Genomic DNA, 144,179 nt, shown 5'->3' on the forward strand with positions numbered 1-144,179 from the left:
CACTTCCTATAATACACAATGTAACGTTTACGCAATTAATGATTTTCGTAGAACATCCCGCGCGTCCCCACCGCCCGGGCGAATTATTATCCTCCCGGTGAAACGTCGGTGTGCAAAGGTATACAATATAATACCACTGCCGAAAGGAGAAGTGCGCGGCGAGAGGGAGGGAGGGGTAGGGGGGTTGGCCGAATTATCTCGTGCAAGCGTGTACTCGTATCACCTGATATTTCGTCGTACGGTCGAAAAGTTCGTCGAAAAGTTGGACCGATGACGCGATATTCTTCCGGAAGTGTTACAACCCCAGGGTAATACCGGGGGGTGGGGGGGTGCGGAGGGTGGTCGGGTTCCTCTTGTACTTCATGTGGGTATTACCGAACACGTACGTATATATATAAGTACGAAGCTAAAGCTCGGAGTCCTCCTGCTCATATATTGATCTTCGGTTCTCGCGATTCTAATTAAGGTCGCTTGACATTAGGCGAGATATCCGACCCCCGAGTCGCGATCCGTTTTGATTTTAATCCACCATCAGCTGTACCTAACGTAACCCTGAACCCCGATTTCGAATCCCCCGTTTATCCTCGTTTATGTTTTCAATCCTTTCGCCAAATATTCGTGAAAAAACCCAGAAATCGACTCTCGATCATTAAAACACTGATTGTATTACACATGCGATCCACGCGAATCCTATAGTTTCGTGTTTCCCCGACTCGTGAGGAATGACCGAGAGAACATGACGAAAATAAAAGCCCTCGATTCTTGCGCTACGCATGAACGTATTACACCGCAGACGTATTCATCCACCTATACATATACCGCACGTCATGCGGGGTGTATACCGCGAGATATGGAAGGCATCAAATGACTTTGACGAGAGGCGCAACTTTTCCACGAATCTGTTGCTCCCGTTGAGATCGAGAGCTGCGCTCTTATGGGGGGAGGGGGGGAGGGGGGATGGCGCGGGGGATGCTGGAAAATATTTCGCTACTTCCGCGAAGCCGCCGGCGCATAAACAGACGCTACTAACGTTCCCGAAAATGTTCAACCATAACAATAAAGCAAATGTCGTACGCGATAAGGAACGAAGCACCCGCACGCTGCTGCCGCGCTACCCCGACCAAGAATGGGGGATGCGAGGGTAAAGAGGCTCCGCAAAAAAAATTATAAGAACTTTAAACTCGCGGAGCGCGGCCGCCTCCGACTGAAAGAAGATTTCTTCTCTCCTTCTCTTCCTAATTTTTTTTTTTTTTTTTTTTTTCCTCTCATTTCTGCGTCTTTTTGTCTTTTCCTTTCGATCGTTTTTTTTTTTTTTTCTCCCCTGCGTCTACTGTCTTTTCTTTTTCTTCCTACCGTTTCTTCCTTTCTTTTCTTTCTTCTTCTTTACCAACTTTTGCAAAACTTTAGCGAGTATGTCGCGGTCAAAGGTCCCCCTCGCTACCTTATTTTAAACAAACTACGCGTAAATTTTACTTTTTTTCTCCTCGTTTCATTTCTTTTCTTTTTTTTTTTTCTTCTTTTTTTTTAAATATTTCTTCTTACATTTTTTCTCTTACGTCGGCATGTACATGTATAGCCGCGGTATATAACCACCACTCCCTGATCATTATGCGCATTGCAAAGCGAGTAAATCATGCCTGGAATTTGTCTGACAGCCGGGGGCGGTATCTCATAGGCATAGTTCCGAGGGGGTGGATTTTAGTCTATCTTCTAATCATAAAACCTAGAAAAAAAAAAACAAAAAAAAAACCTCAACGATTTACCGAGGCAAAATTTTTATACGTATACACGCAGTGGTCAGATATTCGACTCCGATGTTCCTCGACTCGATAACCGTGGAATAGAAGAAGGAAGTAATTCGACGGCACGGTTTCAATCTCCAAGCGCGTATATATCGCCGTATTTGTAGAACGAGATGAATAAAAGGAAGCAGAATAAAGGGATGCGGAGAAAGTGTTGAAAAAAATCCCAGTTCCTAAAACGCGACAGCGAAGTCAAAAGAAACTCCTCTGCCTCCTGCTCGGCCGCTCGTCACAAGTATTGCACGCGTATACCTATACTACACCTATACATCCCATTTCCTTCAAAAAAAAAAAAAAGTAAAAAAAGTTGAAGAAAAAAGAAGAAAAATGAAAGAAACAGCGATCGAATCAATCTCTCCTTCCATCGTCGATATCTCGTCTATGGGATTTCACCGATATCCTCCGGATGTAGGAGATTTAGCGATTCGCGACTTCGTTCCAGGTAAACCGTCGAGTGCATATACGACTCCCACGGTCTATCTCTTTAATACACCTGAGCTTGCGACGGGAATACGAAGAGACAGCGCGTTGCCCGTGTAACGTCCTATACACGGATATGATATTACGCGAGAACGGGGTGAACTTTTCTTTTCGATAACGCGGAATCTTCCGTGTCGAATAAGTAGAAGGAATACGCGTATTTATCGCGCGAGTGCAACGGAGGCAGAAATAAATCAGCGTAAACTTTTGCCGTTTGGCCTGTTTACGAAATTCTACGCCGATGACGCGACCCACGCACATGGAGCCACGTGTTTGTGTGGCGCGTGAAACCTGGTAGAGGGGAGCATCGATCGTGAGCGGGGTTCCCGCTAGCTGACTGCGCTCCGCTTCACTTTCCGCAACGGTCGATTCGCCCCGCGCCCCCGTTCTTTCGTCCTGCCGTCCCGTTCATCAGCCTGTTCGCGGTGCGTCGGTACGCTTCGTACGTGGTCGTCATGGCAACCACAGTGCCACGCATTGATCGCAGACTCCCGGTACGTTAGAGTGCGTGCCTCGGTGGAGTGCGTAGACGAGGACGGAGCCAGAGATGGAAAGAGAGATAGATCGAGGGGGCAGGAGAGCGAAAAGAGGAGAGCGAAAAGAGAGAATCGGGAGAGAGAGAGAGGGGCGGGGGGAGGGGGCTAGAGAGCGTGGCATGGTGCGTGACTCTGTGCGTGGTGCGTAGCACCACAACCCAATCAGCCCCACCGTTCCATACCGCGTACGGTATAACTTTTATCCGTTTTCACTCGAAGGATGTATACGGCGTGCATATCCGTCTATATACGTAGTTGCACGATTCGTCGACCGCGCGTACAAACGACTGCACGCGATAAGGGCTAGAGATTTGTCGAAACGAAACGATCGAGTTTCTTCTTCGTTTCGTCGTTACGCGGTGTTTTCGATGATTACCGGCGTTATAAAAGCGGGCAGCGGAGGCGCATATACGTCCGTCAATTTTGGGGATACGTTGACGTCGCCCTCGTTTTTGAAATACCTACACACTCCACCCACCTCCACCTCCACCTCCACCTCCACTCCCCCTCCTCCCCCTCCTCCCCCTCCTCGCCCCTGGCCCTGACGATTCCCCGTTTTCGACGTGACGCAATTAATGCTTTTCGGACAGCGTAGGGTCAGCCTACAGCTTTCACGCGCGGTTGAAGCTTCAATTTTCGAGTTAATCGCGTCCGATGCAAGGTCAAGTTCACAGGTCCGACCGTGATTCCGAGAGAATATTTATCTGGTTCAAGGTGATTTCAATTCACACCAATTGACGTAATTTCACCAACTATACTCGCTTGTCCTAGGAAAATAATTTCCCACCCGAATTTGTATATCTATAGGAAAATGAAATTCTACGCTGAATCGAGATCATTTATTATCATTATCGGCATCATTGTCATTCGTGTGTTGAATGCATAGGTGTACACTTATATACTTATCATGGGAATGAGAACACATGCGTATACAGGGCCGAGTATAGGTATTATATGGGACCGATGCAGCTTGGTCATTTTCATCATTGAGGTCCGCAGGACCTGCACGCGGCATTTATTCCGGAGGACGTCCGTGCGAGATTCACGCGTAAACGTAACAAAAGACAGTCAGGGCAGCGTTTCGCTTGCACAAGATGCTTCTTTCTCGGTCCACGTTGCAATCTTACAAAAGGGACGAAGCTCGCGCAGCGTTCGCCTATACCTGGTCCAGGTACAGATGTCCTATGGTACAATATATTTGTCCCAAAGTTCTATATATCGATGTTATTCCATGCCCTATAGGTTTTTCAGGAAGTACCTATACGCGTCATAATTCCTGTTGCAGCGAACGCGGGACTCGATATTTCGTCTCTACTCGCTCGCAGACGTGGGAAACTGGACAACCGGTACACGTAATTAAAACGATCGATGCTCGTCTCGTCGGAATTGAAATAAAAATTGAAAATATTATTTCAACCACCCCTTGAATACGGAAGAGAAAATCGTGCAATAAATATCGTGAACCGAGCGTCAAATCCCAAAACAATAATATTTCACAGCACTTCCTCCGCATCTGTTCACATTTCCTCCACACATCTGTAATACGTACGCTATACGGTGCGTCGGGACGCCTCGTCGTTCGGCAACGCACCCATGGCACTCGCGATGGGCTGGACTCTAGACTCCAGATGCGACACGATGTAGCCATGTAGTTAACGATATCGTGGCGGTGGTAGCGCACCGCACCGGCGAACGCACACCTTTATTCGTCCCTTCGCACTCACGCTGATCGTTATGGAGAAATCGTACTTGTCGTCGGAATCGGCGCTCGGTACGGAGAACTTTTCTCGCCGTTTAACTCGTCGCAAGATAAGAGGATCGAAGAAGGACTATCGCGGTTTAGGAAAGAAGAGAGAGGCCGGTCAGCGACGAAAAAAAAATGGAGTGGGAGGGCTGTATTATGAGACGAAAATTTCTTCGGCGGTCAGTAACGCCGGAAGGCGCGTGCCCTCCCGGAGGATCGACCAATCGCGGAGCCCGAAGAATAATCGGCGTACGGAGGGGTGAGAGAAAAAAAGTAGAGTGAAAAAAATAAAATAAAAAGCTCCGACTTTCTGAACATGTGGCGACATTGGTATTTAAAATTTCAGGCAGCTGTTCAAGGGACCTAGAAATAAGTAATACGAAGAACCGGGAGGAGGGGTCAGAAGCGGAAAAAGAGAAAAGAAGACGAGACGTGCACCGCACATAGATAAATATGATGAGGTGCCATGCGTGTAAGTGATCGTATTGTTTCATACGCAGCGAATATCGAAGGATTCGAGAAGTAAGGGGGTGGTGTGGAAAAAAACGTATCCTCGAGTAGAATGAGTTGAGAAACCAAGGGACGTCACCGGGATGACCCGCGCGGTGGATTAGCTTATTCTTAGAAGACTGGAGACCGAGATTTGTTGGGGGATTCCGTGACTTCCTTAGACGGCTTACCCGCTTGACGCAGTAACCTTAGCAACCGGCAACTGGATACACATCTTCCCATATGTATATAGATGTATATCTACCGGCTCGTGTGTACGTATACCATGGGCTGTATGCGTCGTTGGCTAAGCGAATGACCCTTCATACTGCAGAGTGACGTTGCAGTTTTAATTCACCGCTCTCGTACGTTGTAATGCGTTTTCTTCATCGATCCGAATAACGAGCCGCGAGGAGAGCGTGATTCGCACATTTTTCAGTCGCGATTATTTTAACGCGAGAGGGGGAGGGAGAGAGGGGTCAAGCGCCAGCGCGGTATACAACGGGGTAGTACACACGTGTACACATACGCGAGCGTATACAATTGCGCTACAAGGGATCACCGATCGGCGGTAATTTGTAAAAGTTCTGTTATTTGTACGGTCAGTTAGAGGTGTGGACGACGAAGCCCGGCCCAGGTCCCGATCTCCCCTCTCCCCCTTTCTCAATCCATTGCTTTAACTACGGGTGTTACCGGGACGATCATCCCCTATTAGTGTCCGGCGTCGGCCCTCCCTCACCTTAACACCCCGGCAACCCCTCAGGAGCTGTTGTACCTTTCCACCCTCTGCTCATTTGTCGGGAATGAAACTACTCCACTGTTTTACTCCGACGATTCTTCTTCCTCTTCCTCTTCCTCATCCTCTTCCTCCGTCCTTTTATTTCCTCCTCCTCCCGCCGCCTCGCCGTCCCCCCCCCCGCACGTCTCGTAGGTCCCCGTATATTTACCTCTCACGATGAGGAGTATAGCGAGAGAGCGGGTGGCGAAACGTGGAAGCTGCAGCTTCGACGTGCCGTTTCACCCGAGTCTTTAAGCCCCATCTGTTTCTATATGTATAGAGTCGTAGGTACACACGCAACCGGAGTAAAGATTAAAATCAGGTCCTCCCGCAGGACATCCTTTTGTCCCTACGTTTGCTCTCGGAAGAAGAGACAATACCCTTTGCTCTGATTGGCTACCAGCCACGCGCCGCTACTCTAGTCTAGAATCAGGCAGATGTTTCTCACCGACACCGTATAGTGTAGAACTTTTATAGTGTCGCATTCTCTGTACCCGAACTCTATACGCGGACTCTAACAGAAAATCTTCAAAGTTTCTTTGTATAAAGACGTTGCGAAGAACGGAACAGAATTTAAAGGACTCGTCGTCGTCGACGATCTTCTTCGTCCTTCGGTGAGTATACATATAGTATGTATACGAACTCGTTCTCTTTGCGAGGGTGCTGACAGCCATAGGTGTTGGTCAAAATCAGGGGGTTCGTAGCCCCAATTTTTAGCGTGTGCCCTTTTCAATGGGGAGTCGGAGCCGATGCCCCCGATGCTTCCAGTCAGGAGGGGTTAAATGCTCTTTTCCGATCCACACCACGGCGCTTCAAGGAATATAGAGGGAACACCTGAGAGGTAAAAATCGTCTGTGCAGCGGGGCGATGCACGTCGCTGGGTGAGCCGCTTCTCCGCTGAAAATTTCTTCATGAACGATAATGAGAATTTATCTCTATTATCGGGAGTCAGCGTTGAAAACGTATCTCATACCTATACCTCTGCAAAAAATCAAATAAAATCAGCGTAGCGAGGAAATATATCCAACGCCGATCTGAATTCGGATGATCTGCAATTGTGTAGTCGTGTTCAGTTGCCAGTTGGCGATCGAGACCGCGCCAAATTACATTTCTGTTAGCTGGACGATATTCTTCGGTGTGATATTGACGTCCGAACAGACCATTCAAACGTTGCATTTCAGGTATATCCTGAGCGGGGACTTCTCCAAATGTGTGACAAAGACGCGTTGAAAAACGAGAAAAATCCTCCGCGTCAGCAGCAGCAGCAGCAGCAGCAGCTAGCGATTAAAAGGATCCCTTCAACGTGGAGTATCCCTCGATCTTCGAAGGTCACTCTTTGCCAGGTGGATACTCCGAGGTGGGACAATTTTTCAATTTCCAAAGTCTCGGTGACAATGAACGCGTGTCTTGAACTTGCAGCTGCTCACTGCAGGCCGGGGGCGCATATATGCGGTCGACTAGAGTACAGTATCCGAAGAGCACATCGATAAGTAGCAGGACGAAATGAGGCCAAGGATTTTTTGGTCACGCGGCCGATCTGTGAGTCTCGTGCAGGAGCTAGAAACACGTGCGTTTCTCTCTCCTCTATTTTCTATCTCCCATTTTTCTTCCACCAAAGTGAAAGAATAAGAAAAAGACAAATACACCGTGTATTACAGCTGTACACGGACTTACCGCCGCGCGCCAATAGGGTAACAAATATGAGATAGAATCTGGAAAAAAAATTAAAGCAAAAAATTTATAGATCTTTCGTACGAATATCAGATATAACTTGTATATAAGTTCAATGCCGCTCCGTGTGTAACGGCTGAGAATATATTGAATGAGCATCGGGGAGTCAATATTTATGAAAAAAATATTCAATTCTTGGGTTCCATTTTTTTTTTTTTTCCAGGGCACACTGCAGCTGGTAGTCCGCAGCGGCACGATCGGCGAAACTTTGGCTATAATATACCGAGGGCAGAAGTAGCCTTAGGTATGAATGGTACAAACGTAGGTACATAAATAAGACGAAAGGTAGAGGCAAATATTACGAGGAATCCTGACGATCGGATGAAATCTTCGCCTCGCGTAGCGCCAAGATTCTCCGTCGCTCCGGTTGCAGGCCGATGCCTGCTATCCCGAGAAACTGAAAGCTAAATGTCAGGTAGATAAATATATTCGAGATCGATGCAGACCGGCTCCTTATATACCTATACCCCTCGCCACAGAGATTCTCAAGGGATTTCGCCGCATGTGTTGTTTCTAAAGGTCTAAACTATCCCGAAAGTTACAATTACTGTCCAGATTCCTGCAAGCGTATACTCACCCCGCAGGATGTCGAGTCTACGCGAGTATACAATCCATAGTATACATCTACGTGAATTGTGACGATAATTACTTTGAAAAAATAGTCATTGTTATTATAATTATTACAATAATTAGCTGGATAATAATTCAATACGGAATCCAGTAGCAGATTCGTTATACGTACACGTATATATATGTATACAGCGAGCGAACAAAAATAATCGGCAATTTTTCACGGGGAAAAGTTTCGGTGGAAGCGCGCACGTCAACCAATAATTCAATCAGGCCATTCCGTCCCCCTCCTTTTTTTCATTCTATTCCCTTTTTTTTTTTCATTTTTTTTTTTTTTTTTTTTTCACGAGCTACCCGCCGTAACTCTAAAACACAGAAAGAGAGCCGGGCTGGAAAAAAGGCTTCATGTTTTTGCCGTAAATCAAAAAGGATAACTTTTTCACCTTTTTTTCTCGAAATACTCATTTTTGGATTGGGAACCGCTGCGTACCATCGTACAATGCCCGAGGAGGACCAATGCCTACCAATACCCAGAAATCGTTCTACCTGGTTTCGATAAGCTGATTTATTTTCGCATTATATATATATATATATATATATATACCCATATGCACGGTATATGTTCACGTGTACATATATACCTGAACACGTTTCGGTAAACCGGCATAGCGGTGTCTATACCCATACCTATACTTATATACCTGTATATACGTGTATGCGATGTATATTGCGTCGTTGCATCTGCCGAGATTTTGTCGAATGCACAAAAGTTGCATGGGAAATCTTCGGAGCCGTGTAAATAGTGGAAAGTGTAACGAATGAGGTTCGATGAGTGATTGTAGGTGACGACGCTCTATACGGAAGGAACGTGATCGAAGTATACTTGCGTTATACCTAACACGGAATTAGGGGAAAGATGAAAAAGCCCAGCTACGATGATGTGAGAAAAAAAAAAAAGATCTCGAAGAGCTGTAACGTTAGGTACGTATACGTTCGGTTCTTATTTTTGCTCTGAAGCTTACCGGGGTATTATCACTTGGTGCGTGGATACGTAAACAGTGCTAATCGCGACGTAAAAGTGAACTTCAAAGTATATAAGGTTAAAATAAAAACCATGATGATGAAAAAAAACTTCCTCGTTTTCCCTTGGCAAATTAGGAGTCATAAAGAAGGTGAGGAGAAAAAAGAGAAGCGAGAGAGAAGGCGTGAGTGACAAAAATGTAGACCAAGTTTGCCTTGTAGCAAGTTAAATTTTTCTTTTTTCTTATTCCTTTCATTTTTATTTTTCGACGCCAAAATATTTTCTGGTCTAATTAGCGCGATGTCCGCAACTCGGATATTGCGGTTTATGTTACGCACTTCGTACAGTTACATCCCCTTGAAATTTTTTTATTTTTTTTCTTACATAATGTATATGTACGTATATATATATATATATATACGTATCGCAAGTGGCGGTTTGAGGTTGGCTGCAGTCAGTCAGCAAAAGTCCTTTTCGCCTTCACTTGATTTTCCAAGCCCTCGTTTGAGTTCACTCACCTCCAGTTGGGTGGACTTGGGGTGAAAACCTGGAGGAAGGAAATTAATACTTGAGTCCGACCCCGCCTCCTTCTCCTCCTTCTATTTCGCTAAGGTTTACGCAACGCGTTTATCCCCAACAATAATTCGCAACTTCTAGCTCGAATTCGATGTAGTACATATTACCTATATACATATACACGTCTCAAACCTCCGAGGGAAAAAAAAACGAAATCTTTGCCGAAGAAAGAACTTGAAACGTTAAATCACGTCGCGATTCAATAACACCGAATCCGCGCTCATATAAAAGAATAAATGATCGAATTAATTTGTACATTTATCCGGGGAAAAAGGTGATCGAATTCGTGATATAATTGTCCCAATGGCGGGAAATTATAAACGTTTTACACGGGTGTGCCGATACGGATTGACACATGCGGACGTACGTAGCTATACCCGGTTTAATAAAGAGAGTAATTATTTATTTACTTATTTATTTGTTTTTCATTTCTGTTTTGTCTTTTTCCATTTGTTTTTTCTCTTTTTCCGTGTCGTGTAACACGAGAGTAAAAGCACATATTCATTTTTGAACCTCATACGGTGCAAAGTAGGTAAACAACACCAGGGGTGAATTTTGTCCCAGTGAACCCTGGGGACGCGTATTCTACCGTTTCCACCCGCGCTTGCACGTATATGCAGGGCGTAGTGTAGGTGTACGCACCAGAAGGGGTTAAAGCGGGAAACGAGAGATGAGAGGCGAAAAAAACAACGAAAAATGAACGAACGGAACAGAGAGAAGAAAAAAAAAAAAAAGAAAAGAAAAAAAGAAAAAAACTGCAAACGGAAAAACGTAAACGAAATGCGAACAACAAAATGAAAATATAGGCCGTAGCGAACGATTAATTACACGCGTTATGTCGCGAGCGCCGGCATTCGCGCGGGACGCGCGGAGCAAGACGTAATTAGCAAATTGAGCGTTTATAAATTCAACACTTGACGAGTTCTAATTTTGGCGATTGTCCCTGAATAACTTTAGGTTAATTCCGGTATTTCTATGTATTTATGCATATTAGCTCTTCATTGATGTATCGCGCTTGAAACCGGCAAATTACCTCCCCCCATAAAATAATGGACGCCTAATCTGCTTACCACCACGCATATTAATTAATTTCTTTAAACGAGTTCGCCTTGTTCCAACATCAATTTTGCTCGCACACTTTAACGCCACGTTCGTTGCCGAACAATTTTCCAAAATACTCTACATAAATTCCTACGAGCCTCCGCTCCTCGCACGGCGATCACACCGCCCTGCAAAAATACGAAATTTTCTACAGCCCCCTAAATTTTATACTCGCAAACGAGGATTTGTGAGATGAGAGAAAAAAAAAAATAGCTGTACGGTATAATCGGTTGATGATATAACCGCTGAGTTAACCACGAATAAGTTTAATTAATTTTCATTAATAACTCTTGCCAAACAAAACTCTGAGGCGTTGAGGAGGGTGTAGGTATACGAGTACAGAGAGAGGGGCGCGCGTGAGCGGAACGTCCGACGGACGACAAAGCCGAATTAATAAAGCAAATAGGAATATAAAAATTGGAATTTGAAAAATAAAAATAGGGATAATAGAACAGAACGCGCACGTCGCACGCATGTAAAATAAAATGAATAAAGAAAAATAAATCGTCGGTATGAAAAAGTGGAGCGTTTCGAATTTTCGCATGAGGTATATAGGTAGGTAGGTAGGTACCCTGTATACTTATATACGTTATACACACGCGCGCATGACGCATCTCCTGTCAACCGACAGAAGCTGCCACACAGGCTGGCCTGGCTGGCAACCCCGATACGTACAAGAATACGCATTAATTTATATCTGCATACGCTGGTATTGTTATGATAATGACGCGGTGCCACTGTCAGGACAGACGGACCAGATATTCTGGTAGTGCACTTCACGTTCATGTGCAGCAACAGCAACGCGGCGCGCAACAGCGGCAACGAACCCCCGTTTTATTCGTGTGCCTCGATCGCACGTAATTAAATATGCAGGAGGGAAAGTCTTCTACCTGGGAAAATTACGCGTACTTCTTCCTTAGTTGTTGTTATTATTTTGGTTTTCATTATTATTGTGATGATTTTTTTTTTTTTTTTTTTGATTCTTCCGATTCTTCCGATTCCGCGCATGCATCTATTAAATTATAATACCGCATATACACGCAGTTGTACGTCGGGTTCTTTCTACACTATTTCATTTGATTCCGGTTATTTTACTTGAATTTGTAGAATCGGCTAATTTTTTTTTCTTTAGTCTGAATAGTTATGAGAAGCGAGCGAGAAACGATCTACACCCTCCTACTATAGCAAAGATCCAAGTGCACGGGTTACGATTTTATTCTCATCATGCTCGTCACTTCGCTACGCGGTAAACGCAAATCCGCTTAAAGTCGCCGCGGCTCATCGACGGATTTCGAAAGAAATATTGGTGATATTTTTCAAAAACTCGCGTAACAACGGCAGTGCGGTATCATAGTATAGGTATACGTATAATCCATAATGTCACCAGGTTTTATGGGGGGACGATTATCTCTGCTTGTGCCGAATAAAATTAATGTAATGAAGAAAAATCCAATTCGCAAATTGCGTGCGAACGCGGTAACGGCCGGTGGTATGGGAGAGTCACCGAAGAAAAAGGGGGAACAAGTGCGCGGTGCCTTTGGCGTACACGCGGAAGTTGAAAATATTCGCGAATAGATTGAAAGAAAAAGATTCTTCTCTCGCGTACATGTATCAGATGTAAGTATGGGGTTGTAGGGGTTTCCTTTCGACGTCGGCTTCTCTAAGCGGGGAATGGGACGTAGAACAAAACGGAGTGTTTTGATGGTATATATATAGTATAGGTACCCCCTGGTTTTACGACTTGGCCATAAACCGTCGCGGAGGTTCACAACACTTTGTTATCGATATCACGGCTTAAAGAGCTTGTAAGAGGTTCTTCTTCGTATTAAGAAACGAAGGATGAGTGCAGGCGTTTTGTATGGCTTGCCTTTTTCCCTTTATCGTGTACGAGGACACCGTTCTTTATTCGATTTTACTCCACTGCTCTCTTTCGGTTTGTGTGCACTGCCGCCGATATATTTCATCGTCCGAACTTGGGCCCACCATTTTGTTAGCCTTTCCTCTTTGACCGTTTTCGGTGTTCCCTGAACGCGTAATTGAAACGCGAAGGGATGATTTTCCCGCGAGGCATGACCTACAATACACTACGTTAATAGGCCATGGAAATAAGGCTGAAAATATTATACAATTTTCGTACCGTATAACCCATCGTCTGATCACGTATACACGTCGCCTTTTCAAAATTCAACGATCTTTGCGGATGATGAACCGGAAATAAAATTGAAAATACCGTACACACAATACAATCGGTGTGAACAGATGTTGTTTTCGAAAAAAAATCATGAATGAACCCGCAGCTATATAAATCCCTACATCTTGTTTTCGTCTGACTAAATTAAAGATTGTCATCTCCTTTCGTCCACGTTGCACACGGGGTTGGAAACTGTCGATGTTTAGAAAAAAATAAACAGAGGTGTGTAACGATAAGTTTACACACTCTTCGATTCGTCTTCGGGGGTCTGAAAGTTGAACCCCCGAATTTCCCTCTGATTTATTTCTTAATATGTCAGACAGAATTGAAGAGATATCAGCAACTTTTAACGCCGGAAGGCGAAGTGTGTAGATAGAAAATTCTTCCTCCATCTTATACCATCATCCTCCTCCGTATATCCTCGTACCGCGTATTCGTCGAGGGTCGGCTACAACCCTTGTAACTTGTAAGAAAACGCCTTAAATATGAGCGAAAGTAATCTTCAGCTTCGGCTGCTGAATGAAAATATTTTCCCTTTCGAGATGGAGATATGGGTACGTGGGGAGAGACTGTTACTTTTCTGAAAATAAAAAAAAACATGAAATAAAAAATGAAAAAAACATTTTCCTCAACGCTCACGGGGCACGGTATATATATATACACACTGGTTCCTCACTTATACAATCGGTACACACTGCAGCCGTATGAAAATTTATGAACAACGGGTCCTAATTGACTCTTCAATAATTATTTGTCGTCATAAATATTCATCCACTCGATCGTATTTGCCGATGGGCATGTCGTCTGCATAAAATGGTCAAAAAACTGCTCAACCTTTTGTTTGAAGAGCATTTCGAAAATATTTATTCTTCTTCTGAGGCATCGCGTATCTTACAACTCACCGATAAAGGCGAGAGAAGCAAAAAAACATTAAGTCATCGTATCGCTCGGCGGAGGCAAGCTGCTCGTAGTACGTGAGCAAAAATGTTATTCACCTTCTCAAAGGAATTCGTTGTTTATTCGTTATAAAATTTCAAACTCAAGTTTGATTTTGTTAGATCGTGATTCGCTTGTAGCATGCGGCGATGGTAGATACGCAGGTATAAATTCGGTGTATAATTGCGGTGGTTCCTCATTGGCATAATCGTGAGTTTGTTTTACGGGGGGAGGGGGAGGGGGGGGGGGGGGGTTGCAACAAGATGGCGTCATCAAGGGCTTCCCGCCTGAGGTATAGATATTGCCCACGCCTGGTGCGCCCTGCGAGCCCTAGTGCGTCCTTTACGTCCTGGCGTCTACGTTCCCGCCATGACGCCGGGATGACATCCGAGCGAATCCGAATACCGACGAATTCAAACGAGCGATGAACGCGGGCAGCTGTGAGTCGGACAAAGAATACTCTTCGAGCGTAGAGTACAGTCACTGCGCGGCGAGCACGCACAGCACCGGGGCAGTCCGCAACCAAAGGTACTGATTGCGAGCGGTGACCGAGTCACGTTAAATAGTAATATTTAAAACACACAAAAAAAAAAAAAAAAAGGAAGGGGGATACCGAAGGATAAAATTCGAAAGAAAAAACAAATTTCAAAAAAACGAAAATACAAAAAAAAAAAAAAAAACAACCAACAGTATGTAAAATTATCTGAGGAGAGTTTATCGCCACGACGAGAGAAAATTTTTAAAACAGAAAAATTTAAAATTCGAACATATAAAATCAAACTGTACGTATTAAGTTGAGGAAGGAACAAAATCCGGCCGACCGCGAAGATCTACCAGCGGCACAAACCTCGCGACGCCGCTCAAATACTCTGTACATGATATACATCTATACGTGTTTTATGTGAAAAAGTGTTTTTCTTTCCTTTCGTTTCTGGTTCCCCTTCGTTTGTTCATGTATTTATTTATCTTTTAACTATCTTTCATCGTGAATATCAATATAATGTTCATGTATATCGAAAAGTTACTGTGAATCGTAATATGCGGAAGTTTGATTTACCTTTATCGCGGTGGATCGAGGAAAGTACTGTTTACCAGGACTATAACGATGACGAGAGTAATAATTTTTGTGATATCGATACGTAGGATGTGAAACAAGATAAAAAAAAAAAAACAAACAAACAAACAAAAACAAACAAACAAAATACTGAAAAAAGAAAAAAAAAAAAAAACTAAGTAAAACAAAAACAAACTAATCTAATATCGATATATACCTTTCAAGGGAAAACAGCACAGTTTAACAGGTTTTTAATATTCAATTATAACCAATTGATATATTGTTATCGTTACATTATATTTGCATAGATTTTAAGAGTTTCATTAACATATGATAACGTGTGATTGATTGTTTAATATTATCACCGACGATACGCATCTTCTTTTGATAAGGGTTTTTGTCATGCATAGAACGCACTCGCGATTCCCACCTCAGCTCTTATCGTCCGCAACGTTGAAAAAGTGCATCGTGGATCAGGATAGTATAGGGTGGCTATGGAGCTTTCGCCCTTCTTTCCACTGCAATCTTCGCGATGGTTCGCAGTCTTTTTCGGATCCGTTCGGTTTCGTTTTTTTCAAAATTTTCGACGATCTACGCGTAACGTTCGTGATGCAGGACGAACAAACTTTGATATTATGGAAAATTTGTCGATCAATCATCGTCTCGCGGAGCGCGATAATCAGTTTCGTTACATTTCGAATATGTGATGTAATTATACCATGGGTGAATCGATCGGTGTATTCGTTGCCATCTAATAAATCGCATGAGTAAGACTTGTTTTCGCTTTTCGACGATTTAGCATTATGAAAATAGAATTGTACCCACAATGACAATATCGATAACGAATGGAAATCTAATCGCGAGATCTATTTCATTTATCTATAATGCGACTTTATCTCGCATCGAACATCATCGAATAATTATTATATCTCCACAAGTCACATTAACGGAGACAAAATTAAATCAACGGTATACCGTCATCCCCCTGTAAGTCTCATAAGATTTTGATCCAGCTATGGAAGTAAAAAATTGAGATTTACAAATTCGTTGATTGATCTACGAAATCGCTGTTGACCGATCGATCGTACGTACGTACGTACGGCTCGTAAGCCGTCGAAGTGCGGATCAGTGTTTCTTCGTACGATTGATCGATCGCGGAACAACTTTGTGCGTATCGCGGGATATTTTTTCCCACCGAATACGCGCTAACGGGAAACAAAAAAAAAAAAGGAAAACTTCCGAAAGATAAGAGCAGCGAAAAAAGTATGCTAAAAGTAAATTCGTCGTACGGTCATATATTTGGATATGAGAAAAACTGCAATACAACTTACATACACGATGGAGAGGAATTCGAACGTTCGTCGAGTGTATTGCGCGGATCGATGCTTTCATATATACAATATATCCCCGAGCTTCAATTTAGCGAGGCCGCGTTGTTTATCAATGAAAACAACAACAACAAAAAAAAAGCTCGGCCGGTGAACCGCGCTTGGGGAAAAACTGAGAGAAACCAATACGCGAATCGGGCAGTGTTTGAAGAAAAAAAAAAGAGGAAACGAAGATCAGAGCTATAACGTTGTCGATTTCTAACAAAATGCATCGGAAGTTTATTCTCGGGTATCATCCGCGAGGCTGTTGGCGACGACGCGGGATCGTCGGGGTATCTGCAGATATACGTGTACCACAGGTTACGAGCAGGCAAAACGGTGGCACATAAGCCGGTCATATTATTATTAAAATGTGCTTTAGCGAACCAATTTAAATATCAGCCGGGTAGTCGACGCAATTTTATATCATTTCCGATATCTTGACAGTGTGTGGGTGGGTGGGTGGGTTGGTTTTATAAGAGAGCCAGCCCCCTCCCCCCGGTCCCTCGGAGTGCATCGCACACGTAGTACCTACGGTCCGCGGACATAGTCGAGGGCAAGAGGGCAGCGGGTAGGTCGCGGAATTTCAACAACGTCAACGTGCACGTTTCGACGCTACGCTCTACGTGTTCGCGCGTATCGCCGTAGACGCGTAACGACAATCGGACCACCGAAAACTCTACGTCGTCACACTACCGATTCGCACGTCGTTTGCTTTTTTTTCATACTCAACCGCATTACGTTACCGCGTTACCTTATTAACCGATACCTAACATACCCACGCTGCGCGTGCAACGCACTAACTTTACTAAGTCCGTTTAAAACGATGCAGTTTTCCAGTTATACGCCGCATGCGTTCGCTTTTGCGTGTATATATTTTCTCCGTACGTACGTACCTACGTACGTATACATATACGACATTAACGTATTGTAATGTACATGCAACGTCCATCTGCATGCGTCTCTATGTCCGCGTATATATACTCTCGTAAATATATACCCATAGGCACACGTATAATACGCGAAAGAAAGACGAATGCACGTATACGTATGTATGTAAAATACCTATAGGTATTCACGCACGTTGTGTTGCTGCCTCCGCTGCACCGACGCACGCGACGCAGTTCGGACGGCCAAGCCAGCCGGACGGTCGGCTGGTCGTCTAAGTCAGAATCGGCGTCGCGGTGGTACATATACGACCCGTAAGAGAGATGCGAGAATATGTGTGCGAGTGTGGAACCTTGAATCAGGCAGCCTTTGTCGAGGGACGCTGCCGCGGCTGCACGAGGTCGGCGAAAGTGTACCCAAGCTTTTTTGCTCGTGCATGCCTTGTATATATAGTTTGTTTTTTTTTCATTTTTTTTCATTTTTTTTTCATTTTTTTTCATCGTTTCATTTGATTTTTTTTGGCCAACTCCATTTTTTCGCTATGCTTTTTTGATTTTTCTGGGCATTTATTTTCATTTATTTTTTCTCCTCGCTCTCTTTCTTTCTTTCTCTCTCTCTCTCTGCCTATCTTTCGACCGTTCGGCTCATTCGTTTTTCGCTTCTTCTCCTTCGCTCCAAACTTTCCTCTATTTTTTTTTTTTCGTATTTATTCATTTTTTATTTATTTATTTTTTATTCTTTATTTCCTCTCTTTTTCCTTTTTTCGTCGTTTTTTTTTTTTTTTTTTCTGCAGCGAGCGCCATTTTTGTTTCGCAGACCGGAATTAGAAGCGACGGAAAAGCAACGTTATCGGAGATTTATACTCGCTCGCTGGACCCAAACTTGGCTCAAAATTATTATATATACCGGCGCGCCCCGCGAAATATCATCTCTCGTTCTCGTTCTTCTCTACTTTACCTATAAATTCATCTCGCTCTTTACTTTTATTTTCCTTTCTTCCTTCTCCTTTTCGCTCGATGGATTTTCTCACTCTGAATAAACGCGACGCGACCAAGACTACGGTGGAAACTGAGCCCGTTCGTTCTCCATTTTTTTACATCGTACATATATGTATATACATACCGCCGTTAGCGGCGCCAACGCTTTACTCCTTCTCTATAACTCGATAAAATAATTCGCTATTTTAAAAGCCATTTTGCTACCGTCAAACTTATATATTCCTACACACCGTGGCCCCTCCGACAATCGACGACGTTCTCGCGTATCAATTCGATTTAGCCGGTATCGGGGAAGAAAAAAAAATGTCTCCATAGATGTACAGGGAAAATGAGAAATACCTGTGTATGATCTCCGTAGAGACATATCTATACCACGTATATGTATAGGTGGTCCGCGTTTCTCGCGATGTAATTAATTGGGACTTTTTGTTTGGGTCATTCGCGACCGACCGAACCTACATAATAATTAGGTAGCAACGTCGGCATTAGATCTCAAGTATTACAATTAGCGACAAGGCGTAGGGATTCGTAGGCTACAAACTCCAAATAAATTATATAGCATATATAGGTAGTTATGACCCGTTTATATTAATGCCTCGACTAGCAAAACCCAAAACCCAAAACCCGAGACCCTTGAACTAAAACCCCGGTGAGTTAAATTCGACGCCAATGGGAGCTACAGCTGTAGCCTTAGCCGGAGGGCATTACTACAATGCGTTACGGACGCGGTATTGAATTTTTCGTGCGTTTGCTATAGTTGGTGCAGCGAAAGTGCACTGCAAACATCTGCGCGCTCAAGTTTGTCTGACCGTCTGAGCTACCCATGGGCGGTATGGGGACACCCCGACTGCGATATACTTATAAAGTAAGCCGTTGAACGATCCGTTTCGTTATAATATCCTATCTAGCCGATTCGGTTTTTGGAAACCCGGTATGTGAGTCATGCAACGCTTGAAAAAAACGAAACCCGCGCGAGTTAATTTCCTGACTTCTCGATTGCTTTGAAAAACGAAGGGAAGAAAACAGAAAAAAAAAAACAAAAACAAAAACAAATTTGCTTCAACTTTCGCCAACCCCTTTCGATTCGCGAGTCGAATCATTTTTTCTCCGGTTTTAACTTACTGCCGCTATATATTTTCGCGATGTTGGTTGTATGGGTACCTCTTATACGAAGTGAAAAACAGTCTTTAAGCTATGATTCATTATGGTCGCACCCCGCAGCAAACGAGCGGTTTGGAATAAATCATTATAATCCTTAGCGAAAAAGTGTAAAAATGCGATTAAAAGTTGCGAAAAGCTCCGGCGAATCAACGAGATTTCGATCCGGGGTGAAAAAAAAAAAAATTGCTGATTTTTCTTTTTTTTCTTTTTTTCATTTCACTTCGGTATTTATAACGGACACTCGTAATCGTTCGTATCCACTCTTTACGCAGAATACGTATCACAGCTGATGTTTTGCGCGACCCTTTCGACGTAGATGATATACATAAGAGGACGTTTTACCTCAAAACTTAGCAATCGATATTAATTATTTTTCGCCCTATTACGATGTCAACATACCCATAATCGTATATAAGAGCAATAGAGAATTTGGGTTTTAGATGAAATATTTTGTTACGCGTACGTAGCAGCGATTCGTTCGACCTTTAAAGACTAAAGTTCGCGGTATATTCAGTGTAGACGATTTATGGTTATACTAGGAAAGTTCAATTGCCTCGCGACTCGCGTTCTCTCCTCTCCTCTCCTTCCCTTTCTCTTTCCAACTACCCCTGCAGTAGGGTGCGTTCATCCTGACGTCACTCGAGAAACGCGAAATAACTTCTTCTTATTGGCCTTGCGCCCACCGTCCTCCCCTCGTTCGCCCGTTCTATATACCTTGAAATTAGGCAATCTCCGTTACAACACAAATTCTATTCTTATACTCCACTCGATCCGCGAAACCTCCCTAGTACGGTGGTATGTAATATACGATCATAGTTTTTAGTTTCGATGAAACGAAAATCGATAATAATTATACCCTGCGGAGCGCGACGATTCTTTTCTTTTTTTTTTTTTACCTATAATTCAATTCACTTTTTTTTTGTCACAACCCTCTTCCATTCGCGCATCTTATGTGTGTGTACATCTATCTGATTAGAAAATGGTCTCATTACATCGGGAAAATGTGGAGAGTGAGTAAACTCGGGCGAAAGCTCTCTGTATTTGGCTAGGCTCCGGGAATATAGGGGTGTACGGTAAGCCAAAATACGGGAGGTGTACGGTAACGTAGGTATACGGCGTCGGTGGTGTAACACCTATGTGTACACGAATAGATGTTGAACTTTGTAAGCGAAAGTGGCAGCCGACAGTGCAAGTTGCCGCGGTGATAGCGAAAGCACAGGGATATAGAGAGAGAGAGTACATAGAAACGAAAACCTATTACACAGAGTTCCTACGTGCATATCTACGTAGAGATATAGGTACGCACCTATCCGTGTACGTGTGTGTGGGCCGGGGGATGAAAGGGGGGGGTACGGGGGTGAGTATTCCCCGCTAACAATGTAGTCGCGTATACGTACACGACGAGAGTACATAACAGACATGTATATATACATATATATATCTATACGGATATATGTACGTATAAGTTGGCAGGTTTGGTCGTATGCACGTACAGTTTCCGCGCTTTGGTCCATGTGCGGAGCGCGCGCGAGTTAGCGGGAACACCGAGGGTACATCTCTATACCTATATATATATATATATATTCGACCACGTATATATACTTCCCCGGCGTAACTACGTAGGTACACCGTGTACATACATACGCCGCGTATATGAAGTTCCGTATATACCGCGAGGGCACATAGAGCTGGGTTGCACATAACACATAGAACGAGAGAGCGAGAGAGTTGGAGAGAGGGGGTGCGGGGAGAGGTAGAGAAAGAGCGAGAGGGAGAACCGAACACCGATCGATATTTCACCGAGGCTGGGCTACGCCGCTCAATTCTAGAGAAAGCTACGAACGAATCACGTTGTAAACAAACCCCCGATATCATCGGTGGGTGAGACGAAGTTTTGATAAACAATTCTTGTTGTTTTTTTTTTTTTTGTTCGTTTTCATTTTATTCGCCGACACGCGAATGAAATCGCTCTTATTTTCTCTCTTTACCCCCCTTTTCCGTCACACGCGAATCCGATTTTTACTAATTATCGGCGTATCGGGGACTCGCGTTTCGTCCGATTCGGAACGAGCTTTTTCATACGCTGCATAAAATTAAACGGAGACTCGTAGAAGTACTCGGCGGGATAGTGTGAGGAGGTTCGTATCCGTCACTCGGACGATCTACGTGAATGAAGGAGGGCGCGACATAGGCAGCTAGCGGCGGCAACAACATTTATGCGGACACATCAAACGCACTCCTCTTCCGTGTGTGTGCGTATATCGCGGTCGTGCGGCTGTGAACGTCGTACGTCGTGTATCGGACAACCTTAATAGTAGCCTTGGCATCGCTGTACTATCCTACTATGACGTTCTCCCCTCCAGTTAGCGAGACTCTTATAACGTACTGTGTATACGTATACATATATATACGTTGCGTGGGCGTGGATAGATCCAGTCGTGTAGATAATAGACAACTACCCACGACGACGTAGACGACGTCGACGTAGCGGCTAGCCCTCCCCCCCGTCATCGTGCAGGACCTATGTCACGTGACCATAACAGAACCGAGTCCTCACGCGTCTCGTTCACGCGTAGATTCGGTCAGCCCACCTTCTTCGTCTTTTATTTCTCAATTTTTTATCAATGACCATAGTACGTATAAATTAACGTATTTCTATATGGTACACGTTATCGAACTTGGCGTTGTTGAATGTAACGTGAATTCGTTACATTCCTCCGTTTTTTTTATTTTTTTTCAACATTTTTTTTCTCTTCATCTGTGTCGCTTACGACCTTTTTCCCTAAGAATACCTACCCCCTGCTTTTGACTCTTCTAACAAGATATCTTATTATCTTTGTGTTTCAGATCGTACAAATCTACCGCCTTCTAACAAGCCACATTAACCTCAAGTGATTTCTATTTTCTTACGAAACGCGAAAGAATGAATTAGTGTGTGTATATGTTGTAATCTTGTATTTCAAGAGCTTAGGTTCAGAAGAAACAAAAAAAGCGAAAAAAAAAAACGAGATTTTTAAATAAAATAAAATACAAATTTAAACAGAACGAAGAAGAAGAAGTAATAAACAAACAAAAAAAAAAAAAAAAGCAAACAAAATAAAATAACAAGAGCTATAGTATCGTATCTATCTTATCTAGTGTACAAATTATATCTGAAAAAGTCCGCCAGTGCCAAATCGAAAATAAAAAAGTGAATAATAATGATAAAACCGCAAACCAAAGAAACTACCATTTTCTACTAATCATTGAAATAATAATAAACGAACAAACATACAAGCAAGAAAGGAAACAAAATTAATTAATAATACTCTTAAAGGGAATCGAAGTCCTTCATACTCAGTAATTAATAAAAAAAAAAAAAAAAAAAAAAAACAACTACAAATAGGAAATTTATATTTATAAATCGTAAGTACAGTATCTACAAGTTTTTTTTTTAAAACGAGCACACTAAAAGAAATAAAAAAAAATTAAATAAAAAAATTTATACAAGCGAACAAAATAATATGAAATAAAATGAAAAACTACTGAATTTGAAGAAAACACGAAAGGATACTTCAGACAGAACCGATCTACTTCAGAGCGTAGCCTAAACCTGACGAGTACAAAAATTACCTAATACTTACACTCCACGATTACACCGAATAGCTAAGCATGGCAAAATTCTCGCGTACGATGCCTGTCGTAGCTTAAATAACCCATAATCGCAGCACGTTTATTGAGATAGAAGAGGTCAGAAACCGTGAACGACGTACAAAAGGATAAGAAGGATTATTTTCCCGTGAGATATTCGGTAGAGAGAGAAAAAAAAATAAAATAAAATAAAACGAAGAACAAAAAAATATTTATAAAAAAAAAGAAAAAAAAAATAACAATATAAAGCAAATAGATAAAATATAAACTAAAGAGAAGAAAGCGAAAACAAGTGAGATAACAAGTGAAGAAATAGTCCAAATGTCTTTACTGCGGGTGAGCGGAGTCGAGTATTCAATTTCTTTCGTAAGTCGAAGCTAAATCGTTAAATAGAAGGCACATTCGAAAAGCCCAGAAGCTCGGAGGGATGGCCCTTAAGATGTGGCGGGGAAGATGAGCGCTGACGTCACCAAGGAGGTCGCCTCCGAGAGGGTCAGCCCTCCGGCAGCAGCGACCTCGCCGAATTCCGGCACGGGGGACCCTGCAGCTCGTCACCTTCCGCCTTTCAGCAGCTTCGCAGACGGCACCATGGACAGCTCCACTACGCTCACTACGCTCCATCCCCAAGACGTTGGTCTGGGGCTCACATCCTCCTGGGATTATTACGAGGGACTCACGGGTCGACTGATCGACTCCAGAGGCGAAGTGGTACTCGCGAGTCAGTACCGACCTTGGGAGTCGAAGAACGCCGGTGGCGAAGGACTACCGAGTTTCGCGAGCCAATTCACGGCGCCGAGTGAATCCGAACCGCAACTGACCGCCCTCACCCCCCTATCGCCCGCGTCCGTGTCGCATTCGCCACCGGTTACCGCCGTAGGATTGCCCAGTTTTCACACCTTGGGCAGTCCGCTCCCCACGCCTCATCCTCATCCTCATCCTCATCCACATCCTCACCGCGCCCCGGTGGGGTATCCTCTGGTTCCCGCGCCCGTGCAGGCGAGGGAGGTCCCGGCTCTTCAGCAACAATTGCTCGACGAACGTCACATACAACTACTGGGTTCCAGTCCGGTACAGGCGTTTCCGCCGCCGCCGGGACATCCACATCACACCGTGCTAACCGTCGTTAAACCCGAATACCCCCAGCTACATCATACGAACTTTCAAAACCCAATGTCCACGGTATTGGACACGCCCGTTACGTCTCGCGTTAATATCGACGGGCGTAAAAAGGAGCGTAGAAAAATTCGCGCCGGTTCCATGGAATCGGAAGACGGAGCTAACGTGGAAAGTTCGGGTCAGGTGGCCGCCGTCTCTTCGACCGCCAACAGAGGACAACATCACATGGGGGGTGGGATGGGCGACGGCGACAGCGAGGGGGGACTCGGAGATAAACCCGCCAAGAAGAAGAGGAAGAGATGCGGGGAGTGCATCGGGTGCCAGCGTAAAGACAATTGCGGCGATTGCGCGCCATGCAGGAACGACAAAAGTCATCAGATATGCAAAATGAGACGGTGCGAGAAACTGACGGAGAAAAAGGTGAGTCACTCAATCGTCATTACGATCGTTTGCAACGTTCGAAAAATTATATACACGTGTTTTTCATCGTTCGCCGATTTTGGACACTTCGTCGTTACCAATTATCCGAGTTTAGACGATCGCTCGTGTACCTGCGCTCTATTTCATCCATCGCTATCTCTAGTCTAGCGAGGCTTACGTACAGTTAACCCTTGAAGACCCAGTTTTCCAGTCGTTAGGATTTTGGCTACGTGCAACACGCGCACGGCAAACGACGAGGCGATCAAATATTCACCGCGCGAGAGCGAGGCGAATGTTAAAAGCACCAACCATCCGACGCACCGACGAACCAACCAACCAACCAACCAGCCAACCAACCAACCACCACCCATCCTTAACATTTCTCGCGCGAAAGCTTCGCCCAACAGGATGGGTAATAACTAAGCCCACCTCTGTACATACCCACATGCATACATAACATATATACACCTATGTACCCGTTCCACCCATACATTTGCATAATACATATAGGTGTACACGTGTATTCATAGAGTTTGCGATACTTGGTACACGTAATGATGTACATGCATACATACCCGTTCACGTTATTCCGTATACGACACGTACATACGTGCACGCACATAAAATGTATGTAGTAGGTATGTACCTGTAATGCGTACTCCACAGCAAAGAGACACGTGTAAAGATGAGATAGTTTAGGGGTTGAGTGGAGGACGAGGGAGGGGTGGGGTGGGGGTGGGGGGGCAGTTATTTTACGATCGCTGATGTAACGCAGAGAAGGAGGGTGGGATGGAGGTGTACCGGGAGGTACAGGTACGCGCGTACGGTGCGCTACGTGTTTGCGGATGACGTTATACCCGGGGTATACGCGCGCGCTGTGCCGAGTTTCTCTGTATATCTCTCTGTATATATGTATACATTTATATACGTAGATACTCGGGTACACACGTACGTAGTTACGTAGTGTACGGTGATGTGCATACCAGTCGGGTGAGCGTTTGTATATATGTGTGTGTATATATAGCTTGAACTTGGCCTGGATGTGGCGAGAATCCCAGAGGGAAATACAGAAATACAGAAATACAGATAACGCGCGGTGGTGGTTTATTATTGCGTCGACATTGAATCGAAGGGTGGTACGAGTCTCGCCTCCCTTTTCCGCTTTTCACCCCTCCGCCGTCATATACCCTCCTGCACCTTTACCCGATTCTAGCGAAGGGTTAGTGTCACGCTTTATCCCGTTTAAACTATAGCCGCGTACGTATTCGATGTCCGTATATGTATACACACGTATACACAAATCGTAACTAATGCGCGTAATCGCGTTCGAACGTTGGAATTTCAATTAGAACAAAAAAGAAAGTAGGAACCGAGAAAAAGAAAAAATTAACTCAATAATTGAATAGAATAAAATTGGAAGAATCGAAATTTTCAGATAATCGTGTTAACGCATATGCCCTGTCTATTAACACAAATTTTATCGATTTCTTCTCATTATTGTACGTAACTGTACATGTATTAAAGATAAGAGCGAAGCGCGAGCATCGCGGTGGGGGTTGGCGCGCGAAGTGCCTGGTATTAAAAATTACCGTACTCTTTTTATTCATTTTCTTTTTCTTTTTTTCTTCAATTATCGTTCGGCCAAACCCTCCTCCCCCCCCCTTTCAATAATTCATCACGGATGGTTTCATTATTAAAGTCAGGTCGTCTATATGGCCGCGTATTTTCTCGCACTGATATTAGTTTCTTATGGAGGGATCTTATCGTTGAGGCAAGTTCACGGACTGCCCGTAGGTCACCCAATCTAAGAGAAAACAAAACCGACATAATACGACGGTGATGAATTTTTATGCCGCTAGAATCAAATGTACACTACGTATAGTACACACGCATGTACAGAAGTGATTTTTTCTTTTTTTTTTTCCTCTTTTTTTTTTTCATTTTCTTCTCCGATTTCTCAACGCCTCATCTCGCGGGGTGTTTTATAATTATTATAATGTGGCTATTTCTACTTCGTTACGCACTCTGATAAAAATAAGAATTAAAACGAAAGAAAAAAAAAAAAAAAAAAAACGCTTAGTTACCACAATCAAAGTTGTTATTGGAAAACGTGAAGGAAGAGAAAGAGAAACTATTTACGATCGAGAAATAACTTCGAGAAATGCAATCTGTAACTGAACAAATATAGACCAGATATTGTTCATCGATGAATTAATTATATGTGAACAGCTCCTGCGATTTTCCATCGTTTTCATGTAAACTAGTATAAACTATATCCTACGCAATTTTTGTTGTTTATTTCGCAAAAATACCAGAAGATCGCCTCGTTATAGAAAAATAATGTAGAAAATAGATTCGTCGGATTCGTTATCCATTTTATTCCTCTTCAATTCTCTTCAATTTTTCAATCTTTCAATATTTCAATTCTCACCAGTCACATCGAACTGCACACTTCCGCGGGGTTTGTATAGTTATAAACGTGTTTTTCTGTCCTTTTCGGGAACTACGGGTGTACTATTGATTATCGGCAATTCGAGATGATGTCTCTCCTCTCCCACACCGCACTTTGTCCTCCCCCGACCCCGTTTCTATACCACCCCCTACTTTCACCGCTCACTCTTTTCTTTTTTCTTTTTTTTTCTCCTTCTGTTTGGTTTTTTTTTTCATTGCTTTCGCTTCTTCGATCTCTCTGTCGGGATGTATGACGTCGATCGGTATAGATTGGTCGGTGCGTTGTTGCCCGTTTCTCGAATACAGAGGAGAGAATATCTCGCGAAACGTTTATACCTATGTACACATATCATCCCGAAGGAGAGAACCGGAGTAATTTTCATTTAATCTCCCTCGTTTTTCGAGTGCACGTTACCGCGTACTGCACCGTTCGGTCGAATATCTCAGTCGGGCGATAGCCGGATAATGATCTTCTTTTTCCCATAGATCCGTACCTACTTCGTCACGGGCGGATTGCAATATATAGATCTATATTGCTTCGACGTTTTAATATTCGCGGATTACGCAATCACCGACAGATAGAAAACGGGGCTATTATACCGTCGACTCCGGAGCGCGTTTATTTATCCATCGCCGTGTTGTATACGCGCGTACTTGTATTTATGATAATAATAATAATGGTAATAAAAATAATAATTATTATTATACATGTATACAGCTTTTATTCACGTACAGGAGTCATAGCTCGCCCGCGTGACTCATAGGTCGATATACGTGCAGAGTATACAGCATGGAACGTATCGTAATAAGAAAGGCACATACCTAATTGATTTGTTTGTCTGGAAAAAAAATGAAAAAAAATGAAAAAAAAACAACAAACATACATGTTAGCCGATTCAAATCGTTCGTAATAAGTGCATACATCCGTTCGTAAAATATTCTAATACATTTATGTGTATAGATATACCTATTTAATACACCTATATACGTATGTCATGTGTATAATACTGCAATCGAGCCCGTTGAATAGAATCAAGCGAGATGTTCGGTTGGGAGAAGCTTTCCAAATTTTAGTACGATTCTTCTATGCTGCAATTCGCGTTCGAATTCCGCGTGGTTTTTTTCTCAAGAAGTTTAATTGAACCCGACCGATCCGAATACACCACTTTTTGGGCTATATGGACAGTATTTATTGCAGGCCATTAATCGTCTCAGAAATTATTCAGAGTTTTTTTTTTTTACATTTATACGAATGAGAGTAAATATAAGGAGATTAAAAAGTAGCGTCCTTGTTGTACCGAACGATAATTATTTTTTAATTATTTCATTAGGGTAGTGGGGGTGAAAAAAAAAAGAAGGGGAAAAACAAAAATTCTGGAGAAAAAGGTGTAGCGTGTATTCCGTAGTCTAAAAACAGTGGTAGGTATTATACGCGACTCGCTACAGTGCGGCGTATAAAGGGAGTAGGACGAACCCGGAATGGAGGTAGAATTGAGCGGGAATGAAGCGGGAATAAAGCAGAGAAAGGAGTTTCGGATGATAGATGAACGACTGGGGCTGAACATGAAGGTATATAGGCTGACTCGCCGTCACAACAACCCCTCTCATCCCTCCCCAACTTAACACCCTCTTTATCCCGAGGGAAAGCCTCTTCCTGACTTCCTCTACTACCCTACCCTCCTTATTCTTCATCGGGAAGAGTTTCCGCGGTGTGCCGCGTACGAACACCTGCCGCGACGACCTTCGTATCTGGTACTCCTCTCCTTCCCTTATATATATATATGCACGTATACGTGTACGCATACGTACGCGTACATGTACATCATACTCGTACCCCGCACCGCCGCCCCTGCACGATTCTCTGATATCTTTTATGTTTTTCTTCCCCGACTGAGTGGACCACTTCTCCAACAGGTATATTTACGTATAATATACGCGTAGTACCCTCTCCGCGGAGAACGAATAAATAAATTCTTTCCTATTTGCATACGTACAGCGATTTATGGATTACGACTCTTATACATATCTATGTATCCTATATACGTACGTATCGCGACCGTTCGGTGACATGGAAAATCGTGTGACCCAATTTTTCAAAGAACTCGTTCGCACAAATGTTATATGTACGTTATATCGATGGTAATTTTATCTTTAGCGAATAATAAAAGTTGGTACGTCGATCGGCTATAAATGGAGAAGAAAAATAGCCGCCGGCACCGGTTTTACTATACGTCGAACGAAAGGAAAACTCCTGGATTCTAGGTCAAAGGTTACGGGTCACCGTAGGTCGAGACTCAACTCTTTGGTGTAGGCGGATCGCGCGCGCGCGCGCTCGCGCCTGCAAACCGCGGACGGTTTTAATTAAAAAGTGAAATTCAACCGGAGCTGTGCGAGGAGCGAGCAGATCGATCTTCCGAAATATAACGCGTTTGGCAAAATAGTATAGAACAGCGATCCTAGCTAGATATGCTTCAATTCCGCGTGATGTCGGTATGGTAACGGTAGCCCCGATCCAGGGGTACCGATTTTTACATCGTTCGAATCAGGATCAGCATCCCCATATAATAATAGCTCGTGACGGAGATTGGAATCGAGGAATGGTCCGACGGGGCGAGAGAACACGGGACAAAAACGCCCGCAGAGAACGAACCATTCCGCGTAAAAAGAACGTTTATTAGAGAGCTTCGCGATGAGAGAGAGAGAGGGAGAGAGGGAGGGAGGGAGGGAGGGAGGGTGGCCGGAGAGAAAGCGAAAGGGGGACCGGAGGGCGCGCGCGTGCTGCCGGTAGATAGGAGGTTCCCGGCTCTCGGTGGTAGCGGGTAAAATTTAAAGCATAGCCTAGTAATTTTCACCCCAATTTCACGGAATTTCCCAATTGCCGGATTCTCGAATAATTTTCACGCAGCGCGGGGCGGGCAGGCAGAGCGCCCGGCTAAGCGCGCGTGGCTGCCGGGCGCACTCGAAAAAGCGGAACGCCACAGAGCCGTAGCCGCGTATACGTATATCCGGATCCAAATCCAGAGCCGGAGAGCCAGAGTCACAGCCACCCAGTACCCGAGGCTGGTTTCCCTCCCGGTTCATTCGATCGCATACCACCCCTCTGTTAGGCTCAACCAATGGCGCAACCTCCCCACACGCGTATAACCGTTTCTCGTGTGCATGCTAACCAACAAAATGACGAGCCAACGAACGCGGGTTATAAAAGGGGACACGCGTACGTGCGTGAATTGGGTCCTCCCATTTCCAACTGTTTAGGGTAGGTTAGTACGCGGCCATTTTACGGTACATCGATCTTTCTTTTTGTTTCTCGTTGCTTTTTTTCGTTTTTTTCTTTTTTTTTTTCCTTACTATTTCGAACACGACTTCCACGCTTCACGCGATCGACGATTTCCTCTGATTATGCCCCTCTCATGTATCTCTCACGATTTCCGTTCCGACGAAAATTCGCACGCGTGATTTGAGGATTTCTTTTTATTCCGAAATTATCGTGAGATTTCTGTCAAAGCGTGACGTGTGTGTAATTGCAAGGGTTTTCGAATCGTAAAATTAGATAAAATATCTGATGTACAAGTCAGATTCTAACCGCGCGTAGACAGCGGTCTGTACGATAGGCCGATATCGTCGGGTCATTTCTATTTTCCTTTGGCACATATTGAACGCTGCAGAGTTGGTTGGCCTACCAGCTTGATAACCCTGAACTTAACGTTGCGTCGTCTTATCGTCCGGTTATCAGAACCTGAATAAACTTCAACGAAAAGTGTGTACAGTATCCGAAAGTATATAACGCGTACACACAGAGAGATATACACGCGTTCACTCAACTCTCGAGATGTATGTACAGTCTGCCGAAAAAGAATTCATCTCCGTCGTCGCCCGTGTACCTATAATAACGTTACGGTGTCCGACCAATATCTTATCCACGTCATCAACGTTCAAATATATATATACATATAATACACCGTTAGAAAATATAAGAAATAAGAAATAAGAAATAAAAAAACCAAAACAGAAAAGTGTCCGACTCGGCGTCACCACCGGGTTTCGTCTCGCTTTTCATCCCTTAAAACCGTATGTATCTATTCGTCTTACGATCGCGTACAGGGCGATACCCTTCATCAGGTGTTCGCATGTCACTCGGCACGCCCGATACTCCGGGACGGCCGTGGCTCGCGTCATTTTGTCGAGAACTTTTATCGAGCACAACGCGTTAAAAAGTTTCGCAATATTACACCGCGTGCATGCTGCATACACGCGTGTACCTCCGTGAGTATCGGCTGTATACACCGTACAGAGCGTGGTCGGTGTACTACGTGGCCGGGACAGGTGAGCCACACAGGCCTCGCGAAGAGTGAATTCCTGTTTTTTGGCTTCTCCATTTCGATTTATCGAGAAATTGAGAAGAGTTTGTAGGGCTTCGGGCGTCAGAAGTCTTGCACTTTTGCACAATCATTTGTCTACGCGGGTCTCTCGTAATACACTGTATACGTATATACCTAAGCGTATACGGTACACCTGTGCACGATACGTAGCTACCCGACCCAGCTGGGTTAATCAGTTTAAAGATAATTTGAACTTTCGAAGGGGTTGACTGTCACAGTTCGCGTGCGGATGAAGTTATACCCACGCGTCACGGAAGGACTTACGAATCGACGATTATTCGCGCGAAAAAGATGATGCGAACGATTGCGATAATTTCCGGCGGTCAGAATTTTTCGGCAGCACACTTCGGTATGGTGAACAAAAAAATAAACGTAACGTTATTATTTCAGGACAATAAAATAAAAAATAGAATATAGAGATAAAAAAAAGAAGAGAAAAAAAAAAAACAAGGAGAATTGAATGAAACTTTTGTCACACGTTATAAATTATTTGTGCAGAAAAGAGAAATTCGGTTGGCGAATTTCAGAATGCCGCGCCGGAAGTACAATAATTTGGTCCACTTCCTCCCGGCGCAAGCGAACGAACGAATGAACGGGTAGGTGTACCTGTGCGTATATAGTTTTTATACATATATATGTATATGCGTATACGTGTGTATATACGAAGTGCGAGTGAAACGAGAGAGCGAAAGAGCGAGCGAGGGCGCGCGCAGCGAAATATTTTCGCTATCCGCAAACCCCCGCTTTACGGGTAAAAGGTTTCGCCCTCAGGGAAGAGGAAAATTTGATTTTCCGAACGCGGAACTCCGGGTCTTCGGCTGTGACAGCGAAATCACGTAAGTGAAAATTCGACGGCACGCAGTCGAATGTGTGTATATATGCGCCTCTTACACATCCGTATACCGCGCCTGCATACTTACCTACATATTATAGGTACACGCGTCCTATGTATGTTGCGTTTATATCACCCAAGTGTAAAATCTGCTTTTAACGCCGTTAGTCGCGCTCGGGTCCATCGTCGAGAAAAAAGTGAAATAAAGTTCACTTTTTTTTTTCACTCTCCTGTATCGTCGGTATCTTTTGATATTTCAAATTCTCGTGCGCGAGCTGTCCTGCGAAAAAAGAGATCTTCAAGGGACGGCAAACGCTGTCGTGCGGATCAGAGAAAAAAATCGCGTTGCGGAAATTCGTACGCATCCTCAATAGCGAAAGAAGTCTGAACACAGTGCAGTTGCGTGGACTCTGGAGCTGCTCGTACGTATCATGGATGGAAAAAAGCTCCAAGTTCTTCCCTTCATTTGCCGTACGAGTATATTATCTATTTGAAAAGGAAAATCAGTGCAGCTCGTTCGTCATTCATTTGGGTAGAGAGATACGTACGTAAATCGAGAGATTCATGACCCAGATCTCGACCGGGTTCAAGTTTCGCAACGCGTGAGAGAATTGTTCGAGCAATCTGATTCGGTTTGAAATTTCACTTCGATATACTTGTCTGTACGTACATACGGCCTGGGATGACGCGGGGACGACACGACGTTTGAATTTCGGCTTAACTGTGCAACGATCTCCTTATTATACGTACGCATAATAAATGTGCGCTCCGAAAATAATCGTTCTATCGCAAGCACCGAATCGCTTTTCTCATTCTCATAGGTCATTTTTCATCGGTCTAATCCCCCTCCCCCTAGCTCTTCGAAACGTGCAGTTTAACGCGTAGTTCGCTCGGGACTTTCGTCAAATATTGGGTGATCTTTTAATGCGATGTGTCGCGGTCGAATGTGGACGATTCGTGGCTGATCGGTATTCAGACAGACGTAATATTATACGTGTGTATACATATATATATAAATCGGAAAAATCGTACGATCGTATTATGGCGTACGGGCGATATTTTCGGGGTGGATTTATATAGTCCGCGGATGACCCACCTCTACACACGTTCCGAGCTTAACTCCGCTTTGGCGTAAGTTCGTTACGGCTTAAAGCCTCAAGGCTTTACAGCTTACGATCGCGTAAAAAGGTCTCCGATTCCGTTGCTCACCGATACCGCGTTTTGCTTATCTCGTTATCGTTTCTATTTCTCGGTATATCTCCAAACTGGCCGGCCTCGTCGAAACGGCGACGAAGGAGAGGAGAGAAAAAAAGGGACCAGAAACGAGAGAAAGAAAAAAATAAAAAGAGAAAATCATTATTACATGTGTACGTGTATATTGGGCGACGATCGTGACCGCGTGGAATGCTCGTTGGGTCGGTCGTTATCTTTCAAGTCATTGATAAAAGTCAGTTCATTGATGCAACTATCCCGTTACTCAGTCGCTGCAGTATATGATGTACGAGCTTTGAACGGATTTCTGAAATACACGCCGATACACCCTAAGGGGTTTGCGGTTATTTTGGCAATCGCTGCAGCATTGTTTTTACACGTTTTTTTAGAATCGCTACGCGTAATTTTTATATAATACCTTTTGACCAGATATTGTTGTATAGGGAAGCCTTTTACGAGGATATCCTTTATTGAATTCGAGGATGTACGCGGTTGAGGAGGGATTCCACATGTGATATACACATAATATACACGTACACATGATCACACGTGGCCTGGAGCCTAATGAATTAATAACGATTAATTTATCGGTATACTTTTGACAACATCTGTTGCTATAATAATTTTATCGAAGCGCGTCAATGTCGAGAATAAAGGCTCGGTGAAAAATTATCTCCTACTTTCAACGGATAAAAACAAGGCGAAAAATACGGGGAAACCTTGAAAAAGGAAAAGTGTGAACGGCGTTGATTGTACTTCTTCTATGCGATGTCGATTTTACCTACGGTCCTTCGAATATCGATGTTTTCCGTATCTTTGAATTATTTACAACGAAGATATTCGAGTATCGTATTATCTCGTAGATCACATCCCGTCGTGGTAAACGCATACTCGAAAAAAGAACGCGGAAAAAAGAAGACAACAAAAAAAAAAAAATGGGGGTAGAATTTTTTCTCTTTTATCGTACGTCACACAGGCATCCCATATTCTGCATGCGCGTTGTGCACGTCCTCGGTATACATAAATATGTCTGTCTCGTCGTCGATGTCGTCCAGATTATTTGATTTTTCGTACGCGTATCAGAAGCCAGAGCCCGATTTTCTATCGATGGAAAAAAAAATAGGAGTCGCGCGTTGCAAGGGCAAGGCGGAATTTTGTACGGGTTGGGACGGGACGATATACATTATATTACAGGGCAAGCCGGAAGGAGAGAAGAGAGCGGAAAGGCGAAAGTGAAGTGACGGAAGAAGAAGGGGGCAGGGGCTGTGGAGGAGGTTCCTGCGGTTAGCTGTCGACGATTTTCTCATTCCCCGTAGCGTTATAAACCTATACCTGTACGCGCGGTGAACGTAGAGAGGAGCCTGGCGGGTAGTTCGATGAGACAAGACGTGTATGATAATTGAGTGAATTTTGAAGAGTGCAATCGTTCCGCGGGGTCGGATTCGTACCTACCTACCGCGTACCTACCTACCTACGTATATGCATCGTGTGTGTATACACGTACGTAGTTTTTCGTACTTCACCATCCCTGGAATATCGCGCGCACCGCGAACCGAGGGTACGCAGTTTCTGTCGACGGCAGAAGCAGTTTCGTCAGTCGATATATCGATCGCCCGCCCCCACTCGCTGCTTCCTGCCGCGGGAACAGGACTCTCTCTCCCACAGGATGAGTCACAGCCTCCCCGCACACACCGACACAAACCGTATAAGAGAACCACCGCCGCTTTCACCCACACCACCGACGCCCCTCGACCTACGTGTGTATACGTACCTACGTCTACACATAGATGAACACATATGTATAATACATACGTATATATATATTATATATATATGTATATGTACGTACATATATATATATATATACATATATATCACAGTCACGCGCTCAGAAATGCGTTGGTCGTTCGCAATCGACCCAACGTCCTAGGTGTAGGCATCGTCGCTTCGCGTACGCGACTCTTCCGTTGCTCCTGCTGCCTCCGCTGCTGCACAGGTTGAGATGTAAGTGCGATCGGGCGATGAAAATAATATCTGACCTACGTGTATATCTACGCTACGTTTCACGCCACTCTTCGAGGATTTTAAAAATGGGAAATACCATGTACAGCCGGGGGGAAATAACGAAGGTACATTTTTAGTCCAGTTTCAAACTATCGCTGCAGTTCGTATCGTCTTGTTCCAAATATACTATCGCAACTTCGATCGTATGCACGTACGCGTACGTTGTACATCTACAGGGTTATACGTACGTCCGTACGTTTCGAAAAAACTGAAAAAAAAATTCTCCATCTCCTCGTATACTCCGCGCACGGGGTAGAAGATCTGGCTGGGGATTCAGTGTGATATTTTTTAAGTTTTTACGATGCGTCACCCGTGGCACCGCCATTTTACCTACGTATACAGCGTGCGACGAACAGCATCGATTCACGCACGTAGATTTTTCGGTTGTATTCTCGTACCTTTGCTAACTATAAGTATACATTCATAAATGTACGCGTTATATATACACGAGGTGTACGGATGCGTTATACCTACCGTGTCACACGTGTATGCGAATACGTGTATATCTCCATGTACAGCACACCTACGGGAATTGATTAGGCGTGCGCACGTTCTATAACGTTTCGAAGCCATTCTAAAATATCCCGAGTGACATGATCGCCCCCGTGTATATAAGCGAGAGGCGAACGTGCCTGTACATTCATCTGAATCACCGAAGAGATGTGTATTCTGTATCCGTATACGCGTTCACGTATCCTTACAGGATCATGTATGACATACGATATATGAATTACGCGGGCATTGGGTACACTGTATGTGGATATATTTTTTGTTATAGTTTTTTTTTTTTTTCATACATTTCTCTCAAATGCAAAAGAATATGGAACTTATATCGCGACTATCCTGATGGAACTGATATCATGCGCGTATAGGTATTATAAGGTGCGGAGTCTCCTTAGTTTACAAAAAAAAAAAATGGGAGACAGTTGATTGGTTCGCGTCAGAGAATAAAATTGTTGAATATAAATTATTTAATTCGCTACGTTATACCGAACATGCGGATATTACATTTCTATGTATATAATCAAGGTATACGTAACGTGAACATGTGGTTCACGTGCGTTTAATAGCAGTCCCGGGGAATACGTCATCTTATACACGACGCAGCAGACGTGTAATCACTATCGAAAAATTTCAAATGAGAAATGCAAAATGTCAGAAAAATTAACAACTGAGTATAACGTTCGTGATATCGAACTGACTGTCATTCGATTCCTCTAAGTATCGTTAAACGGTGTTTTGACTATCGGCTCGTACGAAAATCTCCGCAATTAGTCGTCGTACATTATCCAGATCCTTGCGGTTGCAAATGCCTGTTTCACCATTTTACGACGATGTTACCATAATTCGGATCGGGATTCGGATGTTGGGTCGTAAAATTCGTGTTCAATACGCATAAAAGACGAGAGAGAAAAGAAGGAAGAAAAAACCGATCGTAATAACAAATAAATGGAAAGAAGCATCGAATCGTCAAATAAATGAATAGACCGATAAAAACCGAGGACGTAAAAAAATTTGTTTAGGTATAGATATACGTGTACCGTGTATGGGGTGATTCCAAGATCGGATCCGTGAAATAATTTTCAAAGATCCTTTCGATCGTTTGCAAATTCTTCCTCGGACGCCAGAGTAGCGCGTTTTTGTTGTTTTATAACCGAAAAGTTTACAGTGAAAAGCTCGATATACGACCCAGAGTATGCAACGTGTACAAAACTAGTTTTTTACCTTCAGGAAATCCATTTGGAAATCTGACACCAAAAGAAGATCGCTACAAAGCAATTGTCAAGTTTTACGTAAAAGTCTTTAAAACGAAAGGATCCTTTATGTTCATTGATGCAACACCTATACCATACACGAACCCGCCGACACTGCAGTATATACCTACGCGCATAGGTATATAATGGATGGGCTCAGTTTCGCTATTGTACATGTTTTTTTTTTTTTTTTTTTTGGGAATCTCAAAGATTTTTGGGTGCCGGGCATTGAAATGCCGAAATTTTGTCACGACGTAGGTAAAAAAAAAAAAAAAAATTGTGGCAGGTTTCAGAGCCGTTTGTTGTATACCTGCGGAAAAAACACCTCGTATAACGTTACCAATGGCCATTGATCTCGCATGCGGTACATTCGACGTTTCCCGGTTTCCGAACTTCACATTCATCTTCCTCCGAAGCTATCGTGGAAAGTAGAATCCTTTTTTTTTTTTTTTTTGCTTTCATCCGAAATGAAGCAAAATCAGTAGGATATTGTTGCGAATACTTGAATAATTGGCTAACGTCTCGCGTGTATATAACCCGGAACGATATAACGCTGTTAAAATATATAGAATTATTCGTGACTCACGGCCGTGGTATAGGGCGGCGATATATCTTTGGCACGCGCAACTTGGAACGAAAATCGATACCGTAAATCTAGTATAAGATTATTTTTATGCGGCTTCCTGTGATGTTTGTGACGCGTGTATTTGCCGTATATATTTATAATATAGATATACGCGTACACACATATACACGATCGGCGATACACGTTGCGGCTGACGTATATATACCTATACAGACGATAGATATTATAAGAGTGTAATTGGTCGGCGACACGCGTGTAGCTGATAGTGAATGAAAGGTAATCGGTTCTACGCTCGTTCAATACCATGCACGCGTGCGTCGACGCTCTATAGGTACATAGTACATAACGTGATCGTACATATATGTACCCAGCGTTATCTCCGCTGAGCTCCGCCTGAAATATCGCGATAGCGTCGCGGGACGGACAGCGCAATTTTTTCGGCCGTTGTACGTAGGTATATTCGTGAATAAATTCACGCGTATCGGTGTATGACGACGGTGATTGAGATTTCGGAATGAAGAATTAGGTATCCATATATATAGATATACATATATATGTCCCGGAGCGATTCAATCGACGTTTCTATTATTAGAATCGCGGGCGAATCTGAGAAAGCGCGCGAACGCGATCGACGCTGTCGATATATAAAAAGAAAATAAAAAAAAAAAAGGCGTTTAAGATGAACGACTCCGGCGTAGCGTCGGCCCCGGGAATCGAATCCCGCCAAAAGTGCTACGGGAGTAAATTTAATCCAATTTTCCTTAATTAAAAACACGAACTGCCACTCGAAACCCGGCTACGCTTCGCTAGTCACATTGACGCGCTCCCGCGCCCGCGCACCGTAACGAACGGGACGAGACAGTCGGACACGACGGACAGATATAACGAGATATATTCGCGAGGGAGGAGAAAGAGCGTAGAGAAAGCTCGTTGCTGCCCTCCTGCGCTTCGATTCGGACTCTGTGCCTTTCGGGGCCTCCGGATCAACTCGAATAAGGGTTGAAATGATGCGCTACTAATTTCGTTACACACGTACGCGCAGCGATGCGGTGGTCACCCTCGTACGCTGCAGCTATATACACCGATTCAACGTTATGTCGTATAGTATTTGGAAAGGAGCACCTAGAGCACCCGAGTTCGCTCTCGTCAGCCGACCCCGCAAAATAGAAACGCGCTCGGTGTGTTGGTACAGAATGCAATCCTCCCCGTAATATGTACACACGTGTATAGGATACGGACACACGTCTCCACGTATGTACCGATCTGTCTGTACGTACTCGTGACCCTATACGCGTCGTCGTTGGTACAGGTCGCGTGAGCTCACCGTGAATAACAACAACTCATTTCATGGGTGTAGTTGTGAGACGGAGAGACAGCCCAACGCCGCCGATCCGAGCCTCGACAGTTCGCAGCTGTCAGACAGCTGTAAGGGCCCTTTTTACCTGCTTCGGCTATACCGCGATACGTATACCGGGTAACCAACCTATATCACATATATATATGTATATAGACTCGTCCTGCAGTAGCCGATCCAACGCGGCGGTATCATTCCGTCTCCGTGCATTCTTCAAATGTCTGTAATGTATCCGTGTGTCGCAGCCAGAAAAAGTACATATATACATATGTATTTTTTCTACGTATACGATTTTTTACGTTTATACTACTATTATTTTAAACATAGATATATCGGTACACGTAGTACCTACGTATACTAGTTTCGAACATGCCTCGGTCAAGCGATGCGTTTGATCCGACTCGCGTTTGTCCCGCAACAACTTTTTCCAGGTGTTCCAAATTCAACCTATATATATACATATATCCGTATTACATATTCGAGTACGTTACAAGTTCTACTTACGCGCGTATGGTGCACGTATACGACGGATATAATTATTGCGATACGCCATTTCTCCCGTACCTTATATTTATCGCAAACGCATGGTTACCGTATTTGAAACGGAATCGTCGTGCTCGGTGCCATTACACGCGTTGTTAGATCAACGGAATACCTCGGTATGACTAGCCACGAAAATTATTTTGACCCAATATATTTCAACCGGCGCGCAAACTTAGCGGCGATGAAGTTCCTCTCCGTATGCGGGCGTATTGTACACGTTTTATACGCAGCACGTTACCGCGTATGGCTGCCCGAGTGGATGAGGATGAGCAAGGAAAGGAGAAGGAAGGAAGGAAGGAAGGAAGAAAGAAAGAAAGAAAGTAGGGCCCGGACGAGTGGAGGTCGTGAATAGAACGTAGAGCTACCGATAGGCGCACGCGTGTATATATCTGTGCGTATCCAACACTGGAAGCTACGAGTGTGGAGAGATGAAAGAATAAAAGGAAAACATCGGTGATCCAATTTCGGGGCGTTTCAAGATCCGGGTTGAAATATATTTATCACGCGTATAGTATACCACCTTACTATACCTTGCCGCGAAAAACAATTGGCAATCACGGCGTGAGAGAGCCGATGGAAAATGCGCGAAATCAAAGTGGAGTCGCGCGAGATGAAGTTCATCCAACGTTCGACTTCATCTCCGTACACACCTCTCTCATCCCTCGTTCATTTTCTTCAGCTTTTATTTCTCCCGATTTCGCGCCGCCTCGCTATGCCCGCGCGACTTGATTTTTGATCGCGAGAACTTCGTACGATGAAAGGCGAACGCTATACGCGAACAATGAGAGTCGAGCTCACATTAAGTGAGACAACGGCCAGCTCGAATTATCTCGACAATGCTGTTGATTGCCGCCTCATTATGACGTCATAAAAGCGATTCTAGTCGGGTATGTCCTCTCACAGCTATGCTCCACTGTCGATAAAGGATGATCGTTTCAAATTGTGCGTTTGTGTCACCCAGAATAGAAATTCAGCCATTTTACAATCTGTCGTACTGTCGAACTGCATTCGTTCCACATAGCTACGAATGAAACCCCGTTCGATAATCCGGCCAGAAAACTGGCGACGATAAAAAAAAAAAAAAAAAACGAAAGTACAGAAAAAAGCAACCTATAAAAATCCCCCGCATACGATACGAACGAGTACAATAACTGTACGTAACTCGCGTTGCCCCATAGAAGCACGAGCCATGTGATTTATTCGCACCATGGGACACCGCAGAATCCCCATGGGTATATATACGGTGTATACTTTTTTATTCTCTCTTCATTTTCTTTTTCTTCCGCTTTTTCATGCGCCTGGGACTTTGAAGTTAAATCGATGCGCAATAATATGAACGAATTAATCGAATGGGGTTCAGGGTATTATAATGGCATCTGGTACGGTGAATGAAAAGAAGAAAAAAAAATAAAAAAAAAAAGAAAATTGATGATTGAAAATTATCGTTACTACTCGATTTACCCGCGCAGGAGGATTTTCCGATACGCCGATGACGTCGTACCTACCCGTTGGATGAAAAAATTTGGTAATTATCGCGGAAGAAAACGAAGCCATTTTGGTGCAGGGCGCTGTATATACCTTATACACAGGTATACGCGTACACCCGATCCAGGGTTCTTCGATGAAAATTTATACGGAAATGCGGAAAGGGATGAACGAAGTGATAGTAAGTACGCGAAGATATAGGAGTAAAAGAAAGGAGAAAAGAGAGAGCGGAGATGCTAACAAACGGAAATTAAAGGCGATCGTTAAACGGGCAGCTAAAAGCTCGACCCTCCCCAGCAAGAACGGCGTGTATCTGTCTGGTCTATATTCCCTTCACGTACGCGAATAGGAACGCACAAAGAATCTTGATTAACAGTTTGATAGCGAAGCGAATGAATGGTTCAAGCGTCGGAACGGCGAGAGCGCGCTCTGTGTATATAGCATATAGTAGTACGAGGTACGTACGACGTATGGCACCGGATCGGACATAGGTAAAAATGGGAGAGAATTCGAACCATTGCGCTGTCATACGTACGTATGTATGTACGTATGTGAAAGTCGTAGACGGGAGATGAACACGGGTGTACATGGGGTATGACCATGTGCCGTATAGGTATATACACGTCGTGCACATGCGTCGTCTAGTTATACGCACAATGCGTAATTCTAATTCCAACGGCTAACAGCACACAGCCCACCCCTGATTCTAATTCTAATCCCGATTATTAATGGCCATTAGTTTTATTTTCAAAAGGGAATGCCCCGGCCGTTCCACAGCAGCCCTCGCTTTCAGCTCATTTCTCTAACGCGGCGAGTAGGATAATATAATGTAATAAAAGCGCGCCGCGGTCTTTCTGCAACGAAATCGATTGCACCCGCTGCAACGGCGATACGTACAAAACAAATCCTTGGCCCCGCAGTCTACTAATACTATAGCTACGCTAATTAAGGTGATTTGCATAAAACGGAGTCCCCGAGGTTGGCGTCCAATTTTCAAATGTAAAAAATTCACCCCGGACATAATTAATCGTTTTACAGCTACAAACGATTATCCTCGCAAGTCCTGCGGGCGATCGGAACTTTCACCCTTCAGCGATCCTCGCCCGCTGCCCGGACTCTTTCGCCTATTTTCACCGTCAACTATGCAGTAATTTCTCGTAAAGTCATTGTGAGAGAACAAGAAAATACCGGTTTTTTTTTTTTTTTCTTCTATTTTCATTTTTTTGCTCCCGTGGAACCGCAGATGCCCCGAGTGAAATTAATCTACGTAAACCCGATCGTGTTATTTTGTACCCCGGAGTGGAAACGCACCCGGAAACGTTCTCAGTTCGAAATCCCTTTGACAGCGATCGTGGATCGAATCCGGGCTATCGATCGACGGATTTGAAGAGGAAGGATCGGGTTCTTCGTGCGCCGATGTGCAGCGGCGGACCGTGTAGGAGTGTTATTTGTACGCGCGGATACGTAGGAACCGCGTCGAATGAAAAACCGGGCGTAACTTCCTGAAATCGGAGTTAATGCTGAGAAGCATAAAAGTATAATCCTAGAGAGGATCAATTCCAGTTTTCTTTTGTATAGGTGCGTGTACGTCGTGTATATATATATATATGTGTATATATATATATATACATAAGTTTACACGTACGCAGGGTAGTGCCTACCTAGAAACTAGATCCACGCAGCTGCTGGCTGCACCGGAAACTGACGGCCATCTTGTTTGCGCAGTTGCTATGGTTACTATGGGAGATCCTTTCTGTTCCTGACGGGTACGGTGCTGCTACACGTATTTCGGTAGTAAAAGCCCTATGGGGGTCCGTGACTAATGCGTTATTGTTAAAATTTAACCGCGATTTTCTATGGGCGCTGATTTTAGATTTCTGAAATTTATGGTTTCGCCATCCATACGTACTCCGGCTACGCAACGGATACGCTATGGGAAAATAACAGATGCGCACATCTACGATCGCATTAACAGATCTCAGATAATCTGCAATTTCTGATAAATTTTTCCACGCTACGTATAGGACATACAACGCACATTGTCCTTTCAAAGGACTCACCCAATCGTTCCCCCGATATCAAACGACTTTTTTTTGAAACTTTCCACCGATCGATCCATTCGGTTCTTTATCGCGGTTCCTATCATCGTTGAAACTAACGAGGAATCTGACGTCAGTCCCATGCCAGGAGTTACACATCATTTATAATTCTCAGATCCCAGCAGCATCTGTTGCTCGATCCTTATACCTACGATTCGTTTTCTAGTCGATGATCCCCTGTATTCGGCGGTCCTTCGTTTACGTGGAAGCGTATAGGTAGTCGGTTTTGCTCACGACGAAGATGGGGGTGGCTAGTTAAGGGCCGTGCAATATGTACGGCGCGGGTCTTTCACCCTTGTTAATACGAGGTTTACACGCTGTTGAATCAGATGTTGAACTGGAAGGACGAAAAATCTTATTTGATCTTCGAATCAATTTGACTCCGGTTTTATGTCCGTTGTGTGAACTGGGACACGCGGGTTAGCTGCTTACTTTGACCCGGACAGATGTCGGCTAGACCAACCTCAGACCCGTATGTAAAGACGGCACTAACCTGACCCAAAAACTAGAACCACGTGTGGAGGAAATACATTTCCTTTAAAGGCAAACCGAGTACGAAAAAATCGGAAATCTTAACAGAGTTGCAGCTGTCACCGCTAAGTCTCAGACACCGAATATGTATATGTATATATAGGTAGTAGTAAATTTTAATCTTACTCCGCTTTCCAAACCAGCATCCTGCGTAGCCTCAATCCATATCTAATTTCTCCTGCGCCTTCCGAGTAATCTCATTTATATGAATGTATTTCGTTTTCCTTACGTACGCGCGGTTCACCATTTAACAATCGCATATATATATATAGGTATGTGAGGCAGCGTTTTGACGTAGGGGAGGTTTTTTGGTAGTTCATAAACGATCCAGAGTATAGTGAACGCGAGCGCTGAGTTATGGGCCGAGTGAGAAAGGAAATTAATTATTGAAGTTTACGGGAGACTTTATTCAATTTTTCACGGGTGTTACCGGGCATCATTTCCCGAAGAGCTAACAGCTGTCCCACTAAATTTTTACCTGGGCCGCGTACGCGTCCGTGCGCCGTCGCATATAAGGATATACCTACGTATACCTATATAGGTGCCAGCGAGTTTTCCTATCTTTTACCTACCTGGGCTTTTTGTTGGTCTCTGGAAGCCATTTTGTTTGAAAATTGATGACGCGTATCGTCCCGTGGTAGGCCTTTCTCATGTTAAACGTCTGATTAATGCATCCCATTACTTTCGTGAGAATTAACGGAGAAATGCCTTGAGTCAATCGCGGTGCCGAACGCTCATAACTATCGCTCGCTATATATATGTATATGTAGTCAGTTTTTCCTCCCTTACAAAAATAGCCTTTCACTACCGGCCGATATGGGTGCCCTGCACCTCATTTTAACATCTGACTAGCGATTCAAGAGTATCCTGAAAATTAGAAAAAAAAAAAAAGGCGACGCGACCGAGTAACGAGTATTATGCATGCGTGGACAGCGAACGGAATAATCGCGACACACTGCCGGAGTAGCGTCAGAAAAGAAAATGGAGAGGAATTCGTTTTCTTCTTGACAAATTTTTCACGCTGCACTGCAGCGGATAAAAATTAGTCACGTAATGGTCGCGGGGTGCGATGCGCGTACGTCGCTATGGGATATGGGTGTAATAAAAGCGCGGTAGCTGCTGCATAAAATATATACCTATATATAATATATACACTTTCGGAAGATGAATGTTTTCGTAGCGATTTGCGACAGCAGCTACAACAACACGACCGGTTTTCCAATTGCCCCGGCGTAACATCTGCCGCCTTTTGCTTTCCCGAAGGCGAGAAGAGAGCTTGTCGGTGATCTAGTCGAGTTCTAGGATCACGATACAAGTACGGATCGCTGGTATCCGCAGATGGCGCGGTAAGAGGAAGAGGGCGATCCACCGTGCCCGAGAGTCTGCCGCCCGATATAAGATATACCAACATATATACATACCAACATATTCGTATCCGGAGCTCTTAACCGCGACCGTTGAATTTTCGCAGCCTATAATCGCTCGGCGGGGGTGAGAAATCCCAGATAAATATCGACGCTCCGGGAACCTCCTCCGCGCGGAGCTTCGCTCGAACGGCGTGAAGGTCGTGAAGAGGTTTTCGAAAAAAAAAAAAAGTTTTCCTTTCCCTATTTTTTTTTCCTTTTTTTTTTTGAGCAAAGTTCCTACGACGGCCGCTCGCGTTTGCCGAAGCTGTTTCAGCGCATGAATATAAGGGGGCACGTAGCAATGGCGATATTGAAAGAGCGACTCAATCAATTCCAGCAATCAGATCTGAGCGAATTGCATTAACCTACAGACATACATTACGCGCTCACTAATACCCCGCTTGGCTAATATACATCTCCAACGTTGTGTCCCGTACATGATCTCAATATGCTTGTGCAGATAATGGGACTAGTTACTTAGGCACTATATACGAGTACATTATGCATAGCCACGTTTGTAGTTGCGTCGTTGCTTACGATTATGGCATATGTAACTTCTGAGCTGCCTCATGCAGCGTCTCTATCGAATTCGCACGCCTAACTATATTTATAGAACCATTATACGTGTGACGCATCTTACATTTTCCGAATTATGCTAATCGATTTGTCTAGAACGGGATTACGATTTCATTTGAAATTTTTCCTCATCCACCGGTTCGCGGGTCGCCAAGGGTATGACCATATCTAATAACTAACGCCGGTTGCCTCCAGAAATAGACGGACTATATGACCGAATTCCTTCCGCAGGATTTCTTCTCTCACACGCGACATCCACATGTGTTTCCACATAACGTCTAGGTAGGACCTTTTTCCCCCCCGTAGAATTTTCGGGGGCAGCCGCTTCTTCCTGTGCCGATGATGCATTTACAGCATGTGTCTATACACACATGCACTCGAGTAGTGGTACGTACGTCGTCGGTTGAATAATATTCGGAATATAAGTCGGCGGGAGGACTACCGGAGTCAGTCAGCTAGTTGGCTACTTATCTAGGTAAATATTTACCCCGTAACCTTCCACCTTCCGTAGTTCGATCCAAACTTGTATAGGTTGTATCGGCCGTGATACTTGAGGAGCACTAAAATTACTCGGACAATCATCGTTTTATGCTACACTATAGACGGCAGATAATTTCTGTGGACGTACAGATAACGAATCTTGAATCTTCTTTTATCGCGCAGAGTAAATTCCGTGATACTTGCCGGGTATATGAGGGTGTGTTTTCGGTGTATAAGGGTGGGTGGAAGAAATAAAATATTTGGTACCATTTCCCACGGCTATAAGATGCCCGCATTTGTCAAGGCTTTAACACCAATCTAACTTGAAGAGAACCGAGAAGTTCTTCTTTAAGGACGACGATCGCGACGACTTTTTCTTATTTTTTTTATTTTTTTTCGTTCACTTTTTATTTTCGTCTTCCTGTTCCTGTTTCGGGTGTTTCGGGTCCGAAGTGGACGAGAGCACGAAAATCTTCTACGCTTATATTCAGCTGAGTCTATACGGTTTTGCGTTTCTTTTTCTTTTTTTTTTTTTTTGTCCGAAGTATTAGAATCAGTAGGCTCGTCATTTCTGTCGGTCTTAAGCCTGAAAGTGAGGCATTGAAATTATTCCATATTCTCAATATCACCTTCGTCTCAGCTTTTATTCTTTTATCCTCGTTTAATTAAAATTTTCAGCATTCTCTCGTTGAGCGAACCTAAAGAATTTCTTCATAACGCGATGCGAATGTCTGGGTGAATTGATATGTACGTACGTACGTATATCTGTATGTAGGTATGTACGGGGTGCTTGGTGCAACGAATTCTGGAGTATTCCTGTTATGTAATTAGGTACTCTCAAGTATTTCATATCGGTCGAATTATTCCAAGTAGTTAGATCTACGCAGTACTTATAACTCATCTCGTCCCGCGTAATTATAATCATTTTTCGATCGGGAATCATAACCCCGAATTATATTCCAATTTTTGACGCCGGATCCGCTGAGCCGTCTCTTTTTAATTTTTTTTTTTTTTTTTCTCTTTCAAATTACGCATACAAAATTTTATGATCATTCAGCGCGATGATCACGTAATGATAGAACGCGTACATTATATTCGAGTCGAAGCAAAAGCCACGGGAGACGCTTCAACCTCTTTGAAAATCTATTTTCATGCAGGTCTACATCGGGGACCGATTCTTTTCGGATTATCTGTGTAATTGACGATGACCGAAGATTAAAGGGACACCCTGTATGCGCGTGGTTGGGTACTTAACAGGTTTTATGAACCTGTAACGTGGACGACGGAAGCCGCACTCAACTGACATGGCCGGCCAATTTGTTCTCGGTCGCTCGGCACCGCAGCAACGACATAAATTGATTAGTTGGGTCGCTCAGTCGCGGATAGAAAAATCCTGGGAACAACTCCCATCGCCCATCGTCCATCCGCCGTCCGTTAAGTCCGTCCTCGCGTCCGTCCGTTGGTCGCAGTGTACGTCGCGTACGCTCGTGTACACGTACAGAGTCGGCTGAGTGCCGGCCGAGCCAATGAAAATAAAAAAGGATGTCAGATTGCTGCGGCATCGGAAGTTACGGATTAAGTTAGGAAATAGACAGTTAGCGGTACCGCATAGCGAGAGAGCGAGAAGAAGAGATACGGTGTCATCCGTAGCGTGTTGATGCACAAATGCACGCATATCGCACGAACGCGAGCGAACGCTCTCTTATCGCGCTCCTCCTCCTCCTCCTCCTCCTCCTCCTACTTCGCGACGATCCGTACGAGATCCTCGGTACGTTCCGATATCGCCTTAGCGTCTCGCTTGGAAAACGATCGAAGAATTATTAACGGGGAAAGGGCGAGAAAAGGAAGGAATCGAGGGAGGCGCGGACGGGTTGACGTAATTGAAGCGAACGCTTGAAACGCGTACCTACGCCCGGCGAGTCCCGCCGCGGCTGCTTCCTCGAGCACCTACGGGGCAAACGTGACGCGCGCTTATAACGTTCACACCCAAACACCCAGAGAGAGAGAGAGAGAGAGCCCATTGTCTGGAATGCCCGCGGCTATCGTCTGGGCGAGAAGATGAGCCGTTGGAGGCGATGAGCGAAACGAAAGAGCGGAGAGAGCGCGAGCGGGATAGAGAAAGGGAGAGGCCGGAGAGGAGGATTTACTATCGCCCGCTCGTACCCGGCCTCCGGTCCTCCCGGGGGTGGTGGATGAGATGCCGGTACTCCGGACGGGGGATGGAAACCTTGACCCTGCGGTCAAAGGTTTGTTTGGGTGAGGTTTCGCTTCCATATACAGACGTATACATGACCCCGTACATAGGTACATAGGTATGTATAACGCCGCCACGTATTCGCGTGCGCTTCCGTGCCGCTTCAGAAATACCCGTCTGCTATAACGTTAGCCCGGTCGCTCGCCCCCAACCCCCTGGGTCCGCCGTAAGTGCGATGCCCGTCGGAGCTATGACCCCGATGAAAGTGTTTGTTTTATTCAATCGTTTGCGTCGCGTCGGGGATTTTCACGAACGAAGGTTGATTAAATGGTTTCCTCGTAATTCACCCCCTTCGCTCGCGCCGTTTTTTTTTTTTTCGTTAATTGGAACGTACGAACGTGCGATCGCCACCAATCGTTCAAGTATTTTTATTCGCGCGATGTTTTTCTCCGTTTTCCTTTTTCGAAAAGCAAAGCAGAAAAGAAAAAAAAAAAAAAAAAACAGAAGAAAATAATCGTCACTCGAAATCAGCTCACGCGGATTATCCGGATGGAAAGACACACGCATCAAAGCGACGGGACTCTGTCTCGCTTCTTTTTTCGGTGATTATATCGTACAAAGAGAAAAAAATAAAGGAGGATCATTCGATCGCGTATATCCGATGCAACTGCTTTTACGAATTCACGCCACTCTTTGCGTAAGATAATTTCGAGGGCCGGCGTCGTTCTACCGAATAGACGGATGAATGAGGTCTCTAGGATCGTCTGCACGGAAAACACGTATCTTAGAAATCGTTGGAATATAACAGAGCGAACGCATTCGTTTCTATATTGCAGCGTTCGAAATTAATACCCAGACGAATGGGATGTATATATATATATGTGCATCATGATTACATTGGACTCGCCTTGTACGACTGCAAGATGCTCTGGGTGGGGATCACCATCTGTCCTAATTTTTTCCCGCCCCTTATTTTTTTTCATCTCTTTTTTCCTTTTTTTTTTTTTCTTTTTTTTTTTTTTGTTTTCCACTTTTTCTCGGTAAGACGTTTTGATTTATGTTGGGCGTCAGATCCTTCCGATGTCGGTATACGTTCACTTCTTCGCTGCAACGTCTTGGAACTGTAATGCAGGATCTCAGCTGCTGGATATCATCTTCGTTGTTTTTTTTTTTTTTTTTTTTACAAATGGCGAGCTAATTTACGTTCTCATGTTCCTCGAGTTATCTTATAGATCCAGAGATATAAATCAACTTCAGTAGTGAACGTCATTTCAGAAGTCTAGTAAAACCCTTTCGGGAAATATCTTGGGTCGTTCTTTTTTTTTCTAATAGATATCTCGACCTCAAGCTGAGCTCAGACATTTCGTAGTCCAAGAGAGATTTTCATCGGTCCCCGGAGATTTCCGTTTGAAAAAATCAGGTCCGAACAAAAGCGAGGGAGTGGCGGACAAAGAGTCCTTGTGAGGTCAGAATTGAACCACTTTGGAATAAAGTAAAAAAAAAAAATTCTCATAATTTCTGCTTGAAATTCATCGTCGAGCGTCCCGCGTAAAATTAACGAAAAAGTTCCAAGCGTAAAAGTCGGAATGAGAATGAAAAAAAAAAAAAAAAAAAATAAGAAGAATCAAGGAAATCTCATACGAGTGATTGATCCGTCCGCTCAGATCTCTGATCCGGGCGTAAATTTAAATTCTGCGGTGGTGCGAGGCGGGCATTTAATCCACATCTATATCCCCTCATATTTCGCGATTACAGGCCAATTAACAATACAGGGTTCGACCCTCGCCCTCCAGCTTTTGGGGTATTTCCCCGTACAGGCCTAAGCGATCCCTCAGACAAGGGGGTGCGATAAAATGTAAACCACCAGACGTAGTGGGCGACCGGGACCCTCAGTTGTGGAAAGACCCTCCTCAGCACCGAGCACAGAGGTGTTAGGGTGGTGTTATGACTGTTGTCCGGGTCAGGGTCGAGGACAGGTCAGGGAAATCCTTCCTACTCCATCCCTGACGACGGTCCGTCCCACGGGGAACTGGAAGACTTCCTCTTCCTCCTCCTCCCCTTTCCACTTTTCCTCTTTCCTACCTCGGTCGTCAGCAGTTTTGCTCTTGCTTCTCGGTCCTCGTCGCATCCTTTCGCCCACCGTCACCCCTCCCCCCCCCCCCCATTCGGACTCTCCTTCTACGATATAGACAAAGATCCGAAAAAAATCTTGTCATCGAAGAGTGCAATTTCTTGTAGTCAAGTATTTGAAAAGTTTAATCATACGCGTATACCATCGGTGTGGATATCCAACATTCGGACGGGACGACGGTTCTCCGTGGTATGTCGGGGGGAGGGGGGGGCGTGTATTCGTAAGGGGGATACTCCGGGCCGTTGGGGAATGGCAAGTTTTTTCTTCATTCCGCGGCTCGTGCCACACTTTTGAGTTCTGAAGGGGAGTCGTCCCCCGCGGCAGCGTCGGTAACGGTATGGCATGACAGCAGTCTCGAGATTCTAGAGAGTTTAGAGTTTGGAGAGGGGTCCCGAAATCGGGGGTCCTGGTTAATTATCTGGAAGCGTGCCACTCCCTCGCACGAGTCACTACTCTCAAGGGCACCTGGCGCGGACGGTTCTTCGAGAAGAAGAAGGACCTCAGCCATCCCCGAAGAGTAGTGTACGCCGCTGACGGATCCCTCTCGGTAAAGACCGGCGTGCACGTGCAGCCGAGACTCGCTCGGATGTAAACGAAACGTATATCGTCAGACACGACTCGCTTCTCGCGTTACCGTTCAACGAAATCTCTCTCTCTCTCTCTCTCTCTCTCTCTCTTGGACTTTTTTTCGTTTTCCTTTTCCATTTTTCTCTTTCTCTCGTGTCTCGTTGTTTTTTTTTTTCTCGGTTCCTTATTCGTGTAAACCACTTCTTATTCATCACGAAACTAACGTCGATGAAGCCCCGCCGGTAATCGAGGCTCAGCGTTACAGTGGAAACTGGTCCTTGTTACACAAGGCTTAATACAACGGTATGGCGTATCCTTGGACAGAAATTCACAGGGATTACAAAGCCCTGCAGTAAATGTAAATGGTAGATATATAGACGATGACTCGCGACGACCTTGGGGTCGCGATTGTCCAGTTTAGTTATATCTATGTACGTACGTATATCTCGTCTGTACTCTACTCTACCGTCGACCGTTCGTATCAATTACGTTCGTGTGATCCCTTGTCGTAAATGTAGACCGGGAAGAGAGCAGAAATAGACGGAGAGGAAAACCCTTCGGCTACGCGCGAGATATTAAGACGTCAAATGACCGAACGGTCAAACGGACGGTGAGGATGGAGCGAGCAGACGGTCGGGAGAAGTCCCCTCTCCAAACATCACGTGCCTCGAAGCGTCTGCTACCCTTTTCTAGTGGTAATGTATCGCTTGCCCTCGTCCCGACTCCTCAGCCGTTCGGGGGTTTGAGGGCCATGAATGAAATCCCTCCTAGAGGGTAGATCGTGGGGTGTCTGACCCTCCGATCCTCTATTTCCCTCTTTCCACGCTTTTCTCTTTCCTCTTTCCTCTTACCCTCGTGCTCCGGATCCCTACCCGGGAAGAACACCCTCTCGCACTCTCTTTTATATATATATATATATATATATGTATACCCAAAACAATAACATATCCACGTGGTAGACGATCCACGCGCTCCGCGTGTTCCAAAATATCTCACGACCACTGTCACGCGAACATCAACGTTATTTCATAGGATACCCCGCGTGGCTTTTCTATTTTCGTTCATCGTCCGCGATTCGTCATTTTTATCCATATAATTGTAATTATCACCCGATTAACGTGCTCCTCATTTCCAACGAAAAGATGTTTTCATTCTCGTTTTCTGTACACCTTTACAGCCATGTGTTTCGACATTTCGAGTCTGCTCAACGTCGGGACAAAATATTAGCATCCGAGTTAGTGGCTAGACGGGGTTATCTCCAACTACTGTCAAGGTTCGATTAGATATGTGGAACGCTGACAGCTTCTAGGCGCCTCGCCGCTATTTTCTTTCAGCAGGTGGTCGCTCCGCGGTGCGCCTTTCGTTTTTCTTCACTAGTGTGAATATAATCTGAACCGCTCGACGGGAATCTTTGGTAGAAAACAGAAAGAAAAAAAAAAAATTTGGAAATGATAAGACAAAAATAACGAAATAAAAGCATAGAAATATCCTTACATCATCCCTGAGGATTGTCGCCCAGTTTCTCGAGAAAATAAATGGAAAAAAAAAATAAAAAAGCGGTGGAAAAAATATCCTAAATATACGTATCGTTGACCTAAATAAAACGTGGGGACGGATAATGCGAGAAAAATAGAAGCCGCGGAGTATTTGCATGGCATCTATTTTCGGTGGCGAACGCGGAAGGAAGTCTGCAGGGGGTTGGTAGTTCGGTTGTACACCGACAGCGTCGACGCTACCGACGTCACCCGATGCCAACCGACGCCTCGTGGTACGCGTGCTGCACCACGGGGTTGTTTTGGTACAAGAATAAACCTCACCCCTCGGATAAGGGGCGCGTGGGCGAGTCTCTCTTCTCCTCTGGGCTTTGGCCGGAGCTAAACGAGACGTCGGGTATACTTAGTAGCGACGGATACGAACAACCTCAGCCGTCAAACAACCCCTGTGCTATTTTTAATTTTTCACATCGTTCGATACAAGCGCGTCGATTCGGGGTAGTGCGAGTAGTGACCGCTCATCTCCGACCGTCAAACTGGCGGACGATCGTTGTTTTGCGGCATGGAAATGCGAGCAGTACGAATGGGAATGTTTTTGGTGAGTTCGTTGTCCTCGCTACGTGGAGTGCATGGGCTTCGGGTCCCCTTTTTGATATCCCAGTAGGATTACCCTAAGATCTATCTTGATCGCTTGCAACTTCTGGGGAACGACCTGGACAGAGAGAGGGGAAAAAGAGGAAGAGTGAGAGTAAGACGGAACGAGGAGGGTGATGGAAGGAGGTTGGCTTATGCTACATCTATGCGAGGGGAGACAAGGAATACCGACTTGTGTAAGGTCAGGATTCAATACCAAGTCAAAAGAACCACTTGCTCGTCTCATTCGCGTGTTATATTCACTAGGGTTTTTAATTTTTTGGCGTTGTTTATTTATTTTTTTTTCCGCACCCGAAAATCTGATACTTCATAGAACAAGAGGAATATCCCTGCGGTTGGAGAAAAATTCTAAGCGAATTAGTGGCTTCGCTCACCCAAAAGTCGATTTCCCTTTTAAAGAACACTGCGGGAGAAATGGTATTTGGGTCCCACTCGATTTTTCAGTATTAGAAAAAGTTTTTATCGGAGAATGACTATGAGGTTTTTGTAGAGAATTGAATTTTCTGCAAAAAAGTTCCAATAAGTTTTAGCTCTACGACCAATAGTTTCTGAGTTACAGAGCTTGAAAGGTGCATAGGAGTGTACGTTGACAAAAATTGACATCAAGACCTGTATATAATTTGAAATTTATTATTCATACGTAAAAAATTAATCTATGAAGTTATAATGTGTTGGAAGATCAACTTCGAGAGGGATATTTGATACATAAGCCTAAGGAACTTATTTCGTTCGACTCCAGAATATTTGGAGTCCAGCGATTGGTCGAACGCGCATAAAAGTACAAGCTCATTCTATTCGCAAATCGTTTAGCCATTAGAAATCTCAGGAATACAATGTATGCAAGAGTAACTCATTTCTCACCCCCGTAGAGCAGCAGGCGTCCAGCGATTGGACGGCGAACACCAATAAGAATATAAACTCATACGATTCTCAGAATTTCAAGCCTTTAAGAAGGGATACGTATGTCAAAGGAACATAATTCGTTGGACTCCGGAAAATTTAGAGTCCAGCGATTGGTCGAACGCGCATAAAAGTACAAGTTCATTCTATTCGCGAATTGATTAGCCATTAGGAATCTTCGAAATACAATGTATGCAAGAGGAACTTATTTCTCGCGCCCGTAGAACAGTAGATGTCCAGCGATTGGACGGCGAACGCCAATAAGAATATACACTTATTCGATTCCTAGAATTTGAGGCCTTCAGGAAGGGATACGTATGTCATAGAAACATCATTCGTTGGACTCCGGAAAATTTAGAGTTCAGCGATTGGCCGAACGCGCATAAAAGTACAAGTTCATTCTATTCGCAAATTGATTAGCCATTAGGAATCTCAGAAATACAATGTATGCAAGAGTAACTCATTTCTCACCCCCCCTAGAAGAGCAGGCGTCCAGCGATTGGACGGCGAACGCCAATAAGAATATAAACTCATACGATTCTCGGAATTTCAAGCCTTTAGGAGGGGATATGTATGTCTAAGGAACATAATTCGTTGGACTCCGGAAAATTTAGAGTCCGGCGATTACACAAAAGAGTTACAATAAGTTTCAGCTCTCCGACCAATAGTTTTCAAGTTACAGAGCTTTTGAATGGTGGAGAATAGGGAGTGCATGTTGATAGAAATTGACATCAGGACCCCTATAATTTCAAACTTAGTCATCTTAAATGAGAAGTTAACCTATAATAGATAACAAGTTGAGTAAAAAAACAATGAACTTATAATAATTAATAGGTTGATCATAACTTCATAAGTTGGTTTTTCACGTATGATGAATAAATTCCAAATTATATACAGGCCTTGATGGCAATTTTTGTCGATATACACTCCTATGAACCTTTCAAGCTCTGTAACTCGGAAACTATTAGTCGTAGACCTAAAACTCATCGTAACTTTTTTGCAGCAAATTCAATGTCCTACAAAAGCCTTATAGTCATTTCCCGAAAAAAAATGTTTAACACCGAAAAATCGAGTGTAAACCCAAAAAAAAAAAAATAAATAAAAAAAATTCCCCCTGTTATTTAAACGGTAAATCGAATTTTTGGATGAGCGAAGCCACTAATTCACTTGGAATTTCTTTTCCAACAGGGATATTCTTCTTCTTCTATGAAATATCAGACTTTCGGGTAGGAAAGGAAATAAAAAAAATATCGCCTAAAAATAAAACACCCTAATATATTAACGTTAAAAACGCCAAAATTGGAAGAAAGAACGAGAGGAAGGAAAAATAAATCTATGTATAAACATTTCATTCCGCGTGTCGCGTTCGACCCGGGTTGACAGCTTGGCTGATTAAAACTGCCTTGAGGTATCCTATACAAATTTTTGTATACCGGGAAATTGACTCCGATAAAAAAAATTCTAATTAAAAATAACAAAAAATGAAAATTCGTTCCCATGCCCAATGAACCGAAAATCTGAGAACGACAAAAAAAAAAAAATGAATGATTTGGCGTCACACCGCGATGCCTTAAACGTAAGACGAGGACGCGAAATTTTAGTCTAAAATTTCCAGTTCATTCGCACTTGTATTCTACATCCATAGTCGCGCGTATGAATCAGAAAGGATGTACGAAGTTGTCTAAAAACGAGTTACAACATTGGAAATACTCGCGGCGGCATGGCAGTTAGCATCCTTTGTAGAATAAGGACGTAACTTTGGCACCGATATGTTTCTAGGTAAATTGGCGCCCGAATACGAGGCGCCCTTGTGTCGGAAGGCTGATTGTGAACTCCGCCTCTGGCTGCCAGCTGGAAGGCGCTCATGCGAGACTGCCAAAGACTTTTAAGCGTACTCGGAAATGCTGTAAAAATAATTATTATAACCGTTAACCGCTGTCTGCTAGTATAGACTATATACCGTCATTTTGTGTATGGTAAATCCAATTATCCCGCGTCGAGTGAAAAAAAAAAGTTGCAAAAGTGCAATTGCACATCCTTTATACCGCGCAGATGCACTGTTTGGCTTTTTTCTCGTTGTTTCAAAGATTACTTATTTAAGTTTGCACCTGGAGATTTCCGAAGAAGCTTGCAATTACACGCAGTCTTTTGATCAGTTCAGATTCTGAATCATGTCGATTTGCCGTTGCGGTCCTCCTAAATCGTTTATACCTGCGTATATTTTATACCCACCTATATAATGTATAACAGTATCGATTTTCTTTTCGCATCGACGAAAATTAATGGTCTTCAAAGCGAGGGATTCGTTACGCGCTTTATTTGCAATAAGGGAAATTCGTTTTGATCCACATATATACGTGTACATATGTCGGTATTATACTACGCTATGTACTGCACGAAACCAATTTCTGGTGAAAAGATTCACCGCTGTTCTTTTTTGCCTGTTTTTTTTGTATTTATTTTTTTTTTTCTGCATTGCCTGCCGTGCGAGAGTGCAGGGGAGGTTGACAGTTGGTCTTAATAGCGGATTCGATTCGTCATTTTGATGTATTTTCACTAATGCATCGATCGACATTACGCGCGTTCTCGTACAACGAGCATTGTTACATCGGTCCTAATAAAACGAGACAAGAGAGGAGAGACGAAAGCGAGAGAAGAAATAAATAAATAAACGTTCGCCGCTGCTCTTGTTTCGGAAAGACCGTCTCTCGTTCGGTAGTGGGAGTGAAATCTGTATTTCTACCACGTGTTAGATTTCTTTATTTTTTCCAAACAGGAAACTTTGAAAAGGGTTGATTTCCAGCTCTCGCCGTACAGTGTGTGAGACTCGTGACGCGAGAACGTCGGGAAAAAAGCGATGCGTATACACGTATGGCTGGGAGGATAATTAAAAAAAAAAACAAAAAATAAAGAAAGAAAGAAAAAAAAAAACTGATTAAATCGACATATATTATCTCTATGTCATTGAGTCAGTCAGTCTACTGGTCGGCCGTGCGTCAACCTGTCCCTTTGGTAGACTTTCAAGTTTTCAACCGTCGCGCTTCTAATGGGAGCAACGGTTCTCGCAGCCGCCGACCAGCTGTCGTTGTGAAATTGTTGGTCAAAATGAAAGTTGGACGAAACTCGAAATGGATTTTCATGTAGGTACTTATACTTTCATTATATACCCCGCTCGACAATTAACAGAATAATGATTCATTACCCGCTCGCGGTGTAATTGTTCATTATCTTTAATTTATATGAACAAAAAAAAAAATGAAGAAAAATAAGCAAGTAATTCATTCGGCCGCACGCGGCAGATTCGTCCACATGTGAAAGTCTCGCGTCTTTTTTCCACCGAACGACAAACACTTCGCTTCGATTGTACATCGAACAACAATAGCGAACGTTTTTTTTTTTTTTTTTTTCATCTTCTGCCATAAAAATAAAAATCCGTCCGTCCGTCTATTCAATGATCCGTACCGTACGCGGCTACGCCGGAAGCTGAGGGATTTTTGATTTTATTATACATTCTTCCTCTCCCCGTCGTTTCACCCCGCGCGTGAAAGATACAAATACAAATACGAATATCTATATATATAGGTATATATACCTATACAAAATGGTAATACGCGCGAGCGTAGGATACCGCAGGGGCAGCTGTAATACCAGGGCGTGACAAATTCGGATCATGTGCCGAAGAACGAAGCAAAAAACAACTAAGAAAAGCAAAAACTTTCCTTCCCCCCACCGCAGGCTTCGCCCGAAAATGCTCGCGACAAACAAGTCACCCGTTATATGCTGCACGCGCTTCCGTCCTTCGATGTATCCCTTAAACACCATTTCTTACTGCGGGAATAAGTTATTATACAATGATCTTACGCCGCATCACGTCGTTTTTTTCCCCCGCACTTCATCACGCGGCGATGTTGTAATATTCTATATGGGCTTCCAATAGCCCGTCTGTACTATATCAGTGATTCATGCGACGCCGTTGTAACATGTAAAACATGCGTAGCGGTTAGGAATCTTCGGCGTTTCCTTTGAATGAGAATATTTTCTATGGGAAGGTTGTGCCAGCGAGAAAGATACCGTGGGCCGGGTCGGGGTGTCGGGTGTGGAATGAATCCAGAAGAGCTGCTGCATAAGGAGAAAAATCGAGAAATGAAGAGGAATGAAATGGAAAAAAAAAGTAGAAAATATGACGACTCCCACTGTCCCTTCGTCCGAGCTGCACGGGGACATGTTTGGTTATAATTCCAACTTCTGGGGCAAATGTTCGGTGTCATCCGACTTTAAACAAATAAGACAGACGGCTGTCGCCATGCTGTTTCCTTTCCTTAGCTATTTGGACTTGTTTCTGTGTTTAGTCTGTTTGAAGACGCCGTACAAAGCTGAAAGCTGCTGTTACCGCTGCCCTGACTCCGTTTCTGCTGCTGTTCGCTACCGATCCACATGCGCCTTTCGATTCTACCTGATGATACGCTTCGCCTGCATTTTGTTACCTGAAAAATATCCATTCGTTCGATCTAATCGTCATAACATTCGACGGCAAAATCGAACCCTGCGATATCGAAAAATTTGTTGATATGTCGCCGCGCAGTTTCCGCAGATATTAGGAATCAATTTCACGGATCTTTTCACACGTGCTCGAAGGGTGGTTCGCCGAACATTGCAGATGTTGACGTCCGCCATTTCGTTTTAATAATTGATCGCTACCTGCAGTAGCAGCACCGCAGGACATCGTTTCTTTCATCTGTATACTACAATTACTATATTAATCCAAGGACAACACGATTTTGACTATCGATAGGAAAGTGCATCTGTTTTGTTGTTGTTGGTTTTTTTAAACAACAAAAAAAAAAAAAAAAAACAAGAACATTCGACGTATATTTACGAAATATTTTAATTACCTTATCGGGGAATCGAAACAGCTGCTGCAGTCGCACTACTCCACCGCGCGTGTTTCTAATTGGCACCCGCCTGCAACGCTGTACAGTCGATGACTACCGCTTATTATTTATCAACTCGGCCGTACACCCTGCGTTATTTAGAATTATTAAGACGAAACGTGCGCCTTCGAAATTGAACGCGAACGGAGGTAAAGGAGAATTGGGAAAAAAATCTGGACAACAGACAATACGAAGAACTAACCGTATCGGATGCACTCGTTTCATCGACGTCGTTGTCGGCGCGTACGTCTTCGTTATCGGCGGGATAATGTCGCGTCTTTTCGCAAAATTCCGAAGAGGACGGTAAAGCTTGTTGTATTCTTTAAGATCCCTTAGGGGAGATAGTGTCATCGGGCCAGTTTGCAGGCTGGGCACGCAACAACGCCTGGCCATTTTAAATAATTCATTGCTGGCGGTGCTTCTGCTTTTGAGGGAAGCTACGGAGACTTGGTTAAATTAAAATATGGTACCACGGTGCTAAATTTCGAATCTTTGTACGCCTCTCATCCACGACCGGAATCTCTGAACGTCCGGAACACAGCGGCGCGAGAGAGAGAGAGAGAGAGAGAGAGAGAGAGAGGGGCGGAGAGGTGAAAAAACACAAAAATAAATGAAAAAACGAACAAAAATGGAAATAAAAACAACTTTGGAAAGATGAAAGAAAATTACCTCACCGTGTCAGCTTGGATTATTATTATTATTATTATTGTTGTCGCCACGGACCCAGTCAGTCAGCGCTATATGTATAGCTACTCCAAGTCCTTCATCGTACAATGACACCCGTATACCTTACACCTTATTTCTACCCACCCCATCCGCTTTGCCGATATTCTTAAACCTAATACTACGGGCGAATGAACGGAGGCGAATGAGGGAAGGGATCGACGAGGATAGACGGATCCAGGGAGCGACGACGTTAGTCGGTAAAACCAGCAGCGAACGCGACATCGATTCTTTCTGAACCAATGAAACCGAGTCTCTTCTTGGCTTGTTCGATTAATTACGCTCTCATTGGCACTCCTGCGGCTTTTCGCTAAGCATTTGCAAGCGGTTCGTGCAGAGCGGTGCATTTCTCCGTTATGTATGTCCCTCTACATATTTACGATATTGTATATTTACCGCCGCGTATTACGGATCACCCCTCTCTCTCAGGCGTACACACTACTTTTTCATCAACTCACATTGTACATTTTCACCAGGTGCGTGACACGGGGGAAACGTGTAATTATAAAAATTGAAGAAATTATCGGAACGGCGAAACGAACCTTCCGGATAAACTGACATCGCGTATACCAGCGCGTTATCGACTCTTGAGCCGATTAAATTCGGAATTTGGACGCGTGCAATCAACAATTTGGCGCGTCCACGTGCTGTAACTACAATACCTGTGAGATACCGTGCGTACGTTAAACGTAGGTACAGATATACTATAGAGCAGCGCGCGTAAAAGGAAATTAGACCGTAGTTGGTCACCCATGCCTTGCCGTTCCCTCGGGACGCTGAGGAAAACGGCGTATACGAAGGGGCTACGGAGGTGGAAAGGGAGGCCGATGGATTTACCTGAAACCCTGATATTCAGTGGTTCGAAAATGTATACTGCAGCCTCGACTGCAGCACGCGGAGGATAATTATTATAACGTAAGACTTATCTCCTCTGATACAGAGTTGCACGTGTCCTGATTAAAATCAGGTTCGAGTCGCGATGTATTATATGGGAAAAGTCTATGACTCAGTTTTATCTTTGTCCCATTTGACTCGAAGTTAGGTAGACGGAAGAACTTACGGGAGATCCAGAGGCGCGCGCGGATGATTCATCCGCGCGCCATTGCGAAAGGGAAATAAATGAGATCTCAGGGGATGAAAATTGAAGAGTTGACTTTTTTGGGTGTGTGCGATGTCATTTATTGGGAATTCGGTGAAAGCTTCGCGTCGGTTTTTATTGTTATTGTTTTTCATTTTTTTTTCTAGATTTCTTTTTATTGAAATTGAGATTGTATGATAATAAATCTTTTGCGTGAGATGTGGAATGAGCGTTCGAAAGTAAATACAACAAATCAGACTTACCAAGTTTATATTAAATTAATTCTGCGAAGACAAATATCTTATATAATATCAAGGAAGCAAGTCTAATTTCAAGTTTAACTCGATTTCACGCTGGAGCTCTGAGACCCCTCCTACCCTACGACGCCTCGAGTAAGCGCACTTCCTGAAATATCAAATTAAATAATCACGGTGATGGAAAAACGTCGAAAGATGTAATTTCACCTCCGAGCACCCGAGCCTTATCTTTTTTACCTGCTTCGCCGAACCTCACCTCTTCTTATCCGCTCTTCTCTCATCCCCAGCCGCGTGTAGTTTACTTCCAATATCTTCCGCGTATCAAACACCCCCGTCGGAAAATCATTTCGAATTTGTACAATGGCGAAAAAATTTCTATCTTACTTCTTACGTGCGTCAGTCGCGTCGGTTCCCTCGTAATTTAATTTCACGAACGGCGCGCGCAAAAAAATCAATTTCATCTTATTTTCTTACACAACGCATGCGCTTTCCCCGCAGGTCTTGTGCGTTAAGGGTTGTGCGTTAAGGGTTGTCACGACTACTTCGTGGAATAATATGTTGGGGGCGCTAAAAGCTGCGTGAAAGTACGTCGACATCTGGCGACCGGTGGCTCCAATAATTTCTCAGTTTTTGACGTCGGTAATTGGAATTCCTTCTATTACAGTGCACCACGCTTGATAAAGCAGGAATTTTGTTTACCACGCATTTTTTTAAATCTTCTAAATCATGCGAATCCCAAATAATTACTTTCATGTTTCTCGACTGAATGAGATTTTTTCTGCGAAACTATTCCACTACACATCCAACTCGTGATGCTGGTGACTTTACCGGTTGAATTTCCTCTTAAGGGTTGATTTTTGTTACCCAAGATATGCTAAAAAACTCCAAAAAAATCACACGTATGTACGAAATCCAATTTTTTTTCACCGTTATTCTTCATTAAAAGGTGGCGAGCCTTGGTTCGAAATTTTTTTCGTAACTAAATTTTGGATCTCCTACACTGGTATTATGCACGGGTATTTTATCGTTATGTTCTCCCCCCCCCCCCCCCCCCCCATCCCTTGGTTGTAATTATAATTTAACGGGGAGCGTGATGCCTAAGCTCATCCCCCACGTACATCACGAGTTGCGGGAGAATAGGAGTAAAAAACCTGCGGCACCGCGCGCTTGTGAATAATAAACAATGATGTGACTTCGCTGTTCGTGATTTACGGGGTCGAAAGAGAATTTTTTCAAATTTAAATTTCAACCTTTTTTTTCTCTCTCTTCTGTTTCAGCATTTATATCACCTGCAAACAGGCGATGGAGCTTTCAGAGAACGAGGCAGAGGCAGAGGGAAAGGAACACCTAGGGTAAGTCACCGACTCATTATACATATACCTCCCTTTTTTTTTTATTCACAAGCTGTTCAACCGAAAGTACCCGTTTAGTATTCTACGCACTTGTTATCCGGCTAATCGTTGGATTTTAATATTCGATGGAATAAATAAATCGTCCCACTTCTCCTTCTATTCTTTTTTCTTTTTTCTTTCGTTCTCTTTCTTCACGCAGATGACGCGTGCATAGCCGATATCAAACGGTAAACGTACATGCACGTTTGCCTAATCAAACACCTCGAAGCCGACCTTCGTACGTTGCGACTGTATGCACTAGTACGAACGTTCTAGAGGTATTTTCTCGGAGTCCCGTATACCTACGTTGCTTCTGCGGCTACTTTAACCCAATCCTACTTGTTAACTGCTAATAAATGTAACCCCGTTTTCTACACGCGAGTTACGCGCGCGCGAACTCCCTGCCGCTGCAGTCTCGTATTTCGATAGGGAAAATGACACCTATCTCACGGTCGTAACACGAGTAATAAATTTATAACGATTCGTCTGTATATATGTATGTATAACGAATTAGCCGTGTTATACGCCGTTCATTAACGAAAAAAGTCAAACCTTCCAATAAGATTATGTAATAACGGGTGACTAACGAACGTGATTCAAAATTTTTCATCCATCGCGTCCAAAAAAATATCCTCTTATCGGAGATATAGATTATGAAATTAATGGTTTTGCGCTAGTTTCGTTGGATACAAGTTTTATGGATTTGTCGATAGACTTATATGTATATGACACCTATATTCTAGAACATCTACGTGTGTATCTAGGTAACACATATACTTCACGATCTTGGCATATACCTATTGAAAGACTAGAGTAAGGTATACGTAGTTTTTCTCTACGCGTTTACGAGGTACTCAGAATGTAGCCATAAAATGCAGACCCGACCGCGTTACCGCCGGCTAGCGTGTATGAGGATAAAATTTTAAAAAGTCAAATTTTACGTTCGCGTATATTATTTTCTTTTTCCTCCCTCCTTGTTTCATTTTATTCGTCAAACGTACGTACATGTTTCCAGCTATAAAAATTCCCGAAGAAGAAAACAAATATTTTTATCATTTCATTGCATTCAATTTCTTTTGGTTTCATACATATGCGTTGCGTATATTATATTAATTGGGTACCTACTATAATTTTACATACATTATGCAGAGGCCTTATCAATCGGGAGTCGAGTTTCCGTAATTCAATTTAGAAAATTAAACTTCAATTTCGCGAAGTGTCGGAAATTGTGCGAAATCCCGCAAAGTCCTCGCATATACTTTATCGTGGAAGCCGAGCCGGGGAGGGTTTCCGAAAATTTGCGAATGGGGCGAACTTGGCGTTTCTTCAACTCCGTTCCGAAGCTGGAGCCATAGATATATTGAACATTGCTGGAGCTGATGTGGATTGACAAATGACACCCGCTTCGGAACCTTTTCCCTTTATCAATGAATACCTTATCCACTCCGATCAATCGGCCTATGTATACATGCGCGGACTCGTTTCCGCGGCGGAATGAACGGAAAAAAAGAATAAATCCGATCAAATGCGTCAAGATTACAAATAGACAAAATGATTGAAAAGAAATAAATATCGAATATGAAGAAAAAAAAAAAACATGAATATCATACGTCGCCACGAGTATAACAGCCTTGGCCCTATTTTACGTCGACGTCGAATATAAAATTCACCCAACCTGTGCGCGTGCATGAGCGTCATATTACGTTAGGTTTTATATGAGCCGCCATATGAAAATCGATTTTCCAAAGGGACTCCGCTATGCATCAGCCTTGACCAGCCACCTCTATTCCATGGCTGGCCGTGCGCTGGAAATTAGTGGAGATGCATCGGTGCAAATTTTCATTCGCACACACGTAACCCTGCAAGGGTAATAGAGCCCGTTCGTATAATTCGCGCTTTCGCGGGTCGATGCGGAGGAAAAGTCGCGGTGAATCCGCACGCGGAATCGCGTATGAAAAATGGAAAAGTTGTAGGTCGTTTTTCGCTTCGGTAACGAAGCGGACGCAGATGACATTTTATAATATCTTGACGTTGGCTGTACGGAGTTTGTGAACTGATATTAAACAAGGCGCTATTGATCGGGGCTGAGTGCGCCGGCTCTGTCCGCGTTGCACCGCCATGTTTAAAATTTTCCTGCTCCAAGCCGCCTCGCGGGTAAAATTGCAACTCTGATGCATCGCACTGCATTTCCACGAAGATACGAGTTGATGCACACACAAGCGTCACATACCCACGTTTATCGCGCAGAGTACGTGCGATGCGCGTTACATGCAAGTGTGAGAACATTTATTCCAATGATCGCGTACCTTCGTAGGTTTCCAATACTGATAACGAATATTAGCGAACTTTGACAATCCAGTCGCGGAAACGCGCGATGCGTTCGACATTTTTGCCCCCCCCCCCCCCCCCCCCCCAAAAAAAAAATTCACGGTCGATATCGCGCAAAGAATTATTTTTCCCATAAGACCTTCTAATCGCTAAAATTAAATCCCGCGACGGGGTGGGATACAGACTAACATGATTAAACTTGAGATCAGTTTGCCAGATCCAGCTATACGGAACATAACGAAGCAGCTGCAAAGTTAGTTATGTACGTGTGTATATAGGTATACACTCCATACACGTAGACTAGGTATACGTGTATGTACACCCAACTATATCCCGAATAGTAATTAGCATCGCCTTCTACACGTAGGTACAGCTGTGCTGATATCAGCTAAATTTCATTAGTCCTGGGCCACCATTTTGAACAGAGTGTATGCATATAGGTACGGGATCCGAACGATATATGAACCAGTAACATGAAACACTGTGCATATATCAGACTGTATATATATATGCTTCGTTGTACGTACGTATATTATTGTATCGATTCAACCGCGCATAATGCAAATTTCTTACCCCTTTTATGTTTCAACTCAAGTATTAGAATTCTGTACTTTTCCAGAATGTCACGATATCAACACCTTTCAAACCGTTTCGCTAAGTTTCGCTAATATGCAATTTGCATATCATATACTTCGGCTTCATCTTGAAATTCATTTTTATTTTTTTTTTTTTCGAAAATTCTAATGTGTTTCGTTAATTCTATTGTCGATTCATAGTTCAAATACGGTATACATACATGCACAGTTGAACGGGGCCGCACGTTTTATTGACCCGATAAGAATTGTCTTATCGTTTGCCACGTGACAACCGCCCCGATGTTTACGATGAGATTGTATGTATATTTATGTGTATCTGTACATTTTAAACAGTTCCAAAAATGATTTTCTTCTCTCTCGCATACTTCTGCGCGTCGCGATAATTCAACCCTCCGACACAAAATGATATTTTAATTTTCATACGGACAGTGATCCTATACACAGTACAGAACTAACATCCGTTATACTTACGTGTCTATTAGATAATACGGTTGTTCGATGATTAATGAGGTTTTAATTACTGTCTAATGATGTCATAAATTGCGACCATTAAACTTCCTCGCCGGTTATATCAGTTCGGGGTAGTTTCTAATTCATCAGAGAAACATACCACGGCCAGCTAGCTTTCTGGTTAGATACAGTCGTGTGTGTGGTGTAGATTATGACTCGATGTACAGTCGACCTCGTATCGTGCAACGTCTTTATTGAACAAAAATATAGGTCATCATTGAAACTCTTCCATGTACTTACAATTTCCGTTATCGTTTCGAAAAAAAAAAAAAAAAGAAGGGAAAAGCAAGGCAAAAAAAGCGCAACGTTAAAACTTGCATATCGTATAATATATATTATATACATGCAGTGCAACCAATTGTTTCATTTTCCCATCACTCCAGCTACACTCAAACACTCCCTCATTTCTACCTCGTTGCTGTTAGTGCTACCGCTGCTACCGTTGCTACAGTGCTTGAGATAAGTGCCCTACATCGGCGTTATAAGTAGCCTACGCTTACGTTTGTTTCGAGTACTAGAAGAAGGAAAAACGAAAAACAAAAAAAAAAAAAAACAAAAAAAAGATGAAATGTAAAGGACTTTCACGGAGTCGTCGGGAAGAACGTATTTAACCTACGTGCGAGCGTAATAAGTGCGGTATAAACGTCGCCACTCGCAAACCGGAAGTACGGGGATTATTTCCATTTCATTTTTTTTTTTTCGTATTTCAGTTGACAAGCGTTCCGCCCGTTCGGAAGTAAGAAAATCTCGAATAATCCGTTTAGGGATATCGCCACCGTATACTTATTGTACATAACAGGAGGTCTTTTTTTTTTTCGTTCGAATTAGCGCACGTAACGGAGTATCGAGAATTGAGCAGAGTTTTTGATACCTGCCACGGTCGAACCAGTTCATTATCTTATCTCGTCCTTTTGAGAGATAAGATATAAAAGTCCAGTTTCGAAGACCACAGCGGAGTATATGGCGAAGCATTGTAAGCTCGTATTATTAGTCACGAAGTGAAACCGAAAGGTTCGAGGCTATTTATAGGCTTCGGTCTCGGCTGATTCATTTCTACTGTTTTCGTATTATATACGATTCTTCCATACCGACGCAGCAACTCCAAACTCCGCGTGACGTCGTCCCGATGTTATTTGGAAAAACGATAAGAGAAATTTTTCTCTTCTTCTCTTCCTTTCGCCCCACGCTGCGAAGCGTGTGAAGAAGCGCGATCCGCTCACCCTGCGTATACATACGTATACCCGTATGCGTTGTAAAACGCAGTCGCGCTCGTATCTCGTGCAGGTCAATTGCGAATTCGCGATTGTTTTTAGCCCCGTCTTATACACGTACGAGGCTCGCGGTTCCGAGGGGGACTGTGACCAATCGATTTCCATAATTCATTTTTAATTCGAGGACAATCAATCAGGTCTGAGGCCGTAAAGGGTTTGTCGTTTAAAAATAGCGAGAACAATGGGCGGTCTTGTTTCATGCTCGCGGTCAGTGCTCGATACGCCGTGTTTTTGTACCTTTGCGCCACTCCGCCGGTTATACCTACTTGACGTGCGTACATATACGATACCTCCGCGGCAATATATCGTTACTGAAAAATGACGAATAATTTTTGTCTCAACTTTTTATTTCAAACGAAAGCCAAACCGCCACCCGCGAGCTCCTCGGGACTCTGATCTTCGTACACGTCTGTAGGCATCGTACCTGGTCCGGTTTTACCGCCATTCAACTGAGAAATGACGCAAGTACGTGCACGTCCCCCTGCACTTGCAACTCCAAGCGATACGCGCGTATAGTTCCCACCTTGCCGAGGTACACACGACGGTACGTACACTTATTAGTCGCGACCACTTTCCATTAAACTGACTGTACGACCGACTAACAAGTAGGCACAACGTGTACCGGGTGTATAAGGTACGTACTCACGTATAGAGTAGACTCGACTCCGAGGGCTTACGATGCGATTTTGTTCGAAGGCCAACTCAAGCGTTGATCCATCGACTGTTTGCATTCAATTTATGCTCTATTAACCCTTCGATCCGGTACTGGATCTCTAAGGGTGCCGTTCAAGTCGCGAGCATCGCGTCGCGCTTCTCTTTTCCTCGTTCTCTTTCCCGATCCCCGATCGGTAACGAAGAAGACCGGAAGTCCGACCGATCGAATCGAAACGTTCGAGGGGGCGATCGTTTTCACGTTATTCCCGGTTGCGGAGAGATGACCCTTACGGTTCGAACGTGTGAACGTATATCGTATCCTACACGCGCTATGGAAAGAGTGAGGAAATTGATCGGGCGATTCGGAGCTTCGTCGTCATCACGTGCCGCCTGAGGTCATCTTCAGGGTCAGGGGGTGAAATGTTTACCTTATTGAAACGGGTGTAAAGATTCCTCGGATTGACGGAGTAAAATATATCCGTATCCGTCGACTCGCGGGGATACGTGGAGTCGGAGAGAGAGAACCGAACGCGGGTGTCCTACGTATATGTATACGTGTATATATATATATATATATACATACAACATACGCCTATATAAATCTCGTATCTATGTAGTACATAAGTTGGTGTACGTATATTCAGTGGGTATGTATGTAAGAACGAAGGTATCCGAACTCGTACGAAATTGTACGAGACTGGTTGGTTGCTTGGAGCCGCGGAGGCGCGCACTTGACGCGCCGCGGCTGAACCCTACGGCCGAACGAGTACCGTGCATACGAAGCACGGTTTACATACGCACCAGACACTAGAGGAGGCTTGCGCGTTTTTTAGTGAAACTTTTATTTTTCATAGTTCGATTTTAAGCTAGCTAAATGAAATTTTATTGAAATAAACTTTAGCCAAACATTACCAATTCATAATTACAATTGCAATACGCGAGTGAATTATTTTCATGTGAAAAACTATCGTATATTGTGGGTGTGGCGGATAATACTGCAGCTGAGCATCGGTACACCGTGGATATTATAATAATTATTATCGTCCCAATTGCAGCCGTACGTGCGTTTCATGTTGTTCCATTTTGCTTCTTTTTTTTTTTTGTCCTTTCCTTTCTCTCTCACCTTTTGCTTTTTCTCGCACGACGTACAGTGTGTGTGCGTTATTCGGTAAACGCGTGTGTGCGGTACAGATAGAAAAAGAGAACGAACGATAGGTATGGAAAAGAAGAGAAACTCAGCCGCGTGGCGTTAAACAAACCAACCAACTCTTGCTTTATAATGCGATAATGAATAATGAGCGGAGACCCGTTCGTTCGCTCGTTCGCTCCATCGTTCGTTCGTTCGCTCCATCGTTGGGATGTACAATAATTTGATACGGTGGACGTGATTACGAGACACTCGTACGCTTCCCCTTCGTCTTTAATCATTTCACATTGGAACGATATACAATTGGAGTATATTTTCTTCTTGTCTCGTCTTCTGGAATAATAAAATTTTTTCCATCCTCCTCTCGCTTCTATTATTTATCCAGAATCATCTCGTTGCAAATGAGAAAATTTACATACGGAAGAATTATTTACTCCTTCGCGTACGAGTTTCACATATTTTCGGAGTCGAGTAAAACTTGTTTTCGATTTTTATTCCAAACGATCGCTGCTCTCCTTGTGCCGCACGATGTCTCGACTCATGTATCCAACATATCGAGTTTCGAAAGCTGTAGATCGTTCTCCGTAACGCTAGTACCACCGCGTGTGCACCGATCATCGCGAGATTCGTTTTCATCGATCGTTGATTTGTTGCACGAGAGAGTAATATATATATATATACCTAGTATCAACCGTCGACCATTACGATTTTTCCCCGTCCCTCGCTAGGCTCTGCATAATCGTTATTGAAACTAATTGAAAAATAATCTTCGTTCAATTTCCATCGCAGATCGATCACCGATTATTTATTATTTCAAGCGATCGACGATCGATCTTTAATCAAGGTGAATACAAATAAGTGTCGTGATAAGGTGTACAAAGACGAATAAAATCTTTGGTGATTATTTTATCCGTTTTTCGTTTCTCTTCCTTTCATTTCGATCTGCATCTCGTCGCAGCAGAGAAGACCACGCGCAACGCACCACGTGTTAGGGAGTCGCTCTTTACAGAATCTCAACCAGTCGGGCTCTCTCAATTACACTAAATACCAGACAACGCTCAACACGTGCGAGAAGAAAACTGACCGACCAGACGTCACTCCGATATCGTAAGTACACTCGTAATAGGTGTACCTACCGAACTAGGCAACGAAATTCGATAACGTGCGTTACCACGATTTTTACGATTAACGAAACTTCAGGTATAGATCTCGTCGGTTCGCGGCAAGCCGGACTCGGTGAGGCGCGCGATCGATGACGAAGAATAACTGTACTCTACGGTACATATCGTGTTCGTGAGAACGTTTAGTTCCACGAAGCCGATCAACAGAGTTATTCGGAGTGTTCTCACCGAACTACGGATGTCAAACGCCTCGAGTTGGAGATTTGATTCCAATTCAGATCGATGTCAGATTATTCACGTAATGGAAGTTATATCGGGTGATTCTATCGTTGGTAGTAGAAGCTGTACTACCATACGTCGATTCTATCAATTTTAATATACTTTTCGTGTAAAGAAAGATTGTATAATTTGTGGACAGCCTTGATGCCGCCGTCGTGCAAGGCCCTTTCCAAGGCTCTCGTGTGTCAAACGATGGAGTCCGCTGCTCGCGCGTTGCGCAAGAATTAGCCGTACTCTCTAGAATTCAGGTCACGCGTTGTCCCATGCCATCAACCGAACGCCGTACTGCAACCGAAGTGATTAGAAACGTTGAATTCTCCAGTTTCTATTTGGACGTCTTCAGCCGCTCGCGTGAGCGAAGGAAAACTATAGACCCGTTCGAAAAACGGGTTCATGTTTTGCCGCCAAATTTTTTCCTCCTTTCGTCCGGTAGCCACAATCGCTGCTTCCGCGTTTGTTTCGAACGGACCGTCCAGCCTTATTTGCTCGTCCTAGGAAATTCAGTGGATGGCTGCCACCGGGGCTTAGCCAAACGGTTCGAAGACCACGTGGTGGGCCACGTGGTGTTGGCGCGTGATTCTGACCCTGCAAGAGCTCGCAACGGGGCAAATGACCCTCGGCATTCCGGATCGAGGGATGCTTCGGCGAAGGGTCTGAAGGGGGGAAATCCCCGAAGGCCCTACCCCGCACACTTCGTTGAACGTGTTCAAGAGGTTTCCGATCGCGTTAGGATCCCGCGGGAATTTTGACTGACGTATGAAAAGCCGTCGCACGGACGACGATCCTTCGGAAAGGCGAAAACTAGAAAACGGGAGGGCGAAAAAAATCGCCGGGTCCACTCCGAGGATATTTTCCGCGTTTTGTTCGATATTTCAGTGCATTGTGTCGATCGTACGAAATATCATAAATCTTAACAGCGGCCCGTTGTTCCGTGCAACGATCTCTGCCGCATAGAAAAATATTTCATTACCCCCAGATGGAAAAAAAAAACATGAAAAAAGGAAGTACGTACTCGGAGCACATGTATATATAGATTCGTACCCCTCATTGTGCCGAAATTTTATCCTCGCCGTTGAAAATTACGTGTTCTTGACCGCAGCATCCGGAGTTAGATATGCCGTGCTTGGAACTCGACCAAAAAATTTTAAAGGAGCTTTTTATCCACCTGAAAATTTTCTCTCCCGTTTCAACACGTCGCTCGTCGTCCCTCGCGAGCGGACCGTCGTCGTAACGACTGTTGCGGAAAAAATATAGATGTATAAAAAATCTATACATACGTATATGACGAATATAATGGAAATCCTGCCGGCGATTTTAATTGTTCGCCACACCCTCGCGAAGAGAAATTGAGGGTTTTATTTTTTGTCATTAGGGAAGTATAAAGGTGTAGGTACCGGCGGTATTTTATTTTCATACTTACCTATAGTCGTTAAAAGGCCCGAACCCTGCGGAGAACCGCACGAGTTACCCTCGGGATAAAAATATTTTCTAGCGGTTGCTTTATACGGCGTACCTTTGGAATCTGCAGATTCATCGGGAAAAAAATTTATTTCATCACATTTGCTTTCTGCTCGATGAAAATCTCACACGTTCGACGATGGATTCGAGCATCTAGGTGAATATCGCGGCTAGTCCCGTTGCAAGATCTAGTTAGGGTGTCCTCTAACTATTCTGTACAACTTTCAAACGTATCGTTACGGTGTAACGGTGGATAGTTAATTATACCGGATTTATACAACAATAGTTTGCCAGATAATCCTTCGAGTAGATCGAATCCTTGAATTTAATCGATCATTTCACGTCCATCTAACATTGCCCTACTATAATCCAACCTCTCTACTTTTCGATTATCTCTACATACACGAAAAATCGATCCCTGACAGTTCCTCGCGTTTACATCGAAAGTCACGGATGAGGACGCCTGAGTAACCGGTTTCCGTCCAGTTATTAAATGGTTGAAAAGCTTTTTTTCTCTTATTCTTTCTTCCCTTCGTTTTTCTATTTTTTTTTCTTTTTTTCTTTCTTTTTCACGTGTACAACGTAGGGCTGAGGAGTCCGGATTTTTGTACAGTATATACGCTTGTGCTCCACGAAGAAGAAGATGAAGAGATCAGATACGTTGGTGTATATTTGTTACGAGAAATTTCATAGATCGGTTTGATCACCTGCGCGTTGAAGAAGAAATAAAAAATCAAAAAAAAAAAAAAAACTAACGTAATATCCTAGGCAATCACGGAATTTCGAGGTTCGTCATTAGCTCGAACGTCTGTATAATATTTATTTCCAGATATCGATTACCGGGGATCGTTATACGGGAGTATATAATATCGACGTCGTTCGTCGCCATTACGTTGATAATACGCAGCTTTTACGATATCGCGTGTCACGCGTGCGTTACACATTTTTCGGTGAACAGGAAAGTAAACGGATTATCTGTATTCTTTCGTAAATCGATCATTTCCATTCCGTGCGTCACGTACTACCCTCCCCCCCTGTCAAAGCCCTGCATTTATGGATCCTTGAATGGGTCGAATTCGTCAGCTGATTTTCCAGCGAAGTCACCTCAGTCCGTCGAGCGAACTCCTCGCGGTTCTCGAGCAAAAGAATAAACGGAAAGAATCGAAGATAACGCGATCCCTCGCAGCAGGGGGTTCACGCAGAGCTTTCGTTAACGAAGACCACTGCATATAGTCGTCGGTGGCGTCGTGAACGGTGAAGCATGTGCGCTTTTTCCACTCCCCCGGCTCGCCAAGCATGGGAGTTAGAAGTAGACTATTTATAAACCTAATAAATGTATATACATTCACTCTTATACGTGTACGTTTATGCGGTACGTATAACCGTGATACGGGGCATTGGACTCGCGGCGACAACCCTTCGACTTTCGTTGGTCGATAGTAAAAAAAAAAACTAGCGCAAGTTCAACCGAGATAATAGTCATAGCGTAGAAGCATAGGTATACTGCATAATGCGACGGACGTCCTGGTGAGCAGGAAATTCAATTGTTTTCACTTTACCGTAAGCCTCCTGGAGCGTTTACCGCCTCCTTTGGGCATCCGAATGTCGCGCACCGTGTAGGAATTATCGGTAGTTTGGAAAATTTTCGGTAAAATTCATCCCAAGATCAAGTCCAAGATCATCGAGGACGCGTAGGGATCCTCATCGTGCAGACTTCGCTGAAAGTATATTACCCACGTGGTTACGAGTTGCCGATCGTTTGGTTATAAATAAATGTTGCGTGGTATGTGGACGATCGTAAGGCGCGATATCCGCGAATCGATTGAGATAAAATATTTCACCCGCCGTTCGATTCCATAGGGTAATTCAACGATTTTATATAAAATTATCATGATTTCAACGACAGAGCTTTATTATATGAACAGAGATGTTATTTATTCGACTATGGAAAGCCATCTAAGCGCGGTGGCCTACTTAGCTATTTATTTTTAGCAATAGGGTCACACCGATATACACCACACACGCACGCGCACACACTGCGGAAATTCTTGTATAACACGTGGTGATGCTCATATTTATTTATTATTTATTTACGTAATCTTTTCTAATTTTTTGTTCCTTCGTTTATCTTCCCACGTCTCGTCGAAGCGTAACAAGGGAAGCTTGATCACCGTTATCATGATTATCATTATTACTATCATTATCATTATTATATTGCCGTTAATTAATCTTATTTTTCTCATCGAATCTGATTGCAGAGTTATCGGAAGATCGCGCGCCAAGTTAGCACGCCGGATACCCCATCGGTCGGACTTGGCAGTCCTCAGGCAGGCATTGGTGGCTTGCAGCAGCAACAACAACAACAACAACAACAACAACAACAACATCCTCAGCAACAAGGGCTACACGTCGACGTTATGCAGCAGGCCAAGGACAGTCTGTCGCCAGCGGTAGTTCAGCAGCCCGGAGCTCTTCGCAACGGGAATCCTCCGCCGCCCGTCGTCTCCATGGTGAGTCTGAAAGCCCCATCGATATTTCAATCGTGTATCAGCTACCGGAGAAATCCCGCGAAGAAATCGCCCGCGAATATTCTTCTAAACTTGATTCCTCTCGCCGTTAAGACGTTATATCCCGTGATTCGAAGGACGATTTTTCTTCTTATTCTTTTTTATTTTTTTTTTCATCAAAAAATATAGCAGAGTTGTACGGAGTTATCGATATAGTTTTGAGGCGCTTATCAGTCCTGCGGTTGGTGAACGCAAACGTGTTCCAGTTTCGTATTTATACGTCGTTGCTTTTGTAATTGTGTCCATCGAGAGGATACATAGCGCTATATATACATTAGTGGGAATGGTGTAAAAGGTTTTGTTTCACGGTAAAGCAGCAGCCAGGCCTGACTAAAAAAAGAAGGGCAAAAAAAGCAGCAATTACACAGTGTGTATTATCTGTTCGTTTGACAACGTTGAACACGTCGGAGGTACGTGCGGGCGAAAGGTTCGATGTTTTCCGATGGCAGTTCTCGCTTCCCTGCATTTCAACGCGTTGGTTACAAGTTGTGCGGGGACTTGTAGCGGTAGCCGCAGAGGGTCACTTCACTTTCCTCTCGAGACCACCGCGTTGCCCCACCAGGAATGTGGGCATCCTTCCTTCCTCCTTCTCCTCAGGCGGTTAGCTCGCTCGCTTGCTCGCGACTCCGACTCCGACTCCGACTCCGACTCCGACTCGATTCGAACCGGAGGAATCATGCGACCCGGGTTACTGGGCAAACCAGTCTCCGAACGACGGGGGTGAGGGGGGTGGGGGGGTTGTCCCTGTCCCTTTGTCCCTCCGTGCTTGCTTCCATCTCTTTTTCTCTTCTTTTATTTATTCGTTCGTTTTTCTCCCACTTCTCGGGCGTGTATCATTATCGCGCCTACGCGCGAAAGACAGGGATCCGTTCGCGTTTAAACTAAGCAAACTCCAACGAAGCGTGCGCTCTCTCTGCTATAGCTTAGCCACAATGCGTCGACGACCCTCAAGGCCACGCAGAAGGTCTTCACACCGCTGTGACCTCAGATACGTCTGCGTGCCGTCCGCGGTGTTCCTTACAATAACGTCTTTCACTTGGAAGACTCGCGATGCGATACGTTTAACGTAAAATTGACGGGACGGCGCGTGCAAATGATACAAATTACTCGAGTAGTCCTAGGATACACGTACGACGGAGATGCGCTTGCGAATGAATCTTCGTCAATCGAGTCCGCAGTTTCGAAACTCGCGCGCACGAGTTTTTCGTCTCTTCGATCGTCGCGCGCTAGGAGGGATGAAAAATATTTTCGAGCTGCCATTTTTATCAACGTCCAACGGAACGATATACCCAGCCCGCGCGTACGCGGGTCTCCTCTCTCGCGGCCTCTTTTTTTTTTTTTCTCTTTTATTATTTTAATGTTTTTTTTTTTGTGTTTTTTTTTTTTGTCTCGTCTCGACTCCCCGCGTTCCGTACCTCTTCATGTCTCTCTCTCTCTTCCACTTTCACAGTTCTCTTCCCTCTTCCGACCCGTGTTCCTTTCTCCCTCCACGTAGGTTGGTTGGCGGTTCCTGTTCCTGCGGGTATTGATTCTCGTTGGCGTGCGGTCACCGCCCCCACTGCGACCGTCTCTACCACCGTCTGCTACCAGTCTACCTTGTCTTTTATACTTTCAACTATTCCACGTCATTTCGATACGTGGTACCCCATGCGCTCTCTGATGCTTTTGTCTCTTTCGAAACGTTTATTATCACGGACCCTTCGATAACTTTTGCCCTATTCGAGAACGCGACGGCGAACGATCCGTTGAAAAACGAAGAGGCGATCGCACAGTCGCCTGTATTGGACCATTGGCGCGAACCGGATGACATCGGGGAATTTCTTCTCGTTCGACGTACATGAGATAACGACGGTCAAGGTTAAGAGCGTTACGCGTCGGCGGATTGAGGCTTTGCGAGGAGGAACGGTCCTCGCAGCGTGAAGAGGGTGCGTTGACACGAAGGTCGAGGCCTCCGCGGAGGGTTAGTCCCGCGCGTTTCCACTCGCGTTCCACCCGTCTCGCCCTAAACCCACAACTGCGGGGTATCAAGACGCTCGTAAATTTAGCCAAAGAGCCGCTACGCCGCGATCTAGGGCAACCTTGAGAGTTTTCTGCCTCCGAACCCCTCTTAACTTGTTACAACTGTTTATCCTCCGCCGTCTGCTCGACGGAGGAGAGTTTTCCAACTATTCTAATCACGCCGGAAATGGACGAGGACCGGTCTACCGGGAGCGAATGACTTTACTCGTCGTCGGACGATAGAGGATCTTCGTTTTTTTTTTTTTTTTAGTCTTCTTTTTCTTTACGAATAGAAATTTCCGTTTTTTTTCCAATCGTCATAGTTTCGTAACACGTAATACCCGATGGCATCGAAGCTGTCCGATTTCCGAAGCCGATTTCCGCAATCAACACCGCAAAGTTCAATTTCCGATTAAACACCTGTATATCCCATCCAGATGCTGCACGTTCGATTGACGTATCTATACCGTAGCTGTGGGATATGGGAACATATTGGTTCGCGGTACTATTTGGTTATGTGTTCCTAGCGAATTGTACATTTAATACATTTCACCAGCTATACCGGAAACGGTTCTTGGGGTGGGAGAAACGTTCGTATCGATTTAAGCGGTCAGACCACACGTTCGTCGGGACTCCGTAGGTATGGGTACGGCATAGGTGTACGTATAACGCGTACTCCGTCAGAGCGGGGTTCCCCGCGGCGTGTATGTACATCTTTGATGCATTACGTGTGCGACCCCTCAATCTCATTTCTTTTCATGCGAGGGGGTCGTGACGCCCGTGAAAAGGACGTAGGTACGTTGCTTTTGCCTGCTCGATTCAACGAGCCTTTTTTTTTTTTTTCATTTATTCATTATCGATGCTATTTCCTGATTTTCATTACTTTTCGGTCGGTAATTTTTTCGCGAGCCTCTCGAGCTTAGGGCTTTTAGAAAATTGGATGCAGTTGCCATTAAAATCAACTGACGGGTATCGATTTTTCTGTGTTTGTAAACAACGGTTGTATCAAGTGAATCAGATTCACGATATTTGAAACGTGGGTGAATTCGTCAATGCATTTTTCCAAAGCCAGATAAGGCGTGGAAGATGTGTACGAATACCAGAAGTCACGGTTCATCCTTTTCGGATATCGTCAGTCGATCTTTATTCTCGTTTGTGGCATTATTTAATTACCGATCAAATTCATTATGTCCTTTACGATGATATACGAGATGAACGTTAGAGGCGACGTCTGGCGTCGCGACGTTCGGATTCACGTTGTTTTTTCATATTCCCTACGTTATACTCCGTGGAGCCCGTATGTATAAGCTACCGTCATAAATGAATTTCGTCTATCGGGAAGTTTGGGAAATTCTGCGGGATCGAAAATTAATCGAATTTAACGTATCGATGCCCGACTACCAATTATCCTGATCATCGCACCACGATAAATTGATTCGCGAAATTCATCAGCTGCCCTCCCGCGAAGTCATTATAAACCGAAAAAAAAAAATGAGGAAGAGAAACCTTGTTCCATTCACTCTCTCACGTCTCCGGATCTTCACCGATTACCGAGCCGTGTAATCGCTCCTCGAATCTGTGCGTTCTTCAGCTTCCTTTGTGACGGAGTGTTTCTCATCCCCCGCCTTTCCCTTCCGCCCCCTGAAGGGTTGTGTTTGGGTGTCGGCTTCGGCGCCTTACGTTGGCCCAGGTCGCGGAGCTCGCTCTCGCCTGCGGAAGGAAGGAAGGAAGGAAGGAAGGATCTTTCGGGAACTCTGCCTCTTCCTCTCCTCCTACTCGAGTCGTTTCGTCCTTTCCCTCTCCGATGCCCGGCGTTGAATCTTCCTCAGATCCGCGGGAGGGAGTGAAATCAACGACTTGGCTTGGCTCGGCTCGGCGCTCGTCTTTCGATGCTATCGGTCTCTCCGTCGCGACTCCAAAGGCTCGGATCCCCACGGCCACTTTGAGGATTTGTCCGTCCTCCTTACTCCGGCACACTTTAAACGCTGCTCCCTTGAGCTTCGACCGAGGAAGTTGAAGTTGAGATCTTGTCCGGCGACAATTGTAAGCGAACCTTGACTTTATGCTCTCGTACAATCTCCTTGAACCGTGTCGCGACACTTATATGTATACTGTTTGTCTGCGGATTCCGAACCGTCTCATTTTCATTGTTTTTTTCTCTTTCGTCGTTCTTCCGAATGAACGGGAGAGGAAAGATATAAGCTCCTAAAATTGTGAAAATATTCGATCGCCGGTTCAGGGTGGACCAACCCGATTCCGGTTGGCAAGATCTATGCATGAAAAATTCATTCTCTCATACTTGATACTCAGGGGAAAGATGAGAGTTGTGTTTATTATTTCTTTTTCCGCAGAGGCGGTTAATCAAGCGAGATGACGTTTGTATTTTGTTTTTTTTCTCTGAAAACTTGGGGGACTAGTCGACTTGCAGCTAGTTTAGCTCCGCAAGTTGCATAAAGCTCGGCTGTCCCAGGCGAACGGCGACGACTGATTGCCATTTTCACGAGACTGATTAAATTGCGAGGCGCAACAGCCATTGCGCATTCTCTTGGTCTATCTCCGTTCCTCTCCGTTCATCTCTTTCGCGATACGTTGTTCGCTCTTCTCCTCTCCACCGCCGTCCGGTGCATAACCATGGAAACGCCATGTTTCTCTCTTCTTTCCTTGTCTTCCGGTTTTGCATTTTATTTTGCAAAGCGAATGCCAGTATAGGTTGAATATAGAGGGTGTAACTGAAATCGATGGAGGTATTTTCCCGCGAAGGCCACCATCACTACCGCCTCTTCTTCCGCAGTGGCCCGGCAACGCGTACACGTACGCGAATCTGTGCAGGGAAACGGGTACCTACACGTACGCGAGAATGAGAAACGAAAAAAAAACTAAAATGAAATGAAATGAAATGAAATGAAATAAAAAAAGGAAAAAAATAAATAAACATTTGGTATGCAATATAGAAATTGGTATACGAAGGAGAAGGGTCATCCTCGAATACTTCTTTGATCCCTACAGCTGCTTCCGCGCTTTTCGAAAGTGCTTTAATTAGGGGAGAGCAAGGCTCCCGGGTTCCACGTCCGGGAAGCCCTACCCTTTGAACCTCGACGTGAAACTTCGAGAGTCTGGTTCTCCGCGGTGTTTCGGTCTGGATGATTAATTATTGATGCAATGTGATACCGGGGGGAGGGTATATAACGAGACGTGATAAAAATGAATGTATAGTATAGTATTCCTGAGGTGGATCTCGAATTTGAATCCGGAATTATTTCAAGGATTGCCACTCTCACTGTCGCTGATTTTCACGAATTCGGTTGTTGTACGAGCGAGGAAATTGCCATAATCCAACGCATGGTGAAATTGTGCCAATAAACAGAATTAAACTTTCGAATCGTTTGAGTACGATGTGATTCAGTTATTCGGAACCAAGTTATGTACTACAGTCTCGATTGTACTTCGAGTTCAGAACTGGCTTCGTACTCCCAATCGCTTCCCCCGGCCCCGAATGGTATACGTGTAGTTTGATGAAGAATTTGAGCAACGCAAATTGGTATCGGGTCAATTTGCAGTTTGACCGGAGCTAAATTTTTCGGAATGAAACAGCGCGCTAGTCTATCGGAAAATGGTTGTCGCTCGCGATCATCATGGTTGATAAAAGTCGTTCTGCTTTTGGTTGACTTTTATGCCAGCCACCAGCTAGCCGGTGAACCAGACATCGAGTCAGCCAGTCAGCCTGTACAACGCTACCTCTCCACTTTGCCGTTGTTTTCGTTTTGTACCAAGTTTTATAGCGGTGGGTTAAATCGCGAGGTTGCCAGTTTTCTCTTCGCGCAAAAATAAACGAAAGCGAATGGCAGCGTCATTCGTTCGCAGGAGTAAGGTGCCCCCGTACGATAGTCGATATGTGATGGGACAAATCACAAGGATCACTCGATAATACTGTATACAATCTCTCATGGAGATAAGATGACGATGTTGACTTCCAGGTTGACTTGGAGTTGCCTCTTGAGTCTTGAATCGGATGAAACAGAGCTTTGGGACATTTTTGAAAAAAAATTTTTTTTTTATCTCGGTCAGCAACTCGTTCTCTGCTCAGAATATTCCGCATTCGATCATTCGTAAGATAGTAAACTCATCAATTTTGACGACTCTTTTCATGCGAATTTTCTGCACCGGAGTATTAAACCAAACGACGCTTACAAGAGGAGATAAACTTGTGGCCGATGACTTCATGGTCTTTATTTCGCGACGCTTTCCGAGTATACCGACCTTTTAAAAGCTCCTCTGATTGTGAGTCGAATGTCTCGGGAGAGCAAAAGTTTCAGGCGCATTTCTTAGTTGCCGTTTGTCTTTATGTTCTTTCACACCGCTGCATGATGAGGATTCTATACGCGTCGTCGTCTCGTGACTCAAATAGATTTCTTTATTTGGTGGATTCCGTCGCACCAAGGACGCGATGTGTAGTCTAGTCGATGAGAGTGCGAACAATAGTATAGCCGCTTCTGCGGGATCGGTTCGATTCGCAATAAAATCTCAACGCATTTTTTTTTTTTTCTTACCTTTGTTACAGTCCCCTGGAGTAATGCCGGGATTTTACGGTGATACCGGGGCGGGATTCCGACCTGCAGCCGGATTCGGAAACACAGTTTGGCACCAAGGAGTCGGTCCTGTTGGGGCGGTCACCGTGGAGGCCTCACCAACCGCTTGGCCCCCACAACAATTCATTCAACAAATTCCAGCGCCTAATCAACTCGAAGAACTGAGATATCACACTCAGTACAGCGCTGCAACACCTTACCATCCACAACCTGGTGGGTACAAACTCGGGGTCGATGTCTGATATTTGCTTCATCAGATGGATGAGATATTATTAGACGGGACCGAAAATTGAAAAATCGCAAACACCTATTAGTTGACGCTATTAATAGTAGATCTTTATTTGGTTTCAGTTGCCTATCAGCAACAGGCGTTCATTACAGCTGATCAATCAGCATTTCAGCGGGCGGGAGCGACCGGACAGTACGCTATCACGGGGCAACCCTCGCCTCTAGCACCAGTAATCGCTCAATCAGCGGCTACGACTGTTCAAAGACCGATTAATGGTCAGTTTATGGATCCTGCAGCCACTGCAGGTCAGCCAGTTGGTTACGAAAGACAAGAATATGTGAATGGATACCAACAGCAGGTGAGCCAGAATGTGAAATTCTAGGTAAATTAACCCGTTTATTTATTCTTGTAAAATATTAGTTTGACTCTCTCGATCGTTAATCAATACAGCATACCCTACCGTTCGAAAATTTAATAACATTCAATTGCAATTTATTTTTTCTTCTATAGTCCGATAAAAAATTTTTGAATGCAAACCATGATTTCTACGTGCCATTGATTACGCGTGATGATTAATAAGAGGATTTTGTTTCTGTTTCAGGATGTGACAATGGCTCCACCCCCTTCGACAACACCGACAAGTCGGAGTAGCTCGGTTCATATGGAAACTCAGTCAAATCAGCAGACCCAACAACAGCAGCCGCCATCGGACACACAAGTAAAGGGCTTTGCCGCGATTGCCGCCGGGGGTGTGTCGGGAAACGAGATGCCTGGGTATCCACTTCAACAGGGCCCGCAGAGTTTACACAGCTCTAACGGATATCCAGGCTACGTAGAAATGGGTCAACAGCAAGCGCAAAATCAATGGCAGACTCAGGTCGCACAACAACAACAACAACAACAACAGCAACAACAACAACAGCAACAACAACAACAGCAACAGCAACAGCAACAGCAACAGCAACAGCAACAACAACAACAGCAACAACAGCAACAGCAACAGCAACAACAGCAACAACAGCAACAGCAACAGCAACAGCAACAGCAACAGCAACAGCAACAGCAACAGCAACAACAACAACAGCAGCAACAGCAACAACAACAACAACAGCAACAACAACAACAACAACAACAGCAACAACAAAATCAACAGCAAATGCAACAACAGGCTGTGTCTGATGCAAATCAACGTCACATATGGTCAGATACCAATACAAGTGCGAAAATCGGCGGTGTGAACGGTATGACGTGGTCTGACGGTAGCTTACAGCAACAGCAACAGCAAAATCAGCAGCAGCAGTTGCAAAATCAACAACAGCAACAACAGCAACAGGAGCTGCAAAATCAACAACAAAGATTGCAGAACAGTCTGAAACAACAGAATGAGCAGCAGCAAGTTCTGCAAAGTCAACGTCAACAGATACAAAATCAGCAGCAGAGTCTTCAAAATCAACAAGAGCTTCCAAGACCAGCGAGTCACATGAGCTGGGAAAATAGCAGTATTAAAGAACCGCCAACTCCCCAATCTTGGACGGAAAATACGGATAATCAACAGCAACAACAATCGCAAGGAAATTGGCCCCAGCAAAGTCCGAAGCTAAGAGACGCGCCAAACCCACGACTCACGCCGTCCGCTCAACAGCAGAATCAGCAGGGCTGGCCACAACACTCTCCTAAGGTTACTGACCATCAAAGTCAGCCAAACCCTCGGATGACTCCCTCCGGTCAGCATAACTGGCAGCAAAATAGTCCCGAGAATCAAAATCAGCCGTCGAGTCAACAGAATCCTAGGCTAACGCCGTCTGGTCAACAAATTCAACAGCAACAATGGCAGCAAACCAAGATCGAACAAAATCCAAGATTAACGCCTTCGAATCAAATGTCCTGGCCGGATACGCCAACTAGTCAACCCAACTGGTCACCGAGTAGTCTGAAAAGTGACGGAAGTCAACAGCCCCAGCAACCCTGGCCAGATTCTCAACCTAGTCCAAGACGAACTCCGGGTCATCAGCCCGGTGCATGGCAGAGCCAGACATCGCAAGAAAATAAAATGGATAACCAGATGAATTGGTCGCCTAATTCGACCGCGGAAAATCAAGCGACCTGGGGGCAACAGCCGACGAAACAGGACATGCAAAATTCAGGAGAAAGAATTCTGTGGCAACAGGGCACTGCGGAGGGCAACAAGCAGAATGGCTTCCCGGAAAATTCTCAAGAAACCCAGGATAGCATGTTCTCGCAATCGAACAGAGTGAATCTTAATAGCCGATTGAAAACTATGATACTAAATAAGCAGCAACAACAAATGCAGCAACAGCAACAACAACAAATGCAGCAACACCAGATGAATCATCAGGAACAGCAGCAACAGCAACAACATCATCTTCATCATCAGCTCGGGCAACACTCCAACGGCAACAATAATCCGAACGCCGATTTCCCCACGGATGAAAGATTGAGAGAACCTAACGAAAACGCTGATAAGTTGCAAGAAAAAAGACCGGCGGAGTATCTGAATCAGGCAGCCATGATGTCCATGGCGCAAACAAACGAATCAATGACCGGTAATTTTTTATTGCATAGCCACCACCCTCGGGCCAATAGTTTGCCCGACGGTGGTGGCTTATGGGAGTGGACAGGAGGAGGAAATAACACGAGTAATACAAACGACAGTAACATGATGCCAGAAACGGGAATAACCGCGATTGAGAACTTCATGAAATACGCTAACGTCGAGAAGGAAGATACTGCGAATAAACAAACGCCGGCAAATACGGAACACCAGGCTTGGACGGGGTCTGACAGACCTGGTACAGAAGATCCCAACGTCGATGACAAGTCGTTTCAGCAACGCCTTGGTATTCCACAAAATTCGGATGCGACATTTTCGGAACAAAAAAGCCAAGATGAGACGACGTTACCGAATCAGGAAGAAACGAAGATCGATTACAAACCCGACGACGAAGTTACCTTCGACAAGAATCCAGAGGTCCCTCAAGAAACTCAAACATTTAATTCCGAGAGCGCTAAAAGTCCGGCAAAGTTCGACTCTGAGAATATCGATGATGAGGTCAAGTACAATTCGGAACAAGTTATCAAGCAGGAAGTTATACCCTTCAATTGTTCGCCTCTGGAGGGTGTTCCGGAATGTTCGAGGAGCGAGGACGAGACCTCGCAAAATCTGGAAGCCGTTGTAAAAAGAGAACCCGACCAGAGATGCCATTTAGCGGAAACAAATTATAAATTCAGGGGTGACGGTGGCCCTGCGACGCTATCCTCGGAAATCGGCTCTTGGTGCTGTCGAAGGGGTGGTACCGAACAACCAACGCCTGAACATCTGCGAGAAGGTTGTTGTCAAGGATTGCAGACGAGGGATGAAATTTTGGCGGAACCTTCACCGAAGGCCAATAATCAAGACGTTAAAAGCGAAGGGCCCAACAGCCCCAGAGCCGCAGCTACACCCAAGTTACAGGATCACTTGGAAAAATTGAAGAATAATGTGAGGACCGAAGTGCCGGACTGCAACTGCTTTCCAGCTGATAAATGTGAGTTGAAAATGTGTATTCAGCACAACACTAACATTGAGAGAACACACTAACAATGAATCACGATACACGACGGTGAAAATATAACATCGCACCCTGCACACAATAAAAATCTTTCGAGATTCATAACGATGGTGAAGGATCATAATGTTGACATACCGTACACGCAAAAACGATTCTAGTGTTTTCATGCAATATTATAATTACAAAGATCATAATTATAATCATAACCAGTCGTTCTCGCGAGGAGCGGTTTCATAATCGCTTATATCGTTCCGAATCGGTGTTGTAAATAAATCACAGTTCAACCAAAAGGTCCACCCGAACCCGGTTCGTTCTACACCCATCTTGGCACAGCAGCGAGTCTCGCCGACCTTCGCAATGATCTTGAAAGGAGAACTGGACTGAAGGGAGTCGCGATAAGATTTGAAAAAGTTATTTACACCGGCAAAGAAGGGAAGACGACGCAGGGATGCCCACTCGCTAAATGGGTGAGCATTTGGAGCTGAGAATGGAAAAAAAAAAAAACGCCGCTTTGTTCAGGAACAATAATTCAAGTGGGGAAAACCTTTTCGCAGGTAATTCGAAGATCTGGTACCGAAGAGAAAATACTGGCGGTAGTGAAGCATCGCCAAGGACACAAATGCCAAACCGCTTGGATAGTGGTGGCTATGGTCGCATGGGAGGGTGTTCCGAACCACGAAGCCGATAGAATTTACTCACTTCTCAGCCACAAACTTAATCGGTTTGGACTTCCGACTACCAGAAGATGTGGAACAAACGAACCGAGAACTTGCGCTTGTCAGGGTCTTGACCCCGATTCTTGCGGAGCTAGTTTCTCGTTCGGATGCTCTTGGTCGATGTATTACAACGGATGCAAATACGCCAGAAGCAAAACCGTCAGAAAGTTTCGACTCTCAGTGCGAACCGAGGTAACAATTAAACAGACGAAAGTTATTTCACGGTGATAATTTCTCCCGATGTGACGTGAAACTGAATTATCTATTTTTTTTTGGGATTCAGGAGCAAGAGGTGGAAGAACGAATGCATGTCTTGGCGACCCTGTTATCTCCTCTTTACCTGAGTCTGGCACCGGAAGCTTTTAACAATCAAACGCAATTCGAACGCGAAGCAAGTGAATGTCGTCTGGGATTTAAACCTGGTCGCCCGTTCTCCGGAGTTACAGCTTGCATAGACTTTTGCGCACATTCGCACAGAGATCTGCACAATATGAACAACGGCTGCACTGTGGTGAGTAAGCTTTTGCGCGATCAAATTCAAATTTCTGCTTATTCAATACGTCTTTCGAAATTGAAAATATTGCGACGCCTTATTTCAGGTGGTGAGTCTGACGAAACATCGATTGCTCACAAAACCGGATGATGAACAACTGCACGTTCTTCCGCTCTATATCATGGATGAATCTGACGAGTTTGGTTCGAAGGAAGGACAAGAGGAAAAAGTGCGAACGGGAGCCATCGAAGTTCTAAGCAAGTGAGTACAAAGCTATCTCGAATATCTTCCCAGAAATTTAACCGTTATGAAATTGGCATGTTATTTCTATGTTGAAATTTTTCTCTTTTCAGATATCCCTGTGAGGTAAGAGTTCGTTCGGTTCCCCTCCAGCCTTGTCGTCGTCATGGCAAAAAACGGAAAGAAGACGAACCCGATGCGGCCAGCAATAAAAAAGAAGCAGCTAAGAATCAAACCGATAAGGCGATCGAACCCACTCGCGGAACATGTCATCAAGATCCTCACAGAACCCCCGGAAGAGACCCATCTCTCTCTTTGGAAATGGCGACTATGCTCGAAGGGATGGATGCCCAACTCCAGAGTTCCCAGGTATCGTCAACTGTTCTGGACAGTCCTGTTTCGATGTATCAAGGTTGGGGTTATCAGGGAGACCAACAATGGGCGAGAAACGGTTGGTTAGATCAGCGAAAAAATAACTGGTTAAATCCGTGGGGTGATTATCCGTTCGGTGGATTAGAGAGGGACATCAAAGTCGATCCCGACAGCACAAGCCTCGACGATACAAGACCTAGAAGTGCGTTTTCCCAAGAAGACATGCGCCCGGGTTCCCGAAATTTCCCGAACTCTACCGCAGACTCGCCCAGGGGAAGCTACGCTTTGTCGCCAAGAGGCCATCCCGTTTCTCCGAGGAGTTCGTACTCGAATACCCCCGGAGAACCGGGCTACTCGGTGTCTCCTAGGGGATACCCGCCGACCCCGCAAGAACAGAGAATGCCATCGCCGAGGGGTTCGGGTTACCCGTGCGGTGCTCCGGCAGAAGGTAATCATCAGTTTTCCGCACCATTGGCAAGAGGCTACCAGAATCCTGGACTCGATAACAGGCACGTCACCGCGTCCCCTAGAGTTGGCTTACATCAATCTTCCCCGCATTCTGAAATGTTGCAACGGAATACATCGCCCCGAGTCGGGTATTCGCCTGCTCCCCTTGCTCCAGAGTCTCCGCATGCCAACCAATCTTCTAGTTTATCGTATCCGAGAAACATGCAACAGCAACCAAATTACGCCGAGGGACATGTTCAACTCAGATTAAGTTCCCCTAGAGGACAGAGCGATTCCAATCAGCAAAGATATCCCGTTAACATCAGCTCTATGCAAAATTGCGGCATAGGAAATCAACGATCATCGAAATTGCCTTCTCCAAAATTACAAATCGATCCCAATCAGGGTTTCTCCGCAAGATCCCAACACGGATATCCCCAGCAGCATACACCGCAGTCTCCTCAAGATTCTTATTTGGGAGTTCCTTCCGCCGAGATGTCATCGGTTCCTATAGAAACGGAGGTTCAAAAATCCCATTTTCATTCGCCGCGAAATCTTTACCCGGGCATGCAGAACTCGGACTTCGTTCCGCATAGTTCCTCTCTACATTTACCGTCCCCCGAGCATCCTCCCGGTCATCAGCAGGCCGGACACCATAGCCATAACATGATGATGGGATCTTCGGAGCAAAAGCAGCCGGAAAATTCGTGCGCGAAAAACATATCGCACAGACAGTCGGATTCCATGAGATCAGCGGCAAGCCCATTCGTTCCTGCATCTCCGGAACACGGTCCGTCCTGTGGAAATAACAGCAACAATTGGAACTCCCTCAATACGTGGGGATCGGGTGCGCTGAAGCCTCCGGATCATCATCAAGGAGACCATTCGCATCCAAACGTTAACGAACAGCAAAAGAGTTCGCAGATGTGGAACGATAGGGGAGGAATAAGTCAGGGTGAACATACGAAAAGTCAAGCATCTTGGGAGGCGCCCATGGAACCCTCGCCGTTTCGCGTACCGAAGGGAAGACCACCGTCGCGAACCGCGCCCAATCAGAATCTCCCTGAAGCGAATAACTTTCAAAATTCATTCGCAAAAACTTTTCTCAAGCCACAAGGACCAAGTAAGATCAATCATCAGTCCAGTGAAAATTCAAACGCGAGCGGTGGGGGCGGGTGTAATACCATGCAAAATAATAACAGCTTGATAAATCATCAAAAGAGAAGCGAGTGGCCTGAAGAAAAATTACGCGAAGGATTCCACGATGTGAGACAAGAAGTCCCGAATACTAATCCCAACTGTTTAGCGTGGGCGGAAGAAATGAAGCAGATCCAAGACTTTCACGCTATCTCCAGTCTCGGGCATCATCCCTTTCCCCAGTACGGATACCCTACTTATCCCGTGTTCGACAAACCTTATCCCAACACTTGGGAAGGCTACAACTATCACCAACCTTATCATCAGCCGGCCGAATACCCGCATCAATTTTACCAACAGCCTAAACGCGAGCCGTGTTTTCACTCACCACAGTATCCGTACCAGGGGATGAGCCCCTATCAAGGGATGAACCCGGGATGGGCAAGGTGGGAAACTCCAAGATGGGATATTTACGGACCACCGCCCTATTTTCCGGTGGTACCGGAACCCCCGCCGAAGGCCGAGCCTTTGGGAGAGGTCACGGATTTTTCTGACAACGAGGAATGTTTCAAAGATTCTCAGATGGGAGGGGTGGCAATCGCTTTGGGTCACGGTAGCGTACTCTTCGAATGCGCTAAGCACGAGATGCACGCGACAACTGCATTGAAAAAACCCAACCGAATAAATCCGACTAGGATCAGTTTAGTTTTTTACCAACACCGCAATTTGAACAGACCTAGACACGGTTGGGACGAATGGGAAGAGAAAATGAGACTCAGAAAATTAGGAGTTACAGCTACAACAGCCCCGACAACGCCAACGATTCCAACGAGCCCTACCGCAGCTGGTGGAGAAAAATTACCACCCTTACCTCACATACCGAGCGTACCAAGTTCTCAGTTCATGATGAGGTCGCCTACCTACACCACAATGACTTGGACTACGTTGTTCCCTATGCATCCGTGCATGATAACTGGCCCCTATCAGGAAGGAGGAGCAATTGGATGAGTTTCAATTAACGGAGGGTACATTTCAAGTCATAATAAAGGGTCTGAAAATATTGGATCACGCTTTCGGACATGAGGCTGGCGCGGTTATGCGTTAAAACATCGAGGGACAACGCGGGACAACGTGTGTGAGGTACCGTGTTAAATTTTCAACAGAATCATCCTTCTTTGTCAGTCGTCGCTTTAACTCGAAGTTAAACGAAAAGCAATATCACGAAAATGATGAAAATTACCAGCATCGCGATGATATGTCTCCGGGAGTAATCCGGAGATCGTTGCGAACCTAATTATTCAATTGCCACTGTCATAACTGAAGAGCTGAAAATTTTAAATCAAATTAGGCGCGTTCTATGACAACCGAATCGAAAATATAAGCACTGCCAAAATTTTCCCTTTTTCACGTCTTGCTCGATTAAGTGAAGTCGGCATTAATTATTTTAACGAGAACTATAAATGAAACTGTATGAAGCAGCTGAAATAACAACGCCGCAATAAATGATTAGGTACCATATACCATAAGCGTGACTCGAGCCTAGAGGCTCCTGATATTAGGAAGACCTTTTAATGGGTACTAAAAATATATAAACTTCAGGTCATGTCTTATTGTGCAATTCAAAATTACGCGTGCATATCATGTCTAAATCAATAAAAAATATTCATCGACTTATGACGAGTCGACACGCGAAATGTCCCTGAAAAGTCTGAAGAATATAAGAAAAGAACACACTTCGACAATAAAATGAAAAAAAAAAGAAAGGAAGACAGATGAAGAGAATAAAGAGATAGAAAAGAAACGAGATTAAAATGTGGGTAGAATCTGCTGACGCGTGATGATATTCCAGATATCGATTGATTAAACGTCTGACCTTCGTGACGAAATCATTTTTAAGCTAGGGAATATACGAAAGCCCTTTTAATTATTATACACAATGACGACAATGCTCTACGTAGTGTTGTAAAGTATCATATACGTCGAGTAATATACGTTACAATTAACAATTCGTGTTATAGTAGCACCATATATTATTGCGATTATTGTCTTTTTATTATTATTATTATCATTGTCATGATTATTATTATTATTATTGTCATTATCATCATTATGATTATTATTACTATTCGATCGCTTAGATATCATTGAATATAATCAATCGTTCATATACATAATCAATTAGGTTGACGATTATTTGTATAGCCACTGCACAATCACATTTCATGTTTTTTTTTTTTTTTCAAATGAAATGAAATCGTGAGACGCGAAACAAAAGAATAGAAAACAAAATGATCTCAAGTTTATATAATTTAAAAATAACGATATACATAATTAATATCTTATTTTCTAGCCTTTGTATATTATGTGCTTGTTATTTTGTATTTATTCGTATTTTGCACCATGATATATAAATACTAAACAAGTAATGGTTGACATGCAAAGTAAAGGAAAATAGAAAAAGATGAAAAAAAAAATAAATAAAAATAAACAAATAAAATAAATAATTGAATAATACAAATACTAACCACTCGCTAAGAGGCGACTGAGTACAAAACATTTTGTCTAACAATCACGGGAAAAAAGAAAAGTTGAATCAAAAATATAATAATATATAATACGAACCCGGTGCGATAGGGAGTGTGGCTACCACATGTAAAGGTATTATATCACCCTGTGTCGTTGTAACCGGTATTTTAATCGAGGAAGGGAAACGCGGGTGTTGACCAAATTTGAAATTATCTTCTTTATTTCCATTACTTCCAAAATGTACGTACTAAATCATCACGTATGTTAGGTAACTGCAGAAGTATTTCCAAATTTATCTCAATCGCCATCATAATTTTTACATATTATAGTATAATAAGCCATACTCGAAATGACTCAAATTTACGTCGAAGCTCATAAGACGGAATTCGTATTTTAAATTATACAAATTACAATTACGATAGTAATAATCTTTTTTCTTGTAATTCTATTTCCGTTAAATCTAATTTTTGTATTATTTCAATTTTGTATATACCCACGATATGAGTTTATAGGTCACATTAATCAATTACCTAACTTGTATAATTTCATATCTTATTTTTTTCCAATTTTAATTTTAGCAATGAAAAATTTACCTGTATTTAGAATTGCTTTGCTACATTTTAATTATTTATTTATTATTACAATTAGATTAATTAATATTATTATTGATAATATTATATACTATTGTTTTTAATCCTAGGCAAATTTAGCATGATTGTAGATGATTTCTATCAAGTTTACATCAACTATATGTTATCATTATTAATTATTATCATACTATATTATTATTGTCATCATTACTGTCATTATCAATTGTGACTATTATTATCATTATAAATGCTAATTAATAATATTATTAGAAGTACTGATTGATTATGTATGGAGTTTTTTTTTCTTTTCTTCTCGATTCAATTCACGGATTTTATTTTTTCGTCACGCGCGCTGGGGTTCCGAATATCGAGACGGTTCATTTTCCCCGAGTATTATAAGATTCATTAATATATTGTATCATTCGAGATATCATTCATTATTATCGGGTATAATGATAATTAGTAATAAAAATGTAATTTAATTATTTATTGATTAAGTTTGACAAAGTGTTATTGTACTACTACTTTTAGCTTACTATATATTTTGTTACGAAACACTGATGCCGAATTATTATCATCATCATCATCATCGTCATGCACTCGTTATATTATAATATCTGATCGATGATCTCAATATCAAATTTATCGCGAAGGCAATGTCAGGGTTTCGTTATAAATTTATCCCAAAATTTTTACAAGGTAAGTTCTTTATTTATTTATTTATTTATTTTTGCCTTTTTTTTTTTTTAATTTGTGGACTGTAAAAAAAAAATCATACACACAAGGATGGACAAAGAATATGAAAAGAAAAAATTCTTGTTGTTTGATCAATTCACAAATCTGCACATAGCCACTATACAGTAAAACTGCATCACATTCTCTGTTGATTCTTTTTCGTTTAATCCTTGCGCAGAATTGTTATCTGTGAAATTTCCCTGCATTTATCATTTATAAGTGTACAGAATCGAGGCACAAATGCGAAATCGTAATTTCTTTCGATAATTTGAAACGATGTACAAGAATTTTATGTGAAATTGACAAGTATTGTATAATGCCATGGTAGTATTGATTATTGTTTCGTTTTTTTTTTCTTTTTCTCTTGACTTTACAATTATATAAAATACGCTATAGGATCGTCGTAGCGTATCTGTAACATTAATAAGTATTACTACGACTTTTCGCAACAGGATTTTTTTAATCATAATTTTCGTGTTCTCTCGTAGGCACGTATACATGTATATCTATATATATAATATGTTGAACGTCACATGCTAGCAAGTTTTGAAAGAAGAACAATTCCGATTCTAAATTGAACTGCTTCTATTGGAAAAGAAAAATTCTTCCCCGACATCGTAGTAACAATTGGCTTTGCAAATAAACGTGTAAATCAATCGATACGTTCGAAAAAAAAGACAAAGAAAAGCGCAGTCTATACATACAGAACAACGGAGTCACGCATCCTTCGTACTCCGAAATCAAGAAGAGTTCATACAATTTTTTATAAAAAAAGAAATGGAAAAAAATGAAATAAATAAATAAGTGAATAAATATTAATAATCGAGAAATAATGCGACGATGCCAAAATAGATTTAAAACTAATAATTAGAAAGTAAATACTTGTAATAATTAAAATTAAAAAGGAAAGAAAAAAAAAACTATCAAATCTAAAGTATGTAAGAAATGAGATGATTTTTAAATTAATATACTACTATTTAAAAAAAAAAATTAGATGAAAGAAAAAAAAAAGAAAAAAATATTGATTGAATAAAATCGAACGATGAAGCAAAGTTGAAAAATGTATTTTTCCTTCCAATGCCAAAAAGATGCCATTTTGTTTTATATGAAAAAATTATGAAAAAAAACTTGCAAAAAAAAAAAAAGAATTTGACAAAAAAAAATTACAAAAAAATTAAAATAAACAAATAATAATAAAGAAATGGAAATACCATTTGTAGTTTGTAGCGACCGTATTTAAGTGTAAGGAAAAATTTGATGTGTATGTCTCGTAAAACAAACATAAAACATGTCCGCCTTAAATAAAAAATAAAGAAAAATAAATTAATGAACAAACAAAAAAGGAAGAAAAGAAAAGTAAAAAAAGTAATATGCAGAATACAACAGAGAACAATATTATTCGTAGTCTACAATAACAGAGTTTGAAATAAATATTATAATATATAATGCAGGTCCTATTATCAGGGATCATATATTATACTGTCCAATCGACCGGGAAGGAAATGTGAGAATGTACAAAATCCGGAAATCGTGGTCCTCGCGGACCAAAGAATAATGAAAAAATGGATTCCCGCCAATCAAGATTGATTATTTTTTTCTCTTCATTTCTATAACAAGAATTTCCTGAAATCCCATTAGGGCATACATACATTGAACTCTGACACACAGTCACACACAAGTACACGCGTACACCACATGAACACACATATATACAAAATATATATGTATATTATAAATATATATAGTATTTAGGCATAGTTTCTATTTATATATGTGTACATATATTTTTGGACAAAAACGTAATAACAATTTCATTGGACGAAAAAAAAAATCGAAAAAAAAACTAAAATAAATAAATCATTGCCGAGACAAGTCGAGAGAAGCATTTTGCATGATGAGGAATTTTAATGAAGTTATATTTCGAAAATTCGAGAAAAAAAAAATAACGACCTATACCACCCGATGCAATTAAAATTAAAACAACCCCGAGTCTATAAAGAAATCGAATATTGATATACATAAAATTAATAATTGAGATGTGTTCGATATGATACGTCATTGAAGTATTCAGTCCTTGGTCCACAAAATTAGACAAGGGCGTTGGTACGAGGGAAAAAACAAAATATGAATAATAATACGATTTGAGAAATCATAATCGATCTATTGGGGTTGAACTTCCGGTGCCGGTGGTTGTCGTTGCGACGAAATTTTTATCATTTTGAATCTCTTGTTCGTGGTTAAGCATGTGTCTACCATTGTCAAATGCATGATTCGTTGACTAGAAAAAGTTAAGCAGAAAGACAAAAAAGAAAAGAAGAAAATAAATTTTTTTAGATGTATTCACGAATATTTATTTATACAGGATAATAAGCGAATGAAAATCTAATATATTAATAAATGAAAGAGAAACGTATGAGAATAAAAAGTAAGTTTTTTAATATATTTGTAAAACGTATTTGGTTTACTATTATAAAATTGATCTAAAATGAATAGGAATATCGTGAGACAAAATTTAAGCAATTGACAAAAAGACTCATTTTTGAAATAAATTTTAAATTATCAACAACGTACGAAAAAGAAGAAAAAAAAAGTTGAAAAAGCAAAAAAAAAAAAAATTAAATTTAAAATTAAATTTAAAATATACAATAGAGATTAAAAAATTTATAAGATATACATATAATAACTAGTAAGGAAAATATTTCCGGTTTGTCAAAGAAGAGAAGAAAAGAAAAAAAAAAATTAAGAAATTACTAAAAATGAAAAACAAGAAAAAATTTTTAAATGAGATAAAACAACACAAAATGTACACGAGCAACTGTGCTTGAAAAGTGAAATCTTATAATAGGATGCTTAGGGTATAGTAGCGAGTAAAACGCGTTTAGTAATTAATAAGTAATTACTATTAACAATTATTATTAGTATAAGTTGTACGTTTAGAGAGAAAAAAAAAAAAAATTACAATATACCTATAAGCCAGATGTAATTGTCCTTTGTGAATATACATAAGAGAGAAATGAAACAAAAAACAAACAAAAATGAAAAAAAAACGAAAAAAAAAATACAACAAACTTTTATGGGTAAATATGAACTTCTTTTCATTTCACTCAACTCCCTGTAACGATATTTCAAATTTTTTTTCAATTTTCACCGGGCGCTATTTTCGCGAAAATTCAAGCGATGACTGAAAATTGTTCCAGATGGCGGTGGATATAGGTATTCACCGAATTCGTTATTAATCAATCGAAGTTCATCGGATGCGGTTATCGAACGGCAATTCCGTGTAAACGATAAATAATGGATGCCCTCTTCGAAGGGTTCTGTGCAACGGCGAGTGGCCTTGGACCATGGCGGGTACTTCTTGCATCGTCCCCTTTGCTTTCTTTTCAGCGAGAGTGTATCTCTACGGGCTTACACACGTACTCCATATGATCCAGCGACGTATTAGGCTGCCTCCCCCCCACCTCAGCTCTCGCGATTCTATCAAATTCTATCAAATTTTATCGTCAACGCTTCAAACTCTATTGAGCCGCCGTTCGGCGATGTCGTCTCCGAAATACAACGCAGGTATGAAATTACACGCTATATTTACATACGTTGTGTACGACTTTGTACAATGATTATTATACATATGTATATCTGTACGGTGTGACCGCGGTTTACGAGAAAGCTGCTGTTGGTAGGGCCAGTGTCGGTGACACGCGACCAAAGACATCCACGTACACATTATATATTTGCTCCGATTTATTTTTCGCCACATATGAAGTTGCGGGATCGGCCTACGAGTTTATGATTTTATTGTTCCTATTACACCTACTCAAGGTGTACCTCCAAGGTTATCGGATACGCGTGCACATAATTTTTGCAATTTATACCGAGTTCTGAAAGTGAAAAAGATCTGGTGTTATATACGCGCCTGTAGTTATTGTAAAGTATACATACATATACACGCGTACTCGCGCACCGCAAGTATCACGATATTCCTCAACAGGAATATTCACATTCGCGTGCGTCGTCTTTCCACATCAAGCGTTTCGAAAATATCGTCGGGGCTTCGTCGATGACGTCGCGGTATTCACGCGTCATCGAGTTTCAGCACAAAACTGCGGCGTATTATACAACGACGATCTTTATTCGGGTGCGGAGTTTACTGAAAATCCAGTCGGCGTAGCGCGTAGGACACGTGCAAAATGTGCAGGGTCGTGCGAGGAGCTCTTCGTAGGTTGTACGTCGACTCTCTTTACCGCATACTCGTACGTCGTCTCACCTCTACCTATGGATAAACACGTACGTTTAAGTCGGTCGAGACACAGGGTGTGGAGGTGTATAAAAGTTAACGCATGTGTGAAGCGCGCGAGTCGTGGCTGCAGGAGTCCTGCACGGACTTCTTGGCGTGGAATGCAGTCGGCCGGCAAAGGTCGGTACGGTGGTGGGACCGGGAGTGGGACCCGGAGGGACTCGGGAAGAAATTGCCATGAAGCAGGTAGACAGTTCGAAAGAGAAGACGCGCGGTTTGCCCCAAGGGAAAATCTCGGAAGGATCTAGACGGAGCAGCGGGTACGGTTGTGCACACCACCGCGGGGATCTCGAAGGATCCCGAAGCGAGAGGTATAATCCAAGAATAGAACCCCATCGCGCAACTCGACTCGGCAGCGCCCGGCTAACGTTCGGGTTTATATAGCACGCCTCGGTAAATTGCAATCCGACGAAAGGAACTCGATTATTTTCACATCTTCGTAATGATGATTTATCACGATTCCTACCTACCATGTAGGTAGAACTTTAACGCGTCTACCCGCGCGCGGGTAGACGCGTTCGCCTTGTTTATGGAGTTTTGAAGATTCCCTTTGATACTCCTACCCCGCGTGCAAAGACTCGTCCGCTCCACCCGTACACGCGAATATCGTACGTGTACACTGCGTACGTACCTACAGTTCCGTATACTAGTTCGTACCTGTTACTTTCTCGAGTCGGTTAGACCGTTACTCACCTTTTAAGATGGATAAACAAAAGAATATACCCGCGTATTACTACGTCGCGTGATTCCGCGGTACGAACGACTTCTATAATGACACGTGGACACGGAGGGAAAACGCGTTCGCCGGTTACTCCGTACGTGCGTACCTACTGCATGCTAAAAGAGAACCCGAGACTCGACGACGACGTCGTATACGTTCGTACAGTTTAGAGTAAACGCATCGCTCCTGAAAGGATGGAATACATTTAACGCGGGAGTCGTCTTGCCTTATAACGTGCATACACGCCGTAGTACATTTGCATTGCAAGTGAATGAACTACAGACCCATATATATTGGGTTACTTACGTCAAACTGGGCTTACTGCGGTTTATTTTGTATAACGGTAAATGCGCCGTTTTTCCCGCTTACATATATATGTATATAGAAATATGTACGTACACATTTACGCGTAGGTAACGCGTTATTATATCGCGTACAGGAAATAAGCTCGCAATTCGCTATATCCGATGTCATTTATTCACGATTACACCAAGGAATCGTCGATTCTTCGTTTGCACCGAAAGATCACATCCATCCGCGACAACACCGTGTGGTACGTATGCGCATTCCTCTCCGTGTATTATTAATAATAATGATCATACGAAAAAACACAATCGACAACGAGTGTTTTTATCATTGCATGGTTTCGTTACGAAGAAAATCCTTTCTTTATTGTCTAACGGAAGTCACGCACTTTATTTTATTTACCCTTTTTCTCTTTCCTTTTCAAAAGTATAATACATATACATATACATATACGTATGATATATACCTTTTATAGATTGACTTTTTAATGAATATAATAGAATTTCTCCACGAACTTTGGGATTGTCTTCCACATTCAATGGTCGTCGTTAACGCCGACCAGGTATAGCGCTGCACGTGGTGGTCGCCGTATGAGGTCCAGATACCAAACGCCTTAGCAGCTGATGAAAAGAACAAAGGCGAACGTGTATTCGCTCTACGATGCAATCAGGAAGTTCTTTAATTCACGCCTCGATCTTTCTTCACGTACATAATACCAACGTCGAACGTATGTATACCTGCGTATCTACGTACAAACCTGTTGAAAATGTTTGAAAACGAAGAGAGAAAAAACCAAAAAAAAGAAAAGGAAGAGAGAAAAAAACAAATACGGCAATTGGTTAATAATTTGTTGTTCGGTTGAAGGCAACTGCAGGTCTTCTCGTACACCGCGGGGCGAGATTTAGACCGGGTTGTCCGAACGGCCCCGGGGCGGACGTCGTATTCTGGACGTCGTCGCGGTACCGCCGCTCGCCTCCTCGCGGACAGCATCGACCGTGAGAGAGGCGTGGGCGACTCGCGTATAGGTAAGGTATGCCGTGTTCGATTACATACAACCACCGCCGGATGACGATGTTCGACTCTGTCGGGATTATAAAATTTTGGGGAACCCCCCCGATGCTCGTTGCAACGATAACCTGCACTATTTGCAGCGGTGCAGCATCAATTTTCTCGGGTTTCTTTTTGGTTTTTTTTATTGTTCTACCGTGTTTATTAATCTTCTCCACCTCATTACGGGCGTCGCGACGCGACGCGACGCGGCGTCGTCGTAACGGTTTGGTTCAACAACCCGGTAATAATCGGCGATCAGCCGCAACAATATGGTTGCCAATAAGAATTACATCAAAGTGTACGCAGGTACGTACAATATACAATACGTACGCGGCGAGACGCTCGGCGTAAACTCTTGACGTAGGTTACAACGAACAATAAGTAACAACAAGGAATAATGAACGAACGATCAGCTCAGTCCTTATGATCACTCGAGAACGGCGCGACCCGCGCGCATTAACTTATGCGTACGAGGGCCGTGTATGACCGTGGCGAGTAAAGTACAATACCGATGAATTTTTATTACTCCCTGTTGTTCGTAAATCTAGGTAACGAATATATATATATATATGTATATGTATGTATACAGATGTGTGTACATAATACGCACTGCGTTTATGCGACAGAAACTGACCGGTGATTATCGAGGCGTGTTTTACACAAGTGCAGTGTGCACGGGGTGGTGGAGCACGCAGAACTTGCACGTTCCCGTTTGCAGTCGCGCATGCAGAGAAAATTGACCGATATTATGTGCAACGGGGGATGCGGGTGATTTATTACTTTATACCAATAGCTCTGGTAGACCAAACACGACGAAATTGATGTATCGCGTTTCAAGATTGAGTTGTAAATGTATTTAAAATCGATAACTAATCGACTCGATCGTAACACGGTCGGATTTTTCAAAAGTCCGACACGGTCGATTACGTGTCTCCGTCCCGTCGTCAACCTCGTGCTCGCACACTTCCACGACAAAAATTGGGTATTTGGGTCCTCGCCCGGAGATTCCCCGGATTCTCACCGCTGACGGTTATTGATTCGCCATCGATATGGCGTCCACGTCCCTAACAATAAGAATCCCGTTCGTTTCCACTTTTATTAACACCCAGATCATGCACAAAAAAATAGATAAACTAAAAAAAGGGTTGCGATTTTTTTTTCTTCTCTTTTGTTGAAATATTCCATAAAATTAGATGTGAAAAAGAAACATTGTTCCGGTGATCGATCTCGACAACTCTCGTAGATCGCATATTAGATCGTCGCTTGTACACGCGCGTGTGTGTATATCAGGTACAGTATATTTTCTTAGTCGCGGCCTACTTATCCACTGGGTACTCCGAGTTACGTAACAATCAATTAAAGCATATCCAATAGCGGTGAAAAAAAAAAGAGGGAAAAAAAAAAGCCCGTTGGGAAAAAAGTGAGACTAGTTCTTGTCAGTAAATCGTTTGAACTACGTCACTGTGAAATAAATAAAACGCGGCTACAACGCCGTTGGTTGGCTCTGTTCTCCAGCTAATGAGAGAGATCAGCTGCTGCTGCTGCTGCTGCTGCTGCTGATGCTGAAAATATTGGTCTCTTTTATGCTTCGGTATTCGCCACACCGTATATGCCAACGGTATAGATATACGGGGCCACGAGTTCCGGCTGCAGTGCATCAATTCAAAGATTTCGTATCGAGGCTGTAAATTTGAAACAGATTTTAATCGACGTACTCGAAAGTCACCAGCTTATCCCAGAACAGTATGGCGTTTCTTACGGCAACCGCGGCGACATAGGCAACGGCGGCACAAACCTGCAGCCGCATTGCATCGCCTCGAAAGATTGCTCCGAATGCTGGAGAATGCGAGCTAACTGCAGAGAAATGCGATTCTTATGGGCGATACTAGACCGTAACCCAGTGTCAATACTCCGAGGACTGTCTATGATTTATAAACTGTAAAGTCCGCTTATATTCCGCGGTCGCCGAGCTCTCCGTGTACGATCGTAGTTATAACCGTCCACCTATATATCTTATTCGGGTGATAGATGAGGAGCCTGTGCAACGATATTCGAAAAATCATCGGCTCCGAGCGAACGGCCGCGTATGCTTTATTACAGTTTCCTCCGTGATTTTCAAATGAAACTCGTCAAACTCGCTGAGAAATCTGAAAATACACGTCGTCTACGTACGTTGTCGTTACAACTATACGTATCGGGCCGTGTCACGCGACACCCCGTGCGTGCTCCGAGACTCGTCTGCGAATCGAGACTCCAAGGGTAGCTATTTCTCCGCGGAGTTTCGCGGCGCCCAGCGCGTCGAACGTACGGTTCCCATATCGTTATAAAATCGCAAAGTTCGAATAATGTACAATATACGTAGACGTCAGTGATAACGTACGTCAATGACGTATGCCGCGTCTTCGCGGATAAGGGAAATGTGTATTGCGCGGCAAACAAAACGAAAAAAAAAAAAGAAAAAAAAAAGTACGGCGCGAGGGATTCGTTTGGCCTGGGGGGGTTTTATTCCGCGAGGTATAAAATTTCGCCGCACCCGAGATCAAACGTTAGATCATAAATTAGCTCTCGCTCTCTCTCTGCGCCACGTAGTAATGAGCTTAAACGGAAAACAAACGCTCATGCACTCGCGTCGCGAGAGGACGTAAAAGTAAAGAAACATTCTCCGTACTTGTTTATGCATGAGAGAATTACTTTTGCGCAGGTGCGACTGTACCTACCGCATCCCGTAAAGAAGCCAAAGACTTCTTACGGTAAGAAAACATTGAACGGGGAAAAAAAAAAATTAGAAAAAAAAGGTTTTCGAACAACCGCGCGATACCGTCCGATCGTCCATCTTCGATCTGACAAAGTTTCGTCCCGTTCTGAAAATGATTTTCTAAAACTTTACGGCTCGCAGGATTCCCCGAGGGACGAAACTCGAGAGAGAAATCCACGCGATGAAACGTACGAGGTTTTACAAGAGGCCGTTTTAATTGTCAGCGATTCTTACGGTTTATTGTTACACCTGTAGCCCGGGCGTTGGATCGGTAATTTTCTTTCCCACGATTTTCTCAATGGACAGCTAACGAAGAAGAATTCCTCCCCATAGCGATACAGTTCTCTCGATTGAGTATTGGAAAAATCACCTCAGTCATCCGCTCCGCTTAAAACTTCAACATCCTTTATTCGGTTGTTTTTGTTTCAATTTTCTCGTTAGCAAGATATCCTCTCTTTCAACCCTCGCGACGAGAAAGTAGGTCTGGCGTATAACCGCAAAAGTTTCTTTACGTCACACCCGATCTACCGTATAATATAATATTTAAGTCAACGGTTAGGAGGAACCAATTAAATCGTTAATATCTCATCGCTGATCGGCGAGGAGAGTTTTTAATACCGCATGACGAGTCTTGTTCGTTTTTCCAACCCCGTTGTCCGTTCGCCCTGCTTAGAAAAAAAAGAAATTGGACGAATGAAAGGAAATTCGTTTCTTTTAACAAGAAAAACCGAGCGCCCTGATTGAAATTTCAAATTCCGAGGGACTCGTTGTCACCTCGAATTTGCGTCAGTTTTTTTTTTTTAAATCCTCGCTGACAGGTCGAATTACTGCGCGTGTCGTTCGTCTGCAAAAAAAAAAAAGGTGTCGTTCGAAAAATAAATCCCGCTATATATCTCATGCCGCGGCGATTTCGCGTTGATACACTCGTATTCGGATCTTATGTACGTATAGTCGGTGTCGGTGCAGGTTTCGTTACACAGCCGGTCGGATTACCGAAAGGTTGAAAGCTGCCGCTTCGTATACAGCATCGGGGTTCGGCGCATCCCACGCACTTCGACGCATAGCTCGGCCACTGTTTGCGTAGCTAGCAGTATAAATATTTAACCCGACGCACACGCACTCGCGAAGCTAACACGCCGTCGCACGCACGGCGAAACTGGCTTATTCGTCGTCTCCTTGATTTTGTGGTGAGTTTTCGACTCGAGTTGAAATATTTCACTTCGACGTTACAACGTTATGTACGCGCACGATGTCGATCGCGGGAACCCGCAGCTATAAGCGTATAGATGTTCGGGATCTTGTGTGATAACGATGAACGGAGAGATTTCATCTTTTCGCTTCCCCGTTACGGAAACACCGTCAAAACTATACATATATATGTGTATCGGAGATGAGACGAGATCGTCGAGTTTCGATTCGTACACATTGAAAACTCTCGAATAATATAGAAATCACTGAGCGACGATGGGAAGAAAGAAAAAAAAAGATCAAAAATTGACGGTCAATATTCGTCGAGTATATACATGTACGTGTACGGCATGCCCTACCTAAACCCGTTAAGATACACGAGGCTTTCGAGTCTCGAAGAGATTCGAATGCATTTCATATCTTTGCAGTTTGCACGATATAAAATATTTATTCAGTTGAGCTAGTTTATTATATTGCAGCATATAGGAAGAGGAATTTCAGTTGATAATTTCTCTCGCCGTACGGCCGGTAATTACGAGATTCATGTGAGAAGAGGAAAAAGGTGGAGAAAAAATTCAAACGTGAAACCACTACGATAATCCAACGTGTGCGCATGTGTAACGCAATACGAGTCTCGATAATTTCAACAATTGTTTGTACGCTCGTCAGAGATGCGTTTAAACGTAATGTTATGACATACCGCAAAGACGGCCGCGTCTCGTGTAATTCTCGACGTGCATAAGCTTCGTTCGGCAAATAATAGCGTACCTACGTAATAAAGTGCATCGCGACTTTTTATGTACCTACCTACCTACCTAACTATTCCTCGATGCACGCAAAGTCACACACGTGAGTTTCCAGTTGCGTCACTCGTCACACGCGTGTGTACCTGGGACAGCTGTGACCCGATCCAACCACCACCCCGGTAGTACGAGAAGAAAAAGAAAAAGAAAAAAAAAAAAGAGAAGAGACGAACCGCCGGTGCTTTTGTTCCGAATTTCTCCCTATTCTCTCTACTTTAATTTTGTGAGAAAATGTCGAGTATTGCCATGTTTTCGGATGCTGGATCGTAAAAGTTTTTTCTAATTCTAAACACACCGCCCGATGTTTTTCGTTGTACTTCTGTCCTCACAGCACTAGGTATATTTAAATATTCGTTGTTTTCACAGCTGGTGAAGAAAGCTCGAGCGCTTGAACTGGAATTCTTGTTGACGTACACACGTTTCTCATTATTTATGCTCCACATTCGGCGCGATGGTATTTTTTCGAAACTCTGGGGTGAGATAGAGGAACGTACAGGGAAAAAAAGAATCGGTGAAAATGTGACTTCATTCAAGAATCGTGAGTTGATGAATTCTATTCGACGGCTGCGTCGTGTTATAACATCCAGGCTTTTCGAATTGAATCGCAAAGCTGGGTCTATACGGTAATACAAACGTAGTGTATGTTTTCGTTTAATGCATTTCTGGGCACGCGGTGGACGCGGCGACGCCTCCACGTCTAGACGGTTTAAAACGATTCTACGACGACTGGCCGGTCGAGTTCCATGGATTATAATCGTTGCGAGGTTTGACGGTTTCCGCTCGAAAACATCGGCGATGAACGAACAATCGAATAAAAGTCTTCCTTTACACGCGGAATGTTTGCCGCGCCGGAAAGTTATCCATAATTTCACCGACCAATTTCGGTGCAGCAATGCAGTCCGCGAGTACATAAGCTCGCACATAGCTCGTATATACCGATCAATAAAGATGGGCGTTCTAGAATTCTACGTACGAATATTCGCTCTCGCGAGGACGATCGGGGGTCGTCCCGCGAGCGACTGTATGAACTTTTTTTCGAAAGACGCGTGAAAATTTTTCTTCGGAAGACCTTTGTACCTGAAAATTTGCTTCACCGCCTACGAGAAGAGTATCGGTTCGGATGTATCGCCAAACGAACATTGGAAACCCACGGTATAAGGTATACATACATACACACATCCATATATATATATTTTCCCTTATAGTCGAGGTTATTTTTAAATTCGTATAAGAGAAGTGCATGGCGCGTATTCTCGGCTTCTCGAATTCAGCTTGCACAGGAAATATGGCTGCCCCATGAATGAGTCTGCAGGCAGACCTGCCAGTGTCAGATCAATGACCTGTTTGACCAGTACGACGCCGAGGCTCGACGGGGCCTACCGGCCACCTATACATAACTATAAACCGCCATCCCCGGGTATAAGGTAGGTATGATGATGGCGTTAGCGATATCCTGGGCGTCGCGTCGCGTCGTTTGGTCGTCGGCTGGCGGAGTCGTTGCTGAGGAATTAATCTGACTGTGTAACCTGACTGTGAAAAGAAATAACCCGTACAAAAATAACACCCGGCAGCAACGCCGTACGTATCGGCTCCGCTGGCGGCGCACCGGCAAAACTTGATTTTTATTTTAAAAAATTATTTACACGAAGGTTATACCTCTACACTGTACAGGTATACGTGTACACGGTCATACGCGCCTACTAGATGTACCCCGAGTCGATGAAGATGAATAAGATACGCTCCCGACTCTACTCGCTTCGGAAGGATCACGAGCGATAAGACGGTCGTACGAAAAAAAAAAATAAAAAAAAAAGTTATAAAACTCTAAAAAATAAGCTCGCGCATCTCGCATTATTTTACCGGCGAAAGAAACGTTCACCGATCATACCACGTGTGAGACGTATAGGATAAAAAGAGAAACGAGGAAGCCTGCGTAGATAGCTGAAATTAATTAATTTATATCATTCACGGCATTTGGATGCGGTTAGATATGGATGGTAAGGTATATAGATATATGGCCTGGCCAGCGAGGGTATATATATCTTATAATAAACATTGTGTAACTTCTCTGCAGGGTTCTCAATTATTATTCTTTTCACTATCATGGGCACGCAGGTATTACTTATAGTATACTCGTCGTTCGATCTCACGTGTGGCTGCAGCAGATTCGAATCTACTATACGCGGATATAGTTATAGGAGATCATTCAGGTTATGCGTATATTATACGCACATACATATACCTAAGTAATATAAATGAATAAGATGGAAAAAATTTGAAAAAAAAAAGAACTGGAGACGAACGGGTTTCGTATGCCCATTCATATCATTTAGTTTTTACAGTCAGCTGGTGTACGGAATGATAATAGGGTACAAAAATGGTCAAGAAATTCATTTTTTTATTTCGATTTATTAGTTATCTGTAATTTCACATATATGTATTTCGTAATGTGTTTTCATTCGCGTCGATCGAGATCAGAGATTTGGCGCATTCGTAAGAAATAGATACGTAAAAATAACGTATCTATCTAATTGAAACTCATTGCAAAGTCTTACCGCATAAGCCCTTATTGCCGATTGTTCATTCAGGAAGTACGTATACAGTGCCGCTAATGGGTACTTCCTCTCGAACGGTTGTTTATGATTGAGAATATATAACTGCAGACATAACCGTACACGAAAAATATTTGATTTCATTTCAATCTGACGTAACGAGACGCGCGCGTGCTTCGCGAGCTAAATAACGTACGTGTACGTACGGTACACATGATAATACTTTTTCTGCATATAAGACGTGATGTGAAAAGTTAATTTAATTCACAGTCGATCTGTACCCGGTTCGAAGTTATTTTATTTATTCATTTTTTTGTTTTTTTTTGTCGAACGCGTAGTCGTGACTTGGAGAGAACAAACTTGACACTTTTCCATTCTCACGGATATAAGAATAACGATCTTAGATGACAAGTATATCGAGACAGCGTCTCTTTACACGCACGAAAAAAAAAGTACAAAAGTTTAAATTCAGCGAACCGTACAGTGCGATTTATTGAACAATACGGGTACAGTACACCTATCGCGTGACGACGAATTATTTGATTCGCTTGTAGGCCGTACGCCAAAATAAAATTCGAAGTTGGCGCGGCGGACACTGGATAGCTACCTCCAATTAAGGTGGATGCACGGCATTCCTCCGATTTGCAAGTGTGTCGCGGTGTTACATAAGGTGTTCCCGAGTGTTGCGCGATATGTGTACCCCGTATACGTGTGGAATAAAATGAAGTTGCAGTACTCGTAAAATCGTCAAGTTTCAAGTATATTTAAGATATCGTAAAACTCGAGGGAAGATTCAGGACGATTTCTACCTGCGCGTGTATAATCGTAAAGATATATATTTACACTCGAGATGCTCGTAAATTTGATATTTTATTTTATTTAAAATTCAAGCCTCTATTTATACAAGAATCAAGAACAAACAACCGCGATGCCGGTTCCACGTACTCGGCTAGGTGTGGCAATGGATTACGAGATGTAATTGGGATCGCAATTAACACAGAGTAATGTTGATTCGCTTATTCCTTTTAACAAACTCCACATTTACGCTTCGCCATCTAAACCTTTGCTTTCTTTTTTAATCAAATATTCATCTCCCATCTAGATCGGATATCGATTGTTGATCTACCGGAAGACTTTCGTACGATCTGTTCATTTTTTTTTTTTTTTTTGTTGGAAACCTATTTTTATGGAGGGTTGGTCGTAAAACGATCGCACCTTTTCGAGAACGGAGGCGTTGTTCGAGGCTTTTTTCGTTCGTACGTTTTTCAAATTTTTTTCACAGCGCTCGTTCTTTCTTCTTTTCGATCGCGTCGTCGTTTCCGAGCTACTACACGGGTGCAGATTGTAAGCCTATTATCACCTCCGGGTTGGCTTCCTGTCCACGGGCGTGCAGGTATACAAGTTCCTAGAGACCATGAAACGTACGTTCAGGGCTAGGAGAACCCGGCTGTATAGAAATCCTGATTGGAAGGATCGACGCGCCTCGATGGGTAAATGATCCTCCTTTTATTGCCAATTAGTATCTAATTAATCACGAAAGTTTATCGCATTGAGGTGAAGAAATGTTGACGCAAGATCGGCTTATAACGTACACCTTATTATACCACTGGAGTCTGTAACACGTACACGTACATAATACCTGCAGCAGTCGGAGTTACCTACCGGCCGTTCCTTCGATACGTCCAGTTTTCAACCTGCGTGCACACACGCGCACACACGCACACATGTACGAATGTACGGCTCGCCACCATCTTTCATTTCACTTTTACTCACCACCGAATACTCTCGATTGTATGTAAGCGCATCTACGGTACATACGTATACGTACCTTTCGTCGAACCCGCGATCGAAATACCCTTTTGCCAATGATTTTGATACGACGATAATGACGATGATTACGACGATCGGGACGAACCGGTAATCAAATTATTATTTTGGCTTAACGATAGCGGCACGGGCTACTCGTATTCATGTCACATACCGCGACGATGCTATACACACACACCGATTCGTAGCATATATGAAATTAACATATTATGTAACACTTCGCGGTATCTCAACTACGATCACGATCACGGTGTATGTGTACGTTATACGAATAATAAAATACGTCGATATGTCGACCATCGATAAAATACCATAGGAGTGCAACGGGAGGAAAAAAAATTATTTTCAAAACGTTCACCGCGCACGCTACACACACTGTAATCTATAACATCGGTGATTCGAAAATGCGTTTAAATCAAGCTCATTAATTAATTATCGATTTACCATCGGTACAGGCGTTGGAAAAAATTGATCAGTCCTATCCAGCCACCCGTATAAATGATCACGGGCTACCGGTACGGCTTGAGTTCAAACTTTCAACGCTCGGTGTACTCGATATTGGGCAATGCCTCTGCTTTTCATCTTACAGTGGGGAAAAAAAAATAAAAAAAACACCTGCACAGATAAAATTCTAAAGTTGTAGAGCCATTTCTCATCGATCATATCGCGTACGCGGTCGTAAGTGATTCTTTTTTTATTCTCATTTTCTTTTCTTCTTTCTCTTTTTTGTGTATCGTATCGTACAAGGCTACACCTTATATGCAGATCTATGAGTGAATACATATATTCATAAAAGAAACGAAAGTTTTTCTCGCTATAATCGGTGATAACTTTCCTTTGCTCGATTCCGTCGTATTCTTTATTATCCTCGGTACACCCCGTGTACATTTTTCTCTTCGATTCTCAATTTTATTCTCATTTCTTAAATACACATGGAGAACGATCGCTCGAAGGTAATCTGGATAACACGCACTATGATATTTCGCGAGTTAGAAGGCCCGTTTGTTCTTCCTCTTATTTTTTCCTCTCCATCCTCGAGTACGCGAGGCACGTTATTCGCTTGATTATTATTGATCTATCAAAAAAAAATCGAGTGCTGTATAAACGGCCGTAACTCTTGCGGAAAGAAAGTTCAATCCGACGGGAGTACGTACGCCAGCTATCCATGCCGGTAGTATACACCGGTAGCAGCGGCGGTGGCAACCACGTGCGATGCGAAATGGGTGCGTTAGGTACACGTTAAAATGATTGACAGGGTGTTAGAAACACGAGTTGTAATAATTAATAATAACGATCATAACGACGGCAACGTATTCCTCTTTGTCGGAATATTATCAGAAGAGATTTGTCATGAAATTTGATAACGAATGTGCATTTTTTTTCTTCAGTGTCAGTGTCACCATGCCACATTATATACATATGTATGTAATACAATCGCGATACGACGGCGACGCAAATCTCTGAGCGAAATTGATTAAGATTGACATATTTTTATTGTACATTTGTTCATTAATTTTTGTGTTTTTTTTTTGGTCTATACGTATAATAACGCGTAGAAGTTGAAAGGTTCTCCGTACAATATGTCGCATTATCGTAACAGGTGTGGGTATGATGTTCGAAGGTATTAATTATTGTTGTACCTATTGTGTACAAATATACTATTTTCAAGGGCAGAGAGGTTGTTATATTATATGGTATATGAAATTCACGCAGCAGATTATAACGTGGGTATATTATATGTATTATCTAACGTTACAATCCCCTACTTGAGTTACCGGAATGCCAGGCTTTTATTTGTATCTGCTCTACAATATGGGAGAATCGAGCACACGATTTTTGTTGACTAGTTTTTAAATTTTTTTCTTTCTTTTTTCAAGAATAATACCGTGATATTGATCTAAAAATGAAATTAAATAATACGAAAGAAATAATGTTATTATTTCGCTTGTAGATCAATATTTGAAAATAACAATTGCGAAACCGCAAAGGGAACCCCATTGGAAATTCGTATGGTCGCAGAACGCGCAATTCACATACTGTGTATGTATGTATAATATATATGTAAGCGATAATTCAATATTATATAGACGTATATATCTATATTTATATCGTATTACCGACGTTACTTAATACCTGGGAGGCTGTTATTACTTGCGTCATTCTCGCGTCTGAAAATAAAGCGAATCCGGCCTTCTTAATTCGTTGCCATATCTAGAAACGATTTGCGGTCAGCGGCTGACCATTGATGTAGGCCACGGATGATGTGCACCACGAATTTTATTCGCCATGATAATGTGAAAATCATGTCCATTTACCGCACGCACTCGCTGACATCGTGAGAATTCGAACAATTCGCCGATTCGCCTCTGTCGTCGACTTGAAATTCGAAATTAGAATATGTAGAAAAAAAAAAAAAAAAAAGAAATAACGAAGGCAGGTAGATCAAATCGTCTACGTGGAGCTCTACGCGGGTACCGTACGTTTGAGAACGTCCTCCTGCACCGCGTGCATCTGTGATAAATATGAATACGCTCGTAGATTAAACGAACGTGTCTGCGGGTACAGGTTTCACGTGTATACGGTGAAAGATGCGTGGACGCCTAACGGGCCGCGAAGAACTCGTAGAGCCGTTTATCGAATAGACGATTTCTCTCGGGGACACAATTTGACCAAATACCATACGTTCGCTCCTTCACCAAATTCAAAGACCTCGGCCATGGGCCAATTCGGAACTTCGTACCGCACGGCGGTCGAACAGTCGTACCTCGGTCATCTCGTTATGTAGATCAACGGTACCGAGTGACAAAAAAAAAAAAAAAATCACGTATACACACGTGTCGCTCGGTGGTTCCGTTTCAGAAAATTTCTAGTTCAAAAATATCGATGTATTCGGTCACACAGTTTTCCCGAGACGAGCACCACGACCGACCTCGATAACAAGCATAAGTCCATGGGACGTATAAACGCGTGGTGGCAAAGGCCCCCATGGGTAACCGGTACGGTTGCGGTCGTAAAACGTACGGGTACAAGGTGCATCGTCCGGTACGGAGTTTGCTTCGGTTTGTGCGTCAGGTGTCAAGGCGTAAGTCGGATAATACATTATACGTATATACTTTCGCGGCGGAAGTTGTGAGAAATTAAACAGTTACTCGGGATTCAAGAAGGTTGAACAAAAGGGGAGACCATTAACTCCGTTCCATCTTCCGTCACCCCGTGCCAAAGCGAAGCGAAGCGAAGCAAAGCAAAGCAGAGTCTCGTCTCCGCGCCACACTTTACCGAGTCACCACGAGGCGAGTACTGTTTCCCATATACCGGTTCTCCGTCCTAGCGTTCGCGACCCATTTTCAAAATTGGGGTAACCTCGTACAACCGACTCGACGTTAGCGGTGGTATAATACATTCGGTTGTGTCGGGCTGCATACGGTTTATTATTTCAAGATACGCCATGCAAAGCCCGGGATCATCTCGGGCTAACGATGTGCCGGGAACTCTGACCTCGTACAGCGATGAAAACGGACGAGGTAGAAGAGGATCGGCCGTTGTGATCGCCGAAGAAACCGAACGGCTATGATCGCCCCCCCCCCCCCCCGGGTTATAAAGACACATATTGTCCGTAGTGAAACTTCGCCGGTTATTCTATGTGTGTATTACTACGTACCGCACGTTACCGGGTGTAAGCCGATCTTCTCGGAAGCAATTACCGATATATCAACCAATTACCTATACCGCGGTACGTAAGGTATATATATATATATATACCGTTGGTGGGACGCGATTGATCTCTTGACCGAGGAAACGATCGTCCGACTTCGAAAATCCTCGTCGTCTTCGTATATCCAGGTAAAGTTTGACCGAAATTAGGAATCACACAAGCTACTATACATCGATCGGGCGAATTTTCACGGTCTCCTCCCCCTTACATCCCCTCTGTAACTTTATATCTTCGGTGCGATTTACAGATTGCATCACGGCGAGGCATTGCATTTTCATTCCCCATTCACCGATCGTGTTACTTAAACCCACCTACGTGTGTATATACCGTATGAATTTATGAATTTACACTACCCAGCAAAGTCATTAGCTATTATCTTACCGTTCGCAAGGTCGTACGGCAGCGCCTGCCTCTACGGTGCATAGACGAGTCTCGTGCGTTCGCTTGCGGTCGAAATAGAAAAAAAGAAAAAAAGAAATTTCGAACAATGCCGATTCGATGTGAACGTTCGAACGATAAATTGTGTATCCGTAGCAATCGCACCGTCGAAACAGTTATAAATGCGTGTGTGCAAGTTTCATTAGACGCTGGTGTCTTGACACTCGTTAACAGCTTCCCGCTAATTATTTTCAAAGCGATGGGTATAATTCATCCTTTCACCTCACGCGAGTACAAATTAACGCGAGTTTAGCTCGCTTGCTCGCTCGCGCGCGCGCGCGCGCACGGATTCCCGTGTCTTCGACGGATTAATAGAGGTCTGATGGAAAATACGGTGGTAAAAGTTCGAAACGGAAATAATAATATTTCTACGGATGTGTCCGTAGACGGGTATGCGCGGGATTTAATCTGATTCCGGAAATATGATATGCGGCCGCGTACGTGCGGATATGCCTGTGTGTGTTTATATATGTATATAGGTATATCCGTTTTTCTACCGATGGCGTGTCTCGGATCTCGATAATACCCGCTACGTTTCGAGCTCTCCCTTTGGCTTCTAAAATCAGAGAATTACTTATCCGGTCGCGAGGTGTCAGGAGGGGGGCGGCGGTGGGGAATGGGATAGACTCGTCGCTTTTACAACAGTTCGCGCAAAGGAGTCGTGACTCCTGAAGATTCTCGGGTCAAAAGTCGCACTCGGGAACAAGGTGAGCGAGTATATCCGGCGAGATGTATTGCCTTGTAATATTAGCGGACGTACACGTCCCCGAGGAATTTCTTATTCCGCGGTGGAAAATAAATCGGCGACGTTGTACGATGTCCTTTATATTTTTGCGATCGTCAACCGGTAGGGAAGTGTTCGACAATCGGTCGGAATCACGGCCCGCTTATTTACGCAATTAGCGGCTCGACTAATCGGCTCTAAGCCGTTTGACGTGAGTCAAAGTTTCGAAAGACGACGGGTTACGAACGGTTCCCGTGTAGGTAGGTCGCGCGGCAGATCGGTGACAAATGAATTTTTGCGAAATTTCGAAATAATTGGAACGTGTAGATCGAATTCAGGGCTACGTTATAATTACGTACAGGTATACTTGGGTATGTAACACTACGCTTCGGCAATTCGTGTCAACGATTCGTTGCGAGCATTAATTATACCGGCTGACAATTATCCCGGTGAAAAAAATTCCGCGGATCGCGCGTGCCTCATCAAGGTGATTTTCGTCTTGGATATAAACTCGCTCACAATCAGCCTTGCGTCGGTGCTCGAATAAGTCTGCAACAGGGGTATTTTTGTACAGCGCGAAATTGGAATTCCTTGCAAATATTGAACTCCTTAATTCTTTTTTCATTTTCTTTAAATTACGACACGACTTTGTTCCCCCCTCCCCGAAGTTCTCTTCTATTTTTGTCGGGAAAGTAAAAATGGCCGATCCGATTGCAACTCGCCGGGGCAAGGCGAGCGACTCGCACGTTGTACCTGCGCTACGTTTGTTAATGTCCGCGGACCAGTTTCACATAGAGCTGCAAGGCTTCCTGCTGTAATAGCGCCGATAAAACGTCTACGAATTCAAGCTTCGCGTAAACCTCGTCGAACGTCGAACGTGTCGAGATCTTTCGAATCATTGACTCGTTTTAATTTTTATCGCGTCCAGCGTAGCCGCGACTGTATTACATCGGTTACAGGTGGTTCTTTTTGCCCGTCGTTTCGAGTAGTCGACGCTTCGCTATCATCTTGGAAGAAAAGTCGCTTTGGAAATTATCAAGCATTCGCAGTCCGGTCAGGTAGCCTTATTTACGACGGTGTAGTATTAATATTATTACACGTACACGAGAAGAAGAATAGAGGAAGTCGCGTATCTAACTCGAGGTCATCGCTTGTACGTTGAAACGAAACTTCCATAAGCTCGAACAAAACAGAATCCTGTTTTCAGTATCACGCGCAATTCATTATGGACCTGAATGGTAAACCCTGCAACAAAAACCGTATAGAGCACGTTGTAAAATATCATCAGCGTCGATTTAATGAAATCAAGGATATGAGTTCGCGCGATAATTTCCATTTCTCAGTTCCCTTCTTTCCGAGGTGATCTTCGAAATATCGGAGCCTATAGGACATTCCTCCGATACGCGATATTATGATAATTATATAATTTACAGTTAGTTATTCCCGCGGTACACGTGAAACGATCCCGGCCATTCGTTTCTCGGATAGATCACGGATCGTCGTAGCAAAATTTACAATTCAAATTTTAACGTCGCTGTACTCATGGCACGGGTATAAGGTATTCCCGAGACCGCGTTACAACATATTCGGTAACCATTTTAATCGATAGTAAAATCCCATGCGAGCTAAACCGTCGCCTCGATTCGAATGAACGCACCTATAACGCGCACAAATACGAATCGGTGCATATTTCAAAGACGAATAGCTCCGAGTATTTTTTTTTTTTCATTCGAATAGTTTACGTCGACGTGTACAGTTTGGTTTCGCGAAATCCAAAACATACACATTCGCCGCTGCTGCTCTCTCTCTCTCTCTCTCTCTCTCTGTCCTCGGGCTTAAATACCAACCTTACAACTCTATTGCGTAATAAATAAAGAAGTTACAACTGAACCCGATGTGACGTACGTTCGTGTAACGTTTATGACAAATTTGTGGTCAGATCGAATTTACACACGGGGAAGTTAATTTCTTTCTCTCGCTTCGTTACATCTGTCCAAGTGCGTCTGTGGTTTGGTGATTTAGAATGTGATGTTTCAGAGACGCGTAACAGCGATCACATGTTGCTATATAATATAACTTTGCAGAAAATGACAAAAAAAAGAAAAAGAAAAGAAAAAGAAAAGAAATAATCATCAACCGAGAGATCGAGTGCAATCAAAATGAACATAACAGCGCGCACACATTATAATGCAGTATATAGTAATATATCGGCGAGAGTCAGTCTCATCTCATCTTGAAATAGAAATCCGCCTTCAATTATCTGCGTTTAACCTGGAATTGTGTTAATGAAAAACAGTGACAGCTCTTACTAAACGCAAAACCGCATCTAGACTTATCCCATCAGGAGTATAACCTTTTCTGGACCGAGAATAAGTAGGCCTTTCCACAGGCTTATGCACCGATCTCGCGGCGGAAAACCACCTCGCTGCGGCGCGGATCTGTACAATCGAACGATTCCTACCCTCCGTTCGCTTGGGGAGAAACTAAATCAATCCCCAACTTCTTCTTAATCAAGTGCCATAGAAATCCGCAAACATATTTCACATCGACATAGGGCCATCCCGTATTCGTAAAATATATTTTTCCGCGCTATAGAAAAGCTGATCTTTTTCCCGCGTATACCTATACAATGGAAGATTATACGTAGGACAGGGCGAGTCGTTTGTCACGCCCGTAGAGTTCGATGGGAAATCGTTATACGGGCGTAACGAATCTGTTCGTATTTGTCGACGGGGTTTCGAACGGGACCGTCCCCTTCGTTCAACGCTCCCCACGTACTCCGTATACATACGTATACCTACCACTCGTCGCGATCGGCGTAGCATAATCTCCGTACGTGTAAAATTGGCGCTGGCAACGGAACGATGAAATTTTACCGGATAACTTTGCGCGAACACTGTCGAAGGTGATCAACGTTATCCGATTTCACGGGATTAATGTTTTTCAACGGAAGCAAACACCCGCACCCGTTGCGTTCGCTGTGTAATCGCATACCTCAAGCGTATAGTACGTACGTACGTACGTACATGGAAAATATATTTTACTGCACCGCGCGGACAATCCCCCGCTGATTGCGACTCTGGCTGCTCGCGCTCTCTCAGCTACGGATAACCGCAGCTATGTAAGAAGAGATTTAGCGGGAATTAGCGTGCGAATATTTTCTCGGTTACACGGGTCATTGAAGACATGTTTTATGCAAATCATACACCGTGCTCTCGTAGTCGATGGCGTGCGTGTGCGCGTGTCTCTCGCGAGGAGGAGAAAATATTGTGGGCGCTTTAACGCGCTCTCGCGATGTGGGTGCACATTTTTCCAACCGATTTTCATTGTTCGATGTTCTCCATCCCATTCTTTATTCTTTCAGTTTTTTCAGTGTTTTCTTTTTTCTTTTTGTTTTTTCTTTCAACTAATTCCCACCGCGCGCTTTCATGCTGCAAGGTTGAGCGTGGTATGCGATTTATAATTAAACGTGTCGTTCGCTCAATTTAATAATCGTTGATGGGTAGGCGCCAGGATGTTGCGAGCGAACGACGACGTTCGCTCACATAGAATCGTTTTCATCATCGTTGGTTCCGATCGAAGATTTTTCTCCATTATTCGCAAAATTTTAGTGTCGAAAAAGTCTTTTTTTCGGCACCGAACTATAAACTGTTGCGCACAGACCGATATCTGGTTCCCATTCTCATCCAATTATGTTCGACAGCCGATATATGTATTTCACGTTGACCTTGGTTAACAATAACTTGAGAAATTAACGCCTTTCTAATAAAATCAATTAGGATTCGTTTCGTAATCGTGTGAACGCCGCGGGGGAAATTTTGCAAAGCTGATGTAAAAATACTGTGGATGTCAACTCCGCGCACTACAACGCTCAGACCTTCCCAGAGGTACGAAAACTATGCGAGGTAATATGGTAATCAGGTATATCCGCCACCTCAGTATATTCATGTCCTCCGCACCGTTTCCAGTACTAGACTTCGCGGATATTGTTACGATTCCTGCATCGATTCCTGGCCATCGATCATTCGACGGATCGAAGCGTGATTGCTCATTTCAAAGGTCAGTTCGCATCACATTCGGTTAGTTCGATGTGCCGCAAACGTCGAGTAAGCTTCGCGAATTCCTCGGACAGTTTTTTCACTCTTCTGTGTCGAATCGAATGAATTCGGGAAATACCCGGACTGATGCGCGTTCGAACGCACCGTTCGATTCTGTCGAGTTGGAACGGTTGCGAAATGTGTTTCGTTTATCTTTGCGGTTTTTCAGGGAACCATTAAGCGTCTGATGGACACTAGTGGTTACGTAATCCATGATATTTTACCAGAGTCTATTGCAATTCCTATCGCGTAACGTATGCGTCTCGCTTCCGGTTTCGTCCCGTCGAAGAAATCCAAGTTACGTTCTCCTCGGATTCCCTGAATTATCGCGATCAACGTCTTTAAAAATTTTCAAACGATCCTTTCAAGAGATTCGAATACCATTTAATTCTCTCTACCTTGCCCCAGTTCGTACTCTCGATCGACGGTGCCAAAATGAACGCAATTTTAGTTGGCTTAAAACCGAGCAAATCGCGCCATTCCAAATCCGGCTACGTAATTTACAATTTATCCGAAGTCGCCTTTAATGGAAGCCGTGTAAATCTCGCTCCCTTTCATCCGCGCCGTTAGCGTTGCGTGCATTAAAAACTTGACGGTCCATTGTTGAATTTTATTACATTTTTTTTCCCCAACCGACACATACCGACCGTGCATCGTGATTCCAGCGCGTTAAAACCTTGAAACTAAGTATCCGACGTCAATCACAGTTGTCACCTGCGGAGTATACCGCACGGAATATTCCCTGCTCGTTTTGCTTATTAAAATTATGTTAATCACGAGGTTGACACAGCTGGTACAGTGGGAATCTCGCGAGTCGAAACGTTACTCGGATATAAATAGAACGTCGAGTACCGACCGAAAGAATTACGTGAGATATTATCTTTGGTGCTTAAGGTGAAGGGCATCGGTTGACTCCGATTCGTGCGATCGAAGGAAAACTATTCGAATTCGTTTGGATTTGGGTCGATCGGTCGCTCCCGATGTACCTCGCGTCCATCTTGAATTAAAAAACGGATCAAAAAGATCTTCGGAGATTTCGGAGAACTGTTTTCGATTCGGGAAGAAGCGGCGCTACGCGACATCCGCTCGTCGGTCGGGGGTCTTCAATAAGGTCCGGACAAATCCGGGGAGCCCTAAGATGGCCCGGCACGACGAGTGCACGGTTTAAAAATACTTTGGCAAGGTCCGGCGTCAGGTTTTTGCAGGATTTGGCGCCAGCTAAGAGCGAAGAGCGACCCGCGGGAGCCTTCCTGATGCCGAGGAGCAACGAACTCCAACCAACCTTTCGAATATGGCTGTTGAACCCTCGTGAGAGAGGAAGAAAAATAAGTAAACTACAATTTACTCGCGTATACCAATCGGAGTAAATGACGATCGGACAACGCGGACCAATTTCTGCGAACGAACGATACGCGGTCTATCCACGACGCGTTATGAATGGCGACGAAAGAGACGAGACAAAAAGAAGAAGAAGAAGAAGGACGCTAGGAATCGACGGAATTTTTGTTACACCGCGCTCAAAGTCGGTGCTGACGGGCGGATGATTTTTCTGTTCATTTTTCTCTACCGCTGTTTTTCAGCAAAGTCATTCTTATCCACGCCGACCGGGCAACCTTGCCCCGCAACGATATGCGAGACCACCTTTTTCCATACGGGCACATTTAGACGTGAGGTGATTTCAAACAAGAAATACGAGTCTCCGACGGTCGCGTAAGTGATGCGCCATTCCGACAACTGAGTAAGTGTTTTATTCAAATGTGTTATTGCGTAAGGTACGGTATTGGGTTACATCCAGTTGAGGGTGGTGCTAGATTTGGTTACCGAGGATTCTAACGGATGAAAAATCCCGATCCTCACGGTCGTCCGTTCTTGGCGAATGTTTTCTGCGAGTAACGCAAATAATTAGTCGGCACTGGCGATCAGATTTTGGAAGGATTGATTTCTCATCGCTAAAATCCTCGCGATCGATCGTCCGAGTTTTCAAAAAATGACGACTAATCTGCACGCTCCGACTCGATGCAAATGACGCTCGATAATATGTATTCGAATAAAAAATCAAGAAATCGTCATTCCTCGGACTCGTTCCAGGATACGTGTAGCGTCGTCATTGAATCATTTCTTCACACCTGAGGAAGCTTTGAATCTTTATTGCCGCAAGATATAGGGATATATTCTCGTCTCGGTTATACGCGTAGGCGGTACTAAAATGGGTGAAGGTAGTCACTCGCCGTTAAAACACAATAGCCTGATCCCAACGCAACAAGTGGTAGCCTACACGTGCCGTTGCATAAATATTAATATATAAATAACCGTGACAATAAACATCTTCTGGTGCAACGTGACGCGAAATACCATCGGAGGCGGTACCCTGCGCAGCTTTGCCATCCCGCTTCTTTTTTACAACCGTCGAGATAACGCGTCGCGACTCACTCGTATCAATTTCATCTCATCGTTGCGTCTCGTACCTCCGACGAAAAATGAATAATGAAACGAAGCTAAGATTGCGGATGGGTGAGCTGAGGTGGAATTCATCAATTTTTCAACTTCTCAGTTTTTCACAGTCGATAACGATATTCGGACGTGTGAGTGGGAAAAAATTTATGTGGCAAAAATCTAACGATTCGACGTACACGGGGGGTGGGGGTTTGAACAACGGTAATAATGACTGGGTTTATAAATGTGCCGTGTGCCCAGGCGGTATAATAACGCGGGGTAACGTTCTGTGGGAACGAAACTGCCTCGCCTCGCTCCGCCTCGGCTAAGGTTGATATGATACGAAAAGTGCAAGATCCGAAGGATCGCGGTACGTGTACACGAGGATTATATAGAGGGATAAATGAGCCTGCGATCAAAATACTTAGGTTATAACGAGCTGCAAAGAAGTCAAGCTATAGATAAACGTCTTACCGTAGATCGGGTCCGAGTTGCCTCGCGGGTATGACAATGGTGTTGACCTCAAAGAAACGTTGGTTCTTGTCGCGCGGTTCGTTATAAAGCGAATTATACCGATCGGACTTTATGTGCGCGCATCGATGGAGAGACCGCCCGTCAGGGTCAGTGTCACGGGTGACCTTCGAGAGCAAGATGTCACCCGGACACAACGGGACGTTAATAACGAATAGATAAAAAATATAGTTATATATTGCGTACTCCGCGATACATCGCATTCGACGACGACGACGATGATGATGATGTCGAGAAAGGCCGCGGCTGGTATCAAATGGAGGTGAACTCATTTTCTGGATTATTATACATGCACTCGTCCGATCTATTCCGCGTCGAGAAAGATCTCTCCGATATTGTACGGATATGGTGGTGGCACAGCGTAAGCTCGTGTCCCGTACGGAATTGATACGTCCGTAACAAGGTTTAACCCTTCATGACCATCTACGAAGGTCTGTACGCGTGTACTTTACCTACAATTTCATTACCACGAGTTTGGAGAAAAAGAAGAAAAAGAAGAAACAGTTTTTTTCGGCATTACCGACCAAAAATGGACCTCCTCTATTTTGTGGCTCGTTAAGTTTCCATTATATTTCCCGAGGGGATTCAAAATTCACACTTTCACCGTTCAACTGTGGGAATATCATATTTTGACCCAAGGAGGGAAGCCTTTTGAATATCGTACAGTATTAATCTTACGGTGTATTACTCGTATCGGGCGCAGGGACGAGGGCGGGGAGCGAAGACGGAGGTGAAATGAAAACGAACATACGAGCCTCTGATCACACTAAAAATCTGTAATGGCAGGTTGCGTTTAAACCGCTTTGCGTTGCCATTGTTGAATTTGACCCACGTCAAATCGTTGTACGTTTCGAGGAAAGTCTCTTCCGAAATGTAAGGTTTGGGTCCGCTCGCGGTATGCTTGGAAAAAAAAAAAAACGAAGAACGGTAAAATAATTAGACTCGGGTAAATGAACGAGATTAGAAATTATATTTCTCGGAAGGTGCCGTTAGCACGCCTCGCTCTACCGAAGGTGTGGTAGTATATTTCGCTTGCAAAAGTAATTGCACTTGACGTCTTCCAATCGAATTGTCACCGATCGTGACCACACGTCAACCTCGGTAGGTGAAATTTAACGAGCAAATCTACCAATAGAGTACCCGCCCTACCCTAGATTTTCAAGCAGGCAGGTACGTTTCTTTGACTCTTTCTCTCCGACCGGCTGCGATGGAGATAGGGATATAGAAATACTGTAACGAGCAGAACTCTTTTTTTTTTTCTTTTTTTTTTTTTTCTCTCCATTTCTCAATGTTGCTATTAGATAAATCCTGAAAATGGTTATACGACTTTAGGTACAGGTATTAGATATATAGGTATGCCGTGAAGTTTGCGTCATGTATGCAGTAGCAGCAACAGCGGTGTACTACCATGCAGCAGCAGCAGCAGCAGCAGCTAACAATGGGATGAAACGGGGAATCAGACAAGCGAGGAGGAAGTCCTCGAGGAAAATATTTTCTATCTGCTTGTGCGATCGCAAGTTTTGAAGCACGTCGCAGTTAGAAATGGTCAGAAGGTCGAGCTAGCGGTGCGTGAGAACAGCTTTTAGGGCTATTTGATATTACCGAGGAATAAACGGGGAGACCATTACGCGACCATGCGAGGGACAACAATACCGCCGTCTTCGCGTAGCAGTGAAAGTTTTCTCAACTTTTGATATGATACCACCGACAGCAGCTGCGTTCGCGACGGCGACCGGTCCGCGACGAATTCCGCAGGATTCGACGTCAAGGATTCAGAGAAAAAAAAAAGGAGGCGCGCGCGCGCTCGTCGCGTATCAATTCTCGTTTGTTTGAATTCGCGTCAGGTGAGAGAACTCTCGACGCGAGATCACCTCGATATACCCCGAGTTCACGTGTACGACGAGTGTACACAGGTAAACGGTGTACGCTATACATATAATATGTATGTGCAGGACGGTTATATGTACGGAAAGAAGCGTAGAATTGCCATCAGCTTATTCGCGTAATGCCGCACCGTCGTCGGATATCTAGGTGCTTCTCCTCCTCTCTCGGATTCCACGAAGGAATTCCGCCATCTCCGCGCGCGGGGACAATCTTGAAATGAAATCTTTATATATAGGTACCGAACGTAGCTTGTTTATAACTCGTAAGTTAACGAGGGTTTACTTCTCCTCTTCAGAGCGATAAGAACGTATTTCACAATTGTCTGGAAAAAATGAATCAATATAACAAAAGCAAAACGACACCTGCTACCGGCGCAACGAGTGTATTGGTTCGGTACCTGTGCACCGCACGTATCCACCTACTGTACGACCGACCGAACACCGTGGACGACTGTTCGAGAGCCGCAGGAGCTCATCCCGTTTCATCCTTCGAGGTATGTACACGGCGTCGTCAAGTAATGACTACGCCAGTCATATTTATAGCCAAGTTTATGTGTTTTCGTTTGTTGCAGCAGCGGCGGAGAGTGCATGAGGTTGCAGTCTCGCCGGCCTACCACAGTCCAGACCGCAGACTCGTCCAGCTGATGGCAAGAAAATCACGAGAAGACGACAAAAAAAGAAGAAAGTAAAAGAAAAAGAAAAAGAAAAAGAAAAAAAACAAAAGGGAAAAAGTAAAGGGAGAAAAAATCTGCCGAGGAACAAAAAGCTTCCCCGATTGATCTCGTCGCGGTCCTCTTCGTCACGGTCTGACTGTATATAGGTAAGTCTCGACTCTTCCTTGTTTGGCGCCTACTGAGAAATCAGGATTACGTAAGTCCAATTTTCCATTAAAAGAAAAAAAAGAAAAATAAGAAAAATAAACGAGAAAAATGCAATAAAAGAAAGAAATACGTCGCAACGATCATGGAGACATCAATGCCACGAGATTTGCGCAAGACATGATCGCGCGGCTCGCGAAGTTAATCATAAAAACGAAAAAACCTTCGATTCGTATAATCGGTCAACCTTTTTTTTCTTTTTCCAACGATTTCAGTCATCGCGGGAGTCAAGCTCAATGACAATAAAAAAAAATAAAATAAAAAAAAGCCCGCACGTTATACAGCCGTTATAGTTGCACAGAAAATGTTAATTAGTAATATCACGGAGAGTTTATGTAGCAGTGATTAAAAGTTAATTAGTCTATCTCATCCCGTCGCGACCCGGTTCTAGCATATATATTTATATGTATTCGTATATAAACACGTATACATTGCGAGTATATATATAAGGATTGAACGTAGCTGAACAAAACGTAAATGAAAATTAGTTTCGTTGATTATTTATCCTGCGAGGTTTGATTATTATCAATTTATCGAGTCGAGGACGGGAAAGCAAAATAATAGGGACGTTCATGTACATGCAATATGTGTTATATGTACATATCGCGACGTATACAGCTGACTTCGACAAAATCGTGTTAAATTTTGTTCACCGTCAGCATACGGAGAACGGTATGGGTCCTGGGAGTTGCCACGGTATTGTGAACAGTGCTGCAGGTTAGGGTTAATCGGAAATGATGCATAGATAATGACTCGACGTATATATCGTATATATATAAGTTGAAGTCCTGGGGAAGATTATGATTCGCTGTACAATTACGAACCTACATTCGTATAAGGAGCATGCATAATTATACATTTATGTATAGTATATACGATTGTGACTCGAAATGGGTCAGCTTTTCGCGTTATTTGAATTTTTCGGTTTCGTTTTCGTTTTTTTTTTTCCCTTCTATTTGGATTAATTGAAAACGAAAAATATTGTTTCGTCGGATATTCGCTTTACGCGTGCAATAACATACTGCACAGCCTCTGCCTCTCCAGGGCGGATACGGAGGCGGATGACTTGCGAAAAAAATAGATCCGCGTTGTTTGATGTGCCATTTCGATTGGAAACAATAATCCCATCGCCCGTTGACACACTGTAACGTATACACCGTTCTGTACGACCGCGTTTAGTATTCGTATTCGGCACGACCTTTGTTAGACGCAAATCGCAATTAACCGAATTCCATTCAGAGTCGGGACATCGTGTTAATTGGCCGGAGAATAAAAACTAAAAAATCGGGTGGTCACGAGAGGGGAGAGAAAAAACAGTAACAATACACCGTACGTAATCTTCAACGCCGTAATAACGAAACACTACACCTATAGAGATCGAGCTTTCGACCGACCGATGAAATTGATCGCGTGATTATTTAAACAGTTTCAATTCAATACGGAGAGTAAACCAACTCCGCGTAAACACGGTGTACCCGTAAGAAAACCTTCGATGATCTCCGAGCACCAGAAATTCGACCTCAGAAGTAATAAAAATCTGAGAGAGAAAAAAAAACACAGAGATCGCGTATCTCCGTGTCCGATGGGTTTGAATGAGTCGATCGCGAGTCGCCCACCGAATTGATCATGCGTTTACGTGAAATCATGTGGAAAATAAATACCGCCCGCGCGGATATACGTATACCAGGTCGGATACGTTGACCGGCGTAAGACCGGTACAATATAGTTGAAGATTGAGCAGTGAAAGTCGCGGTCTTTGGTATCGGAGCGCGTTTGTTGGGTATAGGTAGACGTATATATATGTATGTACGGGATCGGTTAATCCCGGGACCGTTCAATAAGATATCGCATGTTGCGGAGCATCGACGAATGTCCCTTTGATCGTAACGTGTAAAGAGTTCGCGATTTACGAGCTTCCTCGATCTCATTTTTTTTTCCCCTCAATATTTCCGATTCGTCGTTGTACACGCGTGCGTACCTATCCAGCGAAGGCGTTTTGTTTTTTTTTCCCCCGATTGAGTCGTTTTACGGAATTCGTCGTCGCCGGTTCTCGTTGAAAATTCCCCCCCCCCCCCGCCCCTCCTTCAAAAATAAATAACCGGTCAACGACGTTGCAGTCGGTGCATGTATAATATAATCATCGCCCGTCAGTCTTTCGGTCCGGAGAGAAATCGAAGTTGGTTGTTAAAGCGGACGATGTAGGCCGTTGCATGCAAGCGGACTTTACGGTAAAAACCAATTTAGGTGGGCAGGAGGTGGTGTGTAACGTCGTACACGCGTATGACGTGTATTAAAATCCTATCAGTAGTACCCCCCCTCTCGCCTCCACCCGCCCTCCGTCTGCACCTCGCGGTATACGGTCGAGATGTACGTACGTACGTACGTCGCATCCGCCGAAAAACATGATTCGATCGGTAAGGTCAAACAGATCCGACCTAGCCGAGCTACTTGCAACTGGCGACCTGGATATCGGACGTTGTGGGGTTATTTATTTCTTGATACAACCGTCGCGTAAGTCGACGCTTCTTAACCGCCATCGCCCTTTCCTAATATATACTGTGGGAAATGTGGGATACCGCGTTACCGGGTATATATATATATATATCTATATACGTATACACACGTACGAACGCGGGTGTTCACAGCTGCATTTTAACATAACTTGGCGTGGACGAGTTTCGCAGTTTAGTTCATGATCCTGACTCGGTTATACTTGACTCTCTGTCTGTAATACACTCGAGATGAGACGACGCGAAACATGTACTTGGCGGAGCTCTAGGTACGTGAGATTAAAGCGTTTAAATTGGTAGGTTATTTCGCGGATGGTTTAGAAAATCTGGAACGTGAGAAAAGCGTATGTGCGTTTCGCACGTACGTTTCTACCGATCGTTCGGCCATTTTCTTTTATCCTTCATTTCATACGAACCTGGGCTCTCGCTAATCATTCACATTCGCGTGCATAAATATTTTCATACATAATAATATCGTCGCGATATTCATACACAGCTGGCAACGATCGCATTCCAGATTCCCGCATAATTTGCCACTCATTCTCGGCATGCTGAGTCCTTGAAGAATCGTGTTCGAATAAGGAGGCAACCCTTGCGCGCATTTCTCTAATCGATCCGCATACCGATTTATCAGATTCATATCCGCCGCGACGAAAATCCTAGATTAAATGTTCGATCGTCATTGGTGAAGAAATTTTTGGAAAATGTAATGGATGAAAATCGGAGAGCGGGGTGTGTGAGAACATTGTGAATTTCGGCGATGGTTGAAACGGAGGGAAAAAAAAAAGTTCACGATCAGTACACAGTCGGTGGCGGTGGCGTGGGAAGTGTCGATTTTCGATAGGCCCGTTACTCAAAATAACAGTTCGGTCGGTGACGGAACGGAGTCTCATGACCCGCGTTCGTGATTCTCGGTGACCCCGTAACGCCGGGTGACCGGGACATAAATTTGAATAATTGTAAATACGGGGTACGTATACGATATACGGGCCGTTTACGAGAAGCGCAAAAGATCGACGATCGGCGTTACTTAGGTACGTAATACCTTTATTTATTAATACGAACGAAAGAAAATTTTCGCGGCGATCCGCGCCCTCGCGCGCCACGTCGCTCGTCACACGAGTAGGTATAATAAATAAGAGTTGCCGCGCGCGCTGTAGTTCCGAAGGAAATAATTCCAGCTCCGTACCTTCTCCGGTGCGCCTGGAGAGCAACAGGCCGTGATTATATTTGCTTTTCGCGGCGTCCTGTACGAGCTCGCTACACTATCAACTTCAACGACCGCAGCGAGGGTCGTGGGACTTCCTTTCGCCCCGTATGGACGGATTCCCTCTTGCGTGTCCCCCGCTTGGCCACCCCGGGAAACGACCTCGGCTCAAAGCGTACGTATATACCACTTATACCTGTACGTGTATACCTATACATAGACACCTGTACCAACATACCGCGTAGCACGCGGGATCTACGCATAGTTTAACACCGTCTGCATTGTTATACTCTAACAATTTTTCAGTGCCAAGGTTGGCCAGCAACCCGAATTCGACGATAGAATTGTATTTTTTTGTTATATTCCAAAAGCGGGCAGATCGTTTCATCGGGTGACATCGGATTCTCTGTTCCAGAAAATTTTCGATACGTGATTGAATCGAGGAGTGTGGGAGTGAAAGGAGATCGGTGTCCGAGACGTGAGTCCTCAACGACTCGTATGTACCTGTATAGGTACGTACACACGTATACCTATATATATGTATGTATGATCTGCTGTAAACGGGAATGCACGCGAAGAGGATAATTTGTCCACGTACAGTTTAGGTATATACACATATAGTCGACTTCCGACACCCTGTCATCGTCGGAATGCCGGTTCTTAACCCATGACCTTTTCCTAGCACCTTCCAACTTCGTTTTTGTTTTTTTTTTTTTTTTTTTTTCTTGTTGCTCTTTATCGTCCACCCGACGGAGCTTGTCCCCGTGACCTCGTGAACTCGGGGACACGAATACGTTGTAATCCATCGCTACCCCTACCGGAAAAACAGCAGAATTACGACCGGTTGAGTAGCCGAGCAGGCTTTAAAAAATTGGAAAAATATTCATCGGGGGAGATCGCTTGCATACCGGTCCCCGTTTTTTTTTATCTCCGTTCGCGAATCTTCGTCTATTTTGCGAGGACGGATAAATTCGCACTTTCAGTTCGAGCGTTGACGACCTCCTATAGCACCGCGGCGATGATTTCGCGGCCGCGCGTAGTGATATCTGAAATCTTTTGTTTATACATCGCGCGCAGCCGACTGTCAATACGAATATTCGTTCGTTTGTTCGTCGTTTTGTCATTTCTTCTTTTCGTCGTTACTCTCCTTCCCTCGTTCCGTCTCCGTCTTCTTATCCGTTTTTATCTCCCTCTCACACTCTTCGAATGTCCTCGACCTCGCGCTCCGTAAAATGGAGATGCGAGATATGATAGAAATGAAAGTAACGAACGGCCCGCCGGACCGTACGTTCGTTCCCCTCGTGTCGCCGTTGTCCTCACTCCGGCGCGGGTGCTTCGTACACGATATTATTTGGCAGGTGCGAAATTGCCTCCATTCTTATGTTCGCCTCGATAGAATAGATATACATACCGTAACACGGGCGAATTCCTATTTATTATAAGTTATTTATAAACGTCGTTCTCACTAACAGGTGCATTATACTCGTAATAAGATTAAGGAACATTGAACAAAAAACGAAAAAAAAACGAAAATAGAAATACGAACACATCTAAGAAAAAGAAATCCGTTCCAATTTGATTCACACGTTGATCTTTACCTCTCGGTTGACATTTGTAACAATAACGGTCGTTAAATTGCGAAGAGTTATTGTATTTGTATCCTTTTGAAAAACACCTTGTTCGTAACGCGTCCGCGCGATGAAAGTTTCAGTCTGTTGAAGTTTTTAATAAGAAATTAAATTAGGTATCCCAGCAGTCAGCTGTAAGACGGTGTGGGAAAATTTTACGCAGGAAGTGGTGGATTCAATGTACCGTGCATAGACCTCACGAGTAATATCCTCCCCTGTTCATCGTCCTACGCGTTATAATACTTCCGTAGAAAAGATACACAGTCGCTAAGACTAACGTAACTTCTTTTTATTTATTTTTTTTTTCTTTTCGGTTTCCTATTTCCTATTTCGAATTACGTAACTTTTGCGGTAAAATAGAAAACTGAATTATAATAAAATTAGCGATCGAATAAGGTGGGTTAATTTTTTTTTATATCGATTCGCGTGTCCCGTTATAAGCGAAATTTAATTTTTCACCACAACGAAACGTCGATAACCGCTCGCGAATTTCTCCTCATAATATAACGATTCCCTATTCGCACCTCTACATTATCTCGTTATATTCATTGAACTCGCACAATATCTTTTGTCCCGATATAATCAGCGCGGGAATATTTCATTCCGTTTTTTTTTTTTTTCTTTTTTTTTTATCTCGCGTATGGCGTGCCGCGGATCTCGAACGAGGTCCTAGAAATTTTCAAAACGGAATAATAAAGCGTGGGGATACACACATCGCGTACGATAATGGACGAGATCATAAGGCGAGTATTTGTCTTGTGGGCATGCGATTTTTTAGCCGTGAGCATGCGATTTCATCGGATACGGTAATGGTAATAATGACCGGCAATCATCGCACTTGCGATTTGTGTTTTTCTTTTCTCCTCTTTCTTTCATTAAAAAATTTTTTCCCCAACGACAATAAAAAATTGATAAAATTACCGACAATCCGTACAACCGGTATAACCGAATCTCGACGGCGGCGCGTCAATATTTACGCAAAAAAAACGTTACGTACGTTGTACGCAATACGCACGTGTGAGATTCGTTGTGTTGTCTCTTGCACGTGTACCTATACGTATAATGGAATACGTAAACACGTGTGTATAATTCAATAACGGAGAAAGTTAAAAGTTTATGGCAAATTGGTTAGATATAATTGACCTACGTACGCCTTCTGGGTCATTAACTTTGAATTTGGGTTACGCCGGCCCTAGAAAACCGTGAGACTGACTCTTGCTCACTCTTCGGTCCAAAGTCTCGTACGGACTCGCGAGACGCGCGATCGCCGTACTCGGGACTTACAGGCTAATCGGGTTATATCTTCGCAGACGCGTGTAACGCGTGAGCCGTGAAAATATAATAACCTTTTAAAATCTTTAGCTCGACGCGTTCGTCGATTTATCGGCGAGAAGAACGCGATCGCGTCAATGATAACGATAACGATCGCGACAATCGGAAACGAGGACGAAGTTTCCGCCCGGGACTCCTGCGGGGCATTCGACGGACACCACCCGGGTCTTGTTCGGCGCTTCGTCGATGACGGTCGGATTATTATTCGCGTTACGAACTGTCTTACTTAGCTAACATGGTGTCTGTAATTGAATTGGCAATGTAAGTAATAGGACTCGTCGTTCAGAGCTTACGGGAACTACTGTACAGCGGTTCACCGTCTGGTATCGCTTGCATAAACGACAATTTAATGGCCATTATTACAACTAATTGAACGGCTGTTCGGCCGCGGCTATAACTGGGAAATAACTACTATTCTTGTATATTATATACTTTCCCAAAGAAGTCATTATAAATCCTCGCCCCATTCATAAAATTCATTTATAGATATACATAGCTCGAGCTTTCAGTGGTAAACGAGAGAAATTTATAGTTATCCGGTTACCCCAAGCTCGCCCCGCTGTTTAACTACCGCGTATTGTTAATTAACAACAATAATAATCGATATCGTATATCGGATCCAATCGGGACGACCGTCGATCGATCCATCAACCGCCGTCCCGTAATCCTTCAAACGCTGTTTCTTGTCGCGTTCCGTCCGTTGTATTCCGCGGAGATGAGAAATAGGATCATAGAGAAAAAAAAAAAATCACCGAAAAAACGACGAAAAAGTATCGCGCGGCACCGATCGACGCTGATCGTGTTCTGTCTCGTCGATCGCGTCGATAAGAAATTGCGGATGAAAAACTAGCTTCGAACCGCGAACCACTCCGTTAAAATGTCGTAGTTTTCGTAACGCCTTCGTTCCCGGAATCGAAGAGACGATCGAGAGAACCGCTGGGTAGCGCGAGAACACGCGTGATACCGTAGTGTCGCGATTCCATAACAGTTACCGTTAACCGCATACGGCGCACACGAGCAAATTGTCTAAACTCCGATCAATTGGAATACGTAATAATTTGCCAAACCGTTCACCGCCCACGCGTGTTCGACGTTCTTTTCGAACGAGCGACTCGCGCTGAATTATTTCATTTTACTAACAAATAAACTGCAGTCTCGTACGAGAGGCTCGGTCGCCGCTACCGCAATGGTACTGCATATGATTACGTAAACTTTTGAATGGCCAGTTATAAAGATTGTTCACGGAGCTTGCGGCGCACGTATACAGCAGGTTATATTATGAGCGACATAACGTTCGAACGAACACAGTCAAATGTGGGTTGTATTTAGCTCTCTCTTTTTGTGTGCTTAGTAGCGTCCGATTTCTTTTTAATTTCATTAAATTTTCTTCTCAACTTCCATTTTTTTTTTTTTTTTTTCTCTCTTTTTCGCTCAAAAACTAAGTCCAAAGAATGCCAACGGTCATCGCGGACGGGACGAAGGTGCGGGTCTCCGATACGGCCGGGGAGTCGATAGTCGGTAGCTAGTAGAACACGGTCGTTAACTGAAAGTTATTAATTCTCCCGGTAGAAATGCGAAGCCCGGAGATACCGGGGCATTTATACCTTGTACCAACTGTAAGAGTATACGTCGGTGGAGCGTTATACGTATGTATACCCGTGCAAACCGAAGTACAATGTTTTCATGCGACGAGTATCCCCATGGTGGTGTACGTACAGCTAATAGCCGCGGTTCGAAATTCAACCGGGGTAGATATCTACGTGAGACACACGCGTGCGATATAAATTCATAGGTGTGTGTCGGTGTGCGTCGGTGTTGTGTACATTGTAAAGCTTTTTCTCGCTCGGTATAAGTTATGGGGTTCGCCTTTGGCAAGAGTTTTGCTGCGAGCGCAGCATGCTCCAGTTTGTAAGGACAATGTGGCCGATCTCGGGTAGGATACACAACATGTTCTACGGCGGGTGTATACGCAAGCCCTCCTTTTTATGGAAATTATGTTGTAAGCCTAATTAAAGTCGTAACTTTGCTTATACCGAGCAGACAAGTCACGATCTCATTACGCACGATAATTGCACCTTCAACGTCGTACCTCGTACACACCGTGCGCTACGCCTTTTATTTAAGCTCCGCCAACTGACGACGGGACGGGGGATTTTAGAATTTTGGGTCACGCCGCCGTGTCGTCACCGGCTATGGTACTCACCTCATCCCTCCGCCCGCAACCGACACTCCCGTAACGACGTTCCTGGAATCTGGAATCGAAAAACGCGGTCATCATCTTCGACTGCGGAAGACGAGGTAATCAATTATGCACAGGTATCTCGATAACTTCGATCCGACTGATCTTTTCTCGCTTGAATATTTCTCTTCTTTTTTTCTTTCTTTTCTTTTTTTTTCTTTCTCGTCGCCCTACAACGATCTTTCGCGATACGAAACTCGTATATGTATACGCGCGCGAATGTGTTCCGCGTCGGACGAACGGAAGCTTTCCCTCGACGAATATTTCAACAATGGCCGTCAAACGATCCGGTCATAACGTAAAAAAGTGTTCGCAGATTTCACGCGTTTTTTTATTTTTTTTTTTTTCTCTTGCAAGGATTCGTGCGGACCTGCTCGAAGCGAAAATTGAAATTTCGAAGGAGATACGGTACACGTACGTACGGCTGGGGATAATATTCTCGGGAACTTATAATCTTGGCTTAGATTCTGGGAACTACCGGATTGACTGATTGCTCGGAGTTAATGAGCCTTGCCGGCGCAAAAAGTATCTATCTATTCTATCGGCGGTGAAGAACGACCGACGCTGAGGCACGAGATACGGCACGAGTGTTAAAACTATATAGAACGTAGCTACTATTATTGAACGTTCTGACCTACGATCACCGTGCCTACCTATACAACTGTTCAGGTTTTGCCCTATTTAACGCCACCGACGAACCCCGAGGCTCGACGTTTTCTTCCAACGTCGATTATTATATCGTCACTTTTTACTCCCCCTTCTCTGTCATCTCTCTGGGACATCTCGAGGTATTTACGTACGTACGTACATCCGATAGGCGGTTTTACGCGTACGAACTATATCGCGTGCGGTCCGATTTCGAATTGTCAAAAATTCTGAAAACAAAATCGAAAAAAGAAAGAGAAAAAAAAAAAAACGAAACGCGCACGCTGTATTCGTCAGTTACGTAGGGATACTCTCGGAGTTCGAGATTTGTCGCAGTTGGGAACATCCTGTTCGCAGCTGCGTTATTCCCAGTTGCTAACTGTAAAATTCTTAGGTTTTTCGTGGAAAAGCTTTATAAAATCATTGGCATCGTGCAACATTCAGAGACGTTTCTTACGGGGTTCAATAAAGGTCGCGGGTATATAATACATACCCTACTATATCCAATTACCTACCTTTTAATACAAGAAACTTGACAACGCGCGGCTACATGCGGACGATAGTTTTCACCGATATAGGTGTACATCGAGGATCAAGTTCTTCCCTCGTAACTCGCAGTTGGTTTTTCAACCGTTTGTTTAAAAACAAAAAACAAAAAAAAACAACGAAAAATAAAATGACGCCGACGATTTGTCCACGGCGAATTCGATCGGTGGTAAAGAACACGGTAGATTCGGTTTTATGAAATCAAAGTGTAAAATTAGCCACGAGTTAGAAAGGAGTGTACGTCGCGTATCGTATATATAGAGACATTTAGCTATTACAGGTGTTGTACACCTCATTTTGCCTCCGCAACGTAATTTCATCGAGGCGATTCAGAGATGCATTCTTCGGAGGGCCTACTTAGACCCGATCCGCTCGGGGTATTTACGATATCGTTACCTGCACGGTATACATTTATAAGCAGGTAGACATTTGCGAGTTGGTAATTCACTGCGACAGTAACCATAGGTCAGACGTGGAGACGATATAATGTCAAACGGTTATAAAATATTGCGAGAGTTTTAGAAGATGAATGTACGGTAACGAGAATGTTAAGTAATATATATATATATAGCGTACGGGGGATAGGCCAAGATCCGAGAAAGTTTCACCATCCCGTATCAGAGATAAGTAGTTATACACTATAACGTCCGTGTACAATATGGGGTGGGTATATGTGATATATACCTATAGGCGAGTCGCTATACATCGACGACAATATCTCGCTGGTCAAATCAATAAAATACAAAGTTCTTCGGGTTCGATGACCCGCCCGCGGTGGTCCGTGACTTCGTATTCCTCGACGGCGTGAATCTCGTTCATCTTTAGTAACCCGGCGGAAGTCGGAAGACGCGTATACATATATATGTACAAGCGTATAGCCGCGAGAATATGTATTTGTGCGTTCACTCACAGCTGACGCTTTCATGAATATCGTCGACTGGTTTTTTCTTTTTTTTTTTTTTTTATACATCTATTTTATTTCAATTTTTTCTTCGACTTTTTTTCCTCCATTATCATTCATTTATTTTTATTTATCCTCACAGTGGTTTTTTTTTTCTCCTCCTTTTTATCGCCTTAGGTTGCGTCCAATTACGAGAGAGACATCCCACTTATTATACATCCAGCATACCACGGTTACCGCTTGAAAACGTCGGAATTAACTGTTGCAATTCTGTTTTTTCTGTTTTTTTTTTTCTGTTTTCGTTTTGCGGATAAACTTGTCGAAAGAAATGCAGGCGACAGTCAGAATGGCCGTTTATATAATCTCATCCTGCGTGTACCTAGTTTGCTTTTATCTCGCGAGGCCATCGTTCCCTAGGAAGGGAGAGAACCGCGTATTCTTGGTCATGACGCGTGACCGGACAACGCGTGTAAACGTGGAGAATCTCATCTCGAAGTTATAATTTTTCCATTTGTTCCGTTATATTAAAGTTATCGCGGAAGTCAGCTAACGTACGGTGTGGTAAAATAAAAGCGAAATATAACGCGTTTATATACGTATGTTCGGTGCTATCGGAATTTGTAACCATTTCAGATATGCATCGTTTTATCCCTCGGGATTAAGAATGGGAAAAAATCAGCGCCAAGTGAGTTATTACGATTGATGTATATTCGCGATATATTGCCGGGGGTATATTGTATGTAATATCGTGCGGTGTAATGTATCGGAGTCAGTCGTGCATGGAACGGTATCGACTGCGTCGACAGTACTCGAGATAAATTAATCAAGCCTCATAAGGCACGCCGATTAAAAGTCGAAAGAATTTCGTACCTCATTCTCGGATTGTAACGAACGATCGACCGTGGGGGTTGCGTCTGGTGAAAATACGTAAAGCGAGTCGAATTGTATGCAAGCCCGTTCGACGACGGTGAAGATTTCGACAAGGTTTTCTAAATCGGCCGATCGACTGCGTCCGCGAGTTACCCAATCGCAATCGGAACCGGTGCACCGGTCGTTACAGATTCTGTACTCGTTTATTTCTCTTTTTTAGGATACGGCTTGAGGCTAAATTATAGAAAAGTTGATCCGGACGGCGTGTACTCCGTAACCTCCCCGGGCTGCTGCGTTCGAGATATAGGTGACCTCCTCTCTTAATTAATAGCTCGGTGGTCATAACGTTATACCCGGCTTTTACATCCGATATAACTCCATTAGTGACTTCGCCAGCTTCCGTCAATTCTCACCGCACACTGCATTCGGATAGAAAGTGCACCGATAGAAGCGGCTGTCTCCCAGATATATCGATAATTAAATGGTTTTTATTTTCAATCATTCCTCCTCTAACGCCGTACAAAAGTGGTCCGGAAAAACGTTTCCATTTCTCGATATAAATCTCCGTTCGTTTTGTTTGTTTTTTTTTTTTTTTTGTTCATTTTTGCAACATAAACGTTTCCATTATCTTTTTCAAACAGTCGTCGGAAACGTTACTGCAACTTCTGAGCGCGGTTATACACTCGTACGGAAAGTTATAACCCGTAGTAAAGCGCTGAGTACGTCGGTTCATCTGTTAGAATAGAAATCGTCCTCACGTGAGTCACTCACAATGTCAGATCTTTCTGTCTTTGTCCTTGAAAACCGTTCGTCTCTCGGAGTTGAAGCATCTCTCGCTCTCTCTCTCTCTCGGTTTTCTACGGAGTCGACGCTATCTCTCCCGCTTCCAAATAAGTTGAATAAGGCCGCGTGCCTTCGCCGATTATACTCTCGGCCTGGAATCGCATTAATGGCCGGGCTAAAGATCGCTGGCTTCGTAGAGACACACGCGTGCGGCGTAGGTACCTACGGTCGCTGTGAGTGTAACTGCAGGCGGAGATGCGTTGCGATTCGAGCGTCTGTCACTTTTGAAATTACCACTTCAACTTAATCAATCGCTCCAACGTCCTGCACTCCGGACGGTGTAAGCACCGATTTAGGAGCACTGCAGGTTCTGCAAACAGAGATATATACGGTTGCGTGTACACGGCTAACTTGTAGCTACGCGCTAATCGTTCCTCTGAATCCCATGCGCTCTTGTACCTAACGCGCGTCTGTATAGAGGAAACTTATGGGATTCCCATCGAGCGCGTTTTCGACGCCCGACAGACTGTCGTCCCTGAATATATCTACAAGTTCTGAAAAACGGATACGAACCTCGTTCCCGAGCGACTACGCGTTCCTTCGACGTTACGGTCCCTTCCGTAACACTAGCCAACTTTTTGCACCTGAGTGCACAGACCGGGTCACCTGGTCGTCGCGATTCATTTTCTTTCCCCCTTTCCCTCTGTATTCTGGCTAGAAATGCCCGCGAAGAATTTTTATTCACAGCCTCTCTCCGGAACGGCGGGATTCCGAAGGGGTTTTTATTTTTTATTTTTATTTTTTTTTTTTTCTTTCGTTGGGTCGTAGGGGAGCGTCGGGACGTCTGGCGCCTTGGCGCCGTATCAAGTTTTGGGATTAGGCTCAGGGCATAATACCACGGCGATATCCACAGGTCCGTATGTATGTATAAGGTGTATAATATATATATATATATGTACATAAAATACCTGGGTCTGGGGCGACTGAAAATATCCCTACCGGCTACTCCCACGAAACGGTCTAGCGTGTGAACGATTTGTTACGTATACTGGTTGAAAATTTCAGAAGTGTTCTTCTTTTTTTTTTGGGCATAACGCGAGGAAAAATAGATTGAACCGCGTTGAGGAGGCCCGAGAAGGTTCGTAAGAGGAGCATCACTTTCACCGTTGGTCGTGTAAAGCGTTACGTACTTGAATTAATTGTAAATTATTGTCTGCCTCGCATAACGAGAGAAAACAATACGAGGTGAAAATATGCGCGCGGGTACAGATATGTACGAGTTAGTGGGTAAGAGCCGGCGAGTATTCGCGCGGCAATCCGGAAACCTCACGGTCTCGGACTTTGGTTCCGGAATCGAGTGGCTCGAGGTAAGAAGAAAAGAGACGAGGTATCTCCGCGCGGCCTTCCTTTTCTCTCAAATTGGTTAAATAACTCTATTTATCCTCTGGGGTCTGCACGAAATCGAAAGATCGTCGCGTCGCATCTCGTGCCAAGTCGCTTGAGAAATCGTTAATTCTCAGTTTTACGTGTATGTTTACACCACCTACCGGTAACCGGAGTCCGCACCATTGCGGACCGATAATAAACAGGCACCGCGGGGAGCACCACTTAGAAAAGCGAAACCCGTGTACCGCGACTCTACTACCGCTGCTGCTGCTGTTGCTGCTGCTGTTTCTACGCTGCAACTCCGAGTCACGGAAATTCAAAACTTTGAAACATCATCTTAGGCTGTTTACACAACCGACTGCACTACTCGCGCGCGCACGGGAGGGAGGAGACGGACGGATGGAGGAGAAAAATCCTCCGCCGCGGATCGCCGTCAAAGCAGACGGACGGCTCGATCGAAAGGGAAGTCTAGATTCGAAGGTAAAAAATTCGTCGAATCGGATCGTTGTATAATATTCCGTTGTTTGTCCGAAACGTTCGAGTCTACACGCGCGGACGACGGGACTGCACACGTGGCGATTTTTATTTCTGAAAACTATTTACGAAACGTTTGAAAAAATCAAGTAAATTCATGTGCAAATACGAGGGGATCCGTACGACGTGTATAGTTCTACCGCTATCTTTGCTAACGAGTTTCGTCCATTAGCTTTGTCAATTGACGAACGGGCCATCGTCGTACGTTTATTTTTTCGGGCTCGACAACGTCATGCAAATGGAGATGCGATAATACTCGCGTATATTCCTACGAAACGCGCGAACCTTGACTGAAACACTGCGCGATATGAAGGATACAGTCGGTTTTTTCAATGCTTTTTCATTCACTCTGACGGTTTTACGTAATTTTTTTTTTTTTTTTTTTTCTCGTTTTCACGTTTCTCTTCGCGTACAACACTGTAGCGATACAATACGATAGCCGGTGTGTGTTGGTTTACGCGTAATGTTCGAAACCTGATTACGACTCATTACGAAAGCTTGACTGAATTATTTTATTACACCTGGTAGGTGCGAAGTGTTTGCACAAGAGTAAGAAGACGCCTAGAAGATAAATAATATCTGTGTGTTGTTTTTTTCTCCGAAACAATTGTGCAAACATCTGCAGTCAATAGCGATTCGACAGACTCGACTATTTCTATCCGCAGGGACTACGAGGCGTTACGCGCGTGTGACACGGTAAAATTACATCGCTCCTCGTTTCGAATCCTGACGCGGATCGGATCTCGTGCGAATCGCTTCGCGATTATTGATTCTAACGGACGGGATCGATCGGTGGATAGCGCGCTACGTTTTCGGCGTCGCGAATAATTTGCGGTAAAAGAAACTGTTGGAACGTCCAACGTCCCGACGCGTTATACGTGTATCGTACCGATGGATCGGACATTTGCATAAAACAAACATTCGCAGATGACGGCCGATGATTTACAGGCAACACTTTATCAAGTGTAACGACGATGTGTACGTTCGTACGCTATTACGACAGATCGGCATCGTAGTTACGAACGTCGTAAGTAGCGTAAATTATTAATACATGTTATATATATACAGATATTTTTTTTTAAAAACTTGCCAAGGTAACGCGAACTCGGCGTACGGCAATGACTCGCCACCGGGCGCATATCGTCGTTACACGGACACTCCGTGACATAATTAGCTTGACCTAACGTTGTACGTGTAGAATTCCTCGATGATGTATGTTTAAACCAACCGATCGCCGTTGGGTCGATGAATAGATAAATCCGACGGGGGGAATTCGTTTCGCGTAAATCATATGTAAACGACGATTGTAAATTCGTTTGAGCACCATCGCGCTCCGACGCGTTCCCGGTAAAACGGATGCTCTTACATGGTTAAAAGCGACGTTTCTACGTCGAATCGGCAACAAAACGTTAAAGTATACACGGACCTACCGTACGGACGGGTACGAGCGTAGTTTGCCCATGGGAGACGGGTATTTCAAAGAGCAACGTCGATCAGCTGTTGGCGCGTGCAGGGGGACAGGTGGGGGGAGGCGAGGCTAGGCGCGGATAGCCTCGAGGAGGATGCTGCCCGGCGAAGAGGAAGAGCGAAAAGCAATAAGCGCAATGGCACAGGTAGGCATTGCCGGGAGGCAGAAGATCGACTCCGGCACCGGACTCCGGCGACCCGGGGGGCTATGACGGAAGACCAAAAAAGGAGCGGTTGGACCGGGTCGGGGACATTCTGAGGCAAGGTCTCCCGGAGAAGCCCGCCAGAGAATAACGAGTCTTGTAATTATAGAGGCGAAGGCGTCGCCGTCTACGTCTTTAAATTCAACCACATATCCCGTATCGGGTATATGCAACTATACCTACCTATCTTACATTTATGCGCATACGTATGTACATACGCGTACGTGTAACAGGGATAATACTAGCCTAGAAATTGTAAATTAATATAGTCGATATCTGGGCAGAGAACGGTGATTATACTCGAAGTGGTAAGCGCGACGCGGATAACTTCGTAGTTATCCACGCGTGTGTGCGACGTACGTGTGTTTGATCCGTACGTCGTTGTTGCGTTGTGCGGCGTTTGGACGTCGTCGCGTCGTTAGGTCTGCAGGTTCGACGGTTCGCCGATCACCGGACTCTGGTCATCGCCTGAGAGATCCGTACAAACGAACCGTACGAACGAAACTTGGAACGGAGGCAATCGCTGGACCGTGGAGACGCGAGCCCGGGGCTTACGTTAGTCGACGTACCACTCCAGAGCCGGGGACTCGAGGCGAGTCGCTTCGCTCGCGAGTCTCGATGTGCTGAGCCGCGAGACGCGAGATCGATCAATTTCCAATGCGGTCGCAGTTATCTTTTTAGCGGATTTTCTGAGCTTAACGTTCAGCTGAAAATCTCCCCCTTCGTCGCAACCGCGTACGAAGCCGTCGATAGCGCCGATGTGGGAAGACGGTGGTGGACGGAATAAATTAAGTCCAGAAATGGGGCGAGAAAGAAGACAATTCCAGGTACAGGGAAATGCAGATTTCCCCTGTAACGAGCTATACACGCCGTACATCAGAAACGGTTTCACGCAATTTCCCTTCGTCGTCGTCCCCTCCCTTGCCTCCGCGCGGACGTTTAACGGCCCCGTCTTTTTCCATATCGGAACACCCGCACCCATTTCATTTGCGGAATTACCGCGGCGGTCTATACGAGACTGGGCGTAAGTCGGGGCCTTATATTTATCTCGTTTGAAAAGAGAGACTCTCCCTCGATTACTGATTTGCATAAGTACGTCTCCGGTGCACCGTGTTCCGACTGTTTGGAAGGTGGAATTCTTCAACGGTATACGACGGTGGGTATGTGTAGAAGTAGAAGTAGAGTTCTGGTCTTTTATACGATACGTTATACGCGTTGCCTTGGGAAGGTAATCCAGATCTGAACGTTCGATAGCCAACCATAACATAACGCGTCAAGGCAGCTGTGAGAAATTGTTGATATGTTTTGCATAAACAGCGGTTGCGGGATATGTAAGCGACTGATTGTACGGGAAGTAACTCGAGTGTACAAGGAAACGGTGAAATTCGGTACGAAGAAGATGCGGTCGTGTAACAGCCTTCCGTTAATCCTGCGCAGGTTGTACCCGGTGTTCGTCCGTCGACAACCCCGAAGGGAATTCGAACCTGCCACCCATCGCCGCGTGCAGGCGTGGTCGAGACATTTGTCAACTCACGTCCTGCCCATCGACTTCGATGGAAAATAGTCCAGCGCACCCCTACGTGGCGTGAAAAACGGCGGCGTTCGCGCGCTCTCCCGAAATTCCTTTTTCTTTCATTCGGACTCGGGGATCAGGTAGTCGAGCGAGATGGCGCAAGAGTCAAAATGCAATTTCAGAATCGTGTTGTAAAATTTTTTTTTCAGTCTTTCTCCAGACTCGTCAACGCAGGGGATTTGAACGAATTTATCTTTGCTAGTCGTTATTTTGATCCCCCCCAAAGAATTATTCCCGTTTTAATCGCGACGGGGTGGGAGTTTCGGACCCTAAACATCGTCGGAATGCTAGGCAACCCCCCAAAGATATTCCCTTTCGATTTTCACCCCTATCAAAATCTCGCCCGCATACGTATTATATATATGTATATGCGATCGCGTATATACGACGTACACGTACACCGCACGTGTTTCACGTCGAGCAGGCGAACGCTTCTGAATCCCGCATATCGAAGTCGCCTGCATTTCGTTCCGTTCGAACAGCTGTCATTCCCTCTCTTTCTTTCACCCTTCCACAAACGCCCCTCGTGTACGTACGTTCTACGGACGCTCTCCAGTCGCACGCGGACGATAACGCGTTCCATTTACCCCGACGTTTTTCGATCGGTTCGTCTCTCGATACGAACGTTCTTCAAATTCACCGCGTTTCCAATGTTTCTCGATTTTTTTCTTCCATTTTTGTTTTCTACCATTTTTTTTTTTTTTTTTCGTTCAACGCGTTCGGTCGGTAGGTGTAACGATTTCGCGGGAGTCGACGGTGAGCGGTTCAACGATCATCCGGACAATCGTTGTACCCTCGGTTACGCCTAGGGGTAAAAAATTTTCTCGCGATATCGAACATCGTGGAACTCGGGGTTGCGTCGAAGCACGCGGTCTGCGCAGCATCCAGCCTCCGGGCTCCGGCGTATCATCCACGGCGTCTCCTCGGCCAGATTGTATCGTAGGAGGGAGTAGTGTTCGAATCGTTCCGTTCGTGTCCTCTGAAACCGCTGGGGCCAACCAATGCCGCTGGTTCGTTGGTTCCCTCCGCTTCTGCCTCAGTTTCCAGTCGTCGAAGCCGAAGCCCTCCGACTCTCGAATGCCGCGCTGTCGCCGCTGTCCGCGGTTCCTCCTGCCTTCTATGCGTTTAGTGTGACGCCGACAATCGAATCGCTTGCACCTGTCGCGCGGTAAAATCGCGCGTAGAATTTCGTACGGATACCGAATCGTCGGGTTTTCTATTGCGGCACTCGTTTCCCTCGTCTCATTTTTTTTACTCTCTTATTATACCCTTTTTTCCCTTCTTCATTATCGCCTCATGATATTTTCCTTTTTCTCGCAATCTACGACGAAGGATGTTTGACGAACCGTTCGGATTTGAGTGGTGGTAGATTTTTACGATTTCGAATACAAGAAAAAATAGAAACGATCTGACGAGGATTTTTGAAATTGGTTTCATAGAATTCCAAGTGCTACGCAGGTATATCGGAGCGGCAAGTTCAATCCCAGTGAGAGAGGATACTTCCAAGTGTTTTTGTGAAAAAGTTTTGGCTTCACGAAACTCCGTCAGAGAATATCGTCCCGTTTGAATACACCTGAGTTCGAAGAGTGCAGCATGCGCGCAACGCACAGTCTCGGATATTAATATAATTTCACTGGTGAGTCTCGATCATGTACGTACATATTGTATTGTATAATGTGAATATTGTATTTTATCGGCTACGTTCGAATATACGTGTACGATACTAATTGCTCGGAAGAGGATCGGTCTCGTAATTAGCTCAGGGAAACCACGTTGCGTTGCACTCTCTCTCCGAAAGACATCTTCGACGGCGCGCTGCAGGTGAGGCCCCGGTTCTCATTCAGATATTCGGAACCACCTTTTTCAACAGTGATTGTCTTTTTACCTTTTTTTTTGTGCAGTAAAATACGTTTTTTTTCCCGCTCTTTTTCCCTCACTTTTATAGGACTCTTTGCGGTGAATTGAGAAATTATCTGTTTCATACTTTTAACACGCAATGGATATCGCAGCAGGATTTTTCACCTCTCTAAGTTTCGTTGCGTCCGATCGAAGCATTCGCTAATTGTTGATACGTATCGTATTAGGTCAAATGTTGTAAGACGTTACGTAAATTATAAGAACGATGTTTTCAATTAACAGTTTTCAGGTATTATTGTGTAACAATTAACTCGGACTTTATTCGCTTCGATGGCCGCGTATACGGCAGGTGGAAAAATAATTGGACGATTGATATTTCGAATCTATTTGCCCCGCACGTCAAGGACGTACAAATAAGCTTCTTTCGGTAAAAATTTACTCTTTTTAGTACGCCTGTAAAAGTGTTATCGGGAATTTTTTATTCAATTGTAATTGTTCGCCTACATCTACATATCCGTCTGGGAAAGTGAAGCACGCGGTAATCGAGATCCTCACAAACGCGAGGATAACGTCCAGTCGACCTGGAAAAAGAAATCCACAACTCGAGATTCGGGCGCAAATTATCGTCAGAATTTACCTCGGTGTAACGCAAGGTGGTCAAAGATATCGTTATTAATTTGCATGAATTGCATCAATTCGCTGGAATGCGATTTCCAGCGGGATATGCCCGGATCGAAATGGAAGCGAAGCATAATTTGAGCTTCGCAACTCAGGCTGCGCGACGACCGCCTGCACTGCAACGAATTTCGCGGATTCCGCGTTCGTTCGACCTGAAAACCTCGTCTTCGGCTATCTCTTGAAGCAGCCGGTGTGCGATGTAATTAGTCGTTGTATTACATCGGCTCCTGTGAATTCCGAGGAACGAAACGCTCCGGTTTCACGTCAACGTTGCAGAATTAGAAGCGATTTAGCCGCGGCAGGTACAACGTTCGCCGAGTTCACCGGGCTGATTCAGCATCGAGTATATCATGTATATTAAATATCGAGATAAGTAGAACCGCGAGAACGATGAAGAGTGGAACGCGGGATCGGGATCATCGTACGGTCGGACTCTACTCTACACGGGAGCTCCTCGCTTCGCACCTACCCTTGCCTCGCGCTCCTCGTAACGTCTTCCGATCCTCATCGGCGCGCAATACGCGCGGCATCAATTAGCTTGCAATTTCATTCGATTCATATCGGGGGCACACACGTATCGCCGTGAAACTGGAAAAATTTACGCGACCTTGTCTACTTTCACGGTGTTCGTCGTTGCGGATCCGTTCGCGTATATCGTTACGTTGCTTGTGATCCGTGGCAAGCGAGGCGAAATATGAAAAAAAAAAAAAATAGATTCATCGCCGATTCGCGTTGGCGTGAACTCAGTACCTACATCGGGCGATGATAAAAATCACGTATTCATATTTCGGTTGAATACTAAGAGAACCGTTAAAATGATGTTTTGTTTTTTTTCTTCTCTTTTTCGAATTCATGGATATCTCCCACGTAGATTATATGTGGTATATTCCTATATGGCGAACATCGAACCTCGGTATTGTAAAACGTTCCGCAGCTGTGGGAACAGCGGACGCGGTAGGATCGTGCGCGTATGTATATACGTATACGTCCTACGTAAGTCAGTTATACCTAGCCGTGTTTACTACACTATATATATAAATCATTATGATATTGCCTCTATACGGTCAAGGCAGACTTGAACTGCTGAAGAAACTTGAAACAACCGTCTCTAGTTCATATATATATATAACCGGCTCACGGAGCGTTAGTCAGTCACCTAGGATTTTCTAAATGATTAGAAATAATTGTCCTCATGCCCGGAAAAGTATATAATACACAAGAAACGAGGGAGTACATATATATATACATACAAGCGTCGGCTGCGCTGTATTACAAGGTTTTGATACGGCGCCGATTCTTTCCCTCGTTTAAACTCGATTGGAAGTTAATCAGGGACGCCATTATTTTGAGGATTTGAAAGTTTCAATTAAAATGGCAGATAGCTAGCCGGCACATCTGT

The 144,179-nt window shown here is 43.8% G+C and overlaps 2 protein-coding genes across 13 annotated transcripts in view; both read left to right on the top strand.

The window, feature by feature from the left end:
- Positions 1-14,340: 14,340 nt before the first annotated feature.
- Positions 14,341-93,038, top strand: LOC105689418 (methylcytosine dioxygenase TET2). 8 transcript variants are annotated; one of them, XM_048651076.1, is made up of 12 exons: positions 14,341-14,483; positions 22,271-24,589; positions 62,547-62,621; positions 74,283-74,534; positions 81,148-81,388; positions 81,527-81,762; positions 82,006-84,949; positions 85,253-85,440; positions 85,528-85,881; positions 85,973-86,200; positions 86,289-86,443; positions 86,536-93,038. In XM_048651076.1, exons 2-12 carry the CDS (start codon positions 23,507-23,509, stop codon positions 89,384-89,386), a joined length of 8,607 nt encoding a protein of 2,868 aa, XP_048507033.1. In that variant the 5' UTR covers positions 14,341-14,483; positions 22,271-23,506; the 3' UTR covers positions 89,387-93,038. The 8 variants fall into 8 exon arrangements, with proteins under 8 accessions (XP_048507033.1, XP_048507032.1, XP_048507037.1 ...); XM_048651075.1 differs by having other exon boundaries at positions 14,418-15,256; XM_048651080.1 differs by having other exon boundaries at positions 14,418-15,256; positions 85,265-85,440.
- Positions 93,039-121,848: 28,810 nt separating this feature from the next.
- LOC105689046 overlaps positions 121,849-144,179 on the top strand; it is a 99,801-nt gene continuing 77,470 nt past the window's right edge. The window contains exons 1-3 of one of the 5 annotated variants that reach the window (XM_048649200.1): positions 121,849-122,037; positions 122,116-122,363; positions 126,554-126,650. The gene's annotated coding sequence lies outside the window, so the exon portion shown is untranslated. Of the gene's footprint in view, positions 122,038-122,115; positions 122,364-126,553; positions 126,651-141,176; positions 141,897-144,179 lie in introns of those variants that run through there. The other 4 variants (XM_048649201.1, XM_048649202.1, XM_048649204.1 and 1 more) reach the window with 4 other exon arrangements.

The sequence above is a fragment of the Athalia rosae genome, chromosome 2 (genome assembly GCF_917208135.1).
Source record: "Athalia rosae chromosome 2, iyAthRosa1.1, whole genome shotgun sequence".
Lineage (NCBI taxonomy): Eukaryota > Metazoa > Arthropoda > Insecta > Hymenoptera > Athaliidae > Athalia > Athalia rosae.

What these genes read in the sequence shown, in the direction of transcription:
- LOC105689418 (XM_048651076.1), top strand. Translation starts at nt 23,507, where the DNA reads ATGAGCGCTGACGTCACCAAGGAGGTCGCCTCCGAGAGGGTCAGCCCT. An exon ending in AGAAACTGACGGAGAAAAAG is followed by an intron (nt 24,590 to 62,546) that starts GTGAGTCACTCA and finishes CTTCTGTTTCAG; the next exon opens with CATTTATATCACCTGCAAAC. An exon ending in GATGCCCACTCGCTAAATGG is followed by an intron (nt 85,441 to 85,527) that starts GTGAGCATTTGG and finishes ACCTTTTCGCAG; the next exon opens with GTAATTCGAAGATCTGGTAC.